Raw genomic sequence first — 144,179 nt, 5'->3', positions numbered from 1 at the left:
AAAGAGTAATATAAGAGGGGCCTGGAGATGTGACTAATGAACAGAGGATATGTTATTTTAGTGCCAAGAATGTCTGTTTATTCTGGACCCTATTTTGAAATTAGCATCTTTTTTAATTTGCATGAAATTGGCCAAATTGCCAATTTCTGACCACTTTATTGGGTAGTTGAAATCAGTAAATGGGCAGTTTCTAGTACTCAATTGATAGAAAAAATGGAGTTCTAAAGAAATAGCTATGAGTTTGGTTGATTGGAACCATGAAAATAGGGCTCAAAGTCAGTGAAATCGCCGATGCATACATATCGCCGAGGTCGCTAACTTCGCGGGAGCGTAATTCCGTAAGTTTTTGATAAAATTTTGTACTTTTGGTGTCATTATCATCGGGAAAAGATTCTCTATCATTTCATAAGAAAAAATAATTTTTTTTCCCAAAAATTTTGCGACATAGAATGACAGTTTCAGAAATGGGCTTGTGACCGTCAAAGGGTTAAGTACTATGTATATATATTTACATATAGTTTTACAAACACAAAAGTTATTCTTTAAAAAGTATTTTTTTAATATTTTTTGGGTGTCTGGAATGAATTGAATTTACATTACGTATTTGTCAGTTAAAAACAGAGTAGGGGAGTTAGTAGATGGGGAGATGGAGGTATTAGGTAGATGGCGAGAATATTTTGAGGAACTTTTAAATGTTAAGGAAGAAAGAGGCAGTAATTTCATGCACTGGTCAGGGAGGTATACCATCTTTTAGGAGTGAAGAAGAGCAGAATGTAAGTGTGGGGGAGGTACGTGAGGCATTACGTAGAATGAAAGGGGGTAAAACAGCTGGAACTGATGGGATCATGACAGAAATGTTAAAAGCAGGGGGGATATAGTGTTGGAGTGGTTGGTACTTTTGTTTAATAAATGTATGAAAGAGGGGAAGGTACCAAGGGATTGGCAGAGAGCATGTATAGTCCCTTTATATAAAGGGGAAGGGGACAAAAGAGACTGTAAAAATTATAGAGGAATAAGTTTACTGAGTATACCAGGAAAAGTGTACGGTAGGGTTATAATTGAAAGAATTAGAGGCAAGACAGAATGTAGGATTGCGGATGAGCAAGGAGGTTTCAGAGCGGGTAGGGGATGTGTAGATCAAGTGTTTACATTGAAGCATATATGTGAACAGTATTTAGATAAAGGTAGGGAAGTTTTTATTGCATTTATGGATTTAGAAAAGGCATATGATAGAGTGGATAGAGGAGCAATGTGGCAGATGTTGCAAGTACAGTGGACCCCCGCTTAACGATCACCTCCAAATGCGTCCAATTATGTAAGTGTATTTATGTAAGTGCGTTTGTACGTGTATGTTTGGGGGTCTGAAATGGACTAATCTACTTCACAATATTCCTTATGGGAAACAATTCGGTCAGTACTGGCACCTGAACATACTACTGGAACGAAAAAAGTTCGTTAACCAGGGGTCCACTGTATATGGAATAGGTGGTAAGTTATTAAATGCTGTAAAGAGTTTTTATGAGGATAGTGAGGCTCAGGTTAGGGTGTGTAGAAGAGAGGGAGACTACTTCCCAGTAAAAGTAGGTCTTAGACAGGGATGTGTAATGTCACCATGGTTGTTTAATATATTTATAGATGGGGTTGTAAAGGAAGTAAATGCTAGGGTGTTCGGGAGAGGGGTGGGATTAAATTTTGGGGAATCAAATTCAAAATGGGAATTGACACAGTTACTTTTTGCTGATGATACTGTGCTTATGGGAGATTCTAAAGAAAAATTGCAAAGGTTAGTGGATGAGTTTGGGAATGTGTGTAAAGGTAGAAAGTTGAAAGTGAACATAGAAAAGAGTAAGGTAATGAGGGTATCAAGTGATTTAGATAAAGAAAAATTGGATATCAAATTGGGGAGGAGTATGGAAGAAGTGAATGTTTTCAGATACTTGGGAGTTGACGTGTCGGCGGATGGATTTATGAAGGATGAGGTTAATCATAGAATTGATGAGGGAAAAAAGGTGAGTGGTGCGTTGAGGTATATGTGGAGTCAAAAAACGTTATCTATGGAGGCAAAGAAGGGAATGTATGAAAGTATAGTAGTACCAACACTCTTATATGGGTGTGAAGCTTGGGTGGTAAATGCAGCAGCGAGGAGACGGTTGGAGGCAGTGGAGATGTCCTGTTTAAGGGCAATGTGTGGTGTAAATATTATGCAGAAAATTCGGAGTGTGGAAATTAGGAAAAGGAATGGAGTTAATAAAAGTATTAGTCAGAGGGCAGAAGAGGGGTTGTTGAGGTGGTTTGGTCATATAGAGAGAATGGATCAAAGTAGAATGACATGGAAAGCATATAAATCTATAGGGGAAGGAAGGAGGGGTAGGGGTCGTCTTCGAAAGGGTTGGAGAGAGGGGGTAAAGGTGGTTTTGTGGGCAAGGGGCTTGGACTTTCAGCAAGCGTGCGTGAGCGTGTTAGATAGGAGCGAATGGAGACGAATGGTACTTGGGACCTGACAATCTGTTGGAGTGTGAGCAGGGTAATATTTAGTGAAGGGATTCAGGGAAACCGGTTATTTTCATATAGTTGGACTTGAGTCCTGGAAGTGGGAAGTACAATGCCTGCACTTTAAAGGAGGGGTTTGGGATATTGGCGGTTTGGAGGGATATGTTGTGTATCTTTATATGTGTATGCTTCTAGACTGTTGTATTCTGAGCACCTCTGCAAAAACAGTGATAGTGTGTGAGTGTGGTGAAAATGTTGAATGATGATGAAAGTATTTTCTTTTTGGGGATTTTCTTTCTTTTTTTGGGTCACCCTACCTCGGTGGGAGACGGCCGACTTGTTAAAAAAAAGAAAAAAAAACAATTTCTTATGGGAAATACTGCTTTGACTTTCAAACAATTTGAGCTTCGGTTGAGCTTCTGGAATGGATTACGGCTGAAACTCTAGGTTCCCACTGTATGGTGAACTGACAATGTAACCTGGGAACCCTCTTAGAGCAGTGCAAAGCATTTTTCCATGACAGGTTCATGAAATGCATGTGGCTGACACACTGGCAAGAGATTGATTGCAGTTTCCCAAATGTAACAACAGTGAGATGATGACCAGAAATCCAAAAGTAGTTTGACAAAGTAATTGATTGTGGACCAATTTGGACAACATTGTTGCCAGCATTTGAGAAGCTGCTGAGAGATTACTAAAAAATAGCCTGAGAAAAGAATACTCTGTATGAAATTGGGAGGTCATGAACAGCAGACTTTGCAGCCAATTTGCCTGCTCATTACCCTGAACATATTTTGGTGGAGATGAACTGATAACTTATGTAGTAACTGCCATAATTTTTTTTCTGTAAAGCCTAGCTAACCAATGGCAACTCTGCTCAAATTCTCTAAACGTAAGAGTCCTGAGATCTATGACTTGCAATGATAGGTTGGTATTACTACCACACATGTTAAAACATTTCATGTTGGTGAAACAGTTTATTATAATCAAGGATTCATAATATTTTAACATTATTTCATGGTGTGGGGAGGTGTACACAAGATGAAGATAGGACACTCATGTCTGGTGGAATTTATTTTTTGCCAGTATATGATGTTCAGGCAGACTGCAATGTTGAAGAATAGACTATAAAAAAACACCTATCCCTTTGCATTAAACTTGATTACCTCCAATTTCCCAGGGGCTGTATGATTCCTACAGGTGTAGTGCTTGACTATGAATATTAAAATTGAAAAAACAATTATGGTGAACAAGGGTTCATTCATTGTGAAAAATTGCTAAGCTATGAGTTGTAGAGCTTACTGAAGACTGTCCAGTTTCGTTCACTGAAAAAAAAGTTGTTTACATAAAGTGGACGAGGCCACATTTTAGTTATCACACCACTGCATGCAAGTAGCATACCAATAGGTGGTTTCTGCATGTGAAATTTTCTAAACCATTTTAAAGTGAAAACCAATACCTAACATGTACTAATTTCAGTCAAATATTGTACATAAACAAGCCGAGACTAGGAACAGATTAAGCATTACCATATAATTGCAATGACAACTACACCATGATGTAAAGAGATAACTACCTATCAATACAAAATACAGATCTCATTTTATAGAAACAAGTTTATTAGGTATCTGATAGTTCATTACCTATTACAATGGATGAAATACTCTACTGTCAATAAGTATGACCACAAAGATCCAAGTTGCAGAACCATCCTTTATTGGGACTATTTTGTTGCATAAAGCTTCATGTTCATGACTTGATAAAAGCTCTGCACACAAAAACACTGCCTCAAAATAAAAGCTTGTTCTCAATTTTTTCTTTGTGTTCAAACTCATAAGACTAAGACACACAAATTAAATATGCTATATTACTTTTTCTCACTTTTTCTATATATCAGAACTGTCCAAACCATCTTTTCTTATAAAAATATCATTTAAAACATTTGGGATTAAAAAGAATATTAACAATACAAAATTATGAGCTATTTATAAACTCATACCTTGGAAGAATTTTAGGTTAACTAATCTAATCACATTTCATATCTAAAATACAACTTTACCTGTACCGGTTTTATGCTAACAAACTGCTGTTTACAGAAAATAGTCAGAATATCACTTTGGCAAATTATCTTGTTTCTAGTTCTTTTTTAATTATATAAAGTAAATGATACTTGAAAATTAACCACTCTGCATATTCACTATATATACAATATATAATATGTACAGTAATACATTATATTAATTTAAAGCACTAAACCTGTGTGGGTCAGTGTTTCATAGTAAAGAAGTGGATGACATTTGGGGTTCTGGGATAGTACAAGGGTGAAGAGAGAATAAACAGATACAGTAAATCACTTTCACTTGAATTAAAGGTGGAACTGTCAGAGGAAACAACACAAGGATATCAAGGCACTTAAAAAATTCAAGTTATTAGGCTCGCACGAGAAAATTTATAAGTTGTTTTACCTGTCATTAAGCCCTGATAATTCTCACAGTGGCATGATAGGTGACCCTAATACATATATATAATCACAAAAGAACTTGAAAGAATCTTGTCATGTACAAGACTGACATATCCAAAGCATTTTTCCCTTAAACCGAGTACTATACCATTTTGTCCTCACTATGGATAAGGTAAATTTAGTGTTTTGCGAACCAACCTCTCTGCAATTTTGTTGAACTGTTCTCTGTCATCTCTCCACATCTTTGCTGCATCAACATTTGCACTGCTCTCATCATTTGGCTCTGAAATGATTAGCATTAAATTAATGGGGAATTGCTAATTCACATAGGTGAATGGGTGTGCAATTATGAATAATATTGGGTTGATCATCATTGCTTCAGCAGCGCTGTATAGCCCTTGTGGCTTAGCGCTTCTTTTTGATTATAATAATGATAATCATTGCTTCAGAAAGTTAACTGGAAAGCTATTAAATATGAAGAGCTACAAATGTGAAATCCTTTTGCTAATACGTATTCACAAACTGTAAAATTCCCCTCAATAAGATAAGATAAGATAAGATTTCGTTTGGATTTTTAACCCCGGAGGGTTAGCCACCCAGGATAACCCAAGAAAGTCAGTGCGTCATCGAGGACTGTCTAACTTATTTCCATTGGGGGCCTTAATCTTGTCCCCCAGGATGCGACCCACACCAGTCGACTAACACCCAGGTACCTATTTGCTGCTAGGTGAACAGGACAACAGGTGTAAGGAAACGTGTCGAATGTTTCCACCCGCCGGGAATCGAACCCGGGCCCTCCGTGTGTGAAGCGGGAGCTTTAGCCACCAGGCCACCGGGCCTGGAAAGCTGTTTTACCTTTTTCTACTGACAAGAATGCAGAATGACCCAAAAATCAAAGTTAAAATATTGTCAGAATGCCTCAAAAAATCAAAGTTAAAATACTGTTGGTATTACATACTGGTAAATAGAAATATTATTATTATATACAATATAGACAAAGATACAGTGGACCCCCGGTTAACGATATTTTTTCATTCCAGAAGTATGTTCAGGTGCCAGTACTGACCGAATTTGTTCCCATAAGGAATATTGTGAAGTAGATTAGTCCATTTCAGACCCCCAAACATACACGTACAAATGCACTTACATAAATACACTTACATAATTGGTCGCATTGGGAGGTGATCGTTAAGCAGGGGTCCACTGTATTAATTAATAACACACGTGTCACTCATTTTTTCATTATAAATATGGCTAATACAGTAGAACCTCGGTTTTTGTGATTAATTTGTTCCAGAAAGCCTGATGAAAACTGAAGCCATATTTCCCATAAGAAATAATGTAAATCGAGTTAATCCGTTCCAGACACCCAAAAATATTAACACTAAATACATTTTATAGAGAATAGCTTTATGTACAGTAAACAATGATAAATAAATATAAATGACTAATGAAATGGATAAATGAACACTTAACATCACTTTTACCTTTATTGAAGACTCTTGTTGGCGTATGGAAGGCGGCGAGGAGGGGAGAAGGAGGAGAGGTTATTGTTTGGAAGGGGAATCCCCCCTCCATATGGACCTCAGGTATAAAGACCCTAACTGGGGTTACTTCCCTTCTTTGTCTTTTACTGGCACTAGGACCAGCTTGAGAGTCACTGGACCCCTGTCACACAAAAAATCTGTCCAGAGAGGTCTGTTTCTAATGTCTCTAAGATTTGCTCAAAATGGGACAAGGCATTGTCATTGAACATGTTGCAGACATGGCTTGCAACAGCTTTGTTAGGGTGATGTTTCCCCACAAAACTTTGTAACTCATTCTACTTTGCACACGTCCTTAATCACTGAAGAAGGTACATTCTCCCCTCTCTCTTCCTCCTCCTCTGAAGCAATTTCCTCAGCTGCGGTCACTTTCGTACTTTGCCACTTTCCACTTTGCCACTTTCATACTTTGCTAAGAGTTCTTTCTTGAATTCTATCGTGTTTCTCGCCTACTTTATCAAAGGGCTGGCACTCGGAATTTTCTTTGGCCCCAGGATGGCTTATTAAGCAGTCGCACTCAATAAACAAGCACAAAAAACAATGGATTATTATGAAATGCTATCTGAACATGCGGGGTAATGCTCACTCAACGAGAAACAAAGCCAGACTGAGTCAAAACATGTGGGATGCTTTATGTGGGTGCGGGCAGGCCGACGCGTATGGTACGGAGGACCATTGTCAACTCTATGAAAACCGAGTGGATGTATGAAAACTGGGACAAAATTTAGATGAAAAAAGTTGTCAAAAATGAAATCCTACAAAAACCAGGGCATACGAAAACCAAGGTTCCACTGTAGTAAACCTTCTCTATAAAAATAATTATTGTTTGAAAACTGGAAAGTTTATACTCCTAAGCATTAAATAGGATCTCAGGAATGGTCCAGCTATATAATAATAAAAATACAGCCTCTCCTCACTTAACGACTAAGTTCCATTCCTGAGACCACGTCGCTAAACAAATTTGTCGCTAAGTAAGGAGCATACTATAATGGTAGTGTGTCAACCATCTCTGATATTGTTTTAATGTCACCTTTGCATCATTTATAACACTTCTGGTATATTTTTAACCCTTTCAGGGTTTAGGCTGTACTAGTATGGCTTACGTGCCAGGGTCCTTGACGTACTGGTACTCATAAATTCTAGTGCCTTCAAATCTAGTGAGAGAAAGCTAGTAGGCCTACATATGAAAGAATGGGTCTATGTGGTCAGTGTGCGCAGTATAAAAAAAATCCTGCAGCACACAGTGTGTAATGAGAAAAAAAAAACCTGTGTTTTTGGATTAAAACAGTGACTTTGCACTGTATTTTCGTATGGTATTTATTGTTGTATTCTAGTTTTCCTGGCCTCATTTGATAGAATGGAAGACATATTACCGAAATTGAGATGATTTTGACTGGTTTTACAATGAAAAATGCCTTGAAATTGAGCTCAAAGTAGCAGAAATGTTTGATTTTTACCAAATTTCAAAAGTAAACAAATCATGCTAAGCGTCCAATACACGTCAACTGGTGAGTCTAATATTCTTTCACAAGTGCGCCGATATTATTTATACCATTTCTACACTAATGCAGTAGTCTGTATAACAGTAAATCTTCTATTTTTTGTGAGAATAAAAATTCAAAATGGAAAGCAAAAGAATGTAAGAGGGGCATGGGGAAGTGACTAATGAACAGAGGAAATATTATTTTAATGCCAGGAATGTCTTTCTTGTTTATTCTGGACCCTATTTGGAAATTGACATCTTTTGAAATTTGTGTGAAATTGGCAAAATTGCTAAATTCTGACCACTGTATTGGATAGTTGAAATCGGTAAATGGGTGGTTTCTTGTACTCATTCGATAGAAAAAATGCAGTTCTAGCGAAATAGGTATGATTTTTGTCAACTAGTACACTGGAATTGGCCGAAAATAGGGCTCAAAGTGGGCAAAATCGCTGCTGCGTAAACATCGTCGAGACCGCTAACTTCACGAGAGCATAATTTCGTAAGTTTTCCATCATATTTCATACTTTTGGTGTCATTATGATCGGGAAAGATTCTCTATCTTTTCATAAGAAAAATAATTTTTTTTTTTCGGAATTTGGGGGACCCTGAGAACAAGTCTCTGAGAGGGCCTGTGGACCCTGAAAGGGTTAAATGTTTATACACTAGTGTACTGCATACTGAAATAATCAGAATAGAGGAGATCAGCTTTAACATACATTATTTATTTACGAATCCTGCTCAGAGAGCCCATCGTAAGTCCGAATACGTCACTGAGTGAGGAGAGTCTGTATAGCATATTACTCCCAAGTTAAAGATGATGCATCATATTTATGACTGATGATAAAATGCATTATATTTATGCAGTAAGTTAGTATTAGTATTTGTTCAATATATGCAATACAGTGGACCCCCGCTTAACGATCACCTCCAAATGCGACCAATTATGTAAGTGTATTTATGTAAGTGCGTTTGTACGTGTATGTTTGGGGGTCTGAAATGGACTAATCTACTTCACAATATTCCTTATGGGAAAAAATTCGGTCAGTACTGGCACCTGAACATACTACTGGAATGAAGAAAGTTCGTTAACCGGGGGTCCACTGTATATCAATATATGACTAGCCATTGGAGTATGAGCAGGGTAATATTTTGTGAAGGGATTCAGGGGAAACTGGCTAGCTAGACACGAGTCCTGGAAATGGGAAGTACAATGCCTGCACTTTAAAGGAGGGGTCTGGGATATTTGGCAGTCTGGAGTGACTATCTAAACTGCCGTATCTGGGTGCCTTTGCAAAGACAGTGATTATGTATGAGTGATGGTGAAAGTGTTGAATACTAATGACATTTTTTCTTTCTTTTTGGGTTTTTTTCTTTTTGGATCACCCTGCCTCAGTGGGAAACGGCTGATGTGTTAAAAAAATAAAATGCATGAAAGAATACAGGTAATAGGTTGGTAGACAACAACCACCCAGGGAAGTAATACTGTACTGTCCTGCCAAGTGAGTATGAAATGGAAACCTGTAATTGTTTTACATGATGGTAGGAGTGCTGGTGTCTTATTTTCTGTCTCAAACACACGGGATAACAGGTATATCTTGCTACTTCTACTTACACTTAGGTCACACTACACATGCATGTACACACATCTACATACACACCCATAAGAGTTTTTTCTATTTTCTTAATAGTTCTTATTCTTTATTTCCTCTTATCTCCATGGAACAGAATTCTTCCTCCATAAGCCATGCATGGCATGGGAGGTGAATAAAATACTGGAAGCAAAGGGCTAGTAATCCTTCTCCTGTATACACTACTAAATTTAAAACAAAAAACAGTTGTTTTTCTTCTTTAGGTCATCCTGCCTAGGTAGGATATAGCTGGTTTGTTGGGGGGTGGGGGTAAAGAGAGCACAAAAGAAGGGAAGATACCTAAGGACTGGCAGGAAGCATTCATAGTCCTTGTATGTACACATATGGAAAAAAGGGACAAAAATAAATTTAAGAATTATAAGGTGATAAGCCTGCTGAGTATGCCATGTAAATGTATGGTACAGTTCTTATTGAAAGGGTTAGAGGCACGATAAAGTAGGATTGCAAAGGAGCAATGAGGACTTAGGAACAGTATAGGACATGCAGACCAAGTGTTTACAATGAAGCATTAAAGTTGGTAGTACTTAGATAAGGTTAAACAGCTGTTCGTTACATTTAGGGGTTAACCAGCAGGTTACTAAAAGCAGTCGAGTTCTTATAAGGATAGCAGGGGTCGTGTTAGGATGGCTATTTTCCAGTAAAAGTAGGACTTATGGACAACCATCATCTCACAAAAATCAGTCATATAGAAATCAGGTACCCTGCAAAAATTAAGAGATGCAATGAATTTTTTTTTCTGATTGTAATACAGGGTGCCTCCTGGTCCCACCCTAGCAACTGTGAAATCATTAGGCAGTGTAACTGATCTGTGTTAATAGTGTACACATCAGAATGATAAGAAAGTGGTAGAAATTAAAGAAATTGTCTTGCAGAAATGAGCTGTTGTCTAGAAAATTTTGCAATATCAACTGTAACAAATTTAATCTTCAGAAATGTTGCATTTCATTCATTTTTTTTTCTCACTGAGTAAAGGAGAAATGGTATTCAGATTTAATCTGAGAAAAGGTAGGCAAAAAAAAAAGAACTCCAAGAGATCTTCACACACTATTGTACATACTGCACAAGAGACATCCTAGAAGGAACCTACCAATAAAGATAGCTACCATAATTTTTAATGGGGTGGACTGGTAAGCCAGTGGAAGGCAATGGTCAAATGACCAAAAGCTCCAGCTACGGGTCATCATATGGCTAAGACCCGCATGAAGATATACTTGTCCTGCTTCCAGACAAACTTTACCTAACCTAAAGATAGCTCTGAAAAATATCTTGCACTCACCTGCCAACATAGATACCACTGACAGTAATATTTTCTCCACACTTTGCACTGGACTCCATCTCTCAGCACTGGTCTCATAACCCATGGGGTCATCACCAGGTGCATGAAGTATGGATATGCACACTCGACCATCAGAATAAACTGGTGGTTAAAGAAAGCAAAGTTATGAGCAATTCTGAATGTAGTGATGATTAATATACAGGTTTAATTAAATATATAGTGTAAATAATATAAATTAAGTAGCTTTTCATTTTACTGTTTTTTTACTTCATAAATTGATTACTGAGCTAATCTTGAATATAAATTTGCTTGTTATTTCTTGACAATAATCAGAAAATGATAAAAGTGCAATAAGTTTTAAAGCATTTTCTGAGCATTTGCTGTACTGTCAGCTAGTTCACTTCTGATACTTCTCATATGGTTTGGTACCCAAGAAAGTTAACAGTTCTAAGCTAATTTGTGATTAGGATTAACCATCTTTAATTTTTTAAACTCTTGGGCTCTTTTAAATACCTGTATTTTTTAAATGTGTAGCAAATTAATTTTAATGTTACTGGGTTTAATATATTTCCTGCAAAACATACTAAAAATAACTTGAAATTCTACACTAATAACTGTATGTAGTCAAGGAAGTTTCCAACTTTTCATTTATATGCCTGCAGCAAACCCTACTACTAAACATAAGCTAAGTCAGTTATGTTGTACACGTACGTACTTGGAATAAAAATTTAATTATCAAATTATACCTTTAAAAACTACATTTAGGTTCCAGTCATCATAATAGCTCTTATAACATCCATTAAGTCATTAGCAAGTGTTGTTGGGATTGACCATGACGGGTTCCTAGGGAATTGTAAGTACTGTACTGTCTTATGCTTTCTGAATTCATATATAAGATAATGGACAAACAATGTGATTACTATAAAGCTCCCGCACAGATGCATGGCCCTAAAAAATGACTCACTGTTGGGATGAAACATTTCACATGTGAACTGCATCTTGGGGGGTGACAGAGGGTAGTCAGGAGGGAAAATCAACTTAGCTGGGAAGACTCCACACTCAAAACAAGTTCCTTCAGGGCCCCTAAAAAGATTCATATTGGAAAGAACATCTTAAATCCTTAGTGTATAAAACTGTATCAGTTTAATTATAAATCTAAATTTTGATTAGGAGTATAATTTTGGTGCTCCTTATCTACATGGAGACCTCACAGGCCCCTTCTGATGGAGAACAGCCACTCCGTGTCCTAAGCAAGATTAATTTTAAGGTCTATAATATTTGATTAGTTCTCCACACTATATATAAAGTATACCTGTTCACTTACATTAGCAAGTTTCAAGCAGTCTCATTACCTAAATAGCCACTATAATACCATATTAAAACTTAAAAACTGTAAACTGTTATTGCTTTAAACAAGACAAAACATTTGGAAACAAATTTATGAAAGTGAAAATTATTTTTTATTATTATCACACTGGCCGATTCCCACCAAGGCAGGGTGGCCCGAAAAAGAAAAACTTTCACCATCATTCACTCCATCACTGTCTTGCCAGAAGGGTGCTTTACACTACAGTTTTTAAACTGCAACATTAACACCCCTCCTTCAGAGTGCAGGCACTGTACTTCCCATCTCCAGGACTCAAGTCCGGCCTGCCGGTTTCCTGAATCCCTTCATAAATGTTACTTTGCTCACACTCCAACAGCACGTCAAGTATTAAAAAACCATTTGTCTCCATTCACTCCTATCAAACACGCTCACGCATGCCTGCTGGAAGTCCAAGCCCCTCGCACACAAAACCTCCTTTACCCCCTCCCTCCAACCCTTCCTAGGCCGACCCCTACCCCGCCTTCCTTCCACTACAGACTGATACACTCTTGAAGTCATTCTGTTTCGCTCCATTCTCTCTACATGTCCGAACCACCTCAACAACCCTTCCTCAGCCCTCTGGACAACAGTTTTGGTAATCCCGCACCTCCTCCTAACTTCCAAACTACGAATTCTCTGCATTATATTCACACCACACATTGCCCTCAGACATGACATCTCCACTGCCTCCAGCAGTTGATTCCAATATTAAGTTAAATAACTCGCCAAGTCAAAGAGAGTATTTATATTTTCTACTAGTTTCACCAATTTAGACCACACTCCCTAGTGCTTGTTTTTAACAGGTGGAAGTGCATCAGTGGGTACAGGTATTTTATTTATTTTGCTCTCTTAAACTAGCAAGTTCTGCTCAAAAATGAATACCAACTGTCCACCAAATGATAAATGAAGTAGTGCATTAGACTACCTACAAAAGTGTTTCCTCAGCTGAGATGAGATGATACCACCTGTCTTACTTTTTACCTCAACAGCTGTCTCCCATAAGGTAATGACGAAAAGAATATGTATTCACCATCATTCATTCAACTGCCGTTGTGCCAGAAATGTGCTGACCTACAATTCAGATCACCCTCCAACTACAAAATCAATACCCCTCCTTCAGGGTGCAGGTAATGCCCTCCTAACCTCCAGGACTCAGGTCTGGCTATCTGGCTTCCCTGAATCCCTTCAAAAATGTTACTTTGCTCACACCACCAGAATTTACCTTGCTCACACTCCAACAGAATGTCACATGCACAAACCTGCTGGATGCTCCAGCTCCTAAAGCTCAATACCTCCTTTACCCCCTCCTTCCCCCCATCCCACCCCTGTTCCTGGAATGACCCCGGCTCCACCTACCTTTCACCCCAAATTTATATCTCTTTGTTATTCTACCTCTCTCCGTACTCTTGACATGCTTAAACTACCTCAGCCACCCTTTCTCAGGGGCGGTAAAAGGTACCTTTTAATTTCCATGCTCTGAATTTACTGCACGACATTCACGCCACATACTGCTCTCAGATGTGGCATGTTTAGTGCTTCTAGGTGCCTCCTTGCTGTGCTGCAGCATTCAAAACCCATGCCTGACACCCATATAAAAATACTGGTACATAATTTTTTGCCCCATAGACACCATGAAGTCTGGTCACAGACTGGGCCATGGGGGCATTGACCCCTGAAACCCTCTCCAGGTATAGATGAACTTTCTTTCCACAGATGCCTCAACTTACCACCCACTTTTTTTCCCCCTCTATTATATGGTTTGTCTCGTCTTTTATAGATCCATCTACTGGCAAATCTACTTCCAAATATACATCCAGTTCCTCCATACTACCTCCCTCCAATCTGATATTCAATATATCATTGCCCAGACACTGAGTTACTCTCATCGCCTTGCTCTTATCTACATTCACTGTTAGTTTTCTTTTAAATACTCTCCTAAATTCATCCACTAGCCTTGCAACTTATCTTCAGAATCCCCTAAAAGAATTGTGTCATCACCAAAAAGAAACTGTGATAACTTCCACTTTGTATCAGATCCAGCATCTTTTCATCCCACATCGTTTCCCAACATCACAGCATTAACTTCTTTCCCAACCCCATCTACAAATATGTTAAACAACCATGGTGACATCATGCAACCCTATCTAAATTCTGCTTTTGCTGGGAAATGACATCCCCCTCCTTTCTACATACCCTAACCTTTTCATAAAAACTCAATTGCTTTCAGTAATTTAGTAATCTACCTCTTAGTCCATACATTGCAACATCTGCCACATGGCTCCCTATCCATCCTATCATATGCATGTTCTAAATCCATGAAAGTAACAAATAGCTCTTTACCCTTTTCTAAGTACTGTTCACCTATATGCTTCAGCGTAAACACTTGGTATACACATCCCCTACCCTTCCTAAATCTTCCCTGCTCCACTGCAGTCCTACTTTGTTTTGCCCCTCCTCTCAATGAAAATTCTACCATAAACCTTATCTGGTATACTCAACAGGCTTATCCCTCTACCCTTTATTTCTTACATTCTCTTCCTTATACAAGGTAACTATGCATTCCCTTCTTTCATACACATACTACACTGAATATGTACACCAACTGCTCCAACACTATGCCCACATGCAGAACAAAAAGGCACATTACTGTGACTGGAACAATACACAAATAACCCTCACACAGGAGAGAGGAGCTTAAGTCGGACAGAAATGTCATTGTAAGCTCCTCTCTTTTATGTGTGGGTTATTTGTGTATGTCCACATGCATTTAACAGTTCTTTCTTAATCCCATATATCCCAGCTTATAATTCCCTTTTCCCATCTACACCCACCCTCTTTTACCAACAAATTTCTGCTGCACACACTAAGAATACCTCTTCCTCATCACCTTCCTTAACTCAAATACTTTCACTTTCCTGTTTCCCCACTGCTGCAAGTCTCCTTGTACTCCATCTACCCCTTACTCCTGTAGTTACCACTAAATAAACTGACATCTGTCACTCCTCTAAAAACATGCACATCTATGGCTACCTGTAAATCTTTCATCTACTGCAGTAATGCATGCACCCTCAACTTACCTACTACACCATTTACAACTGTCTCACTCACATTAGCATTTAGGTCTTCCCAAAACAGTAATTCTCTCGACTCAAAACACCCAAAGCCCACTATCCCTATGCCCTCCATTAAATTTTGACACGAACTCTTGATACATAATTGCCCATGCTATCTCCATTCAGTGGTGCAGTAGCAGTATGGTAACTATCAACACAGTGATTCGGTTTCTTTTAAAATATGTAATATTTTTTCTTACATTTCAGAGCTGAAATAAATTTCCAAGAAAACTTGAGTTACAGTACAGGTCTTGTATTTTTTTCAGAATACAATACATTCATTAAGCAGAGATTGCCTGTATATTTTTTTTTCCATCAAACCGGCCATATCCCACCAAAGCAGAGTGCTCCAAAAAGAAAAACAAAGTACATTGGACTCCCGCATAACGATCACCTCCGAATGCGACCAATTATGTAAGTGTATTTATGTAAGTGCGTTTGTACGTGTATGTTTGGGGGTCTGAAATGGACTAATCTACTTCACAATATTCCTTATGGGAACAAATTCGGTTAGTACTGGCACCTGAACATACTTCTGGAGTGAAAAAATATCGTTAACCGGGGGTCCACTGTATTTTTTTTTTTTTTAAATTTAGTAATATATACAGAAGGGGTTACTAGCCCCTTGCTCCCAGCATTTTAGTTGCTCTTACGACACACATGGCTTACGGAGGAAGAATTCTGTTCCACTTCCTCATGGAGATGCCTGTATATACAGGTGACTCAATATCATTATTTATTTTTTTTTTTTTATTATCACACCGGCCGATTCCCACCAAGGCAGGGTGGCCCGAAAAAGAAAAACTTTCACCATCATTCACTCCATCACTGTCTTGCCAGAAGGGTGCTTTACACTACAGTTTTTAAACTGCAACATTAACACCCCTCCTTCAGAGTGCAGGCACTGTACTTCCCATCTCCAGGACTCAAGTCCGGCCTGCCGGTTTCCCTGAATCCCTTCATAAATGTTACTTTGCTCACACTCCAACAGCACGTCAAGTATTAAAAACCATTTGTCTCCATTCACTCCTATCAAACACGCTCACGCATGCCTGCTGGAAGTCCAAGCCCCTCGCACACAAAACCTCCTTTACCCCCTCCCTCCAACCCTTCCTAGGCCGACCCCTACCCCGCCTTCCTTCCACTACAGACTGATACACTCTTGAAGTCATTCTGTTTCGCTCCATTCTCTCTACATGTCCGAACCACCTCAACAACCCTTCCTCAGCCCTCTGGACAACAGTTTTGGTAATCCCGCACCTCCTCCTAACTTCCAAACTACGAATTCTCTGCATTATATTCACACCACACATTGCCCTCAGACATGACATCTCCACTGCCTCCAGCCTTCTCCTCGCTGCAACATTCATCACCCACGCTTCACACCCATATAAGAGCGTTGGTAAAACTATACTCTCATACATTCCCCTCTTTGCCTCCAAGGACAAAGTTCTTTGTCTCCACAGACTCCTAAGTGCACCACTCACTCTTTTTCCCTCATCAATTCTATGATTCACCTCATCTTTCATAGACCCATCCGCTGACACGTCCACTCCCAAATATCTGAATACGTTCACCTCCTCCATACTCTCTCCCTCCAATCTGATATTCAATCTTTCATCACCTAATCTTTTTGTTATCCTCATAACCTTACTCTTTCCTGTATTCACCTTTAATTTTCTTCTTTTGCACACCCTACCAAATTCATCCACCAATCTCTGCAACTTCTCTTCAGAATCTCCCAAGAGCACAGTGTCATCAGCAAAGAGCAGCTGTGACAACTCCCACTTTGTGTGTGATTCTTTATCTTTTAACTCCACGCCTCTTGCCAAGACCCTCGCATTTACTTCTCTTACAACCCCATCTATAAATATATTAAACAACCACGGTGACATCACACATCCTTGTCTAAGGCCTACTTTTACTGGGAAAAAATTTCCCTCTTTCCTACATACTCTAACTTGAGCCTCACTATCCTCGTAAAAACTCTTCACTGCTTTCAGTAACCTACCTCCTACACCATACACTTGCAACATCTGCCACATTGCCCCCCTATCCACCCTGTCATACGCCTTTTCCAAATCCATAAATGCCACAAAGACCTCTTTAGCCTTATCTAAATACTGTTCACTTATATGTTTCACTGTAAACACCTGGTCCACACACCCCCTACCTTTCCTAAAGCCTCCTTGTTCATCTGCTATCCTATTCTTCGTCTTACTCTTAATTCTTTCAATTATAACTCTACCATACACTTTACCAGGTACACTCAACAGACTTATCCCCCTATAATTTTTGCACTCTCTTTTATCCCCTTTGCCTTTATACAAAGGAACTATGCATGCTCTCTGCCAATCCCTAGGTACCTTACCCTCTTCCATACATTTATTAAATAATTGCACCAACCACTCCAAAACTATATCCCCACCTGCTTTTAACATTTCTATCTTTATCCCATCAATCCCGGCTGCCTTACCCCCTTTCATTTTACCTACTGCCTCACGAACTTCCCCCACACTCACAACTGGCTCTTCCTCACTCCTACAAGATGTTATTCCTCCTTGCCCTATACACGAAATCACAGCTTCCCTATCTTCATCAACATTTAACAATTCCTCAAAATATTCCTTCCATCTTCCCAATACCTCTAACTCTCCATTTAATAACTCTCCTCTCCTATTTTTAACTGACAAATCCATTTGTTCTCTAGGCTTTCTTAACTTGTTAATCTCACTCCAAAACTTTTTCTTATTTTCAACAAAATTTGTTGATAACATCTCACCCACTCTCTCATTTGCTCTCTTTTTACATTGCTTCACCACTCTCTTAACTTCTCTCTTTTTCTCCATATACTCTTCCCTCCTTGCATCAGTTCTACTTTGTAAAAACTTCTCATATGCTAACTTTTTCTCCCTTACTACTCTCTTTACATCATCATTCCACCAATCGCTCCTCTTCCCTCCTGCACCCACTTTCCTGTAACCACAAACTTCTGCTGAACACTCTAACACTATATTTTTAAACCTACCCCATACCTCTTCGACCCCATTGCCTATTCTCTCATTAGCCCATCTATCCTCCAATAGCTGTTTATATCTTACCCTAACTGCCTCCTCTTTTAGTTTATAAACCTTCACCTCTCTCTTCCCTGATGCTTCTATTCTCCTTGTATCCCATCTACCTTTTACTCTCAGTGTAGCTACAACTAGAAAGTGATCTGATATATCTGTGGCCCCTCTATAAACATGTACATCCTGAAGTCTACTCAACAGTCTTTTATCTACCAATACATAATCCAACAAACTACTGTCATTTCGCCCTACATCATATCGTGTATACTTATTTATCCTCTTTTTCTTAAAATATGTATTACCTATAACTAAACCCCTTTCTATACAAAGTTCAATCAAAGGGCTCCCATTATCATTTACACCTGGCACCCCAAACTTACCTACCACACCCTCTCTAAAAGTTTCTCCTACTTTAGCATTCAAGTCCCCTACCACAATTACTCTCTCACTTGGTTCAAAGGCTCCTATACATTCACTTAACATCTCCCAAAATCTCTCTCTCTCCTCTGCATTCCTCTCTTCTCCAGGTGCATACACGCTTATTATGACCCACTTCTCGCATCCAACCTTTACTTTAATCCACATAATTCTTGAATTTACACATTCATATTCTCTTTTCTCCTTCCATAACTGATCATTTAACATTACTGCTACCCCTTCCTTTGCTCTACTCTCTCAGATACTCCAGATTTAATCCCATTTATTTCCCCCCACTGAAACTCTCCTACCCCCTTCAGCTTTGTTTCGCTTAGGGCCAGGACATCCAACTTCTTTTCATTCATAACATCAGCAATCATCTGTTTCTTGTCATCCGCACTACATCCACGCACATTTAAGCAACCCAGTTTTATAAAGTTTTTCTTCTTCTCTTTTTTAGTAATTGTATACAGGAGAAGGGGTTACTAGCCCATTGCTCCCGGCATTTTAGTCGCCTCATACGACACGCATGGCTTACGGAGGAAAGATTCTTTTCCACTTCCCCATGGACAATAGAAGAAATAAAAAAGAACAAGAGCTATTTAGAAAAAGGAGAAAAACCTAGATGTATGTATATATATATATGCATGTGCGTGTCTGTGAAGTGTGACCAAAGTGTAAGTAGGAGTAGCAAGATATCCCTGTTAAAATACAGTACAAGTACTGCAATATACAAATACTGGTTAAATGATAAATTTTATACAACTCACATGATTAGTGCCTCCCATTCAAAAAAGTTTTCTTCATTGGTTGGGCCAGCAATAATTCCTTCAGGAGGGTTTAATGTCAATTCTGAAATAACCAAGATTCAAGATATAATGCTATTTTCATTAACAAAAAATATGACCCTATAGTACAATGAATTTCACAATATGAAAGGAGCTCATGGTTGTAAAAGAATGGGCAGCAGGAAAAGACTGAGGATATGGCAATTAAGCAGACTGATTAAAAGGAGAAAATGACTAGGAATAACATGTCAATAAAAAACTAATATGAATGACAGAATTTGTTCCATCTTAAATAATCACAAACTATATACAGTGGTACTTCAGTACACATCCTTAATCCGTTCCAGGACCTTGGACTTATACCAAACAGGAAGTACATGTATACCAAATGATTTTTTCCATAAGAAATGTGAGGAAAACTATTAATCCGTTCCCATGAAAAAAACATCCTAGTGTTATTGGCATATTATACACTGATGGGGTTGTATAAAATAATTTAAACACTGCTTAATACTAAAATATGTGATTTAAACACTGCTTAATACTAAAATACATACATAAATACAAAAGAATTAGATGAAATAACTGCAAATTTAACCTCACTTTACTTTGCTGAAAAGAGTCAAGTGCTTACTAGGATAGTGCTGAGAAGGGAGGAGGAGGAGGAGGAGGAAATGTTATTGTTTGGAAGGAGAGACCCCTTCTTTTTTCTGTCTCTTTATCCTATTTGGACCTGGTTGAAGCTCACCAGGTTTGACTTTTACTAAAAATCTGTCCAAAGAACTTTGCTTCTGCCTTCTCCTCGGGATGTTTCGGAAATGTGACACTGTCTGGTCATTCCAGATAATACTATTATGGCTTGTTTGGGCTTTGTTGGGGTGGTACTTCTCTGCAAAGGTTTTGATGTCCATCCATTTGGCAAAGATTTCCTTGTTAATGAAGTAGGGGCTTCCTCTATATCCTCTTCCAAGCCTGAAGAGAGTGCATCCATCTTAGTCTTGTGCTCCTCCTCCTTAAGTTCCTGCAGCTCCTCAGTGGTCAGCTCTTCCCTGTGCCCCTCCACTAACTCCTCCACATCACCATCACTCACATCCAGACACATGGACCTGCCCAGAGAGATAATATCCTCCACTATAAACACAGCCTCAAAACCCTCAAAGCAGTTATGGCTTTGTCTGGAGAGGTAAACAACGGTAGCGCGCGGTGTCATGACTCATTTTGACCCACACAAGTTCTAGAACACGAGCTGTATTCCAAACAAAGGTCGTATACCAAGCAAAAACTTTCGCGTCCAAACAGGATGTATACCAAGTTGGACTTATTCCAAAGTGGATGTATACCGAGGTACCACTGTATAGTACAGTAATTATAGATCCTGTACATGAAAGTGACATTTTACAACAACTTAGTCTAAGACAGTGGTTCTTAACCTCTTCAAGGTTGATGGACTGATAACATCATCCTTACTTCACTGCTCCTGCTGTCTCCATGTTCACCACCTCAGTACTTGACAGATGAAGCCTACTGTGTAGGCAAAACATTTTGGAATAAAGATATCTAGCTGTTGGACACATGTCTTGCTTATCAACATGTTGGTATTGTATACCATTATTATATTTGATTATTATTATAATCAAGGGGGAAGCGCTAAACCTGGAGGATTATACAGCGCCTGTGGGGGGGGATGTGGAAGGCATTCAGGCTTAATTCGGGGAACTGGAGCACAGATCCAATTCCCTAAATCAAGAGCCCCTCACCAACATCAAGGAACCTTCCTTGAGGGGTTATTATATTTGAAATATTGAATTTCTGCTCAGGGTCTGTCAAACACAAGGGGTTATCAAAGACGCATCTGAATCTTGTATTAAGCCTTTGAGTTCTACTACAGCTATCCAGAAAGTTTCTGAGCAGGGTTTATGTTTGTATTAATTGTGTATATTTTTTATGATGAATAGTTTAAGCACCTGAAGAATGGGGGGAAGGGGTTGTCTAGCACTTGCTTGAGTGATCATTTGTACAGCAGGTTTTTTTTGTTGGGTAATTACTGACTTTAGGTGATTTATTATAGTAGATCCCAAGCACAAATACTAAAGGTGAGATAAGGATAGATTAGAGAATATAATTGGGAGTAAGTAATGCTGTTAGAGAAACAGTAACATATCTTACGGAGATGATGCCCACAGTTTTGGAGACCCTAATGGTTATGTGCTGGATGTGAAATTTGTATTATTAACTGCTGTCAAGGAACAGACCTAGGAATTTTCTCCTCATTATGTTTTGCAATGTGTAAATCATTTATCATTATACTGAGATGCTCATTTGTAACTGTTTCCAAACAACATAGAGAAACAGTCTTGTCTATACTAGTATTATTAACTGCTGTCAAGGAACAGACCTAGGAATTTTCTCCTCATTATGTTTTGCAATGTGTAAATCATTTATCATTATACTGAGATGCTCATTTGTAACTGTTTCCAAACAACATAGAGAAACAGTCTTGTCTATACTAGTATTATTAACTGCTGTCAAGGAACAGACCTAGGAATTTTCTCCTCATTATGTTTTGCAATGTGTAAATCATTTATCATTATACTGAGATGCTCATTTGTAACTGTTTCCAAACAACATAGAGAAACAGTCTTGTCTATACTAAGAGTGAGCCTATTAGTTATTTAAGTGGATAACTTTATGAGCTCATAATTAACAGTTATTGAGAGAAACAGGATCTGAAAGGGAGATGACAAAAACTGTCATTTGAGAAAATAGAGATACAATACATATATTTAGTGCCTATGGGAAAAGACCTTTATTTTTAATATAAACTAATCTAATTACCAAACCTAACCTAATTAACAATTTTACATGACTCACGAAATTGTAATGACATGATTGTAAACAAACCATATTACGGAGGGGGATAGAACCTGCAATCAGAGATTCTCTGATTGCGGGTTCTATCCCCGTCCGTGGTATGTTTTTTTTTTTTAACAATTTTACAGTTTGTCTAGGTTAGGTTTGACTGAGCTGGGTTAAGTCATGCTATTTAACTTATCAAAAATATTTGTTCCTATTTAAAATATAGCCAACTCCACTGCAAAACCCACAGAATTTTTTTTACATAAATGACATTTTATTTTGTCATAATATCACTTAAACACCTTCCACAAGTAACCATTTTTTCCCCATGCAACAGATAACATGGTTGCTATTTACAAAATATATAAATGATAAGATTTATGCAGATTTTTAAGTTATCTACCCAGGATAACCTGAGAAAGTCAATGCGTCATCAGGGACTGTACTCACCTAATTGTGGTTGCAGGGGTCGAGACTCAGCTCTTGGCCCCACCTCTTCACTGATCGCTACTAGGTCCTCTCTCTCTGCTTCCTGAGCTTTGTCATACCTCGTCTTAAAGCTATGTATGGTTCCTGCCTCCACTACATCAATTGCTAGGCTATTCCAGTTCCTGGCAACTCTATGACTGAAGAAATACTTCCTAACATCCCTCTGACTCGTCTGAGTCTTCAGCTTCCAATTGTGACCCCTTGTTTCTGTCCCCTCTCTGGAACAACCTGTCTCTGTCCACCTTATCTATTCCACGCATTATTTTGTATGTTGCTATCATGTCTCCCCTGACCCTCCTGTCCTCCAATGTCATAAGTCCGCTTTCCCTTAACCTTTCTTCGTAGGACATACCCGAGCTCCGGAACTAGCCTTGTTGCAAACCTTTGCACTTTCTCTAATTTCTTGACGTGCTTGACCAGGTGTGGGTTCCAAACCGGTGCTGCATACTCCAGTATGGGTCTGATGTACACAGTGTACAGTGTCTTGAACGATTCCTTACTAAGGTATCGGAACGCTATTCTCAGGTTTGCCAGGCGCCCATATGCTGCAGCAGTTATCTGGTTGATGTGTGCCTCCGGTGACATGCTCGGTGTTATGGTCACCCCAAGATCTTTCTCCTTGAGCGAGGTTTGCAGTCTTTGGCCACCTAGCCTATACTCTGTGTCCTATTTCCATTGGGGTCCTTCAATTTTGTCCCCCCGGATGCGACCCACACCAGTCGACTAACACCAGGTACCCACTTACTGCTAGGTGAACAGGGAATTAGGGCAATTTAATTAGGTGTAAAACTAATTATTACCAAAACAAAACAAAAAAAAAATACAGAGTTTTGGAGTTCTCTGTAATGAGTTGAGCACACACAGTATTGGCATCTAAACACAAATTAAAAAGCCCAAATAACAAGAGGCAATCAGGTTTGATCCAACCTGATGATCAAGAGCCCATAATGGACACTGAAGGCACCTCCCTGGAGAGAGGAAAGTGTGGTATAGTTACGCTTATATTCCGTCATGAGTCTCTTCAGCGCTCTGCCAGCCATGTTGCCTCACTCACTGCTACTGCTGCTGTTGTCACTGCCGCTGCTGTTGTCACTGCCGCTGCTGTTGTCACTGCTCTGCTGTCACTCACATGTTTACATCAACACGTCATCAAAACATTATACATAATAGAAAAAAAAACACGCAAGGCGATTGTGTTAATTTTTCAATAAAAATATGCATAAAATTATTAAATAATTGTTGTATTCAGTGAGCCTTCAGTTTATTTTGCTCTATGCACTATTATCTGAAGGGGGAGTATACCTGGAGGGTGTCCCAGGGGTCAACGCCCCTGCGGCCCGGTACATGAGCAGGCTTCGTGGTGGATCAGGGCCTGATCAACCAGGCTTTTACTGCTGGCCGCACGTAAATCGACGTAACGAACTACAGCCTGGCTGGTCAGGTACTGACTATAGGTGCCTGTCCAGCTCCCTCTTAAAGGCAGCCAGGGATCTATTGATAATTCCCCTTACGTATGCTGGGAGGCAATTGAACAGTCTTGAACCCCTGACACTTACTGCAGTCTCTTAGTCTACTCAAGGTGCCCCTGCTTTTCATTTAGGGGAAGGGGTGGTTGTACCGCCTGCCAAGTCTTTTGCTTTCGTAGGGAATTTATGATGTATCTATTTCACTACTACTGTACAACTATGATAATTTCTTTAGTGATAAGTAGTCAGTAAGCCATTGAATTAATTAAGTCAGCCCATAATGCCAAGGCATAATAGAGGCTCTCTTTGCACTGCAACCCATCACTGTAAAAATATAATTTCAATGTACTACTTGCAAAGAAATAAATGAATCTGAATCTGAATCTGAACCTGCGTAATGGCAACACAGCACCTTAGGGAGAGAATGAAATCAGCTTCGATCCACAAGAGAATGGCTCTGATTCCTTGAATCAAGAGCCAGTGCCAGATTGAAGTTGCGGGAAAGAACAGGGGTATTCCCCAGAACAAGCACTAAACCCACAAGGGTCATACAGCAAGGGCACCTATAAAACAATTCTGAGCAATGTGGCACAAAAATATAATGCTGAAAGGAACCCTTAACTTGCTTAGGTTAAGTCACAATGGAAAACTATAAACGTACGATAATTAATGATTAAATAGTCTGCTGTACTAACAGAAACTGAGTGCCCACGGCACACGGCTCATATAATCACGTCATATTTAAATTGTTCGAGGCTCTATCAACGGCCACCCATATGACAATTTTTACAGCAGTGCCATATTCTGTGATTAAGAGGGTGGGCTGCAGCCAGACAAAACAAATTCACACACACACACACACACACACATGACCACACACACACACACACAAGCCACCTACCTTTCAGTACATAATAAACCCACACATAATTCCACACAAGATTACACACACACACATATCCAGACTCACACACACACACACACATATCCAGACACACACACACACACATATCCAGACTCACACATACACTCCCCCCCCCCTCACCACCGACAACTCACTTCTTCCCCTGATCCCTCCCCTCCCTCGTTCACCCTCCCCTCCCCCGTTCACCCAGACCCTCCCGACCCCTCCCCACTCCTCTCCCACATAGCCACAGTTCCTCCACTACCTCCCCCCCACACTCTGACATACACACTACTAACCTAACATACAGAACTATATAGGTTTCCCACTCTGAGGCAATCAGGATAAAACAAAAATGGGTTGTCAGAGAGCAACAAGAAAAACCAAGGGACAGGAGGAGGAAGCTGCAAAGGAAGATTGGGCAGCAGAGCTCATAAAAAGGGATCATGAATGGGAAAAGAAACTAGAAGAACTTAGCATGAGAATGGAAGAGAGGATAGATATGGAAAGCAGGAAGTGGGAGGTGCATGTCAAAGCAGCAGAGGCTAGGATACAGAGTTTAGAAGAGGAACTGAAAAATCTGAAACAGCCTAAAGAACTAAAGAACATTTTGGGATTGACAACAGAGACTGCTACCTTAGCCACAAATAAGGGGACTGTAGGGAAAGAAGGGGCACAACTGCATGGGAAGGCTCTATTTATTTTTTTATTTATTTATTTATAATTTGAGCACACATACAGAGGTACAAAAAAATACAGATAAGAGCAGCATGCCAAAGCCACTTATACTATGCATAGCATTACGGGCTGGCTTAAAATTAACTTAAGATTAACTAAGCAATGATGAAATCAGTGAAAAACATTAATGTAAACAGAGGAGACTGTAGTAAATGAAAGAGCTAAGCTTTATGTGGAGGCCCTAACAGACAACAACAGAGCCCAAGGAAAGCCGAGAAGGGAAAATGACAGGCCACTGAGCCCAAGTACATTAGCCAGTGAAACTGAAGAAAGGAAAGCTGCAGTGCAGGAAACCAAATTAAATGAGGGGATACACAGGGATAAGCAGTGGGAGAATGAAAGGGTGAGGTCAGTCTTCGTGTATGGGCTCCAGGAAGCTGAAGGGGAAACATATGAAGCAAGAAAACAAGGGGAAAAAAAGCAATTGAAAGCATCATGAAAGCAATAGGAGAAGACGACATGACCCAGCTGGAAAATTTTCGGAGAATAGGGGGGTTTGTAAAAAAAAGAACCCAGCCAGTGAAAGTGACCTTCAAGGCAGAAGCGACTCGGACCAGGATCTTGCAGGAGAAAGCACGATTAAGGGACATGCCGGCATACAGGAAGGTGTATCTCGACCGCGACAGATCACAAGAAGAAAGGCAGAAACTGAGAGAGATGTTACAAAGGCGAAAGGAGGAAAGAGAGGGGATGGAGAAGACAGACAGGAGATCCCAGACCCAGGAAGAAGATCAAATACAGCCTCCCTCACAACTTCCTATAGAAGCCTCCCAACCAGGTCAACCCCAGTGCAACCAAACACTCTAAATCAAAACACCCATGCCACATCCAATGCCCCCACCCACTACATTACAAACTCCACCCCTACAGCAACAACCCATAGTTCCTTACCAGGTCTCCCACTTCCCCAACCCCAATATACCTCCCAGACCACAGTCTTAGAAAAGAAGTTGAAGGTGTGGTATACAAATGCAGATGGAATAACAAACAAATATGAGGAGTGGCACGAAAGAATCAAAGAGACATCCCCAGACATAATAGCACTCACAGAAACAAAACTCACCAGAATAATAACAGATTCAATCTTTCCATCCGGATACCAAATCCTCAGGAAAGACAGAGGGAGGAGAGGGGGAGGAGGAGTTGCACTGCTCATTAAAAACCAGTGGGATTTTGAGAAAATGGAAGAAATGGATGGCATGGGCGAAAGGGACTACTTAGTAGGAACAATCCAGTCTGAGGGACATAAGGTGATAATTGCAGTAATGTACAACCCACCACAAAACTGCAGGAGGCCAAGAGAAGAATATGATGAGAGCAACAGAGCAATGATCGACACACTAGCCGAGGTGGCCAGGAGAGCACACATGGGAGGAGCAAAGTTACTAGTTATGGGTGATTTCAATCACAAGGAGATTGACTGGGAAAACCTGGAGCCCCATGGGGGTCCCGAAACATGGAGAGCCAAGATGATGGATGTGGTACTGGAAAACCTCATGCATCAACATGTTAAAGACACTACCAGAGAGAGAGGAGAGGATGAACCAGCAAGACTGGACCTTGTATTCACCATGAGTAGTTCGGACATCGAGGGTATCATGTATGAAAGGCCCCTGGGAGCTAGTGATCATGTGGTTCTGTGCTTCGACTACATAGTTGAGCTCCAAGTGGAGAGAGTAGCAGGAATAGGCTGGGAAAAACCAAACTACAAAAGGGGGAATTACTCAGGCATGAGGAACTTCCTTCAAGACATTCAGTGGGAGAGGGAACTGACAGGAAAACCAGTACAAGAAATGATGGACTATGTAGCAACAAAATGCAAGGAGGCAGAGGAGAGGTTTGTTCCCAAGGGAAACAGAAATAATGGGAAGAACAGAACGAGTCCTTGGTTCACCCAAAGGTGTAGGGAGGCAAAAACTAGGTGTACTAGAGAATGGAAAAGGTACAGAAGACAGAGAACTCAGGAAAATAAAGAAATCAGCCGAAGAGCCAGAAACGAATATGCACAGATAAGAAGGGAGGCTCAGAGACAATATGAAAATGACATAGCATCAAAAGTAAAGACTGACCCGAAGCTGTTGTACAGCCACATCAGGAGGAAAACAGTCAAGGACCAGGTAATCAGACTGAGGAAGGGTGATGGGGAATTCACAAGAAACGACCAAGAGGTATGTCAGGAGCTCAACACAAGATTTAAAGAGGTATTTACAGTGGAACCCAGTAGGACTCCAGGAAATCAGAACAGGGGGGCACACCCGCAAGTGCTGGATGAGGTACATATAACCAAGGAGGAGGTGAAGAAGCTGCTATGCGAACTTGACACCTCAAAGGCGGTGGGACCAGACAACATCTCTCCATGGGTCCTTAAAGAGGGAGCAGAGATATTGTGTGAGCCATTAACAAAGATCTTCAACACATCACTTGAAACTGGGCAACTCCCTGAGGTATGGAAAATGGCAAATGTAGTCCCAATTTTTAAAAAGGGAGACAGACATGAGGCACTAAACTACAGACCTGTATCACTAACGTGTATAGTATGCAAGGTCATGGAGAAGATCATCAGGAGGAGAGTGGTGGGGCACCTGGAAAGAAACAAGTGTATAATTGACAACCAGCACGGTTTCAGGGAAGGAAAATCCTGTGTCACAAACCTACTAGAGTTTTATGACAAGGTGACAGAAGTAAGACAAGAGAGAGAGGGGTGGATCGACTGCATATTTTTGGACTGCAAGAAGGCCTTCGACACAGTTCCTCACAAGAGGTTACTGCAAAAGCTAGAGGATCAGGCACACATAACAGGAAAGGCACTGCAATGGATCAGAGAATACCTGTCAGGGAGGCAACAACGAGTCATGGTACGCGACAAGGTGTCAGAGTGGGCGCCTGTGACAAGCGGGGTTCCACAGGGGTCAGTCCTAGGACCTGTGCTGTTCTTGGTATATGTGAACGACATAACTGAAGGGATAGACTCAGAAGTGTCCTTGTTTGCAGATGATGCGAAGTTAATGAGAAGAATCAAATCGGATGAGGATCAGGCAGGACTACAAAGAGACCTGGACAGGCTACAAGCCTGGTCCAGCAACTGGCTCCTTGAATTTAACCCTGCCAAATGCAAAGTCATGAAGATTGGGGAAGGGCAAAGAAGACCGCAGACACAATATAGTTTAGATGGCCAAAGACTGCAAACCTCACTCAAGGAAAAAGACCTGGGGGTGAGTATAACACCGAGCATATCTCCTGAGGCACACATCAATCAGATAACTGCTGCAGCATACGGGCGCCTGGCAAACCTACGGATAGCGTTCCGATACCTCAGTAAGGATTCGTTTAAGACTCTGTATACCATTTATGTCAGGCCCATACTGGAGTATGCAGCACCAGTTTGGAATCCACACCTAGGCAAGCACGTCAAGAAATTAGAGAAAGTGCAAAGGTTTGCAACAAGACTAGTCCCAGAGCTACGGGGATTGTCCTACGAAGAAAGGTTGAGGGAAATCGGCCTGACAACACTGGAGGACAGGAGGGTCAGGGAAGACATGATAACGACATATAAAATACTGAGCGGAATAGACAAGGTGGACAAAGACGGGATGTTCCAGAGAAGGGACACAGACACAAGAGGTCACAATTGGAAGTTGAAGACTCAGATGAATCAAAGGGATGTTAGGAAGTATTTCTTCAGTCATAGAGTAGTCAGGCCGTGGAATAGCCTAGAAAGTGACGTAGTGGAGGCGGGAACCATACATAGTTTTAAGGCGAGGTATGATAGAGCTCATGGGGCAGGGAGAGAGAGGACCTAGTAGCAATCAGCGAAGAGGCGGGGCCAGGAGCTGTGACTCGATCCCTGCAACCACAAATAGGTGAGTAAATAGGTGAGTACAGAGGAGCTGTGAATCGACCCCTGGAACCACAAACAGGCAAGTACAAGTACACTCGCAGGAACCGATTCGACCCCTGCAACCACAAATAGAGTACACACAGTGACTAGAGAAGAAATGGGGCCAGGAGCTGTGAATCAACCCCTGCAACCACAAATAGGCAAGTACATGTACATACAGCTGTGACTCAACCTGTGGAACCACAAATAGGAGAGCGTGTGCACGTACAAACATTCATTCATTCATTGGCGAGTGCACTTACCTGCCCACTCATCCCACACCAGACATGCTGTTTTGTGTAAGATAAAAAATGGCAAGTCAAAGACTCTCAAAAACAGGGAAAGGAGGGAAATGAAGGAGGCAGCTGGCACTACAAAGGAACCATAATGGATGACTTGAAGACCCAACCGAGAGAGGATTTATTATAATCAAAGAAAGCGCTAAACCGACAAGGGTCATACATACAGCGTAACTGAGAGAGGAGTTTAGAGGAAAGTTAAATTCCCTTCAGAGAGAAACTGTAGCAACTTGCAGTGCAACAAAGGATAAAATCACAGATAAACAGAGCAACTGTGGCAAAGAGCTCTAAACCTGGAAGAGGAAATGGTAATGCTAAAGAAGACTATAGGAGGAACAGAGAGAGGCTTTCGAAAGCAGTTTAGTTCCTTCAAGGAGGAAATAAGAACATAAGAACATAAGAAAGGAGGAACACTGCAGCAGGCCTGTTGGCCCATACTCGGCAGGTCCTTTACAATCCATCCCACTAACAAAACATTTGGTGGCATTATGTAATAAAGCCAGGGAAGAGGTTACACAACAGGTAAATAGAGCTAATTTAACAGACATTCTTAAAACTGGAGGATGAATGAAGAAAGCTGAAGGGGACAATAAAGGAAATGTGAGGGAGGTTAGTACAGGCAGAAACAGTGAAGGAAAGAGAGGGAACTCAAGGATTCAGAGAATAATGAAGGAAAGTCACTGACAGTAATGCTCTTTGAAGACAGGAAGGCTAAGGTGATATGAGGCAGCAAGGACAATGGTAAAAACAAAGAAATCTAGGAGGCACAATGGGAGGAAGATGGAGGTCACTGATTATCAATGGACTCCAGGAGCCTGAAGGTGGAGTGGGAGATTATATCACTCATGGAGTACACGGGAGGGAAGGAGGTGGTAAGGCTGATGCTTGATCAAATTAAACTTTTGCTCCCATATACCTCCGGACAGGATCTTACAACATAAAGCAAGCATGCATAAGACCTTACAATGCTAGAACTGTCTACCTAGATCAGGACAGGATGATGGAGATGGAACACTTAAGAATTTATGTGGAAATCCACAAAGAGTGGAGAAGAGCGGTAGAGGTGGAAACATCCAATATGGGAACTCAAGATACAACCTTGACCCTTTTCCAGCTGGATCAACTCTAGGCGAGTCCCCACTTGTCTATCACCATCATTAACATCAATTTCCCACCCTTCATCTTTCTCCCTGTACCCTCCCCCATCCCCTTCTCTGTCCATAACCCTATCCCTGGCTCTCCCCCTAGAAGGGAGCCCCACACTAACCTCCCCCATTCCTGCTGGATGAGCATCATGAAGAGGGAGTAGATATAACCAAGTGCATGATATTGACTGAGAACTTACCCCTGCAACCACAAATAGGTGAATATACCCATACACAAAAAACACTTTCTGCTGCCATTATAACTCTACCCTCCTAAAGAATTTATATATAAAAAATTGTCATTCCATTTCTGTAATTTTATCTACTCATTAACCCTTTGAGGGTTTCGGCCGTACTTGTACGGCTTACGACCCAGGGTTTTTGACATACTAGTACGCCTAAATTCTAGCGCCCTCAAATCTAGTGGGAGAAAGCTGGTAGGCCTTCATATGAAAGAATGGGTCTATGTGGTCAGTGTGCACAGTCTAAAAAAAATCCTGCAGCACACAGTGCATAATGAGAAAAAAAAACTTCGACCGTTTTTTTTGGAATAAAACAGCGACTTTGCAGTGTATTTTCGTATGGTATTTATTGTTGTATTCTAGTTTTCGTGGTCTCATTTTATAGAATGGAAGACATATTACAGAAATTGAGATGATTTTGACTGGTTTCACAATGAAAAGTACCTTGAAATTGAGCCCAAAGTAGCAGAAATGTTCGATTTTTACCAAATTTCAAAAGTAAACAAATCATGCCAAGCGTCCAATACACGTCAACTGGTGAGTCTAATATTCTTTCACAAGTGTGCCAATATTATTTATACCATTTTTTACACTAATGCAGTAGTCTGCATAACAGTAAATCTTCTATTTTTGTGAGAATAAAATTCAAAGTGGAAAGCAAAAGAATATAAGAGAGGCCTTGAGAAGTGACTAATGACCAGAGGAAATGTCATTTTAGTGCCAGGAATGTCTTTCTTGTTTATTCTGAACCCAATTCGGAAATTGGCATCTTTTGAAATTTGTGTGAAATTGGCAAAATTGCTAAATTCTGACCACTGTACTGGATAGTTGAAATTGCTAAATGGGTGGTTTCTTGCACCCATTCGATAGAAAAAATGGAGTTCAAGTGAAATATTCATGTTTTTTGTCGACTAATACAGTGGAATTGGCTGAAAATGGGGCTCAAAGTGGGCAAAATCGCCGATGCATAAACATCGCTGAGACCGCTAACTTCGCGAGAGCATAATTCCGTAAGTTTTCCATAAAATTTCAAACTTTTGGTGTCATTATGATCGGGAAAAAATTCTATATCTTTTCACAAGAAAAAATTATTTTTTTTTTTTTTTAAATTTGGCAGACCCTGAGAACGAGTCTCGGAGAGGGCCTGTCGACCCTCAAAGGGTTAATATAATGCATTACAGATATAGCACTCTATGCCTGAAATGCTCATCATAATTAGGGGCTTTCCATAGTTTATAAAACATCACCTATTTTTTGTAACAATTATATTTTTCTGTAAATAAACAATTTCAATTTTAATATGGTCATCATCACAATGCAGAAATGGATTTATTTATTTTAATCGGGGAAAATGCTAAACCTTTAAGGGTCATACATTGCTTGGTGAATGAGAGGAATTCAGGTTTGATCAAAGGGGAAGATAGATAAAGTTCCTTGGATCAAGATCCATTCACCAGCATCAAAGCACCTTCTTTGAGAGGTGGAAATAAAACAATAGTAATGTACAAACCAGGGAAATATTGACAATTGCTGTATTAAGTTATAACTAAGGTGGTAAAAAAATATATCAGAAAGCTCTAAACTGATAGGGTTTATTCAGTGCTACACTACTGTTGAAGATCATCAATGCTACAAGGATGTTGGTCACAGTCAGTGTAGCAAATCAGTCGGTTAAGAAATCAGAAGAAAAAATCTACATTAAATGTGGGACCATGAAAAAAGGACAGTAATAATAATTATATATTTTTTCAAGACAATACATTTGTGAAAAAGTTGAAGTACTGAGGGTGAGCATAAAGGCAGAATATGATATTCAAAATCAGTGAAGTATTATAAATCATAGATAAAAAGCCATGCTCTGCATCAAGAGGAAGGCTGTCAGTACATCAAAAGAAAGAAACATCACTCGGTGATCTCTGGTAAACGAGTTAATCAACCTAAGGATGTTAAGACCATCAAGACTACCTACAGTACCAAGTTTCACAGGGGCACGAGGCACTTGGTGAAATGCAGAGCTTCCATAAAAATGGCATTTAAACAAGAAAATTATTACAATCAAACCTAAGCACTAAACCCACAAGGGTCATACAGTTAAACAGGAAAAGCATGCTGTACTTCAATTTTTTTTTCAGGAAAAAATGAGATTATATTAATGGAAATCTCTGGGAAAAATGGATTTGGCTTAAATTTTTGTTGTGAAACTCTTTTTCATCATTAAGACCTGTCTAAACATAAATTCCTAGCCTTTTCTGTCCTCTCATTGATTCTGGATGTCTTCCCATTAATCTATGCTTTGCACCCTCTCTTAACTTTACTACTTTCAAATTTTGCCCAAGTTGGTCATACCACCTCCACTCTACATTTCACTCATGCAGGGCATTTACATTCTCATTTCTATAACTGGCTTTTTTAATGGAGAAGAGTCAGACCAAGTTTAAGAGCGAAAATGAGGTGCTTACGAGTCAACCCATTCAACAGCCCTGGATTAAATATCTTAAGCTGTGTCCCCTCAAGGAAGGTGCCTTGATGCTAAGGAGAGGCTCTTGATCCAAGGATCTGAACTTATCTTACCTTCCTTGGATTTAATCTGAATACCTATCATTCTCTAGGTGCTACAATGTTGATCATATGACATTATTAATAGGAAAAATACATAAATTATCTCATTCTTAAAGGAGGAAACAAGGATGGAGAAAGTTTTTCTTATACAGTGCAAATATGCTAAATCAGAGGAAATACAATTACTGCATTGTCAGGCCTTACATCTCCAATTGTGGAAGACAGTGCTTAAAAATAAACACTATAGTTAAATGATGCACAAGTACAGTATTGTATTAATTATTGTATTATTCATAAGATACTTATGCATAAATTTCAAGTGGCAGCAATAAAGAATAACAAGGCAGTTACATTTTTAATGAAGAATTTTACAAGTTTTATAACACATCTAACATAAATGTGAAAAACAGTTGTTGAATTTTTTATGTTCAGTATTATGTTTGTATAGTCTCGCAAGATTGTATGTTCTCAAAGAATTATTACTATGTTCTAGACAATACCGTAATATATTGGAATATTCTACACAAAAAATTCCAGTCAGGAATATGCAAAGTCTAACAAACAACAAGGCAACATCAAGAGTTATATTGTACACATTAAAATTTCATACACAAATAATCAAACTACTATACAGTACTTATCTTTCAATATGTTTTGTTATTTTCTTTAGAATATTTTCTTAAAAACTTGGCCATGTCAAATTACAAAAGTCATAATATACCTTAAATATAACATAACATGATAAAAACTTAATTCCATGGGATTTACATACATTCAGGGCTGTAAATAATTTTCAGAACACCATACATTTTCCCCTTAAGAAAAGTAACTTACAGTATTCAACTGTACAAATATTCGGATATCAAATGATCTAGCATAAAGTAAAATGCCTAAAGGTTTAATGAAACTTCATGTCTAACATTTATATCTTATTTTCAACCTGTATCTCACATATAAAACACTTATTTCTATATATTTTAATGTGAAACAAAATAGTACAGTACCCAAAATAGCAAATAAATATCAAGCACAGTAAAGTAAGATAATTACATTAATGACTCGCAAAATCATAACAACACTGGCCTGCTAGTATGTATTAGGACTGGCTTGCCATAGGTTCAAATCCTGCCCCTTCTGTGAGTTATTTACATTATTTCCAGGACTTTGTAGACTAACTCAGTAATAACTATTATACATTTCAAACTTTATATTTTGTAATAAGTATTAAAATTTCATGGTGCAATACACGAGGTTAAATAGTCTAAAACTTCTAGTTTCTACTGAATTATTCACATAATTAAGTTTTTGTAATTAGCTCAATAAGCTTTGCAAATAATTTTTTTTTTCTATTCTTACTATGATTTATCCTTACGTTTATTTGGACGCGATCTTGTTTTAGGTTGGTTACCCTGGCACTGGGTACTGGTGCTTCCACCACCAAAGAATGAAGTCATTATTTCTGAGAGTTCGGGAGTATCCATCTTTGGCATTTGAATTTGTTCCATTTCTTTGCGTGTTTCTGGGTCGTTGAGCCTTGGCAGAATCATCATCAGTGCCAATGGTAGAACAGTCATCAGTACCATAGGGTTCATGAGAGTATCAGTCAAGCGCCATTGCTCTCTTTGCAGAAAATACCGATATGGTCCAACAGACTTCATACGCAGCGGGTGAGGCATCTGTCAAGAAGTACATATGAAATTTATAAAGCAAACTATGATTATTTGAACTGGTAAACTCCAGTAAAACCTATTCAGCTAATATTAAGGGAATGCTGAAACAATCTTATTGCGTGACAAATACAGCATACTTAGTAACACAAATGATTTTCAAATTTCAGCCTGAGACAGCTTCACTGCTACTTCCGTTTATAAGAAGTGTTGTCTGTACAGTTTTACTAAAAACTAACTAATTTATGAATGTGAAATTAAAACACAGTTTTAATGATCTCACCTGTATAACATTTGATGGCTGAATGTGGTTGACAGCACGAGCTCTTATTTTTCCCTTTGAATTTATGTCAACTCTTAGAGGCTCATAAATATAGGTAGGGTTCATGACTTGAACTACATAGGAGCCTGATGGAACATTGTTAATCACAAAAGATCCATCTTCTCTGTAATGCAAATGTGAAATCAAAATCAGAAAAGATAAAAGATCAACAACGTAAAATCTTCCGTATCTGTTCTCAATACCACACTGTATTAGAGAACTGAATAACAATTTCCTTCCACATCCTTTATAACAAACTCCTGTTCATCCAGATCCACATGCACTGAATAAAATCCAGTCTGAATATAGTAGACCCTTTATCACAAATACCATCAATTTGGTAGGAAACCCCCAACTATCTGATTTTACATTTGCAGATAAGCTTAAAAAATTCAGACACACACACATTCAACAAATAGAAATACCAATTAAGTATTAGAAAATATTATAGTCTTATGACATATCACCAATGTATAGCTTATACAGCATGGTTTTAATTCAAAGAAACAAAAAACATAAAAGGACAAGAGGAAGGAGGGCCTTTCTCTGGCTGGCTGCCACAAAGCCTTTAGTAAAACATATGGTATTTATCTACAACTTGTACATATGCTGCTATAAACCTTATTTGTGAAAAAACTTTCTACAATAGTTTCCTTCAGAGTAAGATTAATACATCCATGTAATGGTAATAAATGACTAAAGCTTCATTTATGATAACCCAATGAAGTCACATAATTAGTAACTATTTGAAATTATCTATTTGTAGCTACAGGAGTAGTTATGCACGTGGTGTCCCATCTTCATTATTTTAATATGATCATCATCTAATTTTCTTAAATTTCCAATAGATGTAGCTACCTCCTCTTTCAATTTATTCTAGCCTTCTACCACTATTAGTAAATTTCTCATCCCTTTGGCTTCATTCTTTTTTAATAATAAAACTGGATACATCAGGTGTGTGCTGCTAGCTATCCTATTATATATTATATGATAATTACACTGGAGCAAAAGCTAGCACTGTTTCCCTGTCAAATTCCATCATGTAGGATGGGGTTCATACAAGGTGCTGAAATCAGTCAGCCTGAGCTAGGAGACCTCAGTAGGGCAATGAGGATATCGTCAAGCATTCCAGCCAAGGGTTTATCAGCTACAGGAGTCTCAAAGGCTTCCTTTCTGCATTGCTGAAGTTACTATCACATGGGAATTGCCATCTCTCTAGATAGTATATCTCATACACAGAAGAAATGTAATTTTGATGACGATATCTCCATCATGTATTTGTATTTCCTTTTCTTTTATTAAGTCATATGTAACAGTATATGCTATCTCAAACAGAACATGATCAATCTTTCCAATCTTTATCAACGTGTCAGTTCTCTGAACCATTCATCTACAATCAATCTTTCCAAGTGATTTTAGAGTATGTGGAATTTTTTCTTTTGTCTAGTGATCTCATGATCTCACCCAAGTTTTCAAGCTCTAATATTTTGCTACTGACAAAAAGTTCTCCCATATGTAAATTTAGTGAACCTACTGGCAAGCAGTAACCTAAACCCAAATTATATTCGATAGCTCGTGATTACATTTGGTTATATTTTAAAAAACTACCGAACCTTTCTCCTGGACAACTTCTTGATATAAGTGATTTAAAAAGTTGTGACTCTGCCTGATACCTAAACCAATAAGGCAATGAACATGATTATTTCCAATGGGGTCTACTAGATGCGTAATACTCCTTGAGAGTTACATACAGTAAAATACATTCCAGTTTCCGAATAAAATACATCAAAATCATTAAATTACAGTTACAACTTACCTTAGGAAGCCAAAATGTCCACCATTGGTGAAAACTTTAGTGTTGGCAAACCAGTCTGCTGGGCTGACGAGGGAAGAATCTGGCCTCACCACTCGACCTTCTATCTTGTACCTTTCTACCCCCACATTCACCTCGTCCTCTCCTTCACCAAGCACCCCACATACGGCACACACACCTAAAAGCACCCATATGAGCAAATTTCCCGTCATAATAACGTGAGATGATCCAGGCAGGACTGACCAGCTGACATGAGCTTGTTGACACGACCGGCAGTGTCAGCCATCACACCCGTGGATTACTCACATCTTTATTTAGCTAAATTATGTTCTGTGAACAAGAAATTATAGCATATATAAGAAATATATGTTTTAAACTTCAATAAGTACATATTATATGTATTCATTAGAGATACAAAGGTTGCATGTAACGATGACTTATCCCGATGGCTCCTCAAAATAACCCGATTATTAAAGAAGTTTGTATTTAAACCCCTATAATAATCATGTAAAAGTAAAGGAATTACCAATAAATGAATGGAATTTAAGAGAAAATATAATTTTAGTAACAAATTTAATGAGTATGCATCTGTCGTCTGCTGCCGTATAGTGACTACCCTACGAAATTTATGACAAATATTGTCAGCTATTTTAATAATTATTACTGGCTATAGTAAGCAATATATTAAATGTAATACCGAAATAAAGTAAATATATAAGTAAATAACGCAAAATTTCAGGGATAAACCTCAGTCAATGAGGAGAATGATTATTATTGTTTAGAAATGGTTATTTCTGGTGTGTCCTAAATTTTTGATAAAGGCCTCGACCCTTGTCCGGAATTCAAGTCAATCAATGGGAGCTGGAGTCAGTTTTATATATTAAAGCGTATTTCATCCCTCGTTGGAAGGTTAGTTAACAAGCTGCTGCATTAGGATAGAAATTGATTTGTCTTATTCCTTTACTGAAGAATCTTGGTTTACGTTATGGTCATTTCTCAGGTTAAAATGCAATTCTCATCTTTGGCTCTTGGGTTATCCTATGTTAAATATACATGTTAAATACATGTTTAACTTTGTGCTTCCAACGTGTGTTTGCAAGACCACTGCACAAGATTATTGGTTAATATAGAGATATGGTTGTTTTGAGAAATATCACATTATTTTGTCTATATCCCGGCACTAATTGTTATTTCTATTACATATTGTTATTTTGGGAGATATAAGAAATAATACATTATTTTGGGACAGCAGGTCAGGGCCAATCACAGGAATGTAAGCAAAGACGCCCTAGATCTGTATCTACCGCTGGCGGAGTAAGTTTAAGTCACGTCAAGTTTATATAATAGTTGATGAAAAAGACCAGCAGCCTCCACAGCAGACTGATAGAATATACCTAGACATCAACCTGAAATTTAACACCCACATTCAGCACATAAAAGATAAGGTATCCAGATCAGCTGTCATCTTCTCCAGGATATGTTACTATGTACCTCAAACAGCTTTACTTACATTATACTATGCTCTAATCTGTCCTTGCCTCGCTTATGATATTTGTGCCTCGGTATACACTACAACATAACACCTGAAATCAACAATAACAAAAGCAGTTGAATGATTTATCACCCAATCTAATGCCAGGCAATACACTCCCCTGCTCTTCTAAAGCTTAAACTTACATAAAATTCACTTGTATGTACTTCTGTGCATACTACATATACAGGACAGTCAATTCTAATATTATTCCTGTCCTAAAAATTTTTTTGATAGCTGCAATAGAACACAAAACCCCTCAGTGATATTCCGTGTGTCCTCTACCTGTGTAAAAACACTTCTCATAAAAGGACCTAAAATCTGCAACTCCTCGCCTGAAGATTTTTTTATATTTTTATTTAAAAGGACACAGTACAAGATATAAATAAATAAAAGAACACACTAATTAACCATTTGCAAATACAATGACCTACCATCAACCCCATAACATACCCTAAGTGTTACATTCATATTGTATTAAAGGATATACCATCACCGAACAGTGAAAAGAACAGGATAACACCTGCTCAGAAAATATATTTACAAAGTCTAAACCTACAATTCATGCCTGTTATACAGTACAATAAGACCCCCTTGCACAAGTACACAGATGTGATACAGCATACGAAAGATAAAATTATACATTACAATAATTAAACAAAAGACAAACCTAACCCTACAATAAAATTGCAAAGACATACCACAATAATATGTACTTCCCGCAAATAGCAGGAAACTCTTAACAGGATAAAGAGCAAGAGAGTTCCAGCACCGAACAAAAACATTAGCAAAAACAAAAACTCACAATTTATGTCTGTGCACACACAAATCCCCCACAACTCTGTACAATTAGACCCCTTGCACAAAGTGCACAGTAAATATTATACAACATACAAAAATTAAAATTATACAGAACATTAACTTAAACATTAGGCAAACCAAAGCCTACAATAAACATTACATTGGTACATATCACAATGAAACGCCCCACATAAAAACTGGGCAGGAAACACCCGCAAGTAAAAGACATAACATTATATATGCAAGTACAACCCATACAACTAACAAAATCCTAACATAAGGTATCAAAACTGTCTAGTTACAGGACATAAAATCCTTATCTCCCTATTTGAAACACAACAGTACATCATTGCTAAAATTAAATTGTGCAGTGCATGGACATGAGAAAGTGTATAACAATCCTCAATCTAATTAATAAATTAGACACATGTGCAACTCTTGGGTATCTTTATTAAGGAAACGTTTTGCCACACAGTGGCTTCATCAGTCCATACACAGGAGAAGCATGAAGAACAGGAGGAGAATGAGGTAATCAGTCCCTCAACCTTGAGTCGCTGTGGTCAGTCCATCAATCTATTCAAGATTGATGGACTGACCACAGCGACTCAAGGTTGAGGGACTGATTACCTCATTCTCCTCCTGTTCTTCATGCTTCTCCTGTGTATGGACTGATGAAGCCACTGTGTGGCGAAACGTTTCCTTAATAAAGATACAAAAGAGTTGCACATGTGTCTAATTTATTAATACGTATGTCAGTTCTGTGAACCATTCATCTACAGTCCTAAATCTGGCATTGAATAAAGCAATAACAGGAAGTACTTGCAGCTAAATCTTAGACCTACATATCTGCAACAATCAGCCCATACTATTGGACTCTTGACCTACTTAGCAAGCTTAAACATCCCCAAACACCTTTTCCAAAGTAATTCAAAACACAAAATTTAACACACTGCACATTTTAACTCTGCGTGTATGCAGACAAAAAATATATATTTAAAAAAATTCTCATGAAAAATTATACTATCATGTAGCAAAAAAGTCTAAAGAAAAACACAAACAAAAAACCAACTCGGGGAGAAAATTAGATACATATTCTTGTACAACTAAAAGCCATAGTGAAACCTGATATTCATTATCATGACTTGACATCATATGGTACCAGCTCAAAAGAGCATAATATGTGTGATACTGTCACTTCCTTCAAAATTCAACACCCTCCTACCCCAGTCAAACCTCCCCACCCTACCTGAGAAAAACCAAACCTGATTTCAGACTACAAGAGTGCACAATATAATATGTTAACCCTAACACATATATGAAGCTTTCCAAAAGTAAGCAAAAAAATTACATAGGCATATGAAAACATAAAAAAAAAAAAAATAAAGCAAATTAAACAGCAAATACATGATATAAAACATGTAAAAGTTTATTTTCTAACACCGGTATTGCCAAAATCAAATTGTTTATAACAAATTCCTGTAGTCAGTTATATTAACCAGATTTGTCCACATCATAAAAAACCAACATCCAGGTCCAAGACACCTTAGAAAGCCCCCCCCCCCTGCCATCCCCTGACACTATACCAGCCTCACTCTCCCTGTTCATACTCACATCCTTACCTAAAGTTATTAAGTCAAAACCCCAGGCTATCAGCCGTATGTCTTCAGTTCACCCCCCCTGTGCCTCCCCTCATACTTGAAGACAGTACACACACAAACACCACTACCACACACACTTTCCACATTCACTCTCCACGGGAAAACAATCCATTCCAGCTCTAACCTACACCCAACCTTAACATTTCACCTACTGTCAGATTACGATAACCCAAAGGAAAACTACCCACAACCTCCCATATAATAGCCTATTCCTGCAAACTGTTTGATACACACTCGCTGCAAGCGCCCACACCCGACACTCACCCCCCACCTCCCTCATACCCCAAGACACACAAAAAATCTGCCACCACATACATCACTGCCCTCCGAATATCCTTGGAAACCCCGCCCACATCAAAAAGCAAAGCTCTCAAAGTCGAAATGCTTCCATCCCCCACCACTATACCCAGGACCCTCGCTAACTATTTCCTTACAATCCCCAAATTTTCGCAAAAATATACAGCATGAAACGCCGTCTCTTCCTCCCCACAATGTAAACAAATGCCATCACCTACATACCCCATTCTATATAGCACCGACCTTGAAGCTAGAATTCCCATAAAAAACCTATACATGTATACCACTTCACGAACCCTCGGCTTTAATCTAATCTTCCCAAAATCTTCCCAAATGCCCCTCCAATCGTACATCGGATATGTAGCTACACCCTGTAGCACCCCACCCTGCCTATCTGTTCTCCCCAGCTTACTGACCTTTACTTTTCTTGCATCCCGTATTGTCAACAAATTACGCACCATATCTTCACACACCAATAACGCCTTGGCCTTCCACCATTTCCTCTCATCCTCCATGACTTCTCCCACCCTTATACCCCTCTCCCCTCCTGCCCTCAGGTACCGCTGCTTCACATACACTGCCTTCACTCGTGTGTCCAAAGGTATAAGACCCAGCCCACCCTGCCGCACGCCCGTCATCACCACCTCCTTCCATAGCCATTGCCTTCCATAACCCCACACATATCTCAAAACCCGCCTCTCCAGTTCCTGAATATCACACGATCTCAGAGGATATACTTCTGCTACTCCCCACACTTTACTATACACAAGTGTGTTTACTCTGCTGCAATGTTATTTCCCTGGCCCTTCACCCTTGCATCCTGCCGATCGCTCTACTCACATCCTTTGAGTTTATTTTCTGTGCCTCCCCAGCATCCGCCATGTACACAACCCACGCAGATCTTGATTCTATCCACTACATTCCACCCATACAGTTCCCCCAAACCCCTCCCCCACCCACGTACCTACTTCCAATAACTTTGACTTTGCTCCATTAACCCTCATCCATGTCACCCCACCAAAGATCTTGATTATACGTCCCACATTCCCCAATCCCATTTCCCCTCCCACCAAAACTGTGGTGTCATCCACATACCCCACAATTCCACATCTGCCAGGGCCCTCCTCTCCCCTTTCCCACACTCCTTTCTCTATAAGCCTATAAAATGGGTCTTGCATGCATGCAAAAAGGATTTGAGACAAGGGACAACCCTGTCGCAAACCCTTCCCCATCTGCACCGGCAAACCTAACTTCCCATTAACCTGTACTCTGACCCTCGCAGGCGTATACAAAGTAGTTGCCCATTGCACATTCTCATCCCCAAAACCCTGTTTTTGTAAAATACTCCACAACATACCTCTGTTCACACAGTCATAAACCTGTTTCCAATCAATCCCCAAAATTCCCCCCCCCCTTGTCTACCCTCCACAAAATCCATAATTCTCCCATGCCCCTCACGCATACTTCGACCTGGGATCCCACACTGTCCTCTATGTAATACACGATCATGCACCTTTTTCATGCGATTACCTAAAACCTTCACGAAAATTTTATAATCAGCACACATGAGGGAGATCGCCCTATAGGCACCCAGGGTTTTCCCCCCTCTCCTTTGTAAACCAAAACAACTACCCCAATGCCCCACGAATTCCCCAAGACTCCCCCGTCCTTCATACAATTAAGCAACGAGACCAGACATTCCTTCAGACAATCCCAAAGTGTAATATAAAAATCGTTAGGAATTCCATCAATAGCCAGTGCCTGTCCCCTACTCAAACTCATTACTGCCTCCCCCACCTCCTCCTTGCTGATTCTACCCTCTATCATCTCTCTCTCCTCCTTCCTTAAAATACCCCAAATTCCTTCCCCTATAATCTCTCTCTCCCTCCCTCCACCCTCCCCCTGCTTAAAATTCTCCCTAAACCAAAAATCCACATAATTACTCATTCCATCGGTGGTTGTAAGTTCCTGCCCCAACCTATAGCCCCCCACCCCTTGACTCGCCTCTAATCCCATAATCGTAGTTATCTGCTGCCTTTCCCTAAGTCTCCTCAAAATGCATCCTGACAGTTTGTCTCCCCATAGGACCTCCTCTAATCCTTCCCTTACACATAACGCATCAAAACGAGAATTTTGTATATCCATCAATCTTCCCCTTAAAAGCTCTATTTCCCCATATCTAGCCTCCCTGCCCCCTTCATAAAAATCATTGAGCTGCCCCTCAAAATATTTTTGTAAACCAAACCTCCACTGCGCCTCATCCTGTCCTCTATGCTGATAATACTCCTTAATTTGCAATTTAGCATACTTCTCCCACCATTCCAATACATCCTCCTCTTTGTTGTGCGCCTCCCAGAGGTGCTACCACCATTCTCTAAAAACCAACCCCTTCCCCTCCCCCTGAAGTAACCTCACATTCAGTTTCCAATAACCCATATATACCTACGAACCATCCCGTCCCATGCCACCTCTGCCAAAACGGCTCGATGGTCCGAAAAACCTAACTATCGTCGTTACACTGTCTACTGTAATCTCTCGAGTTATATACGTATATACGGTCCAACCTAGCTGCATAACCTCTCCTCATAAACGTGTGCTCCACTCTCCACCCATCTCCCCTGACTGTGTCGAAAACCCCTGCATCCCTCAATGAATCCCTCAACACCCCAAGCACACACCCTGCACCTCTTGGTTCCACATCCTTATTTCTGATTACACAGTTCCAATCCCCTCCTACTATAGAAACCATGGGTAAACCCCGCAAGTAGAAAAGCAAAACCTCTCTTACAAAAGTCACCTTTACCCTTATATTGCTATCAGCTGGCATATATATCCCTAGAAAACACACTCTAATCTCCCCCCATAGCCCCTCCACCCTCACCACCCTCCCCTCCCCCCCTCTTCCCACACGAGCACTTGGAATGGGTTGGATTCCCTTACTGCCACTGCCACCCCACCCTTTAATTTTCCTGAGCTGCCTGCGTACATCCTAAAACCTTTCAGCTAAAATCTCTACTACACTTAAAATTGTGTTCTTGAATGAAACACACGTCAGTATTAAAACGCCTCAAAACATCCTCCAACCATACACATTTTACATGAGCCCTAAGGCCATTCATATTTATTGTAAGACACTTAAAGATTCAGAAAGGGGGCTTTCCTCTATGTTTCTGTGGCCTGTCCATTACACTTTTTGCTGTGCCTGTTTTTTCCCTGTGCACTCTTGCCCGCCTGAACCCCCCTTCCCCCCCCTGTGCACTACTCTGCCCCTTCTTAATCACTCCCGCCCAACTCTTCTTACCAATACACTGAGCTGGGGTTATACATACACTTGTCATCCGACGATCCTCCAGCTCTTTTTTTTTTTATGTACTCTCAAACCCCATATCATTATGATCACTCCCCCTGTGCACCTGAGCCTCCACTTGCAGCATCTTCAACATGCCAGACTCTGACTCCTGAGGCACCGGGACCCGTTCACTCAGGTCTTCCTCTACCATCAGAATTCTCCCATCTACAGGAGGGATCTCCTCTGCTGGCCCATCCAGGAAAGACTTGATTATCTCCTGCAGGGGTTCAGGTAAAACCTGTAGGTCACCGGCCTCCCCCACCCCTACAGGCTGCTGTTCACCAGCAGGGTCTTCCTGTGTGGGGACGTCCGAAGCCACTGGTAGTGTCACACAAATTTCTCCCTCTCTCTCCACTTCGTCTGCCCAATTACCTTTACCTACTGCACTCACAACCTCAGTCAAAGATGCCACCTGAGACTCAGTGACAACTGGCAGGTCCAAAGACCTCGGCGCTGCTGCCCTACCACACCCGGCCGCCATGTGGTCATAAGCGCCACACAGACGACATATCTTGCGTTGTTCCGCGTAGGTCACAAACACCTGTGTCCTGAAATCCTCCAGGACAACATACGATGGAATAGGTCGTCTCAAAGTCATCTTTATGGTGTAGGATCCTGCAGGCAGCCCTGCATAGATTCCATCCGTCCATCGACCCAAAGTCGTAGCATGCACTTCACCATATCGTTGAGAAGCCTCTCTAATATCCATTTCATCCACTTCAAAGGGGACATTTCGTATCCTCACCCAGGTGTAGTATTTTGAGGCATCCCGCAGGTGTACCTCCAGTCCAGATGAAACGGAGATGGACTTCTCCTGGTATCTAGTCACTGTCCTTTCATAAGCCTCTACATTGCAGAACTTTATGAAGATTCGTTAAGAGCCATTAAGCGCTATTCCATGTAGTTAATCGTTGTCTATGTTGAATGTGTCCCGTATGAGTGTTGGCAATAAAACAGAGGCATTCGTCGGATAAATTGTTCCTTTAACTAAGTCAACACACACAGTGTTACTCCTCCTGCGGTAACTGGTCGCCATCTTGGTGAAAACAGAAAGTTGCGCAAACAGAGAATGCAGGAGCTTTTGTGCAGCACATCCACACGGCCCGAGAGCGATGAGAACAATGATGTATGTACTTCTGTGCATACTACATATACAGGACAGTCAATTCTAATATTATTCCTGTCCTAAAATTTTTTTTTATAGCTGCAATAGAACACAAAACCCCTCAGTGATATTCGGTGTGTCCTCTACCTGTGTAAAAACGCACTTCTCATAAAAGGACCTAAAATCTGCAACTCCTCGCCTGAAGATTACAGATGTTCCCTGTCAGCCAACCACCAGAGCTACTGTTAATATGCACCTCCTTACCTTATTGTAATCCTCACAACTATTATTTCATATTTTTAGTATCACTTAATGTAACTAGCTTCATTCCTATTGTAATTTTTATTAGGACTTATTTCGAGTTACTGAGCACTCTAAATACAGTATTGTATAATTAAGTATTTTTATTCTCGTGTACCTTGCTAGCATTTTCTGTCCATACATTGAGTTTCTCACTGAATCAAATCTACTGTGAATATCATTAATATAAATACTACATGTAAAATACAATCTTATCACATTTTGTAACAATACAGGTAACTAGTTTCACTCTTATTGTAATTTTTATTAGAATTTTATTTTGAATTAATGGAATACACTTAATATAGTGTAATCTAAGTGTTCTTACTCCCATGTAACTTCTGATTCTGTTTCATATATATTTAATATTCATTATACGTACATCTATTTTACTATGAAAATTATAAATACTATAGTCGTTCTAGACATAAGTTTAAGCTTGCCTGAAATGCTCTGCATAACTAAGGGGCTCTCCATATGAGATGTAATGTCATCCAATTTGTAGAAATGCTGTATTATGTGGAAATAAGTTGATCGATTAATTGAAATCCCTTAGATATTATGTAGCCTGAGGAATGGGAGGCATTTAGGTTCAGTCAAAGGAAGGGAACCATAAATTCCATTACCTGGCACAAGAGCCCCTCACCAGCATTAAGACACCTTCTTTGAGGGCTTTACAATTTAAAATAAAATATGAAAGGTATTGTAGTTTCCTGATGATATCTTCGTTTTATGTTTGTCATCCAGCAAATTGGCCCTGCAAATTCTGTAGGCATATGAAAAGAAGCCAATAAGAACACTGTACCTCTCTTTATTTTGGTGTCATGATGCACTCTGTAGTGTACGAGGTCCTTACAGGTGGGTTTGCAATAAACTTGAAAAGAACACGAGTCCACACTTTTGTGGATGATAACATATTGAAAAAAAGGTACTATTTTCTTTGTCTATTATTTTTGCATTAATACATGTTATGTAGCGGTGAAGGAGGACCTAGAAAGGACTCCGTGGAAATAAACAGCACTGCTTGGATTACTTGGGTTAGCCAGTGTTAACTTTCCAGTGTTACTAATATCAATAAAATCTTCATTTTATATTTAATTAGTGAGTTCTTCATGTTACAGGTGTAAGAAAGGCACATTAATATCAAAATTATTAGTTAGACCTATGGATGAAACACCAGAGTGTAGTGGGTAACTGTCCATGAATTGAGAAAACCCACATGTAGACAGAAACACACTGTAAAATTTTTTTTTTTTTTTTTTTTTTTTTTTTTGTCAAGATATGGGTTTCTTCAATTAGACCTATGCTTATATACAGTACTGCAATAAAAATGCCCTAAACAGTTTAGAATTGTAGTTTTGTATGTGCTAATGAGCTACAGCCTTCCCTTTATCTTCTGAAGCCCTTGATGTAATAAGAACATAAGAACGAAGGAACACTGCAGCAGGCCTACTGGTCCATGCGAGGCAGGTCCAAGTCTCCTACTGGCTTAAGCCAATGCACCCAACCTAGTCAGGTCAGGTCACCTTGACTTAAGGGAGGAACACTGCAACTGTCCTGGTAGCACAAGCTAATCAGGTCCAACTCACACCCACCCACACCCACTCATGTATTTATCCAACCTATTTTTAAAGCTACACAACGTTCTGGCCTCTAGGACTGTACTTGGGAGTTTGTTCCACTCATCCACAACTCTATTACCAAACCAGTACTTTCCTATATCCTTCCTGAATCTGAATTTTTCTAACTTAAAACCATTGCTGCGAGTCCTGTCTAGGCTAGATATTTTCAGCACACTATTTACATCCCCTTTATTTATTCCTGTCTTCCATTTATACACCTCGATCATATCCCCCCTAATTCTACGTCTTTCTAGAGAGTGCAGATTCAGGGCCCTTAGTCTATCCTCATAGGGAAGGTTTCTGATACATGGGATCAACTTTGTCATCCTCCTTTGTACATTTTCCAGAGCATTTATATCCATTCTGTAATACGGTAAGTAAGTAAGTAAGTAAATTTATTCAGGTATACACAATACAGTTACATAGAATTATCATACATAGCAGCATATGTGTAGAGAACCTAGGATAACCCAAAAAAGTCAGACAGAGTGACTTATTTCCATTGGGGTCCTTTTACCTTATTATTATAATATAAAGGTTATAATATTTTCTTATTATTCTATAATGAAGATAACATCTTATTATCATACTAAAAAGACTATCTACTACACGAGGGTCATTAAGACTATCTACAATACGAGGGTCATTAAGACTATCTACTACCCGAGGGTCATTACGACTATCTACAATACGAGGGTCATTACTAGGGATAAGGTAAAATTTACACGTATTTTAGCTAAAAAATAGAAAATCATTCCCCTCCCTTTCTGTTGCTTCGTTCATCAGACACCTTTTGGCAGTCTTCTTGAACTGGTTCAAGCTATGACTGGCCTTGACATTTGTGGGTAGTCTGTTCCATTCCTTTATTGCTGTACAATAAAAGGTGTTTGAAGCCTGGCCACTGACTGTGGGTACTACAAAGTTGTGCTCTCTCCCCCTAGTACTATGATTGCTTTGGTTCCCAACCTTGACAAAATTGACAGCAAGATATTCTGGACACTGTTCGTGAGCAATTTTATAAACATGATTTAGCTTCAGTTGTTTTACTCTGTCTTCAACATTCAGCATATCCAACTGCTGTAATTCATCCTGGCCTACATGTTCTCTTGGTCCCAGCCCCAGGATGAATCTTACGATTTTGTTCTGGGTGATTTGCAGTCTATCTTTCAGTTTTTTTGTCAAGGCAGAGTACCAAGAAGAGCAAGCGTAATCCATGTGGCATTGTATAAGGGCTAGACATAGGGTCCTGCGAGCCTCAGTAGGTAGACACCGTGCTTGTCTATACAGGAACTTCAGCCTGGCATTCGCTTTCTTTACTACACTGTTCCCTATCAATTCTCCTGACATGCATGGGTCAAAGGGGATTCCCAGATATTTAACTGATGAAACCAAAGTGATGGACTCCCCATTACACTGAACATTAAAATTATTTACCCTTCTCAGTTTATGTTTCGTTCCAAAGAGAATGGCTTCAGTTTTCCCTAGGTGTAATGATAGTTTGTTGTCTACTAACCATTTGCTGCAGGACTCCAGTTCCAGTGTTAAAACATTAGCAATATCTTGTGGGTCTTTACCTGTCACTAACAGAGCACTGTCATCTGCATACAGTAGGAGTTTGCACTTGACACTGATAGGCATATCATTGACATAACATAAGAATAGTAAGGGACCCAGAATACTACCTTGGGGAACTCCACATGTTATCGGCAGGGGTTCTGATTCTGTTTTGTTGATTTTGACTATTTGTCTCCTGTTGCTAAGGTAGGACTTAAACCAGTCTACAGAACCTATACCGATAGTTTGAAGTTTATTACATAATATATTGTGGTTGACAGTATCGAAGGCCTTTTGCAGGTCTAAGGTTACCATACCTATGAGGTTCCCTTTTGACATTTCAGTTCTCAGGTAATCCATCAGATTAATAAGGGAGGTATCGGTGACCAAAACTGTGCAGCATAATCTAAATGAGGCCTAACCAAGGATGTATAGAGTTGAAGAACAACCTGAGGACTCCTATTATTTATGCTTCTTGATATGAAGCCAAGGATTCTATTAGCTTTATTGCGAACACTTATGCACTGTTGTCTTGGTTTCAGATTACTGCTAACCAGAACTCCTAAATCTTTTTCGCAATCCGTAATATATTAAGATCTACATTATTTAGTTTATATGTGGCATGGTTATTGTCCTGTCCAACATTTAGAACTTTGCATTTGTCTATATTAAACTGCATCTGCCACCTCTCCAACCACTGCATCAGTCTATTCAAAACTTCCTGGAGTGCTCTAATGTCCTCGTCAGAATGAATTCGATGGCCTATTTTGGTGTCATCGACAAGCTTGCTGATGTCGCTCTTTATGCCCTCATCTATGTTGTTTATGTATATTGTGAACAGCAGGGGGCCCAACACTGACCCCTGTGGAACACCGCTCGTGACGCTTCCCCACTCTGATTTCTCCCCATTTATGCAAACTCTCTGCTGCCTATTTGTCAACCATGCCTCTATCCAGGAAAAAATTTCTCCTCCTATTCCATGTGCCTTAATTTTCCTCAATAGTCTCTGATGTGGGACCCTGTCAAAAGCCTTACTGAAGTCCATATACATAATATCATATTCATTACCATGATCTACCTCCTCAAATACCTTAGTGAAAAAAGTTAATAAATTCGTAAGGCAGGAACGCCCCTTTGTAAAACCATGCTGAGATTCGTTGATTAATTTATGCTTTTTAAAGTGGCTACGAACTGCCTTGGCAATTATTGATTCCATAAATTTTCCCACTATGGAGGTTAGGCTTACTGGTCTATAGTTCGAAGCTAAGGACCTGTCACCTGCTTTGAAAATAGGTATCACATTTGCCATTTTCCACTTATCTGGCACCATGCCAGTTTGTAGTGATATGTTGAAAAGATTAGCCAAAGGTTTGCTAAGCTCCTCTTTACATTCCTTTAGAACCCTTGCATACAGTTCATCAGGGCCTGGGGATTTGTTAGGTTTTAATTTATCTATTTGCCTAAGGACCATGTCACTTGTGACCCTAATCGTGCACAGTTTATTATCGTCCTGTTCCACATAATTTATCATTTCTGGAATATCGCTGGTATCCTCCTGTGTAAAAACTGAGAGGAAGTATGTGTTAAAACTTTTACACATTTCCTTATCACTGTCAGTGAGCTGACCCGAGGAACTTTTGAGTGGGCCTATCTTGTCCCTGATCTTACTTCTGTATACCTGAAAGAATCCTTTTGGGTTAGTCTTCGAATCTCTTGCAACTTTAACCTCATAATATCTTTTTGCTTTTCTAATTCCTTTTTTTATTTCTCTCTCTAACTGAATATATCGATTTCTTAATCGTAATCAGAGATGATTTCCTGTAGTACTGTACTTATTTCTGCTTATCCTTGTTTTCAGCTTGTATTGTCTCTGTCTACTTTCCATAAGTAATATTGTTGGGTTTTACTAGGTCAAAACTACATAATTTATTACCTGTGTATACCTACAATATTTAACCCGTAAACGGTCCAAACGTATATATACGTTTTTTCAACATTTGAAAGTATGTAAAAAAAGTAGATCTTCTTTTTGTTTTTCTACATTTGAAAATGTGTAAAACAACTTTGATATACTTTTTTTTTGTTATATTTGAAAATATGTAAAAAAAGCTTAGATCTACTTTTGTAGCACTACACATGTGAACGTAGATCTGCTTGGACCGTTTACGGGTTAAGTGCCTTCATAATCATTACTAAAAAATTCTAAGTCTACTGTCTGCAAAATTATTTGTAGATGTTCTGTATGAAGCTTTAATTTTTGTCTTTTGATGATACTTTTGATACAGAATGCTGCTGCTGCTGCTGCTTGGAGTGTTGAGTGTGTTTGTGGGTTCCCCAGACCCTTGTGTGGGCAGTGATGTGCTGTCTTCTCAGCTCTTCATTCTTCCTCTCATGCACCATAATTTTAGCTTTCTGACTCCAGGTAAGATTTATACACCATATATGTCCCGTTTGAACATATAAAAGTTTGAAGTCCATGTTTATATATATAGCCTGATATATAAATATATATATTTCCTGTAAATTTAGATGTAATAGAGAAATTAATGTTATTGTTAAGGAATGGTTTACTGTGTTAAGCATTTTACTTTAAATTACTGCTGCTACTTTCAACAAACTGGCTGTATCCCACCAAGGCAGGGTGACCCAAAAGGAAAAATGAAAGTTTCTCCTTTTAAATTTTGTAATAAATACAGGAGAAGGGGTTACTAGCCCCTTGCTCCTTTTACTTTAAACATTGCTAGTAATTTGGTGTACAGGTCCACCATCGCAAATCCGGCAATCAGACATCTGGTTTCATCAGTTATTCGGCACTAATTTTGGCTAGCATAATTTCAAATTTTCAGGGTCACCACCCCAACCTGCTGGTACTGTTTGGTGGCACTACTTGCTACATAAATCATTCTGATTTTTTTCTCCATTTATTGTTATAACCTGCTTGCTTTTAGTCATAGCCATGGTTCCAATGAATAAATGAAATATTTCTCATTGTGTAAAGCACTTACACAGTACGCTACCCATTAAAGATAAGGTGGCTTTGAAGCCACTGTCGGTTGCCATGAGCTCGGTCTCGTGATGCAGGGGAATGTGCTTTATTATTACGCTAATATCAACACTACGGCTTATTTGCCTATCACAGTTGAGGTATGAAGAGGATATGGGATACACGTACCATTTTCCTATCCCTGTCTTGGGGCCTTATATTAGAGAAAATGGAGTATAGCACATGGCTGTGACATACACTCGTACTGCACCATAAAACTTAAACAAAAAAGCTATTTTCTTTACATAGATGATCACACATAGCAGCATATGTATAGAGAACCTCAGATAACCCAAAAAAGTCAAAGGGGCTTATTTCTAGTACCTGGCTTGGGCTAGCCATATATGGTTTTTGGTAAATATTCAATTCCCAGCTAGGGTAGAAACATTGGGCGTATTTCTTTACACCTGTTGTCTATGTTCACCCATCAGTAAATGGGTACCTGGGTGTTAGTGGACTGGTGTGGGTCTTATCATGGGACACTGACCTAATTTGCCTGAAATGCTTAGCAAAACAAGGGGCTTTCTATATAGTAGTATGTCACTGATGTCAGCTAGGCCTGTATACCATGTACATGTACTTATAGTAAATAAAAATATTATTATTATTATTATTATTATTATTATTATTATTTTTCTCTCAGTTGTTTGTTGGGCTATCTTATTGAAACTTGGGCAATGTATGATGGAAAGATGCTTCTTAACATACACCAAAAATGAAAGAAATCAGACCATAAATAATGGAGTTCACTCTCAGCCATTAGTGGCCCCATAGCTGTATACAGTGGACCCCCGGTTAACGATATTTTTTCACTCCAGAAGTATGTTCAGGTGCCAGTACTGACCGAATTTGTTCCCATAAGAAATATTGTGAAGTAGATTAGTCCATTTCAGACCCCCAAACATACACATACAAACGCACTTACATAAATACACTTACATAATTGGTCACATTCGGAGGTAATCGTTATGCGGGGGTCCACTGTATTTCATATGGTTTTTATGGTTATATTCACTTTTTTTGGTCTCATTGATAGAATGGAAGATATATTACAGAAATAGATATGATTTTGATTGCTTTCTAGACATAAAGTACCTTGAAATTGAGCTCAAAGTACCGGAAATGTTCTATTCTTTAGCGATGTTCGAGTAAACAAATGACATCACTGTCTAACCCTACGACTGTTGCAAGCCCCTTTCTGAAACTGTCATTCTATGTCGCAAAAGTTTTGGGAAAAAAATTATTTTTTCTTATGAAATAATAGAGAATCTTTTCCCAATGGTAATGACACCAAAAGTATGAAATTTGGTTGAAAACTCACAAAATTACGCTCCCGTGAAGTTAGTGGTCTCGGCGACATATATGCATTGGCAATTTCGCCGACTTTGAGCCCTGTTTTTGGCCAATTCTGTTGTTCCAGTTGACCAAACTCATAGCTATTTCTTTAGAACTCCATTTTTTCTATCAGTTGAGTACAGTATAAGAAACCGCCCATTTGCTGATTTGAACTACCCAATAACGTGGTCAGAAATTGGCAATTTGGCCAATTTCACGCAAATTAAAAAAGATGCCAATTTCAAAATAGGATCCAGAATAAACAATGTAGACATTCTTGTCACAAAAATAACATATCCTCTGTTTATCAGTCACATCTGTAGGCCCCTCTTATATTACTATTGCTTTCTATTTTGATTTTTTATTCGTACAAAAAATACAAAATTTACTGTTATGCAGACTACTGCATTATTGTAAAAATGGTATAAATAATATCAGTGCACTAGTGAAAGAATATTAGACTCCCCAGTTGACGTGTATTGGACGTGTAGTGTAATTTGCTTACTCCTGAACATTGGTAAAAATCGAACATTTCCGCTACTTTGAGCTCAATTTCAAGGTCGTTTTCATCGTGAAAGTAATGAAAATCATCTCTATTGCTCTAATATTTTTCCATTTTATCACCTGAGACCATGAAAACGAGAATACAACAATAAATACTATAGGAAAATACACCTCAAAGTCGGCATTTTAATCCAAAAAAACGGTCAGTTTTTTTTTTTCTCATTATGCACTGCATGCTGCAGGATTTTTTTTTATGTGGTGCACACTGACCACACAGACCCATTCTCTCACATGTGGGCCTACCAGCTTTCTCCTGCTTGATTTGATGCCGCTAGAATTTACGCGTTTAAATATATCAGAAACAGTGGCTCCTAAGACGTATATATACGACCGAAACAGTGAAAGGGCTAATACGTGTGCGCCTGCCAGTCCAAATTTCAATACTCAGTCAAGAATGGGTTGGCATTATTTATACAGTTATTACAGTAATGCAGTAGTCTGCATAACAGTAAATCTATTTTTTATATGAATGAAAATTCCAAATGGTAAGCAAGAGTAATAAAAGAGGGACCTGGATCCGTGACTAATGAACAGAGAAAATGTTACTTTAGTGCCAGGAATGTCTGCATTGTTTATTCTAGACCCTATTTTGAAATTGGCATCTGTTGAAATTTGTGTGAAATTGGCCAATTTGCCAATTTCTGACCACTATTGGGTAGTTGAAATAGGTGAATGGGCAGTTTCTTGTACTCAATTGACAGAATAGAAGTAAATAAGTAAGTTTATTCAGGTATACACAAATACAGTTACATAGATTATTATACATAGCAGCGTATGTATAGAGAACCGAGGATAACCCAAAAAATTCAGACAAAGTGACTTATTTCCAGTACCTGGCTTGGGCTTGCCATATATGGTTTTTGGTAAATATTTTTTTCTCAGTTGCTTGTTGGGCTATCTTATTGAAACTTGGGGAATGTATGATGGAAAGATGCTTCTTAACGTACACCAAAAATAAAAAAAAAGGGACGATAGATAAGGGAGTTCACTTCTCAGCCATTAGCCGCCTCTTTCCGGTATATTTTCGTGTGGTTTTTATGGTTGTATTCTCGTTTTTTTAGTCTCATTTGATACAATGGAAAATGTATTACAGAAATAGACATGATTTTGATTGGTTTCATGACAAAAAGTACCTTGAAATTGAGCTCAAAGTAACAGAAATGTTCAATTTTTGCCGATGTTCAATGAACTTTCTTGAGTAAGTCAAGTTGGTTAATTTTATTAAGCGTATTCTAACCTAACCACTCTATAATCCGACAAACTCGGTAATCCAGCACACTACAGGTCCCAATGATGCCAGATTTGTGATGGCGGACCTGTATTACAAATTTGGTACATGTTGAATGCATCAATTTAAATCTTTAATGTATGTATACTCTCATAATTGTTGCCAAAAAAATTAAATGCTATTCAATCATATCTGGTTGTAAATTGCACTGATTTTGATTTTATAGACCTGGGATATAAACCCCTAAGCTTGAATCAAGCATTAGTTTTAACCCTGTCAGGTTTTCCGATGTACTAGTATGGCTTACGCACCAGGGTTATTGATGTACTAGTACGCTTAAATTCTAGCGCCTTCATATCTAGTGAGAGAAAGCTGGTAGGCCTATACGTATATGAAAGAATGGGTCTGTGTGGCCAGTGTGCACAGTATAAAAAAAAATCCTGCAGCACACAGTGCATAATGAGAAATAAAAAACTCAGACCATGTTTTTGGTTTAAAACAGCGACTTTGCACTGTATTTTCGTATGGTATTAAGGTTGTATTTTAGTTTTCCTGGTGTCATTTTATAGAATGGAAGACATGTTACAGAAATTGAGATGATTTTGATTGGTTTCATAGCGAAAAGTACCTTGAAATTGAGCTCAAAGTAGCAGAAATGCTCGATTTTTACCAAAGTTCAAAAGTAAACGAATCATGCCAGGCATCCAGTACACATCAACTGGCGAGTCTAATATTCTTTCACAAGTGCGCTGATATTATTTATACCATTTCTACACTAATGCAGTAGTCTGCATAACAGTAAATCTTCTATTTTTTGTGAGAATAAAAATTCAAAGTGGAAAGCAAGAGAGATGTAAGAGGGGCCTGGGGACATGACTAATGAGCATAGAAAATGTTATTTTAATGCCAGGAATGTCTGTCTTGTTTATTCTGGACCCTATTTGGAAATTGGCATCTTCTGAAATTGGTAAATGGGTGGTTTCTTGTACTCATTCGATAGAAAAAATGGAGTTCTAGCGAAATAGATATGATTTTTGTCGATTAGTGCACTGGAATTGGCCGAGAATAGGACTCAAAGTGGGCAAAATCGCCAATGCGAGAGCATAATTCCGTAAGTTTTCCATCAAATTTCATACTTTTTGTGACATTATGATCGAGAAAAGATTCTCTATCGTCTCGGAAGGTATTTTTTTTTTTTTGGGGGAAAATTTTCAACCCTGAGAACGAGTTTAGGAGAGGGGCTTTCGACCCTGAAAGGGTTAAATTCCAGCAAATTGATCTTATTACATAACAAGAAATACAATGATAAATGGTACAGTATACAGCCTCTCCTCACTTAATGACAGAGTTCCATTCCTAAGACCATGTCAGTAAACGAATTTGTTGCTAAGTGAGGAGCATACTATAATGGCAGTGGATTTGTGCCATCCATCTTTGGTATTGTTTTAGTGTCATCTCTGTAAAATTTACAACATTTCTGGTATATTTTTAAATGTTTATACAGTAGTGTACTGTATATTGTAATAAACAGAACAGAGGATATCAGCTCTAATATACATTGTTTAGGTATGCATGCTGGTCAGAGAGCCCGTTGTAAGTCCAAGTCGTCAGTAAACGAATATGACAGTAAGTGAGGAGAGGCTGTATTATATTGCATTTTGAGCTGGTGACTTATTTTATCATGGTCACTCTCTTTACAGTAAATAACTTTATAATGATTGCTCAGGTGTATCATACCGGCCCAGTTTGAGGGACATGCCAGATCTTCCCAGCTGGCTTCACTATACGTATTCTCCTGCTGTGCGTACAGGTTTTGTATATGGAGTTCCACCAGAAGGTATCCAAGATTTTGAGGTATGTATGACATTCTAACTATAGTAGTACTTCATCAAAATAACTTAACAAAATGCACTCCTTTAACACTTTCACTGTTTCGGTCGTATATATACGTCTTACGAGCCACAGTTTGACGTACATATACTCAAAAATTCTAGCAGCTTCAAATCAAGCAGGAGAAAGCTGGTAGGCCCACATGTAAGAGAATGGGTCTGCGTGGTCAGTGTGCACCATATAAAAAGAATCCTGGAGCACGCAGTGCATAATGAGAAAAAAAAAAGTTTTTTTTTTTTGGATTAAAACTCCGACTTTGTGGTGTATTTTTATATAGTATTTATGGTTGTATTCTCGTTTTCTTGGTCTCATTTGATAGAATGGAAGACATATTATAGAAATAGAGGTGATTCTGACTGGTTTTACTATGAAAAGAACCTTGAAATGGAGCTCAAAGTAGAGGAAATGTTTGATTTTTGCCGATGTTTAAAAGTAAACAGATAATGTCATTGTCCAATAAATGTCCAAATAGCCATTCTAATATGCAGTTATGAATGGGTTGACATTATTTATACAATCATTACAATATTGCAGTAGTCTGCATAACAGTAAATCTTCTATTTTTTGTTTGAATAAAAATTCAAAATAGAAAGCAAGAATAATATCAGAGGGGCCTGGAGATGTGACTGATGAACAAAGAAAATGTTATTTTAGAGCCAGGAATGTCTGCATTGTTCATTCTGGACTCTATTGTGAAATTAGCATATTTTTCTTAATTTGTGTGAAATTGGCCAAATTGCAAATTTCTGATCACATTGTTGGGTAGTTGAAATCTGTAAATGGGCAGTTTCTTGTACTCAGTCGATAGAACAAATGGAGTTCTAAAGAAGTAGCTATGAGTTTGGTCAACTGGAACAATAGAATTAGCCGAAAATAGGCTCAAAGTGGGCAAAATCGCTGATTCGTCAATAACGCCCAGGTCGCTAAATTTGCGAGAGCGTATTTCCGTAAGTTTTCCATCAAATTTCATTCTTTTGGTGTCATTACCATCAGGAAAAGATTCTCTATCACTTCATAAGATTTTTTTTTTTTTTTTTTTTTTTTTAATTTCTCGACGCCAGGAGACATCTCAGGATTTGGGGTTTCGACAGTCAAGGGGTTAGAACTGATGCTGCAGTGCTCATCATTAAAGTACGCTGTGTGGAAGGCATCCAACGTAATTAATGTCCTAAGTAATACCCTATCTTGACACATTTGTCAAGGAGACAAAAATCTCATACTGGTCTGGCAACTTGAAGCAAGATGTCTCAGGATTTCCTATGGCTACTGGCTACATCCCAAGTGCCTTCTGGGCCTGTGTGATGGATGGTTTTGTATCACTAGTCTCCCTGCATCCTATAGTCTTGAGAAGACTGAGTTTGTTAGACTTTTTTGGCTATTGATGCATTAACCCTTCGACTGTCGCAACCCCCAATCCTGAGGTGTCTCCTGGTGTCGCAAGATTTAAAAAAAAAAATATTATTTTATGAAATGATAGAGAATCTTTTCCTGATTGTAATGACACCAAAAAACAAAATTTGATGGAAAACTGATGGAATTACGCTCTCGCGAAGTTAGCGACCTCGATGATATTTACAAATCGGCGATTTCGCCCACTTTGAGCCCTATTTTCGGCTAATTCCATTGTTCCAGTCGACCAAACTCATAGCTATTTCTTTAGAACTTCGTTTTTTTCTATCGACTGAGTACAAGAAACTGCCCATTTACCAATTTCAACTACCCAATAACGTGGTCAGAACTTTGCAATTTGGCCAATTTCACGAAAATTAAAAAATATGACAATTTCAAAATAAGGTCCAGAATGAACAATGCAGACATTCCTGGCTCTAAAATAACATTTTCTTTGTTCATCAGTCACGTCTCCAGGCCCCTCTGATATTACTCTTGTTTTCTATTTTGAATTTTTATTCAAACAAAAAATAGAAGATTTACTGTTATGCAGACTACTGCAATACTGTAATAATTGTATAAATAACATCAACCCATTCATGACTGCATATTAGAATGGCTAGTTGGACATTTATTGGACAATGACATCATTTGTTTACTTTTGAACATCAGCAAAAATCAAACATTTCCCCTACTTTGAGCTCCATTTCCAGGTTGTTTTTATAGTAAAATCAATCAAAATCACCTCTATTTCTATAATATGTTTTCCATTCTATCAAATGAGACCAAGAAAATGAGAATACAACTATAAATACTATACGAAAATACACCACAAAGTTGGCATTTTAATTAAAAAAAACGGTCTTTTTTTTTCTCTCATTATGCACTGTGTGCTCCAGGATTTTTTTTATATGGTGCACACTGACCACACAGACCCATTCTCTCATATGTGGTCCTACCAGCTTTCTCCTGCTTGATTTGAAGCCGCTAGAATTTATGAGTATATATACGTCAAACACGGTACCTCGTAAGACATATATATACGACCGCGACAGTCAAAGGGTTAATATAGGCAAGATTAAGTCACTAACACAAAGGAAAATTACAGAGATTGTTGCATTAAAGGCAGGCCATAAAACGAAGGAAATAGTAAAAGCCAGCAAAGTGTGTGCGCGTCTGCTGGGGACCTGGTGGTGTTGGTTTCTTGCGGACAGTGTTCATGACATGCCCACACTAAAAGCATGTCCAGGAAAGCCTAGAAAAACATCACCACTGACATTAATTATAATGTACTGTACCTAGAATTGGTCTGTTATTATATGCCTGAATCATTCACTTAGTGTGGTGCAAGGTTTTTATACAAAAACAGTGCTCTTAGCCACACCATAAAATCTGTTGTTCAATGGCTTTGTGACTAAGCTGCCCTTATTTGATGATTGGCCTGGAAACTCCCCGGACTTGAACCTCATTGAGAACTGGGCTTAAAGAGAGATTACTATGAGAAGGATATCAACCCACTTCCATGGCTTTAAGATTCCATTCATAAGTCATGGAGAAATTTGCTCCATGAAACCCTGAAGAATGTGTGTTAATCACTTCTTAAATGGTTGTAGTCATGAATTTAGAGGGGGCCCAGTGCACTTTAATGATGAGTTCTGTATATTCTCTAGACACAAGTGTATCTACTGTCTCTCAAAAGACAAATACTGTTAGTTTCCCAAGGAAAAAATCATTTAGGTATCAGTGTCCCTCGTTTTGTGTTCCAGGCTCTTGGTGTCTTTCCCAGGCTCATTCAGGCCATAAATACTTAATTACACATAATAACACTCTTCAGTGTACATTGCAAACCATGCAGATTGCATATGTAGAATTAACAATAGAAATAGGACATCACATAATAACAACATCCACATTTAACAAAACCACACAAAGCGAGGGAGACCTATATTTGTCATTATTGAGAAACTGATGTGTACTGATTTTTTGAGAAACTGGTAGATTTGCTGCTTTTGTGAGAACAAGCATGTTAGTATTTACAATTTATACATAAGAATTAATTTATTTTAAAATTAAAATATTTTTTTTTGTAAAACCTCTTACGTATCACAGCGTCAATAATATATTTAAATGAGGAAGAAGCATAAAAAGTTTTTATAAAGGGAAGAAACATAAAAAGTTTTTATAAAGTAAAATCACATATTATTTGGTGTTGGTGGTACATATTGAGAATATTTGACTTGATGTGTGTACATTATTACCTCATGACCCCATACCTCAAACACTGCCAGTGATATGTAAAGTAAAAGGACACAAGTGCAACTAATGTGACATTTATTGTGGCAACGTTTCGCTCTCCAGGAGCTTTATCAAGCCATTACCTTGGCTTGATAAAGCTCCTGGAGAGCGAAACGTTGCCACAATAAATGTCACATTAGTTGCACTTGTGTCCTTTTACTTTACATGTTGTCGGTAATTCTACCAACTTTATTACTGCCAGTGATGCTGAGTTTTCTCTCTATAACCCCAAGCCCCAAAACAATTACCAGTGATGCTGCATTCTTACTCCTTGAGTACATTCCTCTAATACTTCTAGTAATGCTGAGTTCACATTCCATAGCTCCATGCCCCTAATACATCCTAGTAATGTACTGCACAAAGTATTTACATTATACATTACTTGCAAATGTATAAATTTGACACGTGTGCAACATTTGTAAACTTTTATTAGAATACACTTGGCTCACCAGGAGCTTGTTCATTTGAATACAGTGATGAAAACATAGGTAAATATAACAGAGAATGATGGGTGTAATTTAGGCAGAACATGTGGAATACAATGGTTTTGCTTGACAGCATTGTATTGACTGCCCAGAAACAGTATAGCTATAACTCAGCTATAGTGCCCAAACTGATAATTGTTGCTTCAAGGCAGTGACATTTGTGTAGATTTTTCTTTATAGAGTTGTCTGGCCTCTAGTGCATCAAATGCACTGAAGGCCGGACATAAACTTTGTCAAAACTCCCTCTTTAACCCTTTCAGGGTCCAAGGCCCAAATCTGGAGTCACGCACCAGTGTCCAAGGATTTTCAAAAAAAAAATTTGTTATTTTTTCTTATGAAATCATAGAGAATCTTTTTGTGAAGGTAATAAAACAAAAAGTACGAAATTTGGTGGAAAATTGACGAAATTATGCTCTCGCGAATTTTGATGTGTCAGCGATATTTACGAATCGGCGATTTTGCCGACTTTGACTCCCATATTAGGCCAATTACATTATTCCAATCAACCAATTTCTTAGCTATTTCACTAGTATTACTTCTATTCTATCTATTGAGCACAAGAAATCGCCAAATCAACTGTTTCAAGTACAAAATAAAGTGATCGGAAATTGGTAATTTGGCCAATTTAACACAAAGTTCAAAATATTCCAATTTCAAAATAGGGTTCAGAATAAACAATGTAGGCATTCCTGGCACTAAACTAACATTTCCTCTGTTCATTAGTTATGTTTTGAGGCTTTACAAATAAATTCCATTTTGATTTTTTATTCACATAATGAATTTTTATTCACACCAAAAAATTGAAGATTTACTGTTATGCAATACTGTAATAATTGTATAAATATCATCACCATATTTGTGAATGTATATTAGACCCACCAGCTGACGTGTATTAGATGTGTGAGGTCGTTTGTTTACTCTTGAATATCGGCAAAAATTTAACATTTCCGTTACTTTGAGCTCAGTTTCAAGGCATTTCCAGTGCTAAAACCAATCAAAATCATCTCTATTTCTGTAATATGTCTTCCATTCTATCAAATGAGACCAAGAAATCGCAAATACAATTATAAAAAACATATGAAAATGCACTACAAAGTTGCTGTTTTAATCAAAAAATCATGATTTCAGTTTTTTTCTCTCATTATACACAGTGTGCTGCAGGATCTGTTTTATGTGGTGCACACATACCACATAGATGTATTCTCTCATATCTAGGCCCAAATGTACCACTCACAGTTTATCAGAGTGAGCTGAGCTCATGGCGTAGATCTACGGTTTGGACACTCACCATAAAGCCGTAGATCTACGGGACGGACCCTGAAAGGGTTAATATTGTTAGCGAGGTCCTTGATTGTGGTGGTAGTGGTAGTAGTCATGCTTAGCTCACTCTTCATAAACATGCTGTTGGAGGATAAAGAAAGTAACATTTATGAGAGGATTCAGGAAAAATTGGTTAGCCAGACTGAATCCTGGAGGTGGGAAGTACAGTGTGTGGCCTGGTGGCTAAAGCTCTCGCTTCACACAGCGAAGGTCTGGGTTCAATTCCCAGCAAGGGTAGAAACATTGGGCGTGTTTCTTTAAACCGGTTGTCTATGTTCCCCATCAGTAAAATAGGTACCTGGGAGTTAGTTGACTGGTGTGAGTCACATCCTGGGACAAAACTGACCTAATTTTCCTGAAATGCTCTGCATAACAAGTGCCTTTCTATATAGTAGTATGTCATTGATGTCAGCTAGGCCTGTACACCTTGTACATGTATGTACCTGTAGAAATAAAGATACAGTGGTACTCCGGCTTTCGCACGCCCCAGTTATCAGATGTTTTGGCTTTAAGACAGTTTTTGTGTGAAATTTTGTTTCGGATATCGGACCTTGCTCAGGTAATTGGACGTATTATACACATCCGCCCGCCCACCCGGCTGCCCAGGGGATGCCACCACTGCACCTCTTAGTCTGCCTCTGTCACTGGTTGAGTGAGCATTACTTCGTGCATTCCAAAACATTTCGCAACAATCCCTTGTTTTTTGGTGCTTGTTTTTTAATTGTGACTGCAAAATAAGCCAGCATGGGCCCAAAGAAAGTTTCTAGTGCCAGCCCTTTGATAAAGGAGAGAACACGATAGAAATAAAGAGTTCATAGAAAAATACGAGAGTGGCGTGCGTTTAGCCGACCTTGCCAGGATGTATGGGAAGTCGAAATCAATAATCTTCTCTATCCTGGCAAAGAAAGTAGAAATCATGGAAGCTAAAATTGTGAAAGGGGTGAATGTGCTAATGAAACAGATCACAAACAGTGGAAGATACGGAGTTGGTGTGGATCAATGAAAAACAGTTAGCAGCAGATAGTGTTGCGGAGTCGATCATTTGTGAAAAGGCAAGGCATTTAAATGTGGATCTCGTTAAGAAAATGCCTGAAACGAGTGCTGCTGTTAGTGATTTTCAGGCCAGCAGAGGCTGGTTCAACATTTTCAAGAAGCATAGTGGCATACACAGTGTTGTAAGGCATGGCAAGGCTGCAAGTTCAGACAAACGTGCGACTGAAAAATTCGTGCATGAATTCAAAGGGTATGTAGAGGCTGAAGAGGACCTACATCACGCAGGAGGAAAAGGCACTGCCAGGACACAAGCCTATGAAAGAGAGGCTAACTCTCTTGTTCTGTGCTAATGCTAATGGGGATTTCAAAGTGAAGCCTTTACTAGTGTATCACTCTGAAAATTCCAGAGTGTTCAAGAAAAACAATGTCTTCAAGAGTAAATTGTGTGTGATGTGGAAAACTAATAATAAAGCATGGGTCACGAGGCAAATTCTCAAAGAGTGGGTCCATGATGTGTTTGACCCGAGTGTGAAAAAATACCTTCTGGAAAAGAAATTGCCACTCAAGTGCCTCTTGGTACTGGACAGTATTCCTGCTCATCCTCCAGACTTGGAAGACCAATTGTTTAGGGACTTCAGTTTTATAACGGTGAAGTTCTTGCCTCCCAACACCACTCCTCTCATCTAGCCCATGGACCAGGAGGTCATTTCTAACTTTAAAAACTCTTCACCAAAGCAGTGTTTCAAAGGTGCTTTGAAGTGACCTTGGAAATTGAATTGACCCTAAGAGAGTTCTGGAGGGATAACTTCAATATCCTCCATTGCATCTTCTTCTTGTTTGTCCGTCAATTTGACGAGGACCATCTAGTCATCCTGGGGTCGAAGTTGGTGGGTACGCAGATGACTTGTCAGGCCAATCCATGCACGAAACGTTCTCTGGCAGTGTGGACAGGGAAGGGTGGCGGCATCGAGGGGTCTGATGGCTCTGGTCTTCCTCGCCTGCCTGCGCTGCTCAGCTAGTGAGATTTTGCTTGCCTCGCAGGATGTTGCCCCTTTCTGGACAACTGCTCGCCAGTCATTCCTGTCCTGAGCTATCAGCTCCCACATGGTGTGGTTGATGTTGAAAGCTTTCAGAGCAGTCTTAAGGGTGTCCTTGTAGCGCTTCTTTTGGCCTCCTTGAGAGCGCTTTCCATGCTGCAGTTTGCCAAACAAGAGTTTCTTTGGCAGCCGGTGGTCTGGCATGCGAGCAACGTGACCTGCCCAGCGAAGCTGTGTCTGCATTAGGATGGTGTAGATGCTAGGCAGGCCAGCTGTAGTCAGCACTTCTGTGTCTGGGATCTTATCTTGCCATTTGATGCCGAGAATTTTTCTGAGCCGTGTGGTGTGAAAGTGGTTCAACTTTCTGGCGTGACGTTTGTAGACAGTCCAGGTTTTGCAGCCATAGAGAAGTGTGGTGAGGACTATGGCTCTGTACACCTTGATCTTGGTGCTTGTGGTGATGCCTCTTCAGTTCCATACATTCTTGTGGAGCCTGCTGAAGGTGGCACTGGCTTTGGCAAGTCTGGCATACACCTCATCATCGATGACAACGTTTCTGGAAAGGGTACTGCCGAGATAGGTGAATTTGTCTACGGCGTTAAGTCGCTGCCCGTTGATGGTGATGTTTGGCTCAACATACGTCTTTCCCGGAGCAGGCTGGTGCATCACTTCAGTCTTCATTGTACTGATTGTCAGCCCGAAGTTGTTGCAGGCGTCAGAGAACTCGTCAACACTGTGCTGCATGGCGGCTTCTGAAGCAGCGTTGAGGGCGCAGTCATCAGCAAATAACATAAGCCTTATAGGTAAGGCTTGGCAGGAAGTGACTTCCTGGACTTTGAACTCTGCTTGGAGAAAACTGTGGCCAGACTGTGTCCAAGAGAAGGATTTTGAAGGGTTTGAGGCTGACCCTGTCGACCCTCTGCCTGTTGTGGAATCTGTTGTCATTGGGGAAGTCCATGGGGTTGGATGTGAGTGGCGAGGATGTGGAAGAGTTGGTGGAGGACCACAGGGAAGAGCTAACCACTGAAGAGCTGCAAGACCTTCAACTTGAATAGCAATAGACTGCAGCTGAGGAAATTGCTTTAGAGGAGGAGGAAGAGAGAGGGGAGAAGGTACTTTCTTCAGTGATTAAGGACATGTGTGCAAAGTGGAATGAGTTGCAAAGATTTGTGGAGAAATACTACCCTGACCAAGCTGAAACAAGCCATATCAGCAACATGTTCAGTGACAGAACATGTCCCACTTCAGACAAATCTTAGAGCTGCCAGAAACAGACCTCTCTGGACAGACATTTTGTGCAACAGGGGTCCAGTGACTTGAGCTGGTCCTAGTGCCACTAAAAGACAAAGGAGGGAAGTAACCCCAGAGAGGGACTTGATACCGAGTCCTTATGTTCGGGGATATCCCTTCCAATCAATAACTTCAACTCTCTCTTCCCTCCTTGCCTTCAATATGCCAACAAGAGTCTTCAATAGAGGTATGTAATGTTTATATTTATTTATCATTGTTTTGTGTATGTAAAACTATATTTTTCTTTAAAAAATGAATTTTTTGTGAATATTTTTGGGTGTCTGGAACAGATTAATTGTATTTGTTATTTCTTATGGGAAAAGTTGATTCAGTTATCGGACGTTTTGGACTGGATTAAGTTCGAAAACCAGAGTTCCACTGTATTATTATTATTACAAAGAAGGTGGGAGAATGTTGCAGTTTGGTGAATGTTACAGAAAAAATCCCCTGATGAGCATTATGTATCCTATTAAAAGTTTCCAAACATTGCATGTGTCAAGTTTATACTTCTAGTAATTTGAAGCTTTGCCTTAGTAACCCCATGCCCCTAACACTTTCTGTAATATTAAAAACTCACTGTGGCCCCATGCCCCTGATGCTGCCAGTAATTCTACGTACTCATTCTGTGACACCATACTCTAATACAAAATGAATTTTACCTTTTTTACTAAAGTTTATACTAGACTTGGGCACATGTGGCCATTGTGAACTAAAAATGGGCGGAGGGAGGAAGATGAGATTGGCATCCATGTGTGAAACTTCAAGAAGTTCTTCACTAACTAGGATATTCACTATGAAAGGACCAGAGCCTTGAAAGTGGAAGGTAATATCACCAGCAGAAAGTATTGACGCGAGATATTTTGTAGTATTAACGCATTATTATTTACTGCATTCTTCTTAATTATTATTAATATTTTACTTAATACCACCAAATGTTTCAGATCAGTAACAATTATAAATATTATTATTATTATTACTATTATTACTAATTATTTTTTTTTCTTAACCCCAGTGACCATCTACCAAGGTAGGATATGCCAAAGAAGAAAACGCTTTAACCACCATTCATTTAATCAGTCTTGTCAGAAGTGTGCTGATATCACTATTCAGATTACCCTCCGACTGTAACATCCCCACCCCTCCTTTGGAGTGCAGGCACTGACCTTCCCACCTACAGGACTCAAGAAGTCTGGTTAACTAGTTTTCCTTGAATCCCTTCATAAATGTTACCTTGCTCAAAGATTTTAGATCACTGCTTATTAATTTTTAAGAGTGTGTGGTTGTGGCATTTTATATGCAGTACTCAGAAAATAATCTTCATATATTTTCTTTATAATGTTGGCAGGTTTGTTATTAAATTTTTATCAGATGACTTATTTTATGTTAATTTAATTCAACAGTTAGAGGTTATAGCCCGAGACAAACACACGTATGAAACATCCCATCAAGTGTTTAAAATGAATGTCTTAGACCAGTCCCGTAAGTTATCTCTTGCTTTTTCATAATGCTAATACATATATGTATATATAATGATGTTATATGACTTATACATGTTTAGTATTGGTTTTTGAATGCACTAATAATATAATGAGGCAGCTTGTATATTTTTTGGTGCAAACTATATTGAAGGTGCAAGAAATATTATCGAGATATAAATTATTGTAATGAAACAGAATTTGCAACAGGTAAGCCATATGAAGTGCGCTTCAAAATACAGAATATGAATGTTGAAGAACTGTTGGTGGGAGGACGTTGGGACCGACTGCACCAAGTGATAAGTAATGACCTGTGGCAAGAAAGTGCAGATGACCTAACCGTGACTTCTCTTGCCTCTGCTACAGAGCGTGGTGATAGATTACCTGCAAGCCCAGATGAGAAAGAAGGGCAAGTGCTAGGTTTTGTATTCATTTAGCCAATACATTAATTTCCTTCTTTGAGTTAACCCTGCCTTGATGGGGAAATAGCCATTGTGGAAGAGGATTCCAGAGTGTAAAGTTCCTGTTCACAAAGGCATTCATTCAATTGTTGTCTTGCCAGAAGTGTGTGGACATTATAGTTTGGATGGCCCTTAAAAACCAACATCCTCACCCCTCCTGTAGTGTGTTGGTACTGTATTTTCCACCTCCAGGACTCAGTCTGGTTAACTGGTTTCCTTGAATCCCTTAACTGTAACCCTGTTCACACTCCAACAGCATATTGTCATAAAAAAAAACAAATATTTCCACTCTTATCTAAAACACACACACACACACACACTCTCTCACTCTCTCACTCTCTCACTCTCTCACTCTCTCTCTCTCTCTCTCTCTCTCTCTCTCACTCTCTCACTCTCTCACTCTCTCACTCTCTCTCTCTCTCACTCTCTCTCACTCTCCCCCTCTCTCACTCACTCTCTCACTCTCTCTCACTCTCTCTCTCTCTCACTCTCTCTCACTCTCTCTCTCTCACTCTCTCACTCTCACTCTCTCTCACTCTCACTCTCACTCTCTCTCTCTCTCTCTCACTCTCTCACACTCTCTCACACTCTCTCACTCTCTCTCTCTCACTCTCTCTCTCTCTCTCTCTCTCTCTCTCTCTGTCTCTCTCTCTCTCTCACTCTCACTCTCACTCTCACTCTCTCTCACTCTCACTCTCTCACTCTCACTCTCACTCTCTCTCACTCTCTCTCTCTCACTCTCTCTCTCTCTCTCTCTCTCTCTCTCTCTCTCTCTCTCACTCTCACTCTCACTCTCTCTCTCTCTCTCTCACTCTCTCACTCTCTCACTCTCTCTCTCACTCTCTCACTCTCTCTCACTCTCTCACTCTCTCTCACTCTCTCACTCTCTCACTCTCTCTCTCACTCTCTCTCACTCTCTCTCTCTCACTCTCTCTCACTCTCTCTCTCTCTCTCTCTCTCTCTCTCTCTCTCTCTCTCTCTCTCTCTCTCTCTCTCTCTCTCTCTCTCTCTCTCTCTCTCCTTCCTTCCTTCCTTCCTTCTGTTAGCCTTCAGCTGCCTCTTCCCTGCAGTGTTTAACCCCATTACTGATGTGATCACCAAAATTAAGTCCTTTCACCATCTACAGTGGTAGAAAATCTTTTCCTGAAAGTAATGACACCAAAAGTTTAAAATTTGATATAAAACTTACAAAAATCATGGAGGCTTGAAGGTAGTGGGTGAGAGCACTTTATGAAACTGCAATTTTGCTCTATTTGAGGCCTATTTTAAATTAATTCCATTACTCAGGCAGACCCATTTCCTTGATATTTCACTAGTATGCCTTCAGGTCATTTGAGCAGAAACTACTTATTTAAATATAAGAACTACCCTATAAAATGCCCAGAAGTCAGTAGCTTGGCCAGTTTTACAAAATTCAACAAATTCCAATTTTCAAACAGTTCATAATAAACACTAGGTATTCCAACCACTATAATTCAACACAAAAGGAATTAAAATTTATTTTATATCTTGGCTAATAAAACATGGTTTAGGCCCTTCTAATAATTAAAGCAGACTTAGGAAAATCCCTACCCTGAGGCAGGGTAGAGGTACGCCCTATCCTGCCTCAGGAAAATTGTCAAAAATCAAATATTTCCACTACTTTGAAGCCTATTTCAGTCACATCTGGTCTGAAATCATCTCCATTGACACTAAGAAACTGCTAATAAAACCATGAAAAACCACCCTAGAAAATGTCTCAGAGCAGCTATTTTACCCAGAGCCCAAGTCCAGCTAACTTGTTTCCCTGAAACCCTTCATAAAAGTTACCAGGCTCACACTAAACAGCACTTCCACTAAAAACCACTTGTCTCCATTCACTCCTATCTCATATGCTTCCACAGGCCTGATTGATGCTCAAACCCCTTGAACTCAAAGCCTCTTGTACCCCCTCCCACCAACCATTCCTGGGACAACCCTTTTCTCTTCTACCCCAGATTTTTACACCCTCTTCATTACCCTATCCTTGCCCATTCTCTCTACATGCCAAAACCACCTCAGGTCTGAATTATACCCTTGGTCACCCCATATTGTCTTTTAATTTCTATGCTCTGAATTCTCTGCATGATATTCACACCACACATTTCAAACATATCTTCACTACCTCTTGTCTCCTCCTTTTTGCTGCACCATTCAAAACCCATGCCTCACCCATGTAAAGTGTTGGTACCACTATACTCTGGTGCATTTTCTTTTTTGCCTCCATAGCTAAATCTCTTTTTCTTTCACAGATACTTCAACATACCACCCATCCTTTTATCCCTTATCTGTTATAGAGAGGTGTCACCATGGTGATTTAACATTTTCCATAAATGTTAAATCACCATGGTGACACCTCTCTTCTGCATACCCCATCTTGACCCTTCTCCTTGATACTTTTAATATTTTATTACAATTTATTTTCTTCGTCTTATTTTTGCAGTAAAAAAAAAAAAAGTGGACAAGCTAAAAAATGACACTACAAGCTGTAAAAAAGTATCTTGGAGCTAAACAATGTTAATTATAAATTATTTTATTGTTTATGGGAACGTAAGCAAAAACACTACATGTTACCATCCAACACGTATATTGGTATATGTACTTAAATAATTGATTTGTAATTTATACCTTTCTTTTTTCAACAAACTGGCCATATTCCACTGAGGCAGGGTGGCCTAAAAGTAAAAAAAGATTTCTCTTTTTAAATTTAGTAATATACAGTAGGACCCTGCTTTACGGCATTCCGCTAATACAGTGATTTCAAATTATGACCAAAATTTGCGCGGTCTTTCAAATATGGTGCTCCCCACCCTGCTTGTTTACATTCTCTGTGAGCACATCTATTATGTCTGGAAAATTTCCAAAATTTCAAATGTTTTAAGGTTATTGCGTATTTTATATGTTCTCTGATAATTGTACTTATGTGTACCTGTACCTAAATATACTTACACACTGTGCTGGCGTGCAGGTACACAGTAAAATCACTGAGAGTCTCTCTACTCATGATGCCATAGTAATACTACATAATAATAAGCTCTCTTGGGCACATTAAATGTCTTACTTAACATTAATATAGACATTTTCATTAATCCATCTATGATAGTTTCTTCAAAATTATATAAGAAACACATTACATAGCATATAAACATTATATAAAACATCCACAGAATAAAAATTGATATATGAGATTTATTTACAAAGCACTAAGTAGGAGTGTCGGAAGAATTATGTTTTCTCTGGTCAGACTGGGGGATAACTGTAGATAAATATTCCTTTTGTATACCTTCACTCTATATATAGCAATTCATGACTCTTGTGGGTTTAGCACTTCTTTTTTATTATGATTATAATAATAACTTGTAATAAAAATGTGTAATAATAATTTGTCAGAGCATCATTCCTTCTAAAAATTACATAAGAATGGAAGTGTTGGTCTTTATTTATTCTACTGTACCACTGTGGAGACAACTGGTACACAGTGTAAAGTGTTCGTTTGAATGTTTATGAACCATAACCAGATGCTTCATCTGTTTGTTTACATGGTGGGGTGGCTAGACTGGCTTCAGTACACTACCCTACCTACCACACTACTTTCTACAAATAAATACTTTTCACCTTTCGCCATACATTGACTACAAATATTTTAAGGTAAGTAATAAGTGTACTGTATACGCATTTTATCACTCTAGGGAGCTTTAAGCATCATCGTAGTATATTATGTGTGGGTGGGGTGGCCAGGAGGGCTACCACACCTAACTTCTTACAGTAAATACTGCTCACCTTTTGCCCTACATTAAGACTACAAATATTTTGAGGTAAATAATGAGTGTACTGTGTGTGTATTTTAATTTTTATTGTTTTTTAATGCCTAGTTCTATTGCTAACTTAATATACTTAGTATATGTTAGTGTAAACTTGTTATCTGGCATTTATATGCATTTATAAGTGGAAAAAATGGCGTTCTGCTTTCCGGCAGTAGCCCGGAACCTAACCTGCCGTAAAAGTCAGGCCCTACTGTATGCAGGAGAAGGGGTTACTAGCCCCTTGCTCCCAGGATTTTAGTCGCCTCTTATGACACGCATGGCTCACAGAGGAAGAATTCTGCTCCACTTCCCTGAGGAGATAAGAGGAAATAAATAAGAACAAGAACTAGTTAAAAATAGGAGAGGAGAGGTATTAAATGGAGAGTTAGAGGTATTAGGAAGATGGAGGGAATATTTTGAGGAATTGTTAAATGTTGATGAAGATACGGAAGCTGTGATTTCGTGTATAGGGCAAGGAGGAATAACATCTTGTAGGAGTGAGGAAGAGCCAGTTGTGAGTGTGGGGGAAGTTCGTGAGGCAGTAGGTAAAATGAAAGGGGGTAAGGCAGCCGGGATTGATGGGATAAAGATAGAAATGTTAAAAGCAGGTGGGGATATAGTTTTGGAGTGGCTGGTGCAATTATTTAATAAATGTATGGAAGAGGGTAAAGTACCTAGGGATTGGCAGAGAGCATGCACAGTTCCTTTGTATAAAGGCAAAGGGGACAAAAGAGAGTGCAAAAATTATAGGGGGATAAGTCTGTTGAGTATACCTGGTAAAGTGTATGGTAGAGTTATTATTGAAAGAATTAAGAGTAAGACGGAGAATAGGATAGCAGATGAACAAGGAGGCTTTAGGAAAGGTAGGGGGTGTGTGGACCAGGTGTTTACAGTGAAACATATAAGTGAACAGTATTTAGATAAGGCTAAAGAGGTCTTTGTGGCATTTATGGATTTGGAAAAGGCGTATGACAGGGTGGATAGGGGGGCAATGTGGCAGATGTTGCAGGTGTATGGTGTAGGAGGTAGGTTACTGAAAGCAGTGAAGAGTTTTTACGAGGATAGTGAGGCTCAAGTTAGAGTATGTAGGAAAGAGGGAAATTATTTCCCAGTAAAAGCAGGCCTTAGACAAGGATGTGTGATGTCACCGTGGTTGTTTAATATATTTATAGATGGGGTTGTAAGAGAAGTAAATGCGAGGGTCTTGGCAAGAGGCGTGGAGTTAAAAGATAAAGAATCACACATAAAGTGGGAGTTGTCACAGTTACTCTTTGCTGATGACACTGTGCTCTTGGGAGATTCTGAAGAGAAGTTGCAGAGATTGGTGGATGAATTTGGTAAGGTGTGCAAAAGAAGAAAATTAAAAGTGAATACAGGAAAGAGTAAGGTTATGAGGATAACAAACAGATTAGGTGATGAAAGATTGGATATCAGATTGGAGGGAGAGAGTATGGAGGAGGTGAATGTATTCAGATATTTGGGAGTGGACGTGTCAGCGGATGGGTCTATGAAAGATGAGGTGAATCATAGAATTGATGAGGGGAAAGGGGTGAGTGGTGCACTTAGGAGTCTGTGGAGACAAAGAACTTTGTCCTTGGAGGCAAAGAGGGGAATGTATGAGAGTATAGTTTTACCAACGCTCTTATATGGGTGTGAAGCATGGGTGATGAATGTTACAGCGAGGAGAAGGCTGGAGGCAGTGGAGATGTCATGTCTGAGGGCAACGTGTGGTGTGAATATAATGCAGAGAATTCGTAGTTTGGAAGTTAGGAGGAGGTGCGGGATTACCAAAACTGTTGTCCAGAGGGCTGAGGAAGGGTTGTTGAGGTAGTTCGGACATGTAGAGAGAATGGAGCGAAACAGAGTGACTTCAAGAGTGTATCAGTCTGTAGTGGAAGGAAGGTGGGGTAGGGGTCGGCCTAGGAAAGGTTGGAGGGAGGGGGTAAAGGAGATTTTGTGTGCGAGGGGCTTGGACTTCCAGCAGGCATGCGCGAGCGTGTTTGATAGGAGTGAATGGAGACAAGTGGTTTTTAATACTTGACGTGCTGTTGGAGTGTGAGCAAAGTAACATTTATGAAGGGGTTCAGGGAAACCGGCAGGCCGGACTTGAGTCCTGGAGATGGGAAGTACAGTGCATGCACTCTGAAGGAGGGGTGTTAATGTTGCAGTTTAAAAACTGTAGTGTAAAGCACCCTTCTGGCAAGACAGTGATGGAGTGAATGATGGTGAAAGTTTTTCTTTTTCGGGCCACCCTGCCTTGGTGGGAATCGGCCAGTGTGATAAAAAAAAAAAACTAGTAAGGAAATAAAGTGGACCCCCGCATACCTTTGGCCTTACATAACGTTAAATCCGCATACCGCTACATTTTATCGCCAAGATTTTGCCTCGCATACCGCTAAAAAACCCGCTCAACGCTGTTCGTCTGAGACGCGTCTATGTGCGGCCTGAGCCACGCTCACATGTTCCGCCGGTGGCATTGTTTACCAGCCAGCCTCCGCGGTAACATCCAAGCATACAATCGGAACATTTCGTATTATTACAGTGTTTTTGGTGATTTTATCTGCAAAATAAGTGACCATGGGCCCCAAGAAAGCTTCTAGTGCCAACCCTACAGCAATAAGGGTGAGAATTACTATAGAGATGAAGAAAAAGATCATTGATAAGTATGAAAGTGGAGTGTGTGTCTCCAAGCTGGCCAGGTTGTATAATAAACCCCAATCAACCATCGCTACTATTGGTGGTACAGCTGCTGCTGCTGCTGTACCACCATCAGCTGCTGCTGCTGCTGTAGCACCGTCAGCTGCTGCTGCTGCTGTACCACCGTCAGTTGCTGCTGCTGTAGTACCGTCTGCTGCTGCTGTAGCATCGTCTGCTGCTGCTGTAGCATCGTCTGCTGCTGCTGTAGCACTGTCAGCTGCTGCTGCTGTTGTACCACCGTCAGCTGCTGGTGCTGCTGTAGTACCATCTGCTGCTGCTGTAGCATCGTCTGCTGCTGCTGTAGCATCGTCTGCTGCTGCTGTAGCACTGTCAGCTGCTGCTGCTGTTGTACCACCGTCAGCTGCTGCTTGCTGCTGTAGTACAGTCTGCTGCTGCTGTAGCATCGTCTGCTGCTGCTGTAGCACTGTCAGCTGCTGCTGCTGTTGTACCACCGTCAGCTGCTGCTGCTGCTGTAGTACTGTCTGCTGCTGCTGTAGCATCGTCTGCTGCTGCTGTAGCACTGTCAGCTGCTGCTGCTGCTGCTGCTGTAGCACTGTTGTTGGTGTGGCTTATTGAGAATACCAAGAAACAATTAACCCCAGAGGATTTGCCACCCAGGATAACCCAAAAAAGTCAGTGTCATCGAAGACTGTCTAACTTATTTCCATTGGGGTCCTTAATCTTGTCTCCCAGGATGCAACCCACACCAGTCGACTAACACCCAGGTGAACAGGGAACAATGCCTGGAACTAGTGCTCATATTGGTGAATTTAAAGCCAGCAAAGGTTGGTTTGAGAGATTTAAGAATCGTAGTGGCATACACAGTGTGATAAGGCCTGTTCTGGAAGAAAATGCCAAACAGGACCTACAGTACTCAGGAGGAAAAGGCACTCCCAGGACACAGTGTCTCATCAGTCATTGCTGCATCTTCAATAAAGGTGTCATTTATTCTTCATTTAGTAGAGTAGTACATGCACAATATATATTGTGCATGTACTACTCTACTATTGTGCATGTATCCTTCTCTTTGTGTGTAGGAAAATGTATATTTCATGTGGTAAAATTTTTTTTTCATACTTTTGGGTGTCTTGCACGGATTAATTTGATTTCCATTATTTCTTATGGGGAAAATTCATTCGCATAACGATAATTTCACATAACAATGAGCTCTCTTGCACGGATTAATATCGCTATGCGGGGGTCCACTGTAGAAGAAAACCCAGAGGGACATGTGTATATATATGCTTGTCTATCCATGTGCAGTGTGACCTAGGTGTAAGTAGAAGTAGCAAGACACACCTGAAATCTTGCATATTTATGAGACAGAAAAAAAGACACTAGCAATCCTACTATCATGTAAAACAATTACAATGACTCTGTGGTGCAGCAGTCAGCTTGGCTTCCTCTAATTTATACCTATTAGCATTAATTCTACTTTCATATATGAAGAGTTATAGGAGAAACTATCTTCTTATAAATCAAGAAAGAAATGTCTAATGCTTTACTACAATATGAGCTTAGTCAAAAAATACAAATGCAATCAGATTTTTTCAACTTATGTAAAACATGGCTTTTATTCTCTTTGCAGAGTGTATGTAAGTTATGGAAGCTCAGTGCCTTTCTCTGCTGCTCTGCTAGAATTAGAGAAGGAGGTTGAGCCATTGTGGCACCACCAGCCATGTCCATTGTACTTCAAAAAAACTTCTTACGAGAGATTTTTCCAACAACAAGGTTTTGCTATTGACTGGTGCAGTTTTAAACTGGTAATTACATTCCTTGATCTGTGTAAATAATGAATTTGCCTATATTCAGTACCTAGATGAGATAACTTATGATGAGGTTAAGAGTTTCAGAGTGAAACTACATAATAATGAATGGGGGAAAAAAAATTTTGTGGACAGTGCAGTAATGAAAGATGTTTGGTGATTGATTTTAAATTGTATTATGCTTTAAATTATAAAGCAGAAATTTTATTGATAAAAATTCATTAAACCATGTAGCATGTGAGTAAAGATTTTTTTTAAAATCTGTAGTTTTTGTAAGCTAAAATTAGTAACTTGTATTCTTTACTAGCATAACAACAAAAAGAGCAACACTATTGGAGAAGATGCCAATGGAGAAGATGAAGGACCCAAGTCTCCTGTCATCTCTGCTCTGGAAAATGAGGGGCGTGTATATCTTCAGAGGAGGGACCAAGTGAGATTTTTAGTTCACTGAAAAGCTTATATTCATTCATCTGAGAGCCATAACATATAAGCTAAGCTAGTGTAGTCTTTGTGGATATTAAAACCAAAAAACAGGATATGACATATGAAGCAACTGCTTACAACTCTTGATAAGAAGTTATTTTCTACTTAATATGATTAGTGAAAGTTTGGATGAAGATTGATATGTTACTCTCTGAATACTTAACAACATTTTGTTTATGTAGGTGGAGAAGCGTTCGTACACTTTTGATGTTGTCCACACAATCCTCATCCCTCTTGTGGTCATGCTAGTTTTACTGGGACTACTTACCTTGGCTATGTGTTGCCACAGGAATCACATGTAAGTACAAGGTGTTAAAACTATTTTTAGAAAAACTTGGTAATTGGTTCATGCCTTTCCATTTGTAATTGAATAGTGCCTTTGCTTTCTGGAATGTTAGTACAAACATGTAACATTTTTTGAAATATGATATGTGTGTGATAAACTTTATACTTCATGGCGTACAGTAGAGTTCTACATATGTATTGCATAATTTATGGTATACACTAGTTACTCGTGTAGAAAATATCTTAATATTATGTGCTTTGTATGTGTTACCAGATTCTTCAAATAGGATGTCCTACTTGCCCATTTACTTAATATTGCCCTTGTTCACATTAACTTTTTTTTTTTTTTTTATCCACTTGCCACTGCTGAGTATTAGTGTTACTGCATCAGTCATATATATTTTAAATAACTTTTTCAAATTTCCCCATATTTTATGCTCTACTAGGTCCATAGCCATTCCTTAGAAAATCCATGTACTTTACGTGTATTAGTTATTTTGCTGTTTTGACTCATGTTTTACTAGCATACACTGCTGAAAGTTCTTTCAACTACTTTGGACAATCCTTTAAGTACTATGTCACCTGTTTTAAACTTGTTTATTCTGGCCAAATACATTACTCATTTTTTGTATGTACTTTCATGTGTTGATGTTCGACATATTCCTTCGAATGAGTGAGCTGACTCAGTGTTTGCTAGCATGACTCGTTATTGTATTCATGGTGAAGCCCCAAAGCCATAGGTGTCATACAGTGCCTGGGAAATGGGAAGTAATCAAGTTCTGTCGAAGGAAGGGGAGGTTAGCTCCAATTCCTATGATCAGGAACCCTTCACTAGTATAAGGAAATAAAAGTAACAGATATAGCTTTCCAAATTGTTTGCAGTCATTGTGTGATAGCATTGTGATATGCTAAAATAAAGGAAAGTACCATAGGTACTTCATTATTTTTTTTATTCCATAAAACTCAGGGATCAGCAGTCCAGCGACTTTTTTGATGAGCTCTTTGACGATTTCCCGCGGTAAGATGTTACGAAGGATGAAGTTTAAGTTTTTTGTAGTATAACAGAGTAGGACTAATGTTTGGAATCATAATGAGGAAATGGTGACTAGACACCTTATTACATATAAAAATAGGTAATTGTTGTGTTACTGAAGTTTACACTGTGATAAAACCAGTAATTAATAATGCTTTTGTGCTGAATGCTGATTGAAATAGTGCACATTGTTTAATTTATTAGTGTTATTATTCTTAAGTCTCATGAGGCAAGCATATTCAAAGATGCAACTCTTCATTTTGTTAAAAAAAAAACACACACACACACACACACACACACACACACACACACACACACACACACACACACACACACACACACACACACACACACACACACACACACACACACACACACACACGGGGCCAGGAGCTTGGACTCGACCCCTGCAACCTCAACTAGGTGAGTACACACACACACTTTTTTTTTTTCAACAAACCGGCCATATTCCACCAAGGCAGGGTGGCCCAAAAAGAAAAACAAAAGTTTCTCTTTTTAAATTCAGTAATTTATACAGGAGAAGAGGTTGCTAGCCCCTTGCTCCTGGCATTTTAGTCGCCTCTTACAACACACATGGATTACGGAGGAAGAATTCTGTTCCACTTCCCAATGGAGGTAAGAGGAAATTAACAAGAACAGGACCTCGTAAGAAAATAGAAGAAAACCCAGAGGGATGTGTGTATATATGCTTGTACATGTATGTGTAGTGTGACCTAAGTGTAAGTAGAAGTAGCAAGACGTACCTGAAATCTTGCATGTTTATGAGAAAGAAAAAAGGACACCAGCAATCCTACCATCATGTAAAACAATTACAGGCTTTCGTTTTACACTTACTTGGCAGGACAGGAGTACCTCCCTGAGTGGTTGCTGTCTACCAACCTACTACCTATAACGCACGCACACACACTTCTTTCTTTCTTTCAACACACCGGCCGTATCCCACCGAGGTGGGGTGGCCCAAGAGGAAAAATGAAAGTTTCTCCTTTTACATTTAGTAATATATACAGAAGAAGGGGTTACTAGCCCCTTGCTCCCGGCATTTTAGTTGCCTCTTACAACACGCATGGTGTATGGAGGAAGAATTCTGTTCCACTTCCCCATGGAGATAAGAGGAAATAAACAAGAGCAAGAACTAGAAAGAAAATAGAAGAAAACTCAGAGGGGTATGTATATATATGCTTGTACATGTATGTGTAGTGTGTCCTAAGTGTAAGAAGAAGTAGCAAGATGTACCTGAAATCTTTCATGTTTCTTTTTCTTTCAACATACCAGCCGTATCCCACCGAGGCGGGGTGGCCCAAAAGAAAAAACTAAAGTTTCTCTTTTTAAATTTAGTAATATATACAGGAGAAGGGGTTACTAGCCCCTTGCTCCCGGCATTTTAGTCGCCTCTTACAACACGCATGGCTTACGGAGGAAGAATTCTGTTCCACTTCCCCATGGAGGTAAGAGGAAATAAACAAGAACTAGAAAGAAAATAGAAGAAAACCCAGAGGGGTGTGTGTGTGTATATATATGCTTGTACATGTATGTGTAGTGTGACCTAAATGCAAGAAGAAGTAGCAAGACATACCTGAAATCTTTCATGTTTATAAGACAGAAAAAAGACACCAGCAATCCTACCATCATGTAAAACAATTACAGGCTTCTGTTTTACACTCACTTGGCAGGACGGTAGTACCTCCCTGGGCGGTTGCTGTCTACCAACCTACTACCTAGGATATATTTATATATATACATATACATATTTATATGTATACATATAAATATGTAAATAGGTACTACCGTCCTGCCAAGTGAGTGTAAAACGAAAGCCTGTAATTGTTTTACATGATGGTAGGATTGCTGGTGTCTTTTGTCTGTCTTATAAATATGCAAGATTACAGGTACGTCTTGCTACTTCTACTTACACTTAGGTCACACTGCACATACATGTACACGTTTATTTGTACACACTCATCTGAGTTTTCTTTGATTTTATCTTAATAGTTCTTGGTCTTATTACTTTTCCTTTTATATCCATGGGGAAGTGGAATAAGAATCTTTCCTCCGTAAGCCATGCGTGTTGTAAAAGTCAACTAAAATGCCGTGAACAATGGGCTAGTAACCCCTTTTCCTGTAAAGATTACTAAAAAGAATAAGAAGAAGAAAATTGTCAAAGTGGGAAGTCTGAATGTGCGTGGATGTTGTGCAAATGATAAGAAAGAGATGATTGTGGATGTTATGAATGAGAAGAAACTGGATGTCCTGGCTTTAAGTGAAACAAAGCTGAAGGGGGTGGGAGAGTTTCAATGGAGAGGAATAAATGGGGTTAGGTCAGGGGTTTCAAATAGAGTTAGAGCTAAAGGAGGAGTAGCAATAATGTTGAAGGATAAGCAATGGCAGGAAAAGAGGGACTACAAATGCATAAATTCAAGGATTATGTGGAGTAAAATAAAGATTGGATGTGAAAAGTGGGTTATAGTAAGCGTGTATGCACCTGGAGAAGAAAGAAGTGTAGAGGAGAGAGAGAGATTTTGGGAAATGTTGAGTGAATGTGTGGGGAGTTTTGAATCAAGTGTGAGAGTAATGGTGGTTGGGGATTTCAATGCTAAAGTGGGTAAAAATGTTATGGAGGGAGTAGTAGGTAAATTTGGGGTGCCAGGGGTAAATGTAAATGGGGAGCCTTTAATTGAGCTATGTGTAGAAAGAAATTTGGTAATAAGTAATACATATTTTATGAAAAAGAGGATAAATAAATATACAAGGTATGATGTAGCACATAATGAAAGTAGTTTGTTAGATTATGTATTGGTGGATAAAAGGTTGATGGGTAGGCTCCAGGATGTACATGTTTATAGAGGGGCAACTGATATGTCAGATCATTATTTAGTTGTAGCTACAGTTAGAGTAAGAGGTAGATGGGAAAAGAGGAAGGTGGCAACAACAAGTAAGAGGGAGGTGAAAGTGTATAAACTAAGGGAGGAGGAAGTTCGGGCGAGATATAAGCGACTATTGGCAGAAAGGTGGGCTAGTGCAAAGATGAGTAGTGGGGGGGTTGAAGAGGGTTGGAATAGTTTTAAAAATGCAGTATTAGAATGTGGGGCAGAAGTTTGTGGTTATAGAAGGGTGGGGGCAGGAGGAAAGAGGAGTGATTGGTGGAATGATGAAGTAAAGGGTGTGATAAAAGAGAAAAAGGTAGCTTACGAGAGGTTTTTACAAAGCAGAAGTGTTATAAGAAGAGCAGAGTATATGGAGAGTAAAAGAAAGGTGAAGAGAGTGGTGAGAGAGTGCAAAAGGAGAGCAGATGAAAGAGTGGGAGAGGCACTGTCAAGAAATTTTAATGAAAATAAGAAAAAATTTTGGAGTGAGTTTAACAAGTTAAGAAAGCCTAGGGAAAGTATGGATTTGTCCGTTAAAAACAGAGTAGGGGAGTTAGTAGATGGGGAGAGGGAGGTATTAGGTAGATGGCGAGAATATTTTGAGGAACTTTTAAATGTTGAGGAAGAAAGGGAGGAGGTAATTTCATGCACTGGCCAGGGAGGTATACCATCTTTTAGGAGTGAAGAAGAGCAGAATGTAAGTGTGGTGGAGGTACGTGAGGCATTATGTAGAATGAAAGGGGGTAAAGCAGCTGGAACTGATGGGATCATGACAGAAATGTTAAAAGCAGGGGGGGATATAGTGTTGGAGTGGTTGGTACTTTTGTTTAATAAATGTATGGAAGAGGGGAAGGTACCTAAGGATTGACGGAGAGCATGTATAGTCCCTTTATATAAAGGGAAAGGGGACAAAAGAGATTGTAAAACTTATAGAGGAATAAGTTTACTGAGTATACCAAGAAAAGTATACGGTAGAGTTATAATTGAAAGAATTAGAGGTAAGACAGAATGTAGAATTGCGGATGAGCAAGGAGGCTTCAGAGTGGGTAGGGGATGTGTAGATCAAATGTTTACATTGAAGCATATATGTGAACAGTATTTGGATAAAGGTAGGTAAGTTTTTATTGCATTTATGGATTTAGAAAAGGCATATGATAGAGTGGATAGAGGAGCAATGTGGCAGATGTTGCAAGTTTATGGAATAGGTGGTAAGTTACTAAATGCTGTAAAGAGCTTTTATGAGGATAGTGAGGCTCAGGTTAGGGTGTGTAGAAGAGAGGGAGAATACTTCCCAGTAAAAGTAGGTCTTAGACAGGGATGTGTAATGTCACCATGGTTGTTTAATATATTTATAGATGGGGTTGTAAAAGAAGTAAATGCTAGGGTGTTCGGGAGAGGGGTGGGATTAAATTATGGGGAATCAAATTCAAAATGAGAATTGACACAGTTACTTTTTGCAGATGATACTGTGCTTATGGGAGATTCTAAAGAAAAATTGCAAAGGTTAGTGGATGAGTTTGAGAATGTGTGTAAAGGTAGAAAGTTGAAAGTGAACATAGAAAAGAGTAAGGTGATGAGGGTATCAAATGATTTAGATAAAGAAAAAATGGATATCAAATTGGGGAGGAGGAGTATGAAAGAAGTGAATGTTTTCAGATACTTGGGAGTTGACGTGTCGGCAGATGGATTTATGAAGGATGAGGTTAATCATAGAATTGATGAGGGAAAAAAGGTGAGTGGTGCGTTGAGGTATATGTGGAGTCAAAAAACGTTATCTATGGAGGCAAAGAAGGGAATGTATGAAAGTATAGTAGTACCAACACTCTTATATGGATGTGAAGCTTGGGTGGTAAATGCAGCAGCGAGGAGACGGTGGTTTGGTCATTTAGAGAGAATGGATCAAAACCACAAAACCACAAAACCTCCTTTACCCCCTCTTTCCAACCCTTTCGAGGACGACCCCTACCCCTCTTTCCTTCCCCTATAGATTTATATGCTTTCCATGTCATTCTACTTTGATCCATTCTCTCTAAATGACCAAACCACCTCAACAACCCCTCTTCTGCCCTCTGACTAATGCTTTTATTAACTCCACACCTTCTCCTAATTTCCACACTCCGAATTTTCTGCATAATATTTACACCACACATTGCCCTTAGACAGGACATCTCCACTGCCTCCAACCGTCTCCTCGCTGCTGCATTTACCACCCAAGCTTCACATCCATATAAGAGTGTTGGTACTACTATACTTTCATACATTCCCTTCTTTGCCTCCATAGATAACGTTTTTTGACTCCACATATACCTCAAGGCACCACTCACCTTTTTTCCCTCATCAATTCTATGATTAACCTCATCCTTCATAAATCCATCTGCCGACACGTCAACTCCCAAGTATCTGAAAACATTCACTTCTTTCATACTCCTCCTCCCCAATTTGATATCCAATTTTTCTTTATCTAAATCATTTGATACCCTCATCACCTTACTCTTTTCTATGTTCACTTTCAACTTTCTACCTTTACACACATTCTCAAACTCATCCACTAACCTTTGCAATTTTTCTTTAGAATCTCCCATAAGCACAGTATCATCAGCAAAAAGTAACTGTGTCAATTCCCATTTTGAATTTGATTCCCCATAATTTAATCCCACCCCTCTCCCGAACACCCTAGCATTTACTTCTTTTACAACCCCATCTATAAATATATTAAACAACCATGGTGACATTACACATCCCTGTCTAAGACCTACTTTTACCGGGAAGTATTCTCCCTCTCTTCTACACACCCTAACCTGAGCCTCACTATCCTCATAAAAGCTCTTTACAGCATTTAGTAACTTACCACCTATTCCATAAACTTGCAACATCTGCCACATTGCTCCTCTATCCACTCTATCATATGCCTTTTCTAAATCCATAAATGCAATAAAAACTTACCTACCTTTATCTAAATACTGTTCACATATATGCTTCAATGTAAACATTTGATCTACACATCCCCTACCCACTCCGAAGCCTCCTTGCTCATCCGCAATTCTACATTCTGTCTTACCTCTAATTCTTTCAATTATAACTCTACCGTATACTTTTCCTGGTATACTCAGTAAACTTATTCCTCTATAAGTTTTACAATCTCTTTTGTCCCCTTTCCCTTTATATAAAGGGACTATACATGCTCTCCGTCAATCCTTAGGTACCTTCCCCTCTTCATACATTTATTAAACAAAAGTACCAACCACTCCAACACTATATCCCCCCTGCTTTTAACATTTCTGTCATGATCCCATCAGTTCCAGCTGCTTTACCCCCTTTCATTCTACGTAATGCCTCACGTACCTCCACCACACTTACATTCTGCTCTTCTTCACTCCTAAAAGATGGTATACCTCCCTGGCCAGTGCATGAAATTACCTCCTCCCTTTCTTCCTCAACATTTAAAAGTTCCTCAAAATATTCTCGCCATCTACCTAATACCTCCCTCTCCCCATCTACTAACTCCCCTACTCTGTTTTTAATGGACAAATCCATACTTTCCCTAGGCTTTCTTAACTTGTTAAACTCACTCCAAAATTTTTTCTTATTTTCATTAAAATTTCTTGACAGTGCCTCTCCCACTCTTTCATCTGCTCTCCTTTTGCACTCTCTCACCACTCTCTTCACCTTTCTTTTACTCTCCATATACTCTGCTCTTCTTATAACACTTCTGCTTTGTAAAAACCTCTCGTAAGCTACCTTTTTCTCTTTTATCACACCCTTTACTTTATCATTCCACCAATCACTCCTCTTTCCTCCTGCCCCCACCCTTCTATAACCACAAACTTCTGCCCCACATTCTAATACTGCATTTTTAAAACTATTCCAACCCTCTTCAACCCCCCCACTACTCATCTTTGCACTAGCCCACCTTTCTGCCAACAGTCGCTTATATCTCGCCCGAACTTCCTCCTCCCTTAGTTTATACACTTTCACCTCCCTCTTACTTGTTGTTGCCACCTTCCTCTTTTCCCATCTACCTCTTACTCTAACTGTAGCTACAACTAAATAATGATCTGACATATCAGTTGCCCCTCTATAAACATGTACATCCTGGAGCCTACCCATCAACCTTTTATCCACCAATACATAATCTAACAAACTACTTTCATTATGTGCTACATCATACCTTGTATATTTATTTATCCTCTTTTTCATAAAATATGTATTACTTATTACCAAATTTCTTTCTACACATAGCTCAATTAAAGGCTTCCCATTTACATTTACCCCTGGCACCCCAAATTTACCTACTACTCCCTCCATAACATTTTTACCCACTTTAGCATTGAAATCCCCAACCACCATTACTCTCACACTTGATTCAAAACTCCCCACGCATTCACTCAACATTATCACACTGGCCGATTCCCACCAAGGCAGGGTGGCCCGAAAAAGAAAAACTTTCACCATCATTCACTCCATCACTGTCTTGCCAGAAGGGTGCTTTACACTACAGTTTTTGAACTGCAACATTAACACCCCTCCCCTACCTACATATATATATATATATATATATGTAGGTAGTAGGTTGGTAGACAGCAACCGCCCAGGGAGGTACTACCGTCCTGCCAAGTGAGTGTAAAACGGAAACCTGTAATTGTTTTACATGATGGTAGGATTGCTGGTATCCATTTTTCTGTCTCATAAACATGCAAGGTTTCAGGTACGTCTTGCTACTTCTACTTACACTTAGGTCACACTACACATACATGTACAAGCATATATGTATATACACACCCCTCTTGGTTTTCTTCCATTTTTCTTACTAGTTCTTGTTCTTTTTTATTTCCTCTTACCTCCATGGGGAAGTGGAACAGAACTCTTCCTCCGTAAGCTATGTGTGTTGTAAGAGGCGACTAAAATGCCAGGAGCAAGGGGCTAGTAACCTCTTCTCCTGTATATATTACTAAATGTAAAAGGAGAAACTTTCGTTTTTCCTTTTGGGCCACCCCGCCTCGGTGGGATACGGCCGGTGTGTTGAAAGAAAGAAAGAAAGATATATTCTAGGTAGTAGGTTGGTAGACAGCAACCGCCCAGGGAGGTACTACCGTCCTGCCAAGTGAGTGTAAAACGGAAACCTGTAATTGTTTTACATGATGGTAGGATTGCTGGTGTCCATTTTTCTGTCTCATACACATGCAAGATTTCAGGTACGTCTTGCTACTTCTAGTTACAATTAGGTCACACTACACATACATGTACAAGCATATATATACACACCCCTTTGGATTTTCTTCTATTTTCTTTCTAGTTCTTGTTCTTGTTTATTTGCTCTTACCTCAAGGAGGCCTGGTCACAGACCGGGCCGCGGGGGCGTTGACCCCCGGAACTCTCTCCAGGTAAACCTCCATGGGGAAGTGGAACAGAATTCTTCCTCCATAAGCCATGCGTGTTGTAAGAGGCGACTAAAATGCCGGGAGCAAGGGGCTAGTAACCCCTTCTCCTGTATATATTACTAAAAATAAAAGGAGAAACTTTCGTTTTTCCCTTTGGGCCACCCCGCCTCGGTGGGATACGGCCGGTGTGTTGAAAGAAAGATACAGCGGATCCCTGAGTTTCGTGATTAATCCGTTCCAGAGAGCCTGCCGAAAGTCGAAATTCACAAAACTCGAAACCATTTTCCCCATAAGAAATAATGGAAATAAAATTAATCCGTTCCAGACACCCAAAAATATTAAAATAATTTTTTTTTTTTCAAATTAAATAAAGATTTATGTACTGAAATCAATGAGAAATCAAGTACATGCATATAAAAAATAATAACATTACACTTACCCTTACTGAAGACTTCTGGGTGGATGGAAGACAGGAGGAGGGGATAGGAGGAAGTTGTACACTATTGTTTGGAAGGAGAATCTCCTTCCATTAGGACTTTAGGTAGCAAGTCCTTATCTGGGGTTACTTCCCTTCTTTTAATGCCACTGGGAACAACTTGAGGGTCACTGGGCCCCTGTTGCACAAAATATCAATCCAGAGAGGTCTTTTTCTGGCGTTTCTTTAAGATTTTCCTGAAGTGGGACACAACACTGTCATTGTACATGTTGCAGATATGGCTTGTTTCAGCTTGGTCAGGGTGATACTTTTCAACAAAACTGCAACTCATTCTTTGCAACTCAAGTGGAACAGAATTCTTCCTCCGTAAGCCATGCGTATTGTAAGAGGCGACTAAAATGCCGGGAGCAAGGGGCTAGTAACCCCTTCTCCTGTATATATTATTAAATTTGAAAGGAGAAACTTTCGTTTTTCCTTTTGGGCCACCCCACCTCGGTCGGATACAGCTGGTATGTTGAAAGAAAAGAAGATATATATATAATGTGTGTTATAGGTAGTAGGCTGGTAGACAGCAACCACCCAGGGAGGTACTACCGTCCTGCCAAGCGAGTGTAAAACGAAGACCTGTAATTGTTTTACGTGATGGTAGGATTGCTGGTGTCCATTTTTCTGTTTCATGAACATGCAAGGTGGGATACGGCCGGTTTGTTGAAAGAAAGAATATATATATATATATATACATGTATATGGGCAAGGGGCTAGTAACCTCTTCTCTTGTATAAATTACTAAATTTAAGAAGAGAAACTTTTGTTTTTCTTTTTGGGCCACCCTTTGTTGAAAAAATATATATATATATATACACACACACACATGCATACATACACATACAGGAAATAAGGACAGAACTTTTTTTTTTTTTAAGAGCACTATCATAGTGTATTCCAGGATTTTTCTAAATGATCTTAATTCTGGCAAAATAAATAAAAAAAAATCACATCTTTCTCTTCATATTAGAACTTAAAAAAAAAAATGTTCTGTAGTAGTTTTAAGTTCTGGCATTATGAAGTCCAAAATAAAATCTGTATTTAACCTTAAAATTACTCTAGGATAACACTATAATTATATGGATGCTTGTCGTATATACTCGGGTATAACTTGACTCCACGTATAGGTCGGCCCCTGATATTTTCCCCCAAAATATTTATTTTTTTTATATTCTAATTGATAAGTCTATCCTAGTGTTTGAGGGACTTTAACCCTTTCAGGGTCCAAGGCCCAAATCTGGAGTCACGCACCAGTGTCCAAGAATTTTCAAAAAAAAAATTTGTTATTTTTTCTTATGAAATCGTAGAGAATCTTTTTGTGAAGGTAATAAAACAAAAAGTACGAAATTTGGTGGAAAATTGACGAAATTATGCTCTCGCGAATTTTGATGTGTCAGCGATATTTACGAATCGGCGATTTTGCCGACTTTGACTCCCATTTTAGGCCAATTACATTATTCCAATCAACCAAATTCTTAGCTATTTCACTAGTATTCCTTCTATTCTATTGATTGAGCACAAGAAATCGCCAAGTCAACTGTTTCAACTACAAAATAAAGTGATCAGAAATTGTTAATTTGGCCAATTTAACACAAAGTTTAAAATATTCCAATTTCAAAATAGGGTCCAGAATGAACAATGTAGGCATTCCTGGCACTAAATTAACATTTCCTCTGTTCATTAGTTATGTTTTGAGGCTTTACAAATAAATTCCATTTTGATTTTTTATTCACATAATGAATTTTTATTCACACCAAAAAATAGAAGATTTACTGTTATGCAATACTGTAATAATTGTATAAATATCATCACCATATTTGTGAATGTATATTAGACCCACCAGCTGACGTGTATTAGACGTGTGAGGTCGTTTGTTTACTCTTGAATATCAGCAAAAATTTAACATTTCTGCTACTTTGAGCTCAGTTTCAAGCCATTTCCAGTGCTAAAACCAATCCAAATCATCTCTATTTCTGTAATATGTCTTCCATTCTATCAAATGAGACCAAGAAATCGCAAATACAACTATAAAAAACATACGAAAAAACACTGCAAAGTTGCTGTTTTAATCGAAAAATCATGATTTCATTTTTTTTCTCTCATTATACACAGTGTGCTGCAGGATCTGTTTTATGTGGTGCACACATACCACATAGATGTATTCTCTCATATCTAGGCCCAAATGTACCACTCACAGTTTATCAGAGTGAGCTGAGCTCATGGCGTAGATCTACGGTTTGGACCCTGAACGTAAAGCCGTAGATCTACGGGACGGACCCTGAAAGGGTTAAAAAAGGTCACATGGTTCCAAAATATAACCAAAACTTGGGAGGAAAGAGGGGCAGTGTAATGAAAATGACAATTAATAAAAGTAAAGGAACACTGCAGCAGGCTTACAGGTTCATTCTAGGCAAGTCTTGCCCAGATCCAACCTTGCTTACTCATGTATTTGTCCAGCTTATTTTTAAAGTTACCCAAAAAATTAGATTGTGATTCAGGGTGGGGGTAGGGCCTCCATCTTTTTTTTTGCCTCCTTCCCTCCTCTGCCTCTCTCCTTCTTTTGATTATTGAAACTAAAACTATGGGTAACTTTAAAAGTAGGTTGGAGAAATATATGAATGAGGAAAGGTTGCATTTGAGTAGGACCTGCTTAGTATGGGCCAGTAGTCCTACTGCAGTACTCTGTTAGGTAAACAAGTGAAGAAAGAGATCATAATGAACTATTGGATATTATCAAATTTATTTGTATATTTAAGGTGGAATATGCTTACCGAGTGTAGCTTATGTCTTGATGCTGTACCAAAGTATGAATCTAGTTTGTGGTAGGCCCTCAATATGTCAGAATTTCAACCTTTTAAGAGTATCCATGAATAAATTGACCCTCAACTTATTTCTTAAAAAAAATTGGTCTTAAAATCTCAACCCATACATGGGTATGTACAGTAATTTGAAAGTAAACAATTTTTTTTCGTTCTTACTAAATGGTGTGGAAATGTATTAATTTAAAAACTAAAAATAGCAGTAGTACTTGGTATCTGAATGACATATATATTAACTTTAGTTATGTGTACAGTTTGTAAATAATCCTTAACAGCAACATAATTGTTTTGTTTCAAGGTGGAGACTTCCATTAGCCATTCAGTAAATTAGTATGCAGTATTTATTAGTGCTGTCATGGGGAAGTGTTGCACCCCTAAGGGCCCAAAAGAGCCTTGAGTATTAGATAATCATGTTCAATCCAAGGAAGGGATGAAGGTAGCTCCAATTCCTTGGATCAAAAGGCCTTCATCACCAAGGCATTCCATCCCTTGATGGGTACAGTGCTTGATCATGTACAGTAAATTTTAAAAGTTTCATAAAATAGTCGATGCTTGTATATATTTACCAAATCCAAGTCTACCAATAAACAGAACCTTCTTACCTTTTTTATTCTTAGCCCAACCATTAATATAAACTAGATTTTCACTAACACATAATCACTGATTTGTATTTTTGTGAGCTTTACTAGTAAAATATTTACCTATACTTTAGTACTAATATGGTGTTCCAAGGCATTCTGTTTCATTTAACTAAAATTTTTGGCAAATAAAAATATTATTGGTCATGTTTTCTATATTTATCATATTTAAATATGTACTTTGTAAAAACAGTTACAATTTGACAAGATTAATTGGTGATATGGTCCTCTTATGTATAATTCTTAATGCTAAAAGTGTTGAATGGTGAAAGTGTGAACAATGCTGAAAGTTTTTTTCTTTTTGAGTTTTTCTTTTTGGGTCCCCCTGCCTCGGTGGGAAATGGCCGTTAAAAATAAATAAATAAATGTGTGTGCGTGTGTGCTCACCTAGTTGTGGTTGCAGGGGTCGAGTCATAGCTCCTGGCCCCACCTCTTCACTGGCTGCTACTGGGTCACTCTCCCTGCACCATTAGCTTTATCATACCTCTGCTTAAAGCTATGAATGGATCCTTCCTCCACTACAATGCTTCTCAAACTAGTATTCTACTTCCTGACTACTATGTGACTGAAGAAATACTTAATAACATCCCTGTGATTCATCTGTCTTCAAGTTCCAACTGTGTCCCCTTGTTGCTGTGTCCCATCTCTGGAACATTGTCTCTGTCCATCTTGTCAATTCCTCTCGGTATTTTATATGTTATCATGTTCCTCCTATCTCTCCTGTCCTCTAGTGTGTGCGTGCGTGTGTGTGTGTGCATGTCGTGCCGAATATGTAAAACTTTTGATTTTGGCTTATACGTATAGCAACGCACTTCTTGCCGAATAGGGCAAGCAAAAAATTTGTGTATGCAATAATTTCACAGAAATCATTCTGAACCTAACAAAAAAAATATATTTCATTGTGTTTGTTTATTATTAAATTATTATGAGCTTGTATAAAATATATTTAGTTGGATTGGACTAAATTAAACTGTGCTTGTTATAATAAGGTTAGGGAAGTTTCCTTAGGTTCTTTTGGTACAATTTTTTTTTTATTTTTACATTAACACAAATGCAAAAATAAATCTTTAAATGTATAAGAGAAAATTTTAGAAAGGACTCAATTTTAATCAAGTTCTTGCTAATTGACCAGTTTTACCTATTTGGCATGACACACACACACACACAGTTTTGCTTCTTGTATTCTATCTTCCTAGCAGATGTTCAATTTTAATTTCTCATGAATCCAAGATAAATGACTTGTCAAAATCTTTATTGCAAATCATCCAAAGCATAAAATGTGTACCCAATTTGTTGTGATAGCATCCCTACGGGCCAGGATATCCAGATGGTTCAGTATGCTAGCATCCACCGAGCTACAGAGGCTCTGCGTACTCTGAAGGGTCGTGAACATTCACCTCATCCTTCTACTGCAACTACCACCACTCAGGCTGATACTCTTACTCGCTCACGTACAGCTAGTCCTTCATCCACTCTCCCTCGAAATTCCACACTTAGGTAAGAATAGCAATGTCTTTAAATGTGAATTAAATCACAATACCATGGTCAGTTATTATTGCAATACTTTGAGAGAATATAAATGATGTACATATCTTTTATGGTGTAAATGGCATTGAGATGTAATATTGAGTACACAGTTGATACTTGTACAAGATGTGTTAAAGAGCAATATTTGTATATCAAGTTACTTGTGTACTAGAGGAGGGCTCCGCTTTATGCCATTTTGCTAATACAGCAGTTTTCAGTTATACTCCTTCTTCATTTATTCAGACTTCCTACAGTAAATATATTCACCACTCACTATAAGCTAATGATGAAAATATTTAACCCTTTGACTGTTTCAGGCCCCTCTCTGAAACTGTCATTCTATGTCGCTCAATTTTTGAAAAAAAAAAAAATTATTTTTTCTTATGAAATGATAGAGAATCTTTTCCCGATGTTAATGACACCAAAAGTTTGAAATTTGGTCGAAAACTCGTGGAATTATACTCCCGCGAAGTTAGCGGTCTCGGCGACATATGCGTATCGGCGATTTCGCCGACTTTGAGCCCTATTTTCAGCCAATTCCATTGTTCCAGTTGACCAAACTCATAGCTATTTCTTTAGAACTCCATTTTATCTATCAGCTGAGTACAAGAAACCTCCCATTTACTAATTTGGACTACCCAATATGGTGGTCAGAAATTGGCAATTTGGCCAATTTCACGCAAAATAAAAAAGATGCCAATTTCAAAATAGGGTCCAGAATAAACAAGGTAGACATTCGTGGCACTAAAATAACATATGCTCTGTTCATTAGTCACATCTCTAGGCCCCTCTTATATTATTATTGCTTTCTATTTTGATTTTTTATTCATACAAAAAAATACAAAATTTACTGTTATGCAGACGACTGCATTATTGTAAAAATGGTATAAATAATATCAGTGCACTAGTGAAAGAATATTAGACTCCCCAGTTGACGTGTATTGGACGTGTGGTGTGATTTATTTACTCTTGAACATTGGTAAAAATCGAACATTTCCGCTACTTTGAGCTCAGTTTCAAGGTCGTTTTCATCGTAAAAGTAATGAAAATCATCTCTATTTCTGTAGTATGTTTTCCATTTTATCACCTAAGACCATGAAAACGCGAATACAACGATAAATACTATACGAAATTACACCTCAAAGTCGGCGTTTTATTCCAAAAAAACGATCAGAGTTTTTTTTTCTCATTACGCAATGTGTGCTGCAGGATTTTTTTTATGTGGTGCACACTGACCACACAGACCCATTCTCTCACATGTGGGCCTACCAGCTTTCTCCCACTTGATTTGAAGCCGCTAGAATTATTGAGTATATATACGTCAGAAACATTGGCTCGTAAGACGTATTTATACGTCGAAAACAGTCAAAGGGTTAAAGGTAAGATATCCTGTCTATGGGCAATGTGTGGTGTAAATATTAATCAGAGAATTCATAGTGTGGAAATTAGGAGAAGGTGTGGAGTTACTAAAAGTTTGTCAGAGGGCTGAAGAGGTGGTTTGGTCATTTAGGGAGATAGGAACAAAGTAGAATGACTTGGAGAGCATATAAATCTGTAGTGGAAAGAAGGTGGAGTAGGGGTCGTTCCTGAAAAAGGTTAGAGGGAGAGGGTAAAGGAGGTTTTGTGGGCGAGGGGCTTTGACTTCTAGCAAGCATGCGTGAGCATGTCAGATAGGAGTGAATGGAGACGAATAGTTTTTGGGACCTGATGAGCTGTTGGAGTGTGAGCAGGGTAATATTTTGTGAAGGGATTCAGGGAAACCAGTTAGCCGGACTTAGAGTCCTGGAAATGGGAAATACAATGCCTGCACTTTAAAGGAGGGGTTTGGGATATTGGCAGTTTGGAGAGATGTCTAAATTGTCGCATCTGAGTGCCTCTGCAAAGACAATGATTATGTACGAATGATGGTGAAAGTGTCAGCATAGTTGCTGATCCCCTTATATATGTTATATAGATTAGCTGAGTATCATAGTACCATCCATGTGCTTTATATAGAAGCTCCCTAGGCCTGTGACTGTATGACGTCACGGGGTACAGCTTGAGTCAGTGTGAGACGCGCTGCCTCACTCTCACTCGGCGTATAGACATCCAGGCAGCAGGCAGGCCTGGGCTCCTGCCTCTCATCACAGTCTGACAATACATAGTGTTACCATCCAACAAGTGTGTCTCCCTTCAACCCTCGTTTCTCCTACCGAACCCCATACGACAAATTGGTGGCAACAGAGGGCCTGTAATTCTGACGATTACAGCGATTTCTGGAGATAAATTTCTACTGAGCCGGTCGCCATCTCCTGACGCTAGGCCGACCTAGCCGGCCAGCTACCTCAAGCCAGCTACCCCGACCAAGCTTCTACCAGTCTCTACATTATTCACTGGTCAGTCTCCTTGTATTAGTGTTTATCTGCTTATTTGCATCACTCCCGAGGGGTTGACCCGAGTTTGCAAAATAAGCCAGCAGCCAGTCTGTGGTGAGGGAGTCAGTCAGCCTAGCCTACTCCATCCAGCCTTTGCCTGCCAAACCAGCTTTCCACCCCTGCTGTGCTCATCGTTAGAAGTTATCAAGCCATTCTGTGTGAAGGGTTAAGATAAGCCAAGCCAGCCAGCAACTAACCCAGGTGACTAACCCAGTACTCAGCAAACCACGTGGGTACAGTCTTCATCGCTTGTGCTTCAAGCTCCAAGCCATTCTGAGTGCTTTTTCATCCCTGTGGTGTTGTGGTATTTCGTGGGTTTGTTTTAAGCCAGCCGGCTTAGTGTTTTCGCGCCAGTGAGGGTGTCCCCAGTGAGGCTTACGCCGTTCATTCCATAGGCCCAGTCACCACGCGGTGTGTCCCACTACCGCCCTGCCTCAGCTGCCTCACTCACATACCACTACCACTGTTTTTGTACTCTTACGGGTCCTAGCACCATATTTTAAGGACCACATAGGGGTCAAGAGCTTGAGTGTATTCTTTCGTCAGTGGCGCCACCTTTGAAAGCCTCCTGTGTGAGTCAATCGTCGATGTAAGTGCAAATTCTACGATCATGTGTGGACAGTAGCCAGCCACGAGACGATAGCCTCCATCCTCCAACCTTCCACCTTCTGCCTAATTCTTCACCAAGCCGCTACAGTGATAATATTTTTCATAGAGACATTTGCGAGTGTTGAGACATTTCTTTTTGTGTTTCCAGTGATTTCTTAGTGACATTCAGTAACTCTTGATTAGACTCAGTGTTTATTATATACTGTTTTCAATATTTTTTTTTCTTCTTAATTCAGTGTTAATTTCCATGCATTATCTTATGTCTGTTGTGTTGTGCTTCTTTTTTTATACACTTGAAGTAAGTACCTTAGTGTTTTTTCCTTGTGTGCAACACATATGAGCAGTATAGAACTTGTGTTTCCACTTCACAATCACCTTGTGTTCACAGTATCGCAGTGAAGTAATTCAGTAATTTATTACCTCTTATTCTGGATCACAACTCAGTGTTGTCTGTTATATTTTCCTCCCAGCATTTGTGTATTCTTGTTTTGTTGTGTGTTGAACATTTTTGTGTTAATTCCTTTCATTTAGCCAGTGTCTAATTTGTCTTATTTCCACAGACAATAGTGCCATTATTTTGTGCAAGCAAGAAAATTATTTTTTCCAAATTTTTCACACCAAGTTCCATAGCAAGAAAATTCTAGTATTGTGTTTATATTGATGTGTTGTGTTCTGCATCACTGTAAGTGTTCAAACCTTTTGTTCTGTGTTTTTGCATCTACTATTTTCATGTTTCATTGAACAAATTTACTCTTAGTGCAATTTTTGAGCTCTTCTTTTAAAGTAAATTGTTCTTTTGCTTGTTCAGTAAGTGTTGCTTAAGCTGCAATTAAGAGTTAAAGTGTTCACTCAGTTCATTCCTTGATAATAATTTTTTATTCTTGTAAACTGTATTTTCTTGTGTGTGTAATTTTTTTTATTGCACATTGACTCATTTTGCAATAATTCTTGTGCAAGCATTGTGTTGCCATTAAAATTTTTCTTGCAGAAATTTTATGTAGTATGTGCAGTACTTTTGATTAGCAATTGTTATTTGCAGTATTGCTACAGTTTATTTCAGTGCAGTTTCTTATGCTCTGTTCTGTGCATAATATTTTATTCTTTGTGTGCCATTTTATTTTATTTTTAGTGAATTGTTCTCCCAGTTTGTCTTAATTTTGCACAAGATTTATTGAGTCCAATTTAACATTTTTGATTGATTCATCATTTTATTGTTGAATTTCCCTATTGCATTGAGAGTAAAGACTGTGCCATTCATTCAATTTTAAAGTAAAGTTGAGCAAATTAGATTTGAGTAAAGTACAAGTTCTCTTGATTTTCAAAGTGTTGTTTATTCAGTTGAGTATTTTCTTGTGTGAGTTTCCTTGCTTACAGTGTGACCTGTCAATTTTTAATTACTTATGCAGAATAGTTAAGCATTTTCTTCCCATTTAAGTTCACTGTGTTGTGTGTTCCTTAGTTACATTTTCTTTTATTCTTTCTATTTTTTTTTGCCTTATGCCCTAGAGTAAGTTCCCTGAGAACATGTCCCAGTCACTTTTGAATGTTCACTTAGTGTATCATGCCAGTCAAAGTCAATATGAATCAGTCCACAGTACCAGTATTCCCTTACTGACTGAAAGACAATACCTAGCCCTTGAGCAATGTGTTTGTTCTCACAGCTTGTATCTGAGATTTGTTAAAGTGCTGCGAAATGTGAAGTTCAGATTAAGTTCCTATAGATTCGTTCATTACTTATTAACGTAGCTGAGCGGTCAGGCACTAGTAACTCTGTCACTCCCATCTGTGTTCCACCTACACCTTCAGACATTCAAGATAGTGTATTGCCTTAAGTGTCCGAGGACACTCAGACTGCCTTGAGTGCTCAGCCTATCTCTGTAATGCCTGCTAGTCCAAGTAGTAGTTTCTCCACAGGGGATGCCTTGTCGGAAAACGATTACTTGAAACTAGTAATGCCATCACTTGTTGATATCACATGCCGTATGCAGAAAGACGTCTCTGTTGCGGCTAGTGCTCTCACTAGAGTGTCTGTTGTTGTTCCTTGTGTTCCAGATGGTGATCCCATCCTAGTTGACAGTAATTCGTGCAATGTAAGAAGTTAATTCTCGAGTAACTTTCACATGTTGTTAACGTTTGTAAGTGAAGTTTCTTTATAGCTGATACCTCGTGTCACTGTGTGCGACTCAGTTGAATATCAGCATTGTTCACCGTGTTCATTTCTTTTCCCCTGTGCTTGTAGTGAGAGATAGTAGATTCGTTCTCCCTTGCTCATATTGCATGTTATAGCGTTAATTTTTTCAACCGGGGAGAGTCATCCACTCCACCGAGTTTGTTCATTCCTCCAGTAAGAGAGAACCGATCCCTTGTGTTCTGGTGATTCGATTCCTGCTCCAGGAAGATCTTATTCTGACTGTGAATCCACCAGCACCCATCAGTGACTTTGTAATGAGCCAAGAATTACTGTATCGAACAGCCGAGTTGGGTACTCCAAGCAGAAGAGTGTACCAGTTAGTAATTTCACAGTCGCTAGTGAACGTAGCTCTACAGCTAGTTCATGATGCACCAGGTGTTGCACACCCTGGTATGGATCATTCTGTGAAACAAGCCAGAATGAAGTGCTTTTGGCCACGTATGGCAACTGACATTTCAGAGTATGTTAAGAAATGTAGTGTATGTATGCAACATAAAGGAAATGTCAATGGTCCTAATCCAATCCAAGTGTACCCAACCACTAGCAAACCGTGGGAAAGAGTTGCCCTTGATTTGTTAACTAATTTTAAATGTTCCCTCCAAGGCAACAAACATCTGTGTGTTATGGTAGACCATTTCACCAGATATTGTGAGTTAGTTCCTATTGCAGATAAGACTGCAGAGACAGTAGCTAAAGCGTTTAAAGAACGCATTATCTGCAGGCATACCACCCCTAAGTCCTTAGTAACAGATAATGGAGGTGAATTCTGTAATGAGATTCTTGAAAATTTGTGTACTTTGTACAAGATCTCTAAATCCACCATTGTTCCTCATCATCCTGCCAGCAATGGGTTAGCTGAACGAACCAATAAGAAGGTACTTGATGTCTTGAGAGCCACTATCAACCCCAATAGTGAAACTTGGGATGAAGTTATACCAGATGTTCAATGTGCCATAAATTCTGCTTACAATGCTTCCATAGGTGATACTCCACATTATGCATTGTATGGTGTAGACAAGCGTTTACCCTATGAGTTGTTATATTCCACTCCGAAACCTAATTACAACCCTGATGATTTCATAGCTCAGAGTGTTTTTAGAAGAATCCATGAAACACTTCATAAATCAACAGCAGAATTTACTAGAGTAACTAATAGCCGTGCTAAGCCGTCAAAAGTTAAAGTAGGTTCAAGAGTAATGCTGACGAATTTCAACAAAACATCCGCAATGCCTAAGCTCGATCAAAAGTTTGTCGGTCCTTATCGAGTTGTAGATCATATCTCTGGCAATAAGTATAAGGTTAGAGAAATTACTACTGGTAAGTACAAAGAATCGCATTTAGATCATATGAAATTAGTATGCGATGTTGATGATATTGCTACCCAGACTAATGTGACAGATGCTGAAAATCCTCTTGACTCTGTACCCTCTACCTCAAATACTCAGTCAGATAATCAACCTGAATGTCGTTACTCTTTGCGTACTCAACAAGTAATGAGAAACCCACAAGTTTCTTTTGTAGATACTCGTCCAGATCTCCCTCAGTCAAGGCATGTGTTAGCCATTGCAGAGGAATTCGATCCTCCTAGAGATGATAACCATTCTGCATATGTAAACCTCACCCTCGCAGAATTGGGTTTAAATGTACATAGTCTGTATAATTAGATGTCAGAGATGAAGGAAATTGTCAACTTTGTGTTTTGTTATTAACTGATCAGTTTTTTCAGAATTTTTTTTTTTGTGTTCACGTTCCCTCCTTATTCTGAGATTTTGACAGTAATGATCTGAGTGCACCAGATGCCTTTGTTGTTAATTTCACCTTCTTTCTTTCAACACACCGGCCGTATCCCACCGAGGCAGGGTGGCCCAAAAGGAAAAACGAAAGTTTCTCCTTTTACATTTAGTAATATATACAGGAGAAGAGGTTACTAGCCCCTTGCTCCCGGCATTTTAGTCGCCTCTTACAACACGCATGGCTTACGGAGGAAGAATTCTGTTCCACTTCCCCATGGAGATAAGAGAAAATAAACAAGAATAAGAACTAGAAAGAAAATAGAAGAAAACCCAGAGGGGTGTGTATATATGTGCTTGTACATGTATGTGTAGTGTGACCTAAGTGTAAGTAGAAGTAGCAAGACGTACCTGAAATCTTGCATGTTCATGAGACAGAAAAATTTCACCTTGTATATTTATTTATTTATTTATTTTTTTCAAACAAGTTGGTTGTGTGTGTGTGTGTGTGTGTGTGTGTGTGTGTGTGTGTGTGTGTGTGTGTGTGTGTGTATATATATATATATATATATATATATAAATATATGACAGGGTGGATAGGGGGGCAATGTGGCAGATGTTGCAAGTGTATGGTGTAGGAGGTAGGTTACTGAAAGCAGTGAAGAGTTTTTACGAGGATAGTGAGGCTCAAGTTAGAGTATGTAGAAAAGAGGGAAATTTTTTCCCAGTAAAAGTAGGCCTTAGACAAGGATGTGTGATGTCACCGTGGTTGTTTAATATATTTATAGATGGGGTTGTAAGAGAAGTAAATGCGAGGGTCTTGGCAAGAGGCGGGGAGTTAAAAGATAAAGAATCACACACAGGGTGGGAGTTGTCACAGCTGCTCTTTGCTGATGACACTGTGCTCTTGGGAGATTCTGAAGAGAAGCTGCAGAGATTGGTGGATGAATTTGGTAGGGTGTGCAAAAGAAGAAAATTAAAGGTGAATACAGGAAAGAGTAAGGTTATGAGGATAACAAAAAGATTAGGTGATGAAAGATTGAATATCAGATTGGAGGGAGAGAGTATGGAGGAGGTGAACGTATTCAGATATTTGGGAGTGGACGTGTCAGCGGATGGGTCTATGAAAGATGAGGTGAATCATAGAATTGATGAGGGAAAAAGAGTGAGTGGTGCACTTAGGAGTCTGTGGAGACAGAGAACTTTGTCCTTGGAGGCAAAGAGGGGAATGTATGAGAGTATAGTTTTACCAACGCTCTTATATGGGTGTGAAGCATGGGTGATGAATGTTGCAGCGAGGAGAAGGCTGGAGGCAGTGGAGATGTCATGTCTGAGGGCAATGTGTGGTGTGAATATAATGCAGAGAATTCGTAGTTTGGAAGTTAGGAGGAGGTGCGGGATTACCAAAACTGTTGTCCAGAGGGCTGAGGAAGGGTTGTTGAGGTGGTTCGGACATGTAGAGAGAATGGAGCGAAACAGAATAACTTCAAGAGTGTATCAGTCTGTAGTGGAAGGAAGGCGGGGTAGGGGTCGGCCTAGGAAGGGTTGGAGGGAGGGGGTAAAGGAGGTTTTGTGTGCGAGGGGCTTGGACTTCCAGCAGGCATGCGTGAGCGTGTTTGATAGGAGTGAATGGAGACAAATGGTTTTTAATACTTGACGTGCTGTTGGAGTGTGAGCAAAGTAACATTTATGAAGGGATTCAGGGAAACCGGCAGGCCGGACTTGAGTCCTGGAGATGGGAAGTACAGTGCCTGCACTCTGAAGGAGGGGTGTTAATGTTGCAGTTTAAAAACTGTAGTGTAAAGCACCCTTCTGGCAAGACAGTGATGGAGTGAATGATGGTGAAAGTTTTTCTTTTTCGGGCCACCCTGCCTTGGTGGGAATCGGCCAGTGTGATAATAAATAAAAATATAAATAAATATATATATATATATATATATATATATATATATATATATATATATATATATATATATATTTATTTATTCTTCCTCAGAATCCGTAGAGTGCATGAATACAGATCGATCGATCAATTCCATCCATATTGTTCAATGATTTGTTCTTATAAGTCGTAATGCATTACGTTAAAACTCATTACGTTAACACCCATTATGTAAAACTCATTATGTTAACATCCATTATGATACCATCCATTAGTTCTAAGTTATATATATATGAATTTGTTATTGTATAGAATCAGCCCAGAACCACCTGCCTGTTCAGCCTATAGCATAGTAGTCTATGTCGAGACGACATACGTAACATGACCGAGCTGTCAGCATAGTTGCTGATCCCCTTATATGTGTTATATAGATTAGCTGAGTATCATAGTACCATCCATGTGCTTTATATAGAAGCTCCCTAGGCCTGTGACTGTATGACGTCACGGGGTACAGCCTGAGTCAGTGTGAGACGTTCTGCCTCGCTCTCACTTGGCGTATAGACATCCAGGCAGCAGGCAGGCCTGGGCTCCCGCCTCTCATCACAGTCTGACAATACATGGTGTTACCATCCAACAAGTGTGTCTCCCTTCAACCCTCATTTCTCCTACCGAACCCCATACGACAAAAGTGTTGAATGATGATGAAAGTTGTTTTCTTTTTGGGTTTTTCTTTCTTTTTGGGTCACCCTGCCTCAGTGGGGAAACTGCTGATGTGTTAAAAAAAAAAAGTAATGTGTGTACTGTATATGCATTTTTTAGGCCTAGCTCTATTGCTCATTTAATATGTGATAGTGTAAACATGTTATCATACTTCTATATGCATTTGAAAGTGAAAAAAGGTTATGTTTTACTTTACAGCGGTAATCTGGAACCTGACCTGTTGTATAAGCGGGGCCCTCCTGTATACAGTATTAGTAATTTAAATTGGTGCTCATATCCTTTTATTGAAGTAAGCAGTGCATTATTTATAGGTTTTTTGTCCTAACTAAATTTTAAATTATTCTTACAAAAATTTTTTAATTGCAACTTTGAAGCTGATGTGACAAGATTTATAATAGCATTTTTCACCACAGTCGTCGTTTTGAGGACTATGCAACTTTGTCTCGGCCAGATCCACCACCATATCAGAGAAAGTAGGTTCTGTTCAGTATTTTATTTTATGAGTGCTATATTTATAGTACATTTATCTGTTAAAACAAGTGAAACTACTTAATGTTGCCAAACATTAAAGAAAATTGTAATACAATTGTTATATGTATCATGCAGGCATTGTTGGTATAGAGGCATGGTATTCTGTAAACCTAATCTGTAGGCTATGAAGGTATATGTATTTGTGGTCACAACCACATGGAATGATGTAGATATAACGAAACCTCGATTTTCGTATGCCCTAGTTTGTATGTAAAACTATAGTTATTCTCTATAAAATGTATTTTTTGTTAATATTTCCCATAAATAATGTAAATCCAATTAATCCATTCCAGCCACCCAAAAATATTAACGAAGAATACATTTTATAGAGAATAACTATAGTTTTACATACAAACTAGAGCATATGAAAACCGAGGTTCCACTGTACTTGTATTATCATGGCTCTAGCAGTTATCTTTTTGTCTAGTCAAATCTTTGATAGTGCTGGATGTGATAGTGACAACACTTATCCTGCTCTTGGCAAGAGTGGTTGTAATATATCCTGCTGTGTGGCCTGTAGGAAAGACGAGTTCTTTTGGTGTTCTTCGGTTTTGGCAATTGGGAAGATTTTGTATGAAAAACTTTAGTGTCTGGAATATTCCTCTATGAATGTTGCAATTTTCCTCCAGTATTCTGGGCTACAAATCCCCTAGGTACATAAAAACATGCCAGTGTATGCATCTCTTGATTTTTGCAGTCATGGTGTGAGTAGTGCATCATGTCATTCTTGTAGGTTTTAGGCATGTCCATGTGCCTCACCAGATGAGTGCATTTCTGGCAAATCTGTAATGGAATTGCCAGAGGCAGAAAGAGTCAACAGCATCATACTAAAAGTGGTCACATGACTTTATTATGTGGATATACTGCTCATCACCTCCAAAAGACTCAACCTAGACAACCTCAAGAACAGCCTCAGCATGGAACTGTCTATTCAGTTAACCTTAGAAGAGGAAGCTAATGATGCTTTTCCTTTCCTTGACATAATTCTCATTAATCAAGACAGCCACTTCAAATTCAAAGTGTACTGACAGCCAGTCAACAAGTATATATGATATACACTGATACTTGCACCATGACTAAGGAACCAAACTAGGTGCACTCAATGGCATGTTTTAACATACCTAGATGATCTACAGTCCAAAATATCTGGAGGAAGAGTGCAACATTTTTAAAGCACCTTGTGGACACTAAAATTTTCTGTACACACGACCTGGGATTGCAGGAACTGTGCATGCAAGATTGGCCTACTTACAGGCCACACTGCAGGATATACTACACCCACCCTCACCAAGAGTAACATAGGTGTTGCCATTATCATGTCCAGCACTATCAGATTTGATTATGCAGCAAGACAACTGCCAGGACCATGGCAGTGCAGGTATCTACATTACATGTGATGGTAATTATCAGATGTAAGACACCTATAGATCAGGTTGGAAAAACACCAGTGTGCCTGCAGGACTCGATAATGCCAGCATAATAGGGAGGGACCAGGCTTCACACCTGATATCCTGGAACTATGCCCAACTGGTCATAAAGGAAAGGGACAAAACATGACATGGATGCCTAGAAGCTGCATTAATGTATATACAAACTGCAGTCCAACATAATTAGAGCTTTCAGTTTGGCCAAACTTGTTGTCAGTTCATATTACATAAATGAACAGGGGGCACTTTAAGGACCAGTAGACCACCCGTACAGTGCTCCTGCCTAATTTAACCTAGTGACCTCACTGACCTAGCCTGACTACACTTGTATAAATTTACTTGTGCATACATAAGAATATATGAAAGAAGGAACACTGCAACAGACCTACTGACCCATGCAAAGCAGGTCCATGCCACCCCCCAGCCTAGAACAATGACCACCTAGTCAGGTCACTTCCACTTAAGGAAGGAGCACAGCACCAGACCTGGTAACCCAAGCTAGTCAGGTTCAACTCACACCCACTCATGTATTTATCCAACCTATTTTTAAAACTACACAAGGTCTTAGCTTCTACGACGGTACTTGGGAGTTTGCTCCACCCATCCTTCCTGAATCTGAATTTGTCCAACTTGAAACCATTGCTACAAGTCCTGTCTTGGCTGGATATTTTCAGCATGCTATTTACTTCACCTTTATTTAATCCTGTTTTCCATTCTAGAGGGTGCAGATTCAGGGCCCTTAGTGTATCCTCATAGGGAAGATTTCTGATACGTGGGATCAACTTTGTCATCCCCCTCTGTACGTTTTCCAGTGTTTATATCCATTCTGTAATATGGTGACCAGAACTGTGCAGCATAATCTAAATTAGGCCTAACCAAGGATATATAGAGTTGAAGAACAACCTGAGGACTTCTATTATTTATACTTCTTGATATGAAGCCAAGGATTCTGTTAGCTTTATTGCAAACACTTATGCACTGTTGTCGTGGTTTCAGATTACTGCTAATCAGAACTCCTAAATCCTTTTCGCAATCAGTAGTATTAAGATCTACAATATTCAGTTTATAAGTGGCATGGTTATTCTCCTGTCCAACATTTAGCACCCTGCACCTGTTTATATCAAACTGCATCTGCCACTTCTCCGACCACTGCATCCGTCTATTCAAATCATCCTGGAGCGCACTAATGTCCTCATTAGAATGATTGGACGGCCTACTTTGGTGTCATCAGCAAACTCTCCTATGTTGCTATTTATTCCCTCATCCATATTGTCCACGTAAACTGTGAACAACAAGGGGCCCAACACTGACCCCTGTGGAACACCGCTTGTGGCATGCCCCCATTCTGATTTCTCCCCATTTATGCAAACTCTTTGCTGCCCATTTATCAACCACGCCTCTAACCAGGAAAAAATTTCTCCTATTCCGTGTACCTTAAGTTTCCTCAAAAGTCTCCGATGTGGAACTCTATCGAAAGCCCTACTGAAGTCCACATACACAATATCATATTCACTACCATGGTCCACCTCCTCAAACACCTTAGCGAAAAAAGTTAGTAAATTCTTAAGACAGGAACCCCCCTTAGTAAAACTGCGCTGAGATTCATTTATCAATTTATGCCTATCAAGATGGCTACGAATTGCCTCGGCAGTTATTGATTCCATAAATTTTCCCACTGTGGAGGTAAGGCTCATTAATCTATAGTTTGAAGCTAAGGACCTGTCACCCATCAGGCACCATGCCAGTTTGTAGTGATATGTTGAAAAGATTAGCCAAAGGTTTGCAAAGTTCCTTTTTACATTCCTTTAAAACCCTTGCAAACAATTCATCAAGGCCTGGGGATTTGTTAGGTTTTAATTTCTCAATTTGTCTGAGGTCTGAGGACCATGTCACTAGTTACTGCAATCATGCATCGTTTATTATTGTTCTGTTCTACATAATTTATCATACCTGTTTATTGACTGTAGAAACCTGTTCCACAGGCAAAGTCTAAAGTTCCTGTCTATGGTGCTCTATTTTTATTGCATGATATTTCTACTAGTTTGATCTTAAAATTTAGTCAAAACCATTAGTGCTGTATAATCCTTCTGGGTTATCACTTAGTTTTGATTGTAATAAGCTAAAACCATGTACAGGAATATTTCATCAGTAAATAGCTTTATGTAAGTAAAATTTGTTTAGTCGACTTGTAGCATTTTCTATATATCCTTTATTCTTTCCAGTGGAACGACACCAACTCGTTAAGAGGGACCAAAGTCTTCCAGAGGCACAGTAACTTCCTCTTTAAAAGGATTTCTAATTACTCAGTATGTAGTTGTCAGGAAAATGATTAAGTTATCTATTAGGAAAAAAAATTAAATAAAAGACTATAAGATCCAAGATATTAAAAATACCTTAATACCGTACAGTAAATTATGAAAATTTTAACTATAGAAAACAGCCTATGAACATATCTCTTTGAAAATAAATTAATACTGCCAGTTGTATCCTCTTGAATTTCTACTGAGAAACACTAGCCTCTGACACTTGGACTGATTTGCACTTCACCTGAACCCTATGTGGTTCTCTATTCACTCCAACAATGTATTAAAAGTGAGGTCCATAGTTGATGTCCAATGTGAAATATGGGCTGTCTTCCAGTGTTCAGTAGGCTGAGATGGTTGTCATCAGAAGTAGATCAAGGTATGTACAAGTCACGCACCCTTCTTGAATCCACTTGCCAAGATAAATACAGCTGTGCAACAACTCAAGTGGAACCCCTACATGGATGGCCCTGAAATAAGACAAAATACAGGTTACCAAGATTTTTTAAACCAGATTTGCCCTGGTAGGGGACTACAAAGATAGGTGAAACAGTTACAGTTATGACCAAGTAGTCAGTGCTGGAAAAATTATAAGCAAATAATCAAGTACACTGGTTCCTTGAGTTATGTGAGGGTCTTTAATTATGGTTTACCCTCACACAAAGGAATTTAGTTTTGAGTTGTGATGAAAATTTTGAGATACAATAAGTGATACACTGCTTCAGTCTATGGAGTGGCAGGTGTAAAGTGTATAAATCTGGGGTGGAAGTAAGTTTGGGTATGAATTATCCCAGGAAGGATTGGAGAGAGGATAAAGAAAGTGCAAGTGCTAGGGGCTTGAGTAGCCAGCAGGCTTGTGTGAGCACATTAGATCAGAGTGTAAAGTTTTTATAGCTTGATGTGACCCTTTTGGGTTTAGCATTGTTATATTTCAGCTTGATGTGCATGGTGACATTATTGATGGAATATTGAGAAACTGGTTAGTCAGTCCTGGAGGTGGGAAGTGCAGTGGCTGCACTCTGAGGAAGGAGTGGAGTGTTGCAGTTTGTAGGGTCATTTGAATTGTCTTCACATTTCTGGCAAGATGACTGTTGAATATTGGTGAATGTATTTTTTTTGGGGGGGGGGGGAGGGGCACACTACCTCAGAGACTGTCAAAATGATAAACTAATTCATTCAACAGCTGCCTTGCCAGAACTGTGGAGACTTCACAATTCAAGTAACCCTTCAAACTGTGACATCCCCAGTCCTCCCCCAGAGGGCATGCACTGTACTGACCCTGCCCCTCCTTCCTACTACCCGAGATTAATACACTCCCTTGATCATCTTACTCTGCATCATCCTCTTTAAATGCCCAAACCACCTCTAATTTATTTACTCCTGATTTTCTGCATAATATTCACTATGCATTGCCCTCAGACATGACATATCCACTGCCTCTAGACTTCTTCTTGCTGCAGTGTTTAAGCCAGTCTCGCATAATTGATGATACCACCATAATCTAGCATATTCCCCATTTTGGCACCATAGATACAGTCAGCTCTCGTATACAGCTATTCTATGTAGTATGATTTTTTGCAAATGCCTTTTGGATACACATTTTCAAATTGAATAGCATGTACAATGATGGCCTTTCCACATGCTATTCAACTTTGGATTTACTTTTTCAGTTGCTTTAACAAACACTCAGACTAGAAGATTTATAAGAGAGCCAACTAAATTTGTCTTCACAGACACCGCAACACACCACCTACATTTTTTTACCGTGTCTCTTCCATGGTTCATCCTACCTTTCGTAAACCCATCTGCTGGCAAGTCCACTCCCAAATATGTGAATGCAGTACATTTAATAATCTTTCCCTCCAATCTGATAGGCAATCATTCATTTCCTCATTTTACCCCATTTCTATTTTAACTTCTTCCTTTTACATACCCTCCTAAATTTATTCACCAACCTTTGCAAGTTTATTCAAGCTCCCAAAATAACCATGTCATAAGCACAGCAACTGTGATAAATTCATTGTCATTTATTGCACCCTTCCTCAATATTCTAGTAATAACATCTTTTATAACCCATTTATAAATGTTAAACCATGGTCACATGGCATCACATCCCTGTGTATAATACCTGCTCTTACTGGAAAATAATCTGCCCCCTTTCTCCTTCATATTCTAAACCAAGCCTCACTATCTGCATAAAGAATTTACTGAATGCATTTGCAGCATTTACCACATTGCTTCCCTGTTCACCCTATCATGCCTTTTTTTTTTTATATATTATCCATAAATGGGATAAAAGCAATTTACATTTATCTAAATATTGTTCACTTGTATGCTTCAATACAAATACTTACTCTACACATTCCTTACCCTTTCTAAATTGTCTGTAGTGTGGTATTCACTGAATTTTTTTTTTTTTTTTTTTTTTTTCCAACAAGTCGGCCGTCTCCCACCGAGGCAGGGTGACCCAAAAAAAGAAAGAAAATCCCCAAAAAGAAAATACTTTCATCATCATTCAACACTTTCACCACACTCACACATTATCACTGTTTTTGCAGAGGTGCTCAGAATACAACAGTTTAGAAGCATACACATATAAAGATACACAACATATCCCTCCAAACTGCCAATATCCCAAACCCCTCCTTTAAAGTGCAGGCATTGTACTTCCCATTTCCAGGACTCTAGTCCGACTATATGAAAATAACCGGTTTCCCTGAATCCCTTCACTAAATATTACCCTGCTCACACTCCAACAGATCATCAGGTCCCAAGTACCATTCGTCTCCATTCACTCCTATCTAACACACTCACGCACGCTTGCTGGAAGTCCAAGCCCCTTGCCCACAAAACCTCCTTTACCCCCTCTCTCCAACCCTTTCGAGGACGACCCCTACCCCGCCTTCCTTCCCCTATAGATTTATATGCTTTCCATGTCATTCTACTTTGATTCATTCTCTCTAAATGACCAAACCACCTCAACAACCCCTCTTCTGCCCTCTGACTAATACTTTTATTAACTCTACACCTTTTCCTAATTTCCACACTCCGAATTTTCTGCATAATATTTACACCACACATTGCCCTTAAACAGGACATCTCCACTGCCTCCAACCATCTCCTCGCTGCTGCATTTACCACCCAAGCTTCACACCCATATAAGAGTGTTGGTACTACTATACTTTCATACATTCCTTTCTTTGCCTCCATAGATAACATTTTTTGACTCCACATATACCTCAATGCACCACTCACCTTTTTTCCCTCATCAATTCTATGATTAACCTCATCCTTCATAATTCCATCCGCCGACACGTCAACTCCCAAGTATCTGAAAACATTCACTTCTTCCATACTCCTCCTCCCCAATTTGATATCCATTTTTTCTTTATCTAAATCATTTGATACCCTCATCACCTTACTCTTTTCTATGTTCACTTTCAACTTTCTACCTTTACACACATTCCCAAACTCATCCACTAACCTTTGCAATTTTTCTTTAGAATCTCCCATAAGCACAGTATCATCAGCAAAAAGTAACTGTGTCAATTCCCATTTTGAATTTGATTCCCCAAAATTTAATCCCACCCCTCTCCTGAACACCCTAGCATTTACTTCCTTTACAACCCCATCTATAAATATATTAAACAACCATGGTGACATTACACATCCCTGTCTAAAACCTACTTTTACCGGGAAGCAGTCTCCCTCTCTTCTACACACCCTAACCTGAGCCTCACTATCCTCATAAAAACTCTTCACAGCATTTAGTAGCTTACTACCTTATCCATACACTTGCAAAACATGATCTACATAAAGATAAAATGACAGGAAAGTACAAATTTCTTTCCACAATAAATAAGGCAAATAAGACGGCACAACTGTAACTAGAAAGTGTTCATAGACTGGCTGATTACAGGCATGGATCTATATAGCACTATGTACTACAACTGTTGGCAACTTTAAAGTTATGACAAAAGATGGGATACCACAAACTGCTCTGTTTCTATAACTACATATGGGTAATTATGTTCAAGAGTAGGTATGTAGGGCATCAAAAGTCAAAAAAGCTAGTCAATATAGGTTAAGAAAAATTGGAGGGCCCAGGCGCCAAGAAGCAGCCTTGCAAATACAACCTATTACCATACATAGGTGGGAATTATTGGATACAATATGTAGATTTAGATGTGCTCAATCAGTCAGTCAGGTCTCATTGTAATTTGTGCATTTCATTTCACATGCACTATTATATCAGCTGAATTTTTGTGATTAATATACATGTACTAAGCATTGCTTGTTAATAAATTCCTCTTCAAGGGGGGCTCCTTGGCGTGGTGAAGAGGCTCTTGGTCTGAGGAATTAGCCCTGTCGGTCTTCTTCCTCAGACCGAACCTAATTACCCCCCATTCTCCCCTCCCCTATCCCATCCTCCCCATCCTCCCCTTTTTCCATTCCTCCTCCTCCTCCTCACCCCTCCCTTTTGCCCTTCCTCTTTTTAGCCTTCGTGATTTCTCCCACAGGCGCGCTAGTTCCTAGGTAGGGGAAAGGACACCGGGGTCGATCCCATTCCGTTGAGGTTTCTTGGCGGTGGCGTAGTTTGCCGTGGAATCTGGATTGCCTAGGGATGTCCCGATCCCTCTCCGGTATCCCGGAGTAGCTTTGGGTGTCTTTTGGGCGACGGGTGTATCTCTGGAAGCCACCTTTCGGATTCCGGGGGTGGTGGCTGAAGGAGGTATGCTTTGTGGCGGATATCCGGCCGCCCTCTCTTTTGTCCACCGAGGTAGCTCGGCAGATGTGAGGTTGCTATCCCGGATTGCTGGTTTACTGGCATGAAGGGTAGGGTATGGCACGGGTTCCATGCTGCATCTGCGCTACTAGCGGTGTCGAGTCCTCTTGGGCGCGGAGGGAGATTTCCGGCCCTTTCATTCCTCCTGGGAACTATTCCTCCCCGCTCCCCCCTTTTTTTATTCTTTTTTTTGTTTTTATTTTCTTTTCTTCTTTCTTTTTTTTTCTTAAAAACAAAAAGCAAAGGAGTAACCTAACCATGGCAGCCCTAGTCCATGAAACCACTACCCCCGGGCCCCTTCTTGATACCGCACCCCATTCTGACCCTGCCTTGTGTTTAGACCGCTCTTCGGACACTCCTGATGCCCCTGTACCTCTTGCTGGTGCTGTTTCCTCACCCGCTTCAGGTACCGGGGCTTCGACTGACTCCTTCGATTTGTCTGAACTCCGCTCTCCTTTGACTATGCTTCCGGCTTCTCCCTCTACGGTAAGGCAATTTTCGAATCGCCCACCCATTTCATGCCGGACCAACTCCGGTCCTACTCCTAAACGCCAACGTCAATCTCCTGATGATGCTCCGTCGTTACCTTCCCATTCTACTCGGAAACGACCGACACGTCAAGCACTCCCTCTCCACGCTCAGTTTCGGACCACACAATGGACTAAATTCTTTACTTTAAGACCAACTTCTTCTTCTGCCTACCTTTCTGACCATAGTATTGCCAAAGCGCTCCTGCGTCATGTTGGCAGAGATATTTCATTTCACGCTCTCAAGAGCGGTACGCGCATCGTCACTGTCCAGAATGCTACCCAAGCTCATGATCTTTCTCTCCTTTCGAATATCGATACTACTCCTATCACTATTGAAAAACATCTTTCTCTCAATTCTTGTAGTGGTACTGTCATTCTGCCCCATACCATAGTCCAACAGAATTTCCAGTCATGTGGCAATGACATTTTTGAACAGCTGGAACTCCAGGATCTCCCAATCCTCAAAGTAGACACTTATGTCCTTCCTGCCCGGGGGCGGAGATGTTACCCTTGCAATGTGGCTCGTTTAACTTTTGACAGCCGAGAACTCCCGTCCTCTGTATATGTCGCGGGACATCGGTTACAAGTTCGAAAGGTGATACCTACACCGCAACAATGTAGAAATTGCTGGCGTTTTGGTCACCCAGCGAAATATTGCAGATCTATGGCCGAATGCCCAGTCTGTGGTGCCGACAACCATTCTAATACATCTTGCAGTCAACCTCCATCTTGCCTTAATTGTAATGAAGCTCACCCTTCGTACTCCCGCCGTTGCCAGGTCTACTTAAATGAACGTGAAATCCGTTGCCTCAAAGAGGCAGAAGGTCTCCCTTATGCTATGGCAGTTACTCATCTCCGCCTCCAAGGGAGACTACCCCGTGTTTCTTATTCTCGTGTTTCCAAACATCCCCCCACTTCTGGGGTCCCATCTTCTGCAGCCTCCTCTGTTGTTACCCCTCCCATAGCCATTACGGCATCTAATCCTTTTGCTGTCCTTGGCTCTGACGTCCCGACTACAACTCAGTCTGTTCTCACATCTTCGCGTCCTTCCTCACAAGCCCCAGTATCGACAAGACCTCGTACGACACCTAATACCAATCGCCCCTCTACTCAGAAGTCCAAAAAATCCACATTGCTCAAATCTTCTTTGCCCCTTCCTTCCCTTCTTCCACCTCCACACGTTACCTTCCCAGTCTCTGTACCTAGTTCTTCCCCTCTCTCTGGCTCTATTACAAGTGTGGAGATTCACCCTCCTCCTCGTACTATGCCTTCCACCCCCGTCCCCTCCCAAGTTTCTCCCTCTTCTGTCACCTCCCAGGTTTCTACCTCTTCTGTCCCCCCCCACACTTCATCTCCAGTCCCTTACACTTTTCCCTCCCCCTCTACTTTGGTACAGTCCATTACTGTCCCAATCTTTACTCACCCTCCTCCTCCTATCTCCAATATGGTTTCCCATACATCTTTGAATTCAGAAACACTTGAAGCCATTTCAGAATATATTGCAGAGACTAAACCTTCAATGGACACTGATTCACTTCCTGTTCCTTCTCTTCCCTCTCCTCCATCTTCACAACCCCATTCTTCGCAACGCTCCGTTCCTTCGCTACTTGAACATCTTCCAATGCCACCACACGTTGACTTTTCTAACCCCTCTAGTCCGTAGGTGCCTTTACCTACAGATTCCTGATATTTTCTTCATCGCCAATCATGGCCTATTTACAGTGGAATATCCGCGGCCTCAGGGGTAATCGGGGTGAGCTTCAGATGTTGCTTTCCAGGTTTTCCCCTGTTGGTGCTTGCTTACAAGAACCAAAATTACACTCGGCTGTTTTCCATCCTATCTCAGGCTATAATTTATTGTATTCTTCGGATCCTTTCTCAGATGGGACCTTTAATGAAAGTGCCCTTCTTCTACGCAATGATATTCCGTACTGTCAACTATTTGTCCATACCTCGCTGCATTACACTGCAGCCCGTATCCACTTGAATAAGTGGTTTACAATATGTTCTTTATATCTCTCTCCTTCTCGAGCATTTTCTATCCCAGACTTTGCCTTTCTTGTTTCATCCTTACCACCACCACTTCTGTTACTTGGTGATTTTAATGCCCACCATTTCCTCTGGGGGGGGTCTCATTGTGACTCACGTGGCATTCAGTTGGAGGCTTTTCTTGCCTCTCACCCCCTCCATGTTTTAAATACGGGTACTCCCACCCATTTTGATCCTCGTACTCATACTCTCTCTTGCATCGATCTATCAGTCTGCTCTTCCTCCACTGCACTAGACTTCACCTGGTCTGTTCTACCAGACTTACATGACAGCGATCATTTTCCGATCATTCTTACTTCTCCTTACTATTCACCACCTTCCCGTAGCCCTCGCTGGCAATTTGATCGGGCAAATTGGGATCTTTACTCACACCTCACTGCTTTTAGTGAGGTTCCTTCTTCATCCTCCATTGATGAGCTCCTACACATCTTCTCGACATCAGTTTATACCGCAGCCTCTCATTCTATACCCCAAACCTCAGGCAGGCATTCTCAGAAGTGCGTGCCTTGGTGGTCTCCTGCTTGTGCTCGTGCAGTACGTTTGAAACGTGCTGCATGGGGCAGGTACCGGTACAATAGAACCGCTGAGAGACTTGTTGATTTTAAGCAGAAGCGTGCGATCGCTCGCCATGTCATCCGTGAAGCTAAACGCACTTGTTGGCGAGACTATGTTTCCACCATCACCTCTGCTTCTTCTATGAGTGCAGTCTGGAAAAAAGTGAGGAAATTGAGTGGTAAATACTCTCCTGACCCGGCTCCTGTTCTACGGGTCACTGGTGTTGATATAGCAAACCCTCTCGACGTTGCCATTGAACTTGGCACACATCTGGTCCGTATTTCCCGAGGGCTCCATCTATGCCCCTCGTTTCTTTCCTCAAAGTCTGCCAGAGAGTTAGTACCCTTGGACTTTTCTTCTCTCGGAGAAGAACAGTATAATGTGCCTTTTACACTTCAAGAACTGGAGGCAACGCTCTCAGCTTGCCGATCATCGGCAGCTGGGCCTGATGACATTCATATTCGTATGTTACAACATTTACATCGGTCAGCCCTTGTAGTCCTCTTACACCTCTTCAATCTTATTTGGGCACAAGGAGTTCTTCCCCAGCTGTGGAAATCTGCCATTGTTCTCCCTTTCCGCAAACCGGGTACTACAGGACATGATGCCTCCCACTATCGCCCCATCGCTCTTACAAGTGCAGTTTGCAAAGTGATGGAACGCCTCGTAAATCGACGTTTAATGTGGTATTTAGAGACTCGCAACAGTCTCTCCGCTAGTCAATATGGCTTTCGTAAGGGTCGTTCTACCATAGACCCCTTACTACGCTTGGATACGTATGTTCGTAATGCCTTTGCGAATAATCACTCAGTTATTGCCATATTTTTCGACCTTGAGAAGGCATATGACACAACTTGGAGGTATAATATTTTGGCCCAGGCCCATTCCTTAGGCCTCCGAGGCAATCTACCATCCTTCCTTAAGAACTTTTTAACTGACAGACATTTCCGTGTTCGAGTCAATAATGTTCTTTCCCCGGACTTCGTCCAAGCTGAAGGTGTCCCTCAGGGATGTGTTCTAAGCACAACACTTTTTCTCCTTGCTATAAATGATTTGGCCTCTGTTCTTCCACCCAATATTTGGTCATCACTCTATGTTGATGACTTCGCTATTGCTTGTGCAGGCGCTGACTGTCACCTTATTGCAGTTTCTCTCCAGCATGCGGTCGACCGTGTTTCCACTTGGGCCACCACACATGGGTTTAAATTTTCAAGTACCAAAACTCACCAAATTACTTTCACTAGACGCTCTGTTATCTCCGATCATCCTTTGTATCTCTATGGCTCCCGTATCCCCGAACGTGATACAGTCAGGTTTCTAGGCCTTCTCTTTGACCGTCGGTTAACCTGGAAACCTCACATTACCTCTCTGAAGGCAACTTGTCACAGCCGGCTAAACCTTCTTAAAACCCTTGCTCATCTTTCCTGGGGAGCTGATCGTCGAACTCTGCTTCGCCTACATTCAGCCCTCGTTTTATCGAAACTCGATTATGGCGACCAGATTTATTCCGCGGCCTCTCCTGCTACTCTCTCTAGCCTTAACTCTATCCATCACCAAGGCTTACGTTTGTGCCTTGGTGCTTTTCGCTCTTCCCCTGTTGAGAGCCTCTATACAGAAGCAAATGTTCCATCCTTGTCTGATCGCCGTGATGCCCATTGCCTTCGTTACTATGTACGCTCTCACGATCTACACAATCCTTCCATTTATAGAATGGTCACCGATATTAGTAGACATTCTTTATTCGTTCGCCGCCCCTGTTTGCTCCGTCCCTTTTCTCTTCGCCTACTTTCACTCTTGTCTTCCCTTCAGTTACCACCTTTATATGTTCATGTAGCATCTCACTTTTCCCTACCCCCCTGGGAAGTTCCAGCTGTTCGGGTCTGTTCTTTCTCACTCCCTTGCTCGAAAGCTCAACTGCCTACGGTGGCTTCCCGCTCTCTTTTTCTTGATCACTTCCACTCTCATTCTCATGCCACCGCTGTGTACACAGATGGCTCTAAGTCTTCAGACGGCGTCGGATTCGCAGCAGTGTTTCCGGACAGCGTCGTACGAGGGCATTTACTATCTTCAGCTAGCATTTTTACTGCTGAACTGTATGCCATTCTTGCAGCACTTATTCGTATCGCATCTATGCCTGTGTCATCATTTGTAGTAGTCTCAGACTCCCTTAGTGCTCTACAGGCTATACGAAAATTTGATACATCTCATCCCCTAGTTCTCCGTATCCAACTTTGGCTACGCCGTATCTCTACCAAACATAAAGATATTGTTTTTTGTTGGGTCCCTGGTCATGTCGACGTACAGGGCAATGAACAGGCAGACACTGCTGCGCGGTCAGCAGTATATGACCTACCAATTTCCTATCGAGGTGTTCCATTTCTGGACTATTTTGCTGCAATAGCTACCCACCTTCGCACCCGTTGGCAACAACGTTGGTCAACTCTGCTCGGTAACAAACTTCATTCTATTAAACCGAGCATAGGTTACTGGCCGTCTTCTTGTCATCAGTGCCGAGGTTGGGAGACCACTCTCTCCCGCCTTCGCATTGGCCACACTCGTCTTACTCATGGGTATCTCATGGAGAGGCACCCTGTTCCTCTCTGTGAGCAGTGTCAAGTTCCAGTATCGATTAGCCACATTCTGTTAGACTGCCCTCTCTATCAACGAGCACGCAGAATTTACCTCCAACGTCGTCTTCGTTCTCCTACTCTCTCTTTACCTTCCCTTCTTGCTGATGGACCCTCCTTTAATCCTGACTCTCTCATTGACTTCTTGACAACGACTGATTTACTCCACAAACTCTGATGATACTTTTCGCACTCCCCTCAGCCCTTTCTGGTTCAGTCTCTTGCTGCCCTTTACCCTTTCACCATCCACTGCCCCGCTGTTATCCGTAACCTGTTGCTCATCCATCTCCCTTTTGCCACCTGATGCCCTCGCTTCCTTCCTGCCCTGCAGCGCTGTATAGTCCTTGTGGCTTAGCGCTTCTTTTTGATTATAATAATAATAATAATTGTTAATAAATTTTGATGTCATTCTGTTGTTTTAGTAAAAAAAAAAAAATTTAGATAATACAGTACAAATACTGTACAGCAAAGCCTCAATTAGTACAAGTAATGAATCCCTTTAGACGGTCACATTAATCTAATTTGTATTGTTTGAAGCTCTTATAGCAAAATATATATATTAGCAAAGGATAATGAAAGTATTTCTTATTCCGAGTGTGATTCGCATAAGTCATTGACATTTGTTGAGTCCAGTTCATTGACACCAAGCCACATTCCAGTGTCACATTTCTTCAACAATGGCTTGGACTTGTGAAGAAAAGCCCTCAAAATTATTTGCCACTTGGAGTGTTTTATGCTCTTTTCGATGAGGATTCAAATACTCCGAAGACAGACTTACTCACTGCATAGTGAGAAACAAACTGGTGTAAGTGTTGATGGTACACCTGACCACCACATGTGATTAGAGCAATCAGGAAGAGCAAGACTGTTAGCGCCATAGTACAAAACAGGAGTGGCAGCAATCTCTGGTACACTGGTTGGTGCATGCCTTGGTGCCACAAGTGCATAAGTGGTTCATCGTTAAGGGACAAAATAAATAGGGGTGATGATTCAATAAAGAATCCTTCCTTGCTAACATCCATTAACGTTCTGTATGTGGAAGGATCACGAAGGTCGTGAAAATGGACAGAATAAAGAGACGACGGGCCCTGTGCACAAATTTCTATGAAGGTATGTTTGCCTCTGCACAGAGGCTCTCAACTGGGGAAAAACGGAAAGCCCCGTGATAACCATAACCCGTGATGAATGGGATCAAGTTTAGAAAGAATAAAGTTGGAGGCTGAAGAATCTAGGTCGTCTCTAGTCTAGATAAGACGAAGGTGGAATGGAGGTGAAGGGTGCATCTATCAGCCACAAGAAAAGGTGGGCTAGAGTTTTAAGGATGATTATTATAATCAAAAGAAGCGCTAAGCCTAGAGTTTTAAGGAGGTTCAGGCAGCTTTGACGTGCCTTTTCAGAGGGTACTCTCCCCCTTGATTATAATAATAATAATAATCAGAGGGTACTCGAGGCTTCCAAGACATTTGAGGATCAAACGGAAGACTTAAGAAATTTAACTGTTCTCTTCAGGGATACAAGAACTACACAGGTATGTCAGAGAGAACTGAACGTCTTGTGAAAGCTGGTGTTATAGCAACAACATTTAAGCCCATGAGAGGTAGCTCAGTGGGAAGTATGATCAATAGCAATGATAATGGCTGATTCATCTTACGAAATAGATGAAACATTTCTTGGCCATGTAGGTGCATATTTTGTATTCCCTCCAATAACTGGAGAAAGACTTCTGGTGGGCTTTAAATTTTTAATGCTAATGCATTTTCTTCAATTTGAATTTAAGTAGTGCAGGGTTTAACGAGTTACTTTATTAATCAAATTGGTTTCTGTGAAATAACTAGAGAATCTCTTATCATAAATTGTGACTTTATTGGGTTATCTTAGATTACATCTACATAATGTACATATATATGCACTGAACAAGTGTTTTCAAGAACATTGTTAAAAAAAAAAAAAAAAATTTCATAGGGAAATTGGACAGCATTCACGCTCGATTCAAGGAATTGGAGCATAGGTTTAATTCTTTAAATCAAGACCCCTCAAGGAAGGTTCCTTGATGTTGGTGAGGGGCTCTTGATTTAGGGAATTGGATCTGTGCTCCAGTTCCCCGAATTAAGCCTGAATGCCTTCCACATCCCCCCCAGGCGCTGTATAATCCTCCGGGTTTAGCGCTTCCCCCTTGATTATAATAATAATAATTTAAATCAAGACAGCGCTGTATGACCCTTGTAGGTTTAGTGCTTGCTTCTGATTATAATAGTTTAAAAAGAGAACCCCTCACCACCATCATGGAACCTCCCTGAGGTTGTGCGCCCAGTAATTACTATCAGCAGCCACCATTATCACTCCTTTCCCCATCATTAGCATCACCTCCCCATTATCAATGAAACAACATTGTCACCCCTCGCCCAACCATTACCTCGAGTAGATCCACCCCATCCCAAGTACCAACCTAGCCCTAGCCCTACCACCCGCCTAGCTCTTGCTACCCTCATCACGACCTGCGTTTTACCTTGGGAGCGTAGTGACTGTGTAGACCTACAATGACTTTACAAATGGTCTGTGCCTAACTCAAGGTCGACCAAACATACCCAAGAATCATATTTAACGATGCCCATTCTTTGTATACTAGGACTAGCCTGCGAGTACCAGTATTTCCTTACGATTTTCAGAAAAGTGGAAGGAGATCAAGATTTAACATGGTCCTTTTGTGCATTAGGGAAATTACCAACGAACATCTGGCTGTCTTCAACAGAATTTGATAAGTTCAAGTCGATTCTTGATCAGCGGGGCTGTGGTGCATACGCTGGCACCATCAACCTGGTCGATTAGGAAAGTAACCAGGAAGCCTCAGGATATGATGACCACTGATTGCATATTCATTATAAAATGCTAAAGCTATATTATATACAGCATTTGGGGAATGGAAGGTAATCAATAACTATTTGTGTATACCTGAATAAACTTACTCTATACTTCCTTGAGCACTCCTCACCGCCCTTACGAACTCTCCCTCCGTTATACTCTCCACCCCCTCATGGAAGGTTCCTTGATGTTGGTGAGGGGCTCTTGATTTAGGGAATTGAATCTGTGCTCCAGTTCCCCGAATTAAGCCTGAATGCCTTCCACATCCCCCCTGGGCACTGTATAATCCTATGGGTTTAGCGCTTCCCCCTTGATTATAATAATAATAATATACTCTCCACCCTTGCTAGTTTCAGATCAAGCATATTACAGTTGACACGCCCTACCCTGCAGTTAGACCCTGGTGGGTTTAGTGCTTAGTTTTGATTATAATACTAATCCGGTTTCTCAGCTCAAGATCTCATCCAGGCACCCCATTGAAGGAGATTGTTATAATAATGAAGAGCTCTAGCCCGGGCACCAATTATCATAACTAAGCGCTAAACCCACAAGGGTCACCAGGCACCAATAATCCACGCATCTCATCCCTTGAACGCAGTCTACACGCTGGCAAGCTGTATAGCCCTTGTGGCTTAGCGCTTCTTTTTGATTATAATAATAATACACGCTGGCAATATCTTGATCCAAGGAACTGGATCTGATCAAACTATTTCCCATTCCTTAGGCACGATGATCCTTATGGGTTTAGCGTTTCCCCATGAAGAGAGTTGTTCATTAAAAAAAATGGAAATAAAGCCAGCAAAAATTTTTTAGAAACTCTTGGGTAAGAGGGAGCAGCAGCAGTGAGCAAGACGAGCGTCATCCATGATACCTACAATAATTACAATGATGGGAAACGATAAACACTAATATACAGCCATAAAAAGTTACATAAAGACAAACTATAATCATGAGGAAGCGCTAAGTCCGTAAAGGTCATAAATCGCCAGGGGAAGGGAGCGAGTCTGAATCTGGTGAAGGGGTGTTACTCCAATTCCTTGGATCAAAGGCATTTTACTTATTGCATTGGTGCAATAAAGGCGACAGCGTCAAAGAAACTAAAAATAAAATAATCAAACTAGGAAGTGTTGGGTACATAATTTAGAATTACGTGCAAACTTTTTTTCACCTATGCTTATGGGGAAGCGCTAAACCCGGATGGGTTATATACAGCTTGGGGAAGACGACATTAAGGTTCAATCCAATTAAATGAAAATCCAGTTTCTTGGATCAAGATCCCCTCATCGGCATCAAGGTACTCCATGGAGAGGTCCAAAACACGATTACTTCCAGTAGGTCTGGAGTTTCCCGATATTGCATTTTTGCCCAGGATGTGACCTCTATGGGTTCAGCGCTTCTTGCCACACAATACGACTTTCAGTAGAACTTTTTATTAACACACAAGTACCTATCTTCATTTCTAGGCAACCAGGGAAGCAACAAACAGGAAACTTGCCGTAAGTTGTGCCGAGCCTCAAATACTGAAGAACCCAACATCTTTCCGTAATGTGCCGGAGCACAGAGCAGTCACCATGTCTGGAATTTTGAAAGACTAGGAATCAAAATTACATGACACTGGGGTTAGTCAACGTAATTATGCAGAACATATTACTAGCCATCATGTGTGTTCTTATTTTTTTTCTTTGTGGATGGATCGATAAAAGTTCCGGTTAGTGAGTCGTATAATTAACACGCATTCATATTTTGGTAAAACAAGCTAGTCATAATTTTAAGTTTCATAAACTGCATTACCTGTAGTATCTAATCTTAGAGACAACATAAGCATGCGCCTACCTTATACCCCAAACAATGGAACATCAATAGAAATAATAAAATTTTGCCTAACTGGGTTTAAAGCAGTGACTCAAACCCAGGGGTAAATTTACCCCTTGGGAGTAAAAGATTACATGGAAAGTGGTAAATATTTGTGTGCCAAAAATGAATAATCTATTTTTTTTCTGACCTTGTTTTTTTCTGTCCCTTTATGATGGCAGAATATTTTTTGTATAGAAGTAAAGGGGTAAATGGAGCAATACATCATGAGGAAAAGTTGAGAATCCCTGGTTTAAAAGGTATACCACCACTGTTAATTGTTTGAAAAGTTTCCTTCTGACGAGTGGGGGGGGGGAGTCCTGTCGTTATGTTGAAAGGTTCTTTATTCAAGGAATTTGAGCTACACTTCCCCTTTCCTCGATAAAATGTTTACTTCCCATCCCACAGGCTTTCATATAATTGTAATAGTTTAGGCAAATTTCCGTACACTACTCATGTTGCAGTAAAAAAATAAATATTTTTTCACTAGCTGACTGTTGTGGGAAGAATTCAGGTGAAAATTTGCTTTGCAATAGTGGAAGGGAAAATTTGTCCTGATGCCCAGCTTGGTGCTTCAGCATCCCTTGACCTATCACATTATTCATACAGAGCCTGGGAAATGAAAGGCAATCAGGGTCGGCACAAGAATGAGAGGAAAAACCCATTACTTGGATCAGAACCACTAACCAGCATCAGTGAACTTTACTGACCTACCCAAGCTTCGTTTCACACCTTAAACAAGGATCACTACACACTGGTGAATCCTACATTCTAATATCCTTATGGATATTATAAGATTGATTGGGTAATGGGATTTGAAGTCTATCGACTGCGTGAGGGAAATTAAAACTGCAAATAACCTGTCGATTACCAGTCAGAATGCTTCAATTCCTAAAATAAGGATCAAGGTAAACTCATATTTAGACATCCCTCCTGGTGCACATATCTTCTCCAGAGTTGCTCTGGGTTTGGCCTTTACTTTCATAGGAAACAGCTTCTGACACTTGGCCCCCGTGTATCTGCTCCACTTTGCTGTCTTGTGAACCAACCCGACACACCTCGTATCACAACTCAGTACTGGATGGAACTCTTCAAATTGTGCATGTCATCTTTATAACAAAAAAGCATTACTACGAAATTAGCTTTACTCTTTTTAACGAGTAAAGCTAATTTCGTTTATAACTAAAAAAAAAAAAAAGCATTTAAAAGATATACATTCTAGCATCAAGGTAGCTCCCCTCCCCTCCCCTCCCCGAAGAGGCATCGAGACAAAATCTTATGATTAATTAAAAAACCTAGTCTTAGTTTTTATTTTTATACGTCTCCATAAAAGTTCTTATTATAAACTCTTAATATTTCATTGTCTATAGTCAATTTACAAAGAAATGATTAAAATTGGGGGTAAAGAGCGTAACCCGGAGGTCATACATCGCTTGGGAGATGAAAGGCAATAGAGTCAATATAAGGAAAGGAAGATTATTATATTATAATCATGGGGGAGCGCTAAACCCGTAGGATTATACAGCGCATGTGGGGGGGATGGAAAGTATTCAGACTCAATTCAGGGAACCGGAGCACAGATCTAATTTCCTAGATCAAGAGCCCCTCACCAGCGTCAAGGAACTTCCCATGAGGGGTAAGGAAAGGAAGGAAAGTCTCAGTTCCTTGTATCAAGAGCCCCTCACGGCATCAAGGAACCTCCCTAAAGGGAGGGGTTGGTTGCAAGGAAATTTTTCTACAAATATTACGTATCTATAATTTACACGTATATTAGCCACTACGTACTGTCTAGGATTATAATACGAGCAAACACATTAATTTCAAAGAATTTACCGAAAAATCAGCAAGAATGGCAACACAGTGTGTGCACCGGCAGTTCAATACAACCTCTTCCCCTGATGTCCAAGGCCATACTGGCTGACTTCACCCATGGTATATACCTGCGAACAACTGCTAGCTAAATTTATCCAGAAAATATATTTACACCCTACAAAAACTCTCTCTCTCTCTCTCTCTCTCTCTCTCTCTCTCTCTCTCTATATATATATATATATATATATATATATATATATATATATATATATATATATATATATATATATATATATATATATATATATATATATATATATATATATATATATATATATACCTGGAGTTTACCTGGAGAGAGTTCCGGGGGTCAACGCCCCCGCGGCCCGGTCTGTGACCAGGCCTCCTGGTGGATCAGAGCCTGATCAACCAGGCTGTTACTGCTGGCTGCACGCAAACCAACGTACGAGCCACAGCCCGGCTGGTCAGGAACCGACTTTAGGTGCTTGTCCAGTGCCAGCTTGAAGACTGCCAGGGGTCTGTTGGTAATCCCCCTTATGTATGCTGGGAGGCAGTTGAACAGTCTCGGGCCCCTGACACTTATTGTATGGTCTCTTAACGTGCTAGTGACACCCCTGCTTTTCATTGGGGGATGTTGCATCGTCTGCCAAGTCTTTTGCTTTCGTAGTGAATGATTTTCGTGTGTAAGTTCGGTACTAGTCCCTCTAGGATTTTCCAGGTGTATATAATCATGTATCTCTCCCGCCTGCGTTCCAGGGAATACAAGTTTAGGAACCTCAAGCGCTCCCAGTAATTGAGGTGTTTTATCTCCGTTATGCGCGCCGTGAAGGTTCTCTGTACATTTTCTAGGCCAGCAATTTCACCTGCCTTGAAAGGTGCTGTTAGTGTGCAGCAATATTCCAGCCTAGATAGAACAAGTGACCTGAAGAGTGTCATCATGGGCTTGGCCTCCCTAGTTTTGAAGGTTCTCATTATCCATCCTGTCATTTTTCTAGCAGATGCGACTGATACAATGTTATGGTCCTTGAAGGTGAGATCCTCCGACATGATCACTCCCAGGTCTTTGACGTTGGTGTTTCGCTCTATTTTGTGGCCAGAATTTGTTTTGTACTCTGATGAAGATTTAATTTCCTCGTGTTTACCATATCTGAGTAATTGAAATTTCTCATCGTTGAACTTCATATTGTTTTCTGCAGCCCACTGAAAGATTTGGTTGATGTCCGCCTGGAGCCTTGCAGTATATATATATATATATATATATATATATATGATCAGTTATGGAAGGAGAAAAGAGAATATGAATGTGTAAATTCAAGAATTATGTGGATTAAAGTAAAGGTTGGATGCGAGAAGTGGGTCATAATAAGCGTGTATGCACCTGGAGAAGAGAGGAATGCAGAGGAGAGAGAGAGATTTTGGGAGATGTTAAGTGAATGTATAGGAGCCTTTGAACCAAGTGAGAGAGTAATTGTGGTAGGGGACTTGAATGCTAAAGTAGGAGAAACTTTTAGAGAGGGTGTGGTAGGTAAGTTTGGGGTGCCAGGTGTAAATGATAATGGGAGCCCTTTGATTGAACTTTGTATAGAAAGGGGTTTAGTTATAGGTAATACATATTTTAAGAAAAAGAGGATAAATAAGTATACACGATATGATGTAGGGCGAAATGACAGTAGTTTGTTGGATTATGTATTGGTAGATAAAAGACTGTTGAGTAGACTTCAGGATGTACATGTTTATAGAGGGGCCACAGATATATCAGATCACTTTCTAGTTGTAGCTACACTGAGAGTAAAAGGTAGATGGGATACAAGGAGAATAGAAGCATCAGGGAAGAGAGAGGTGAAGGTTTATAAACTAAAAGAGGAGGCAGTTAGGGTAAGATATAAACAGCTATTGGAGGATAGATGGGCAAATGAGAGCATAGGCAATGGGGTCGAAGAGGTATGGGGTAGGTTTAAAAATGTAGTGTTAGAGTGTTCAGCAGAAGTTTGTGGTTACAGGAAAGTGGGTGCAGGAGGGAAGAGGAGCGATTGGTGGAATGATGATGTAAAGAGAGTAGTAAGGGAGAAAAAGTTAGCATATGAGAAGTTTTTACAAAGTAGAAGTGATGCAAGGAGGGAAGAGTATATGGAGAAAAAGAGAGAAGTTAAGAGAGTGGTGAAGCAATGTAAAAAGAGAGCAAATGAGAGAGTGGGTGAGATGTTATCAACAAATTTTGTTGAAAATAAGAAAAAGTTTTGGAGTGAGATTAACAAGTTAAGAAAGCCTAGAGAACAAATGGATTTGTCAGTTAAAAATAGGAGAGGAGAGTTATTAAATGGAGAGTTAGAGGTATTGGGAAGATGGAAGGAATATTTTGAGGAATTGTTAAATGTTGATGAAGATAGGGAAGCTGTGATTTCGTGTATAGGGCAAGGAGGAATAACATCTTGTAGGAGTGAGGAAGAGCCAGTTGTGAGTGTGGGGGAAGTTCGTGAGGCAGTAGGTAAAATGAAAGGGGGTAAGGCAGCCGGGATTGATGGGATAAAGATAGAAATGTTAAAAGCAGGTGGGGATATAGTTTTGGAGTGGTTGGTGCAATTATTTAATAAATGTATGGAAGAGGGTAAGGTACCTAGGGATTGGCAGAGAGCATGCATAGTTCCTTTGTATAAAGGCAAAGGGGATAAAAGAGAGTGCAAAAATTATAGGGGGATAAGTCTGTTGAGTGTACCTGGTAAAGTGTATGGTAGAGTTATAATTGAAAGAATTAAGAGTAAGACGGAGAATAGGATAGCAGATGAACAAGGAGGCTTTAGGAAAGGTAGGGGGTGTGTGGACCAGGTGTTTACAGTGAAACACATAAGTGAACAGTATTTAGATAAGGCTAAAGAGGTCTTTGTGGCATTTATGGATTTGGAAAAGGCGTATGACAGGGTGGATAGGGGGGGCAATGTGGCAGATGTTGCAAGTGTATGGTGTAGGAGGTAGGTTATTGAAAGCAGTGAAGAGTTTTTACGAGGATAGTGAGGCTCAAGTTAGAGTATGTAGGAAAGAGGGAAATTTTTTCCCAGTAAAAGTAGGCCTTAGACAAGGATGTGTGATGTCACCGTGGTTGTTTAATATATTTATAGATGGGGTTGTAAGAGAAGTAAATGCGAGGGTCTTGGCAAGAGGCGTGGAGTTAAAAGATAAAGATTCACACACAAAGTGGGAGTTGTCACAGCTGCTCTTTGCTGATGACACTGTGCTCTTGGGAGATTCTGAAGAGAAGTTGCAGAGATTGGTGGATGAATTTGGTAGGGTGTGTAAAAGAAGAAAATTAAAGGTGAATACAGGAAAGAGTAAGGTTATGAGGATAACAAAAAGATTAGGTGATGAAAGATTGAATATCAGATTGGAGGGAGAGAGTATGGAGGAGGTGAACGTATTCAGATATTTGGGAGTGGACGTGTCAGCGGATGGGTCTATGAAAGATGAGGTGAATCATAGAATTGATGAGGGAAAAAGAGTGAGTGGTGCACTTAGGAGTCTGTGGAGACAAAGAACTTTGTCCTTGGAGGCAAAGAGGGGAATGTATGAGAGTATAGTTTTACCAACGCTCTTATATGGGTGTGACGCGTGGGTGATGAATGTTGCAGCGAGGAGAAGGCTGGAGGCAGTGGAGATGTCATGTCTGAGGGCAATGTGTGGTGTGAATATAATGCAGAGAATTCGTAGTTTGGAAGTTAGGAGGAGGTGCGGGATTACCAAAACTGTTGTCCAGAGGGCTGAGGAAGGGTTGTTGAGGTGGTTCGGACATGTAGAGAGAATGGAGCGAAACAGAATGACTTCAAGAGTGTATCAGTCTGTAGTGGAAGGAAGGCGGGGTAGGGGTCGGCCTAGGAAGGGTTGGAGGGAGGGGGTAAAGGAGGTTTTGTGTGCGAGGGGCTTGGACTTCCAGCAGGCATGCATGAGCGTGTTTGATAGGAGTGAATGGAGACAAATGGTTTTTAATACTTGACGTGCTGTTGGAGTGTGAGCAAAGTAACATTTATGAAGGGATTCAGGGAAACCGGCAGGCCGGACTTGAGTCCTGGAGATGGGAAGTACAGTGCCTGCACTCTGAAGGAGGGGTGTTAATGTTGCAGTTTAAAAACTGTAGTGTAAAGCACCCTTCTGGCAAGACAGTGATGGAGTGAATGATGGTGAAAGTTTTTCTTTTTCGGGCCACCCTGCCTTGGTGGGAATCGGCCGGTGTGATAATAAAAAAAAAAAAAAATATATATATATATATATATGTATATATATATATATATGTATATATATATATATATATATATGTATATATATATATATATATATATACACACACACACACACACACACACACACACACACACACACACATATATATATATATATATATATATATATATATATATATATATATATATATATATATATATATATATATATATATATTAGAAAGGACTTAATTTTAAATGAGTTCTTGCTAATTGACCAGTTTTACCTATTCGGCACGATTTTAGCTAAGGAAAGCGAAAATTTGTGTATGCAATAATTTCGCAAAAAATCATTCTGAACCTAACGAAAAAAAAATTATTTTATTGTTTGTTTATTATTAAATTATTGTAAACTTATCTAAAATATATTTAGTTGGATTAAGCTAAATTAAATTGCACTTGTTATAATAAGGTTAAGTAAATTTTTTCTAAGGTTCTTTTGGTACAAAATTATTAATTTTTACATTAACATTAATGAAAAAAAATATATCTTTAAACGTATAAGAGAAAATTTTAGAAAGGACTTAATTTTAAATGAGTTCTTACTAATTGACCAGTTTTACCTATTCGGCACAACATACACATTCAAAAGAGGCACAAAAAAATTAAACTAAAACTGAGAAATTGGCACAAAAATAAAACAGAATTGTCAAACTGGCATCTGCGCTGTCCAATAATAATTCGAACCTTCCTCTAAGTACAAGTGTGTCCCGTGGCTCGTTTGATACACTCATCTTACACTGTGTCCGTGGTTCGATCCCCGGCACGGGGGGTAACGCTGGACATGTTTCCTTACATACTGTACTGCGCACAACACTATATGGAATAATTGTAAAATACGAAATAACTAATATTCTTTTCTAGTGACGTAACAATGCTCAGTGGGGCTGACAAAGACCCCTGTGACCTCTGTAATGCTGTTTATTTTGTGTTAGAGGTCACAGGATGAGCATGGGATGCACAAGGAAGACACACCGGTTTTGAAAGACTGAGGCCGATCAAAAGAGGCATTCTCAAATTATCGCATAAAAACCAATATAACATTCAAGTCTATAACATTGGCAGTGCCATCTGCACAGCCCAATAACAAGCTGAACCTTTCTCTAGGTATGATACACCAGTGTTGGGAGTTTGAAACTGATCAGAAGATGTGTTCTCAAGTTATCGCACGGAAACTTTTGAAGAAAAAAAAATTCCAACAACCACTACGATATTTGTAAAAAAAAAAAAAATCTCTAATGATCTAAAACCATACAGACAAAGACTTTTTTATTCTAAACTGGTTATGACGTCAGGCACCTTGAATCCTGATTATTGCTAACGAACGTAAACACAGAGGTGGCAGAAGCCAGAATGACCTTCATTTCACCACTTACGGAAGACATAACAGGGGGGAACACAATTGGTAAAGGAAAATGCAAAATTCCCAGTCTTCAGGGTCGATAACATGAGCTCATACCAGAGGATTGTCAGCCTTATGTAGCCTTGTGGTTTACTACTAACAGGAGGCCAGTGATGAGCTGTCGCTCGAGAAGATTAATTTGATGGATCCCAACGTACAAGTGTCCATAAAAGTTTTATCTAAAACTTATCTACAGGTCAAGTATAGGCGACCACGATCAGTCAGGGCCAATAATTGACGGTGATAACAGAGAGAGAGAGAGAGAGAGAGAGAGAGAGAGAGAGAGAGAGAGAGAGAGAGAGAGAGAGAGAGAGAGAGAGAGAGAGAGAGAGAGAGAGAGTGTGTAAATGGCCCTCTCTATGGAAAGAGGCGAATGTAGTCCCTGTTCACAAAAAGAAGAGCAGAGCAGAAATCAGCAACTACAGACCAGTGTCACTCCTGTCAATCACTGGTAAGATCCTTGAGACAATAATCTCAAGACAAATGACAGAGTTTTTTGACTACCACTCACTACTTTGTGATCGTCAATATGGCTTCAGGAAAGGTTACTCTGCTACTGATCTGTTGTTAAACCTCTCCACTAAGTGGCACCAGTCACTGGATGAATCCAAAGTCAGCTGTGTGGTAGCACTGGACATTGCTGGCGCTTTCGACCGGGTGTGGCACCAGGGCCTCTTAGCAAAACTTCAAGCACTGGGAATTGCAGGCTCTACGCTATGTCTCCTCAGTGACTACCTTCATGGTAGATCTCTAAGTGTAGTTCTCAATGGAACGGAATCAGCAAGACATCCTACTGGGGCAAGTGTTCCACAAGGAAGCGTGCTGGGTCCATTGTTATGGAATGTCTACTTCAACGACCTTCTTCATCTCATCCCAGAATCACATGCATATGCAGACGACTGTACACTGACATTCACTTATCCAAAAGAAGAAATGCCAGCTGTTCTAAGCTACATAAATCACCAGCTGAGAGCTATATCAGCTTGGGGAAATAGATGGCAAGTAACATTTGCACCTGAGAAAACGCAAATGATGATCGTCTCTAGGCACCATGATGGTAATGCTGGTGCAGTAGTAAGGATGAATGGGAGGATGTTGGCACCTGGAGAAGAAGTTGATATCCTTGGGGTGAAATTTGACTCCAAACTAACCATGAAGAACCATGTTGTAAATCTTGCAAACAAGGCAGCCAGGAAGCTTACAGCACTTCGCCGTATCTCCCATCTGCTTGACAGTAGGGGTTGCAAGTTCCTGTACGAGGCACAAGTACACTCGCACCTTGAGTATGCTCCACTTTCTTGGTTTGCCTGCCCCCCCTCTCATCTGCGACTGCTTGACAGAGTAGAGAACAGAGCAAGACGTCTCATCTCTCGCCTGGACCCATCCTGGATAGATCTGTCATTTCAGCAGAGCCTTCAACATAGGAGGGATGTGGGTGGCCTTACTGTTATGTACAAGGCCAATATTGTCAAAATACCACACTTGGATCCACTTCGAGGACAGCGTGAAACAAGCTTTTATGCCACAAGACGGGCAGAAAGCAGCAACTTCACTCTGGCTGTACCCTTCTCCAGAACATCACTCCATCTGAGATCATACATACCCAGGATGACTAGAGTATGGAACACATTCGTACAGCATAATGATGCCAACGAGATAAAGTCAGTTGATCAAATGAAAATGCTGGCCCACAGACGGCTCCAACTTCATCCTGTTTCCTACTTGTATGTCTCATAACAATAAAAATGCTTTCAAATGAGCTGATGTAGGTAACAGCTCTTAGCTTGCCAATAAAGTTAGGAATCCTTAACCTGTAAATAGCTGTCAATAAAGCTAGGGATCCTTAACCTTGTCAAACCCTGTGAAAAAAAAAGAGATAATATATATCACTCAGTGAGGAACTTGATACCATGAGAGTGAAACCTGACTCTGTAATGGCTATTCACGTAGTGATCCTTGTAAGCAAGGCAGTCAAGTATCTTGCAACGCTGAGGCGTATACCGTACTTGTTTCACAACAGAGGTGTGAGAATCCTAGGATCAAGTTCGATCTTACCCTCATTGCCTTGGACTACCTCTTCCAAATTTATATTTCACTTATAGGCAGGATAGACTGCGTGGCTGCTGCTCATCTCGAGTTTCCACTCAACGTAGTAATGACTGTGTCGGTCAGCGGAGCGCTAGCAGCAACAGCTTGCTTTATCACAAGCACTGTGTCCAGCCCTGCCTCCTACACCTAATCTCACACCTGCACTGTGTCCAGTCCTGCCTCCTACACCTAATCCCACACCTGCACCATGTCTAGCACTCCTACACCTAATCCCACACCTGCATCATGTCCAGCACACCACCTAATCTCACACCCGCACCGTGCCTAACACTCCTATACCTAATCCCACACCTGCACCGTGCCCAACACTTCTACATCTAATCCCACACCCGCACCGTGCCTAACACTCCTACACCTAATCCCACACCTGCACCGTTCCCAGCACTCCTGCACCTAATCGCTCATCTTCAGCTGTTCCACCATCACCTCCGTGCTGAAGAGTCCTGCGGTGCAATAATTACCGTCATCCTGCACTCGGAAACCCACCGGATTTTCCCCTCACAAAAAGCCCCACCACACACTATATATAATAGCAACGAAACCTTTAAATATCACACAAGAATCCGGAGCTTGAGAAAAGTAATAGAGATCGTAAATCTAACACCAATCTAGATTATCTGTATACATATACAATATAGGGAACACTGTTTTACTGGGACTGCATTTGGCTTAGGGGAGAGGTTTATTAAATCATACAGTGGATACCTTATTAAAGTATAAAGAGGATGTTATAGTATTTAAACATATACTTATGGAGAGTGAGGTAAGAATCGTAGGTCAGGTGCTGGTCCATTGCTCCGGTTTGAGCTGTTATGATTACAGGCTGTGTGTTTCCATGTAATGTTCCAACTTTAGTAAAAGTGAAGTAGCCTCAATCCACCTTGTTAATTCCTCTTAGTATTTTATATGTTGTTATCATGTCCCCCTATTCCTCCTGTCCTCCAGTGGTATGTCCTCACAGGACATACCCCTCAGCTCCGGGGCTTGTCTTGTTGCAAACCTTTTCACTTTCTCTAATTTCTTGACGTGCTTGACCAGGTGTTTGTTCCATACTGGTGCTGCATACTCCAATATAGGCCTGACGTACACGGTGTACAGTGTCTTGAATGACTCCTTACTCAGGTATCGAAACACTATTCTTAGGTTTGCCAGGCTCAATATTCTGCAGCAGTTATTTGGTTGATGTGCGCCTCAGATGTGCTCGATATGATACTCACCCCAAGATCCCTTTCCTTGTCTGTGGTTTGCAGTCTTTGGCCCCCTAGCCTGTACTCAGTCTGCAGTCTTCTCTGACCTTCCCCAGTCTTCTTGACTTTGCATTTAGCGGAGTAAAAATTCAGGAGCCAGTTGCTGGACCAGGTTTGTAGCCTGTCCAGATCCCTTTATAGTCTTACCTGATCTTCATCCGTTTGAATTCTTCGCATTAGCCTCACATCGTCTGCAAACAGGGACACCTCTGAATTTACCCTTTCTGTCATGTCATTCATGTACCAGAAACAGCACCGGCCCTAAAACTGACCCCTGTGGAGCCCTACTAGTTACACGCGCCCACTCTACCTCGTCACGTACCATCATTCGTTGTTTCCTTCCTATCAAGCATTCACCTGATCCATTGCAATGCCTTTCTTGTTATTCCTGTTATTCCTGCCTGCTTCTCTAGCTTTTGCAGTAATCTATTGTGTGGAATTGTGTCGAAAGCATCCTTACAATCCAAGAAAATGCAATCTACCCACCCCTCTCTCTCCTGTCTTCTGTCACCGTGTTGTAAAACTCCAGTAGGTTTGTGACAGGATTTCCCTTCCTTGAAACCGTGCTGGTTATTGTGTATAGGTGCTCCACCACTCTTCTCCTGATAACCTTCTCCATGACTCTGTATACTATACATATCAGTGACACTGGTCTGTAGTTTAATGCTGTCTGTCTTTCTTAAAAATTGGGACTATATTTGTTGTCTTCCACACCTCATGTAGTTGTCCTGTTCCGATAAATGTATCGAAGAGTGTTGTTAGTGGCACACACACTGCCTCTGCTCCCTCTCTCAGGACCCATGGGGAGATGTCCGGTCCCACTGCCTTTGATGTATCTAGTTCACTTAGTAGACTCTTCACCTCCTTGGTTTTGCGTAGTGTGTCCAGTACTTGTTGGTGTACCCTACCATCCCAGTTTGCCGGAGTCCTTTCTGTCGCCACTGAAAATACTTCCTTAAATTTCATGTTGAGCTCTTCACATACTTCTTGGTCGTTTCTTGTGTTCTCCACTCCTTCCTTCCTCAGCCTGATTACCTGATCCTTGAATGTTGTTTTCTTCCTGATGTGGCTGTACAACAGCTTTGGGTCAGATTTGGCTTTCGATGATATATCATTCTCGTATTGCTGCTGGGCCTCCCTTCATATCTGCATATATTCGTTTCTGGCTCTTCGACTAACTCCTTATTTTCCTGGGTCCTTTGTCTATACTTTGTTCCATTCTCTAGCAATTAGTTTTGGCCTCTCTACGCCTTTGGATGAACCAAGGGCTCGATCTGGTTTTCCCATTATTTCTGTTGCCCTTGGGTACGAACCTCTCCTCTGCCTCCTTACATTTTGCGGTCACGTATTCCATCATTTCATCTACTGATTTTCCCACTAGCTCTCTTTCCCAGTGTGTGTGTGTACTCACGTACTTGTGGTTGTAGGGGTCGATTCACAGCTCCTGGCCCCGCCTCTTCACTGGTCGCTACTACGTCACTCTCCCTGCTCCACGAGCTTTGTCAAACGTGTGCATGTACTCACCTATTTGTACTCACCTATTTGTGGTTGCAGGGGTCTATTCACAGCTCCTGGCCCCGCCTCTTCGCTGATTGCTACTAGGTCCTCTCTCTCCCTGCCCCATGAGCTCTATCATACCTCGCCTTAAAACTATGTATGGTTCCCGCCTCCACTACGTCACTTTCTAGGCTATTCCACGGCCTGACTACTCTATGACTGAAGAAATACTTCCTAACATCCCTTTGATTCATCTGAGTCTTCAACTTCCAATTGTGACCTCTTGTGTCTGTCCCTTCTCTGGAACATCCCGTCTTTGTCCACCTTGTCTATTCAGCGCAGTATTTTATGTCGTTATCATGTCTCCCCTGACCCTCCTGTCCTCCAGTGTCGTCAGGCCGATTTCCCTCAACCTTTCTTCGTAGGACAATCCCCGTAGCTCTGGGACTAGTCTTGTTGCAAACCTTTGCACTTTCTCTAATTTCTTGACGTGCTTGACTAGGTGTGGATTCCAAACTGGTGCTGCATACTCCAGTATGGGCCTGACGTAAATGGTATACAGAGTCTTAAACGAATCCTTACTGAGGTATCGGAACGCTATCCGTAGGTTTGCCAGGCGCCCGTATGCTGCAGCAGTTATCTGATTGATGTGCGCCTCAGGAGATATGCTCGGTGTTATACTCACCCCCAGATCTTTTTCCTTGAGTGAGGTTTGCAGTCTTTGGCCATCTAAACTATATTGTGTCTGCGGTCTTCTTTGCCCTTCCCCAATCTTCATGACTTTGCATTTGGCAGGGTTAAATTCAAGGAGCCAGTTGCTGGACCAGGCTTGTAGTCTGTCCAGGTCTCTGTAGTCCTGCCTGATCCTCATCCGATTTGATTCTTCTCATTAACTTCGCATCATCTGCAAACAAGGACACTTCTGAGTCTATCCCTTCCGTTATGTCGTTCACATATACCAAAAACAGCACAGGTCCTAGGACTGACCCCTGTGGAACCCCGCTTGTCACAGGCGCCCACTCTGACACCTCATCGCGTACCATGACTCGTTGTTGCCTCCCTGTCAGGTATTCTCTGATCCATTGCAGTGCCTTTCCTGTTATGTGTGCCTGATCCTCTAGCTTTTGCAGTAACCTCTTGTGAGGAACTGTGTCGAAGACCTTCTTGCAGTCCAAAAATATGCAGTCGATCCACCCCTCTCTCTCTTGTCACACTTCTGTCACCTTGTCATAAAACTCTAGTAGGTTTGTGACACAGGATTTTCCTTCCCTGAAACCGTGCTGGTTGTCAATTATACACTTGTTTCTTTCCAGGTGCCCCACCACTCTCCTCCTGATGATCTTCTCCATGACCCTGCATACTATACACGTTAGTGATACAGGTCTGTAGTTTAGTGCCTCATGTCCGTCTCCCTTTTTAAAAATTGGGACTATATTTGCCATCTTCCATACCTCAGGGAGTTGCCCAGTTTCAAATGATGTGTTGAAGATCTTTGTTAATGGATCACACAATATCTCTGCTCCCTCTTTAAGGACCCATGGAGAGATGTTGTCTGGTCCCACCGCCTTTGAGGTGTCAAGTTCGCATAGCAGCTTCTTCACCTCCTCCTTGGTTATATGTACCTCATCCAGCATTTGCTGGTGTGCCCCCCTGTTCTGATTTCCTGGAGTCCTACTGCTTTCCACTGTAAATACCTCTTTAAATCTTGTGTTGAGCTCCTGACATACCTCTTGGTCGTTTCTTGTGAATTCCCCATCACCCTTCCTCAGTCTGATTACCTGGTCCTTGACTGTTGTTTTCCTCCTGATGTGGCTGCACAACAGCTTCGGGTCAGTCTTTACTTTTGATGCTATGTCATTTTCATATTGTCTCTGAGCCTCCCTTCTTATCTGTGCATATTCGTTTCTGGCTCTTCGGCTGATTTCTTTATTTTCCTGAGTTCTCTGTCTTCTGTACCTTTTCCATTCTCTAGTACACCTAGTTTTTGCCTCCTTACACCTTTGGGTGAACCAAGGACTCGTTCTGTTCTTCCCATTATTTCTGTTTCCCTTGGGAACAAACCTCTCCTCTGCCTCCTTGCATTTTGTTGCTACATAGTCCATCATTTCTTGTACTGGTTTTCCTGTCAGTTCCCTCTCCCACTGAATGTCTTGAAGGAAGCTCCTCATGCCTGAGTAGTTCCCCCTTTTGTAGTTTGGTTTTTCCCACCCTATTCCTGCTACTCTCTCCACTTGGAGCTCAACTATGTAGTCGAAGCACAGAACCACATGATCACTAGCTCCCAGGGGCCTTTCATACATGATACCCTCGATGTCCGAACTACTCATGGTGAATACAAGGTCCAGCCTTGCTGGTTCATCCTCTCCTCTCTCTCTGGTAGTGTCTCTAACATGTTGATGCATGAGGGTTTCCAGTACCACATCCATCATCTTGGCTCTCCATGTTTCGGGACCCCCATGGGGCTCCAGGTTTTCCCAGTCAATCTCCTTGTGATTGAAATCACCCATAACTAGTAACTTTGCTCCCCCCATGTGTGCTCTCCTGGCCACCTCGGCTAGTGTGTCGATCATTGCTCTGTTGCTCTCATCGTATTCTTCTCTTGGCCTCCTGCAGTTCTGTGGTGGGTTGTACATTAATGCAATTATCACCTTATGTCCCTCAGACTGGATTGTTCCTACTAAGTAGTCCCTTTCGCCCATGCCATCCATTCCTTCCATTTTCTCAAAATCCCACTGGTTTTTAATGAGCAGTGCAGCTCCTCCTCCCCCTCTCCTCCCTCTGTCTTTCCTGAGGATTTGGTATCCGGATGGAAAGATTGAATCTGTTATTATTCTGGTGAGTTTTGTTTCTGTGAGTGCTATTATGTCTGGGGATGTCTCTTTGATTCTTTCGTGCCACTCCTCATACTTGTTTGTTATTCCATCTGCATTTGTATACCACACCTTCAACTTCTTTTCTAAGACTGTGGTCTGGGAGGTATATTGGGGTTGGGGAAGTGGGAGACCTGGTAAGGAACTATGGGTTGTTGCTGTGGGGGTGGAGTTTGTAATGTAGTGGGTGGGGGCATTGGATGTGGCATGTATGTTTTGATTTAGAGTGTTTGGTTGCACTGGGGTTGACCTGGTTGGGAGGCTTCTATAGGAAGTTGTGAGGGAGGCTGTATTTGATCTTCTTCCTGGGTCTGGGATCTCCTGTCTGTCTTCTCCATCCCCTCTCTTTCCTCCTATCGCCTTTGTACCATCTCTCTCAGTTTCTGCCTTTCTTCTTGTGTTCTTGTGTGTTTGTGTATGTGTGTGTGTATATATATGTACTCACCTATTTGTACTCACCTATTTGTGGTTGCAGGGGTCAAGTCTTAGTGTGTGTGTGTGTGTGTGTGTACTCACCTATTTGTACTCACCTATTTGTGGTTGCAGGGGTCGAGTCCTAGCTCCTGGCCCCGCCTCTTCACCGGTTGCTACTAGACCCTCTCTCTCCCCGCTCCATGAGCTTTATCAAACCTCGTCTTAAAACTGTGTATGGTTCCTGCCTCCACTACGTCATTTTCTAGGCTATTCCACTGCCTTACAACTCTATGACTGAAGAAATACTTCCTACTATCTCTCTGACTCATTTGTGTCTTCAACTTCCAATTGTGGCCTCTTGTTTCTGTGTCCCCTCCCTGGAACATCCTGTCCTTGTCCACCTTGTCTATTCCATGCAGTATTTTATATGTCGTTATCATGTCTCCCCTGACCCTCCTGTCCTCCAGTGTCGTCAGGCCGATTTCCCTTAATCTTTCTTCATAGGACATTCCCCTTAGCTCTGGAACTAACCTTGTTGCAAACCTTTGTACTTTCTCTAGTTTCTTGACGTGCTTTATCAAGTGCGGGTTCCAAACAGGTGCTGCATACTCCAGTATGGGCCTGACATACACGGTGTACAGTGTCTTGAATGATTCCTTACTAAGGTGTCGGAATGCTGTTCTCAGGTTTGCCAGGCGCCCATATGCTGCAGCAGTTATCTGATTGATGTGTGCTTCCGGAGACATGCTCGGTGTTATACTCACCCCAAGATCTTTCTCCTTGAGTGAGGTTTGCAGTCTTTGGCCACCTAGCCTATACTCTGTCTGTGGTCTTCTGTGCCCTTCCCCTATCTTCATGACTTTGCATTTGGCAGGATTAAATTCGAGAAGCCATTTGCTGGACCAGGTGTCCAGTCTGTCCAGGTCTCTTTGAAGTCCTGCCTGGTCCTCATCAGATTTAATTCTCCTCATTAACTTCACATCATCTGCAAACAGGGACACTTCTGAGTCTAACCCTTCCGTCATGTCGTTCACATATACCAAAAATAGCACTGGTCCTAGGACCGACCCCTGTGTGTGTGTGTGTGTGTGTGTGTGTGTGTGTGTGTGTGTGTGTGTGTGTGTGTGTGTGTGTGTGTGTGTGTGTGTGTGTGTAATTATGTGTCGAATTATGTGTGGGTTTATTATGTGTCTGAAAAGTAGGTGGCTAGTGCTTGGAGTGTAATGTGGATTCTCAGTTGTCGCTTTGTCCACAACCTCTTGTGACCTGACTCCCACCCTCCTGAGACTTACGCTCACCTACTTACAATGTTGCCTATGCTTGACCTGCTTATAGTAAGTTAATCGCCTTGTTCAATGGATTACCAATTGCTATTCTTTATTGAATACTTGAGTGCATATTCTTTATCGTGCTATGAGAGTTAGACCATTCACATTCAGCTTGGCAGTTAATTGGAACCTGGAACCCCACACCCAAACAACCACTCATAGGTGATACAGTACTTGTAGTGCAGCTGTACAGCCTGTAGATTGTCCACTCGATGTGACGTCCTGGCGTAGATCCAGCTCGATGTACGTCCTGGCGTAGATCCACCTCAATTTCTTCTCGTTAATAAAGTACCCTATTCACTGTATTTCTCTCACTGGTCACACGATTGTTTCACTTTATTATCTTTCTTGGGTGACACTTGACAACATCGCCTTACCACCCACACTAGCCTGCCCACTCTGCGCCACAACGTTTTTATTTTCTAGATCACTTACAAAATTGTGGCTCTCCCCACACTTATGTGGCTCAGGCAGATTAAAAATCACTTCTAGGATTGTTCACTACCCTGACACACTTAGCAACCCTTGCAGAACACTTGGGTAGCCCTCAAAAACACTTATATTCCCGGAGCACGGAAGGTGTGACTCACGCGCTCGGTGTCCCTACTGTGTGTGTGTGTGTGTGTGTGTGTGTGTGTGTAAAAAAGGTCCTGCGTATGGTTTATAAAACGCATTTCCGTAAAACATTTTCCGCTCTCCAAGAGTCTGGCTTCATGTATTGGCTTTAGGCCGAAGGACTGATTACCTAGGACTACCTCTCCACTTTGTTTACTGTCTCCAGGATTACAAATTATTCCTGTATTCGACTGATTAAGCCTTCCATGCAGGCGAAACAGTTCAACAAAAAAATACCTGGTGTTTGTACATGTGTTACTCATCAACTCGTCGATATTTTATACCATTTACAATATCCTATATATTACTTGATGAAGCGCAACCTTGAGGTAAACGTAGTCATAATAAAAACTTATTCTACATACAAAAAAAAAAAAAAAGTTGAAGAGCCTTTAAGTGGCGAAGAATAGATTTTGATATAAGATTCTTCAGGTGGAGAGAAAGAACTAGGTGATGATCCAGCTGTGGAGCTGCCGAGGCAAGTCGTGGTAGCAGACACACAGCAGGACCAGGCAGGTTGCCAAAACAACCAAAACATGTTGGCAGAAGACACAGACTGCATGACCAGGCAGGTGCAGGAACTCCGAGGGAAGTCGTCAAGGAGAGGAGCTGGCATGCAGGTTAATTGAACAGTGGTGACACGGTCTTGAGAGAATTGTTTCACATAATCTTGCACCTGGGCTGGTGCGAAAAGTGTTGTGGTGTGGCTAACGAACATTACAATGCCACTGCAGAGTGATTATGATAATGACATACAACACCGACAAGTTGATAAGACACATCTGCAACAGTTAGGTACCTTTATTCCGAAGCGTTTCCCCTGCACAGTAGGCATCTTCAGTCGAAAAAGCCTTAGCGAGCATGTGGTTTCTGTTATTCTTTTTCGGCGTTCTGAGAAAGGCTGAAATTTTCATCAGGGGGTCGGAGAGGTCTTGACCGTCCACTTCAATTTCTTCATCGGTGGTGTCTTCGCCTCCAGTTGTTGAAGGTGAGGGCGCTGCAGTTTTTTTTTTTTTTTTTGAGGGGAAGGGATATCTCCATCGTTAACGATGAGTCTGAGTACTTCTCCAGATCGAACACTTTCAGGAAACTTCACAGTTGGGAGGTTGTTATTGCGGAACAGTTCATTGATGGTAGCGTCAGCGACAGACTGCACTCTTCATAATGTGAGATCATCCAATTCAAAAGTAGGCCAGTTTGTAACTTGATAAACGTTGTCAATAAACTATTGCATTAAACTGCATTTGTGTCTTTTTCCATCGTGCCGGTATTGTATACAATTTCACAGTTCTTCTTGATTACTTCCTTCCTCAGTGGACACTCAGCTGCATTCTGCATCTTAAAATCTTCCCAATGCCATGCTTGTTTCCTTTTAAATTTTAATCGCGATTGAAGCAGTTGAGTTCCACCTCTCGAACCTTTTAGTGAGTAGTGACCTAATGTTAATTTCTTCTACAGAGATAACTAAGAACGAGTATATAAAGTGACAAGAGTCAGGCGTCAAGCTGCGAGACGGTGGTAGTAGTAGGATATCACCCAAACCATGACCAAAACACTAGGGGACCGAAGGACCAGGAGTGACACTGATTTCGACTTACGAAACACTGAGAGGAAGTGACAAGGTGGACAGGGCGAGTCTGAGAGATAGGTGCAGATTTGACGATTTTATGTGTAAAATAGTGGGATTTTTTTTATTCCAGTTTGTTTCTTTTTCCAGTTTTCCTTTTTTCCAATTTGTCATTTTTTCCAGTTTGTTCTTTTTTTCCAGTCTTTGATTTTTTGCCAAATTTACGAGGGCACAGCTGGAACCTAAAATCACAGATGAGTCAGGGATTAAAGTTGAATGAGTTGAATGACCTAGACAGCAAAGTGGTAAGGGCATGATCCATAGACAGCTTGAAGAAAAGGTATGGTAGAGCTCATCTAGCCAGAAGAATGCTAACCCAATAGCGGCCAGGGGAGAAACTAGGTCAGGAGCTGAAATTCAACTCCTGCAAACACAAATAGATGGGTATATCTGCTTACCTCATTCCCTGTCATACGCATTAAAGTTATCTTGTCATTAAGTGTGTAACACGAGTGTTATAATGACCCTTTGTGTCGCTAGTTGATCCCTGGCCTTCACTCTCACAAGGTATGTGTAGAAAAAGACCTAAAAAGGGGACTTGTTTTCGAGGCTCCGGCAGGTTATTACACGCTAGTCTGTCGTGACGACCACTACTGCGCTGCTTCCTCGTCAAGGTCAGTGTTACCACTTGCCTCTCTTCCTCAAGGTTACGAAACGGGCTCCTCCTCCCACCCTTGACTAGTACGATACTAACTAGCAAAACATTAGCTCGTAAAACACTGTTTATGAAGCATTACCCACGGGAGCACAAAGTACTACATCACTGTCATGGATCCCAATGGAAATAAGTCACTTTGATTTTTTGGGGTTATCCTAGGTAATTTACACTATGTATGATCCTTATACTTATGTCTACCTGTGCCTAAATAAACTTGCAATAGCTAGTTCAACACCACCTATTTCAACACCAGCTGATCCAACACCTGCTGATTCAGTACTAGCTAGTTCAATACTAGCTAGTTTGGACCTGTCCCATACATTTCTCAAATTACCTTTCTTTTACGAGTCAGTGTGTCTACCATTAGAATAACACCAGCGGAGAGAGCAAGGAGTTACCAAGGAAATTTAAACAAACAACTTGCACCAGTTTACTTAAAATTACTCCAGGTTTAAGAGTGTGTTGAAAATGGTATAAAATACAGACGAGTTGATGGTTAAGACACGTGTGCAACAGTCGGGTTTCTTTCTTTATTGTTGCAACGTCTGGCAGATCTTCCACCTCTCCTTCAACAACATAATAATAATAATAATAATAATAATAATAATAATAATAATAATAATGATAATATCCTTATTTCTACATGCACAAGGTATACAGTCCTAGCTGACATCAATGACAATGCTGAGCATTTCGGGCAAATTAGGTCAGATTTGTCCCAAGATGCGACCCATACCAGTCGACTAACACCCAGGTACCCATTTTACTGATGGGTGAACATAGACAACCAGTGTAAGGAAACATGTCCGATGTTTCCACCCCTTCGCCGGGAATCGAACCCGGACATTCACCGTCCATTCTCGTGCTTCGGCTTCATATCGTTCCAGACCATGGAGCTGAACTCTTCTCCAGGCTGAGGAACTTACCGCCTCAAATACAATTTCTCCAAAGTTGCTGGACTGATTACATCATTCACTACTACACCTGCTGCCTCTGTATTTGACTAAAGAAGCCTACTGTGTAGGAGAAATGTTTCAACAATAAAGAAACCCAAATGTTGCACATGTGTCTTAATCATCACGCTCAAGAGTGGTTGACTGACATCTTTTGTCTTAGAATTACACAATGCAGATCGAGCATATTTCTATACAATGTTTCACTCTAAACAGAGGGTGAAACACTAAATTTTAGTTTAAAAAAAAGGGTGAAACCCCGTCTCACCCTAAATAGAACTTTATACACCATGTTTCCTCCTAAACACTACTTTAAACTGCGTTTCACCTTTAAGCAAATTTTTATACAGTTTCACTCTAAAACTGTTTATTTTACTCTAAACAGTTTATACAGTTTCACTGTAAACAGTTTTTTACACTGTTTTACTTTAACAGTTTTATGCATACGTTTCACAACAGAGCTTTATACACCATATTTCACCTTAATTAAACAAGGCTTTATATTGTTTCACACTAAAAGGAGCTTTATGAACGATGTCATCTACATTTATACCTGAATTAGTTATCTTTATGTTAGTACTAGAACTAGTTATCTTTATGTTAGTACTAGAACTAGTTATCTTTACGTTAGTACCAGAACTAGTTATCTTTACGTTTGTACTAGAACTAGCTACCTTTACGTTAGTACTAGAACTAGTTATCTTTACGTTAGTACTAGAACTAGTTATCTTTATGTTAGTACTAGAACTAGTTATCTTTATGTTAGTACTAGAACTAGTTATCTTTATGTTAGTACCAGAACTAGTTATCTTTATGTTAGTACTAGAACTAGTTATCTTTACGTTAGTACTAGAACTAGTTATCTTTACGTTAGTACTAGAACTAGTTACCTTTACGTTAGTACCAGAACTAGTTATCTTTATGTTAGTACTAGAACTAGTTATCTTTACGTTAGTACTAGAACTAGTTATCTTTACGTTAGTACTAGAACTAGTTACCTTTACGTTAGTACCAGAACTAGTTATCTTTACGTTAGTACCAGAACTAGTTATCTTTATGTTAGTACTAGAACTAGTTATCTTTACGTTAGTACTAGAACTAGTTATCTTTACGTTAGTACCAGAACTAGTTACCTTTACGTTAGTACCAGAACTAGTTATCTTTACGTTAGTACTAGAACTAGTTATCTTTACGTTAGTACCAGAACTAGTTATCTTTACGTTAGTACTAGAACTAGTTACCTTTACGTTAGTACCAGAACTAGTTATCTTTACGTTAGTACCAGAACTAGTTATCTTTACGTTAGTACCAGAACTAGTTATCTTTACGTTAGTACCAGAACTAGTTATCTTTACGTTAGTACCAGAACTAGTTATCTTTACGTTAGTACTAGAACTAGTTATCTTTACGTTAGTACCAGAACTAGTTAT

At 40.1% G+C, this 144,179-nt stretch overlaps 3 protein-coding genes across 6 annotated transcripts; 1 reads left to right on the top strand and 2 right to left on the bottom strand.

Moving 5' to 3' along the window:
* Positions 1–3,447: 3,447 nt before the first annotated feature.
* Positions 3,448–24,159, bottom strand: Ubc7 (ubiquitin conjugating enzyme 7). 2 transcript variants are annotated; one of them, XM_053796471.2, is made up of 6 exons: positions 24,001–24,130; positions 20,407–20,764; positions 19,641–19,722; positions 11,868–11,986; positions 10,904–11,044; positions 3,448–5,234 (listed from the first exon to the last, which is right to left on the bottom strand). In XM_053796471.2, the coding sequence occupies exons 2-6, from the start codon at positions 20,567–20,569 to the stop codon at positions 5,113–5,115; spliced, it is 627 nt and encodes a 208-aa protein (XP_053652446.1). In that variant the 5' UTR covers positions 20,570–20,764; positions 24,001–24,130; the 3' UTR covers positions 3,448–5,112. The 2 variants fall into 2 exon arrangements, with proteins under 2 accessions (XP_053652446.1, XP_053652454.1); XM_053796479.2 differs by lacking the exon at positions 20,407–20,764 and having other exon boundaries at positions 24,001–24,159.
* Positions 24,160–34,574: 10,415 nt separating this feature from the next.
* EMC7 (ER membrane protein complex subunit 7) lies at positions 34,575–38,334 on the bottom strand. The gene is made up of 3 exons (XM_053796488.2): positions 38,039–38,334; positions 36,184–36,346; positions 34,575–35,909 (listed from the first exon to the last, which is right to left on the bottom strand). The coding sequence occupies exons 1-3, from the start codon at positions 38,245–38,247 to the stop codon at positions 35,589–35,591; spliced, it is 693 nt and encodes a 230-aa protein (XP_053652463.1). The 5' UTR covers positions 38,248–38,334; the 3' UTR covers positions 34,575–35,588.
* Positions 38,335–38,639: 305 nt separating this feature from the next.
* Scgalpha (sarcoglycan alpha) lies at positions 38,640–106,745 on the top strand. Of its 3 annotated transcripts, XM_053796501.2 has the most exons (12): positions 38,640–38,944; positions 52,538–52,674; positions 58,149–58,276; positions 68,522–68,600; positions 68,807–69,005; positions 77,164–77,338; positions 77,649–77,771; positions 78,007–78,122; positions 79,077–79,127; positions 92,643–92,837; positions 102,827–102,886; positions 106,594–106,745. In XM_053796501.2, the coding sequence occupies exons 2-12, from the start codon at positions 52,539–52,541 to the stop codon at positions 106,613–106,615; spliced, it is 1,284 nt and encodes a 427-aa protein (XP_053652476.2). In that variant the 5' UTR covers positions 38,640–38,944; position 52,538; the 3' UTR covers positions 106,616–106,745. The 3 variants fall into 3 exon arrangements, with proteins under 3 accessions (XP_053652476.2, XP_053652494.2, XP_053652485.2); XM_053796510.2 differs by lacking the exon at positions 79,077–79,127 and having other exon boundaries at positions 38,646–38,944; XM_053796519.2 differs by lacking the exons at positions 79,077–79,127; positions 92,643–92,837.
* Positions 106,746–144,179: the final 37,434 nt, after the last annotated feature.

Source organism: Cherax quadricarinatus, chromosome 37, assembly GCF_038502225.1.
Source record: "Cherax quadricarinatus isolate ZL_2023a chromosome 37, ASM3850222v1, whole genome shotgun sequence".
NCBI classification, from domain to species: domain Eukaryota; kingdom Metazoa; phylum Arthropoda; class Malacostraca; order Decapoda; family Parastacidae; genus Cherax; species Cherax quadricarinatus.
The sequence above is the reverse complement of the archived record's forward strand: the minus strand, read 5'-3'. Positions and strand labels throughout refer to the sequence as shown.

Coding starts and splice junctions, on each gene's coding strand:
- Ubc7 (XM_053796471.2), bottom strand. CDS start 20,569: ATGGACATCAAAACCTTTGCAGAGAAGTACCACCCCAACAAAGCCCAA. Junction 19,723..20,406: donor TTTAGTAAAAGTCAAACCTG/GTGAGCTTCAAC, acceptor TGGTTATTTCAG/AATTGACATTAAACCCTCCT. Junction 11,987..19,640: donor GAATGGGAGGCACTAATCAT/GTGAGTTGTATA, acceptor GAATCTTTTTAG/GGGCCCTGAAGGAACTTGTT.
- EMC7 (XM_053796488.2), bottom strand. CDS start 38,247: ATGACGGGAAATTTGCTCATATGGGTGCTTTTAGGTGTGTGTGCCGTA. Junction 36,347..38,038: donor GGACATTTTGGCTTCCTAAG/GTAAGTTGTAAC, acceptor TTTGCATTACAG/AGAAGATGGATCTTTTGTGA. Junction 35,910..36,183: donor AGCCATCAAATGTTATACAG/GTGAGATCATTA, acceptor ACTTCTTGACAG/ATGCCTCACCCGCTGCGTAT.
- Scgalpha (XM_053796501.2), top strand. CDS start 52,539: ATGCTGCTGCTGCTGCTGCTTGGAGTGTTGAGTGTGTTTGTGGGTTCC. Junction 52,675..58,148: donor TTTTAGCTTTCTGACTCCAG/GTAAGATTTATA, acceptor ATGATTGCTCAG/GTGTATCATACCGGCCCAGT. Junction 68,601..68,806: donor GAATGTCTTAGACCAGTCCC/GTAAGTTATCTC, acceptor AATTTGCAACAG/GTAAGCCATATGAAGTGCGC.